We start from the raw sequence: 144179 nt of genomic DNA on the forward strand, positions 1-144179 counted from the left end.
TAAAAAATAGGCGTTTCGACCGTTCGCGGAGAGACGCGATCGCGAGATAGCACGTCAACGAGAGTTGTAAGTTCCCGTTACGATTAAATAATCGACGCCACGAACTGATCGATCCCCTTATTTCGATTATGATAATAAGGGTAGTTCAATGAAATTCCACAGAATTAACACAAATAAATTAATGTTTATTTCAACAACTTATTAACTAGAAAGATATAAAAGGAACAAAAAAAATGTAACTGCGTTTTGATTGATAAGTAATGCGCGACGTATCAGATGTGTTGACGGTTTAACTTCTCGAAAAGTTCTGAACGCCTTTCGATTTTTTTTCGTTTTTTCTGGAAGGCGACCCCCACTACGTTCGGATCACGCCACATTCTTTTACGCGAGGTAAAATAACGGCCACGAGTCGACGTTTCTGGAAGTCGCCCTGCTTAATGAACCACGCGCTTGCCACTACAATGTTTGTTTGCCGGACAGACGCGACGATCCGTCTGCAACATTATAGTGGCGCGATCGACAGTTAAGAATATGACCTATGGTAAGCCGCATGGCGTAACAATAGGTTTCCCCTATCTTCCCGTAGTTGGGACAAAGACTGTTTGTCTGTTTGAAGGACTTTAGTTTCCTAAGAGTTCTGCCGAATATCAATGGTCCGCCTGGCTTGGCGCGCAGGCTCTATTACAATGTTTGGGAACCCATCGTGACATATGGTGCGCCTGTATGAGCTGATGCAATGAACTATGAGAAGAACAGGAAGATTATAAAACGGACCCAACGTACTGCCCTGTGCATTACATTTACAGCCTACCGCACTGTATCTCATGCGGTGCTTTGTGTATTGACCGGCAACTTACCGATCAACATTAAAGCTAGGATGTTGAAAGAATCATACGAGAGAATGAAGATTTATAAGAGCTTAGCTGTTGAAGGTGAAGTGATCGATAGATACATCATGTTAAAAGAAGAACTGGATGACATAAGGAAGAAAGCACTAATGGAGTGACAAGCGGAATAGGGCAATTACAAAGAGGACAACTTTACTAGGAAGTTGATAGGTAATGCGTCTATATTCGCCAAGAAAAGGAGAGACATCGATTACTTTACGATGCAAATGTTAATGGGGCATGGTATCTTCAACAGCTACAGAAAGAGGATCGGTAAGGGGGTCGACACTAAGTGTAGAGATTGTGGTGACCCGAACGACGATGCAGAACACGTCCTGTGTCCTAAATGGACCTAATGAACATAACGATCGAACTCGAGAATTTCCTGGATCTCCGGATAAGTGTGGTCAACTTGGTGGACACCGTGGTTACCAAGGACGAATACTGGACAAAGCTCAAAGCATTCTGCAAATCGATAATAAATTACAGAAGAGAAATGGAAATGGCTATGGGGTCAGCGAACAGGAGGAGCGGTACCAGCATGCAACGTTAAATATTCGGAGACGCGGTTAATGACAACCCTGATGAATGCTGATCGGCTATGCCGGGGTTGTCCGTGTCTAATCAAATAAAGGATCGAGTGGTTTTTAGGGCGTATGGCGATGTCACCTGCCGAGTCCTACATAACCCAGAGACGCGGATCTCTCTGGGTACGCGTAATAGCATTTTTCCCTCTTCACGCAAAAAAACCGGTTCATCTAACAAATTTTTGTTTCATGACGACGGTGTCCTCGAGATAAGGACTCATGGTAACTACAACTGCCGTACATTCTCTACTATTCTCCTCGATAGGAACATGAAGAGATCCGTTCCTTTTTTCAACTACGATCGGATTTGCAAAGTCGGATTAAGACTGATCAATTACTTTGTCTTGCCGCATTTCTGTATCTACTTTAAACACCTCCGGGTGTCTATTACAATCTTTTTCCTCTACTTTACGAATAGAAGCATTTCCGTCCTTTATGTTTAATTCGACGGTATTCAGGAAGTATGTACCAATTATGAACGAGTGTTGCATCAAGGTATCTGAAACTACATGTATCGTTACAACGTACGACTCATCATCTATCACAATATTCGTCGAAAATTCTTCGAGTGTACAATTTCTTCCGGACCCGATACCAATTTTCACATACTGATTCGCTCTCATTAAAGTTAGTTCGCTACCGGTATCGGTATTGTCGCATTTCGATACGATGTGTCCGTACTCTCTACACTTAAAGCACTTGGGTCCTCTCGACCTATTCGGGCACTCTGCACACTCATATTCTTTGTCGCCGCAATTGTAACATCTCGTCTTCTTCATATCTCCAGATTGACTGGGCATCCTGCTCCTTTCAATTTTGGCTAGCTTCACAATCAATTTTGCTCTGCGATAATTCTGTTCCTCGTACATGATTAATCTCTTCTTCAATTCTTTAATGGATGTAGTAGACTTATTGTTTTCTTCATCTACTATTCCTTCTACAATATGCTCCACTTTCGCCTCCTCTTCCATATCAACATGGCTGGCTATTTCAAGCATGCGGTACATATTCAAGCATGCGGTACAATTTATATTCTAGAGAAAAATGGCGCGCCCGGGCGAATAGATGGCGTTATACGCAATGATCCCAATTGAACTGAAAAGTCGTTATGTATTAAGGGACTTGTATGTAGAGGATGGTTAATCGTGAGATTTTTTAGACGAGATTGCCCGTTGTAGAAACCGTCAAGTATATTTTAAAATGATTAAATAAATAAGAACAGATAATGTTCGCAAAGACGCTCGTATTAACGGATTCGCTAAGACAGTGTATAACCGCTCGCTCATAACTCGTTAGTAACTGATCAATACTCGGTAGATAGTCGGTAGAGTCATAGGACGTGGCGGATCGAGAGCGACTCGTGTTGTTGTGCCTCGGAACACGGACATCGCCTTGACGCACGAAACATATCGATAGGTAAACTCCGGACAAAACAAAGTCACCGTTATGGGCAATCGTCGATCTAAGATGAATTCAAATTTTCCGACTCCCCCCCCCCCCCCCCCCCCCCCAGTATAAATAAACGGACGTGATCGCGAGTTTGTATATACCGAGTACCTACGAATTATCGATCAATATCTACGAGTTATTATCCGAGTCATCCGAGTTATAGTTATCGAGTTTTTCGCAAGCGACCATACCCTAGCTTCGCGAATACATTTGTACGAGCGTCTCTCGACGGTATTTATATTTATTCGTATTTATTTTATTTATTCTAAATATATTTAAGGCGTTGCAGCAGCAATTTCTCGTATTCTCTAAATTATTGATCCTCACACGATCCACTACATGATCGATAACTCTTTACGATTGCGTCCGTTTAAACTGGTACAGTATAAACTGGTCGGAGGAGAATCGGAAAATTCAAATTCGTCTTCGTTCGACAGTTGCACGAAGCGGCAACATAGTTTTGTCCGGAGTTTATTTATTGCTACATTATGTATGTCCTAACGATATTGATACTCCGAGGCAAAAAAACAACATAATTTGAATTGTCCTCTAGCTCATGTACCGCTACATGTACTTTCAAGGAGCAAAACTGGCACAGTCCCGCTTGTGACGCGAAACGGAGATTATCGTTTCCCTTCCTTTAACGCATTTTGCCATTGAAAGACACGAATTTCTGTGACTTGTTTTATCTCTGTTATAAAAGTTGATATTTACAATTTTGTAGTTTTTATGAAAACGTAAAACGTAAGTAAATATTAATAAATATTATAATAATATAATATAGTACTCTATAATAATATTAATAAATGCTTCGCTATTTACTTGTTTTATTTCCATTAAAGTATATTTTTCATTAGAGTACTTTCATTTTTATTTGGTGTAATAATAAACATATACGTTAATATTCATTGACATTAGTGTAATTGTAAGCTTCACTGTAAATTTAATGAAATTGATAAGAACGGTATTGTTAACAGTGTATATATTTGTAATTAAACTAGATTTTATTCTCAACGTTACTTCATTATTTTATTATTGTTTCATATAAATATTTTTTTTGAAAAATAATTTACATATGCTTCTAAGTTAAGTGTTTGTATTAATTGTTACATATGTCATAATTTCAACCACAATATTAAATTATGGTATGTATTATTAAAAAGTATAGTTTAATGTATATATTAAATACTTATGTAGTATCGTTGAGCTGTGCTCAGCGCTGTAGAGGTCGCTGCTGGGTACGGCCGCTCTTTTCCTCATTTTTTGTACCGTGGAAGAAAAATCGGACTCCTACGTTCGTAACCTAAGGCGCTAACCACTTCGTCGTCCGACACTAGTTAGTGTCGAGTGGTGCTATTTAACTATCGAGTGCCACCACAGGCCCTTCTTTCCACGATACTACACTTATAAAGAATTTATTTGTAGATTTATCGGTTGTAGGAATATCGGTACTACATCAAAGAATCGGATTAAAGCACTAATTACCAAAAATATATTGAATATACGTTGCTTGGGTGTTAAAATATCTGTTAACGACCATTTTGGAGATACTTTGCTCAAACACCACAACCTGGCCATTCAACTTCAACTACGCCGAAAGTTTTGAAGAGCCGAGCAAAAAGAGAGGGTTGAAGGAAAGCTGCAATTAATATTGAAAAACAACAGTCAATGTCACTTGTTGCAAAATTACGAAGGCCATTAATTCGTGACGATGACAGTAATGTAAATGTTTGTATCATATTATGATGAAATTTAATATCTTTAATCTTACCCCGAATCTCATGTTACTGATCAATACTAACCTTTATATATAGTACCTAATAATGCTTGATATCGGTTAATTAATATGTTGAAATCTAATCGCTTAATGTATGTACATTGTGCATATAAATTCTATTATAACGTAATTAAATATATCCTACATTTTTAGAGGAAACGTGAAAACCGATCTAAAAAAAAGGAAAAGTGCTAGAAGTAGCTCAGAAGAAGAAATAACACAAAGCCCTACAAAACATAGTAAATGAGAAAAGTGTTTTAAGCGAAACAATTTCAAGGAAGATCGCGGGTACTTCACAGACACATTTACAAGATCATCTTTCTATAAGAGAAGATGCAATACAGCCAGAAAAGTGTTCAATGACAACAAGAAATAGTAATAGAAAGAGAACTTTTTCACAGAGTGAAAACACGAAGATGCATCAGCTAAAAGAAGAAGATGAGTCATTCCCTGAAGTGAAAAAGTTTCAAGCAAATATTCAGAAACAAGAAATTAAAAGGCGGCAAAACAGATCTATGACATTGTGTTTCGATCGCGGAGAGACGCGATCGCGAGGAAGCACGCCAACGGGAGTCGTAAATTCCCGTCACGATTAGACAATCGACGCCACGAAATGATCGATCCCCTATTTCGATTAGGATAATAGAGGTGGTTAATTGAATATGACACTGATGTAACAAGGTGTGAATGACAGTTTATTCCAACAACTTTGTGAAGAAGATAGTTACGCTGGTGCGTATGTATAAGATAAGTGACTGACTGATCTTCGGGTGTAGACCCGGTCGACGGATGTTGTATGTTTGAAGGTTGAAGAATCAGTGATGTTCGGTGACGATGCTGTAGCGGAGGAAAGCTAAGGATGCGTGTGTCTAGCGCACGGGACCATCGGATTTGTTGTTAATTGGTTAAACGAAGGTTGGTGGACTAGGAAGGGTCTTAGCTGCTCTCGATAGAAAGTTGTTATTAGGAAGCATCGTACGTGGGAAAACCCAACTTTCCCTTGTCAAGCCGTGGTAGACAATAATCTTTAGAAATGATTCAGAAAACAGATGTTTGTTGGGTCTGAAGGACCTTAGCAAGCAAATTAGTGGGATTTATGACGGGTGCTTAAGGTTATTGAGGGTACGCCGTAAGAATGAGCGGACATCTGGGGCCTGTCTGGCCCGCGGTGTATGGCCGGGTCCAGGTAGAGTGTTGCACGACGCAACATATTGAGTGAAGATGAAATACAACCATCTTCGGAGGAAGAGAGAATGCACTGTTCGATCCATTTGAACAGGCAGGCACGGACACTTCAAAACTTGTTCAACTAGGATAACTAGAACGAAAATACGAGAACAAAACACTAGAGCTATTGCATGAACAAAAGCTTTGAAAAATGCAAACATTGCAGAGGAAGCGATTGCATATAAATCCGCTGCGTTAAATGTGCAGTTACACTCCCCACTGACCAGTGCACTAAATCACCGGAAACCCCAACGAAGTGCATCCACTGTCAAGGTGACCATTCTGCTAACTACAAAGGCCGCTCAGCCTACAACCTAAAGAGACAACCAATCAAATACCCAGTCTTCCGAAATTCACTACTACTTCAATCTCCTATACTACTCCCAAGCAGTACAAGGAAATCAAAATAATCCAAATAACCACAGGGACCATTCTCAAAATAATGTCTCCAATTCATAAAACACAGACGACGTTTCTAGTGTCACAGTGGCCCCGGGAATGCAGCAATAGGATAATCATATCTCACATACCTTAGCCATCGAAACAGTAACTAAGCAATAACAGGATCCCTATGTGACCGGCATCCAACGATAACCCCTCCACAGGAGCCAACCCCTTGATATAAAAAAACCTCCCAAGTCAGTACTCGACATTCTATTCTGTTCTGTTATAACATTCTGTATCGTTACTTTGTCAGTTTCTAATAAATTTTGTAATAACGATCATAATTGAAATACGAATCTATTAAGGAAATTCGAGGATTTGGTAATACAAATAATTGACTATATTTCACACACAACAGCTATACATCTATATTCCACTCTGAAGAACGTCTTGCACGCACGCTTGTCGCCAACCGACTATCCAGAATCTTTTAACGGCTGTCTTTTGTCTCAACTAAGACCTGGACGCCCTCTGACCCTTACACACACACTCTCATGTACAGTGTAAATGTATCACTTCCCTAACAATTTTTATGATTAGATTTAAATTATTAATATTTGTATTTTTAGTAATATTAATTAGTTATTTTATTTAATTATATAGAATTAGATATATAAATTTAAATAATAAATATTTAATTAATCGTTTTTATTATTTAATATTAATGTTTTTAATATCAATAATTTTTTAAATTTTGAGACCTAATATATTAACTTTATTATTAGGATGAGATGGTCTGGGTTTAATTTCTTATTGTTTAATTATTTATTATCAAAAATTTTTATCATTTAATTCAGGAATAATTATAGTAATTTTAAATCGTTTAGGTGATTCTAGTTTATTAATAATTATTTCTTTTTTAGTAATTTTTGGTACATGAAATTTAATTTTATATAAAATAGATTTATTAATTTTATTAATGTTCTTTTTAATAGTATTTACAAAAAGTGCACAATTAATATTTATGATGTGATTACCAGCTGCAATAATTACTCCTACTTCTGTGTCTTCATTAGTTCATTCATCAACTTTAGTTACTGCTGGAATTTATTTATTAATCAATTATGAGATAATAATTGATTTTAAATATAAAAGATTCATTTTAATAATTTCAAGAATAACAATATTAGTTTCAGGAGTTATAGCTAATTTTGAAATAGATTTTAAGAAGATTATTGCTTTATCAACATTAAGTCAATTAGGTCTTATAATAAGAATTTATTCTTTAGGAATAACAGATTTAACATTTTTACATTTATTTATTCATGCATTTTTTAAATCTATAATATTTATGTGTGTTGGAAGATTTATTCATTATATAAATGGTATTCAGAATTTTCGTTTTTATTCTGGTATATTTTATTTATATCCAATAAAAGGATTATTAATAATATTTTCATTATTAATATTATGTGGATTTCCGTTTTTAGTAGGATTTTATTCTAAAGATTTAATTGTTGAATATTATTTTTTAAATATGAAAAGAATTTTTAGTACAATAAATGTAATTTTTGGAACAATTTTTACAGTATCATATTCTTTTCGTACAATATTTATAATAATGGGAAATAATTATATAATAAATTTAATTTATTTAAATGAAGATTGTATTATAGCTGGAATTATATCAGTAATTTTAATAATTATATTAATTTTAAGAAAATTTATTTTTAATTTTTTCTTTTATCAATTAAATATTAAGTTAATTTATAGTTATAAATATCTTGTATTTAAGCTAATATTATTAGGATTAATATTTTTAGTATTAATATTAAATATTTATTTGAAAAAAATTAATATTTATCAAAAGATTTTTTATAATAGAATTTTTTTATAAGTTTATAATGAGTTATTTAACAAATAAAATAATTTATTATGAATTTTATTTTGAAAAATGTTTAGTTGAAACATTTACAGGAAAGATTATAGGATATGTTTGTGATTTATTAGAAATACATTTTAGATTAAAAATTTCTTATTTATTATTAATATATATTTATTTATTAATATTAATAATAATAATTTGATTATAAATATATTTATAATTAATTATTTAATTATTATTACTAATTTATATTTAAATTAAATAAAGAGAAAGATGAACTTGTTTAATTTAAATAGCTTATACATTTAGAGCATAATATTGAAAATATTAGGGAAATTTAAAAAATTTTGAATATTAAAAAAAAAATATTTAAAAATATTAATATGTATGTCGGATTAGCACTGGGAGTAGGGTTGTGGGCGTCAAATGAATCTTCACGGGAATTAGCCATTGGTACGGTACACGCAGGTGTAGTTTATTACAATAATAGAGTTATTACAGTCTTGACAATTGATCACGACAATTGGCACTCGCGACACTAGTGACGATGGTCTCAGGCCCGATAACGAATCCGCGGCCAACGGGATCACAAAAGAACGTGTCGGAGATGAAAGGAAAACCGGAGCCTTCCCTTTGCAATTTTGCGAGAGTCTTCTGGTGCTTTAGCCTGGATTTTGTCATAGCTGTAATTAAGCAATTGTTGTCATTTGTAATTGTTCGATATATGTGATGGCGAGGGTGGGTTCGAGGTGGCAGCTGGTCGCCGACCGTAGCCGCGGTCACGGGATAAACGTTTTGCCTGACGAAGGTGTGGATCGGTTGTATTGTTCTCCCTAGAAATCACATAGAATTGTACTTTGGAGATGTCGATATAATGGGACACACGTTGTATTAGGAATCAGACTCCAGACAGAGGCTGCCTAGCAACGACGTTTGGATCTTTCTCGATGCTTCCAAAGAGTATACAACAAACTCTTGGCAGAGTCTGCCTAGCAGCGGCGATTGGAAGCTTCTCGATGCCTCCAGCGAGCATATAACGAACAAAATGCAGTCGTACAGCGAAAAAGATTTTCATCAGATATTCATTCGTGTGATCGCCTTGGAAAGTGATACATCGAGCAATTTACCGAGTGCCTCAGCAATCGTATTTTTTTTTTTGTGTGTAAATTATTCTACGCATAGTAAAGAGTTATCCCGTTGACCGTGGATTCGTTTGGAATCATTAGTTAAACTTATCATTTGTTAATCTTATCATTCATTAAACTCAATATTCATAATATTTTGTAAAATCTTGTATATTCGCGTAAATATAATCTCTGTTTCATAAAACGATGGCTAATTCAAACGAAGAATCGTTACACGCCTTAAATTCTAATGTTAACCCGACATATATAATATTTTAAAATATTAATAAAAAATAATAATATTACTATAAATATTTAATTATCTATAAAATTAAATTATAAAATATTAATACTTAAATATTCTACCCTTTCTTTTTAAATTGTTTAATATACAATTCTTTTTATTTTGAAAAAATGGAAATTACTATAATATAAATTGTATAATATATAATTTAAAAATTTTTTATTTATGATATATATATATATTAAATTATAAAATATCAAAAATTTTAATTATATATTAATATAAATAAAAAATATTAATGATACTATAAAATTAAAAATATTAAAAATTTTAAGATTGTATTTTTAATATTAATAAAAAAATATTAATAATATTACTATAAATATTTTATTTATAATATTTAAATAAATATAATTATTAAATTATAAAAATATTAAAAATTTTTAAATTATATTTTTAGTTCTAATAAAAAGATATTAATAATATTATTATAAATATTTTATTTATAATACTTATATAAATATAGTAATTATTATTATTATTAAATTATAAAAATATTAAAAATTTTAATTTAATATATATATATTATTTATTCATTAATACGTTCATGCTGTAATACACGAACATATGCGTTACTCTGCTACTCACGATGCATCGTAACAAGTATGCATTTTTGTATGAAAAACCGTTTATTTTCATTTTATGTTCGTTTTTAAAGTCAGATGCGATACGAAATAACGTCAGTGTTGTTTTCTGGCTGCTCGCGAACATATGATATCTATTCCATTTTCAAATTGATTTTATCTACACGTTAAAGCGAGCTGTGGAATAAATCAAACTTGCTCGAGCCTGCTTGAATCTCTGTATCATTGTATCATAATGTGAGAACTTTCACAAGCCTAAATCTTGGCAGTCTGACGATCGAGAATATTGCTATCGGAAGAATCGCTCTCATCCGTAAACAAGATATTTCCAAGGATTGCGTTATAATTTTCTTAGCGGCTAACCATCGAATATTCGTCAAACGACATAATTTCGCACACGGCGAACCTTATAACGTACACCTTTTTGGCGTATTATTTTTCCCACTTTTTTTTTTTTTTTTTTTTTAACGTGGAGGACACCAGGTCGCTTCTGGGAAAAAGCGGCGTGGTAGTGGCGGACGCCAACGGACTAAAACCTCCATGATGACCGTCCCGGCAGCGATCTAGAGGGGCCCGGGAACTGGTGTGAGGGATACACCCCCCCCCCCGCGCTCAATACACCCCCTAATGGAGCGATATGCGGCCACGTCACACCGCGCCTCGTCGCCGGAGCCGCCGTGCCAGACAGTCCGGTTCCCCTGCCGGGCTGATTTGCTGCCCCGGGGCGCTGAGTTGCCAGCGCCTAAGTTTGCACCCCACCGGGGGGCGCGACGGACCTAGCGCGCCTCACCGAAGCGCTTCCATGGCCTCTGCCGCGCCCTCGCCGGTCAATTCTCTCAGGGTGAGAGTATTATTTTTCCCATTGCTGCGTGTGAAACCCCTATTGGACAAACTGTTCTTTGCAATACATCGATGGATAAATACGCGCACAAACACGCAATACGTGCAATAGAATGCTCGAGGTCAATTTTGTGATCCTCTTTTTCAACAGATCTTCGCAAATCCGAAGGTGTAGAATTACCTCCCAAAGACATAAGATGACAACAAACACTTTCTTGACACACTGTATAACATTGAGGTATCCAGTTTTGCCACATACAATTTTGTCATTGTCACGTTTGACTTTGTTCATTGTAAAGTCAAATTTGCACACTCCATCTGTGAAATAGTACGAAGAAATCATAGTGACTTGTATTCCTTATGATATCATGATGCCACATAATATATAATACAATACAATAATTCGCGAACAGATCACTCGTTAATTGCTTTTAAAAGAATTACCACGGAAGCTTCCTAACACGCTACCCGGGGGCTAGGGATTTATTTCGTCGATAAGTTAGGTTATTAAACTTATGTTCTTTCATTGAAGACATCGATGGACGCTGTGTTCCAGAAATGTGTTCCAATCACACTTGGCGAAGCATAATAGTAATTTACAATAACAAATACTTAAGAATGCCTAATTTTGTTAAACATAGGGTTCAATTTACAATTATGTAAATATTACTTCTTGAAAGTAACTTCTTAATCAATTTTAACAAATTTTGTAAAATCATGTAATAAATCTTGTTATTTATCATACGCGTGTATTAAGCCAATTGCCAACCGAACATGTTCAAACTGTATTTTTTTCAAAACGGGACCTTAAGCTAAAAAGCTTTATTTCACATATTCGACTTGTTCTTGTATGTGGTATCAGCACCTAGTCGGATGCCCGCGTTATGCAGGACACCCTGATGGCGTTGAACGCAACGATTCAAATTGAACTGAAAAGTCGTTATGTTTTCAGAGGACTTGTGTGTAGAGGATGGTTGATCGTGAGATTTATTAGACAAGATTGCTCGTTGTTGAAACCTTCAAGTATATTTTCAAATGATTAAATAAATAATTATAGATAATGTTCGCAAAGACGGTAGATACTCGTAGATACTGATCCATAACTCTCGTGAACTCTTTACGATTGCGTCCGTTTAAACTGGTATAGTATAAACAGATCGGGGGAGAGTCGGAGAATTCAAATTCGTCTTTGTTCGACGGTTCGACGATAACGTAACGGCGACATTGTTTTTCCCGGAGTTTATTTATTAATATATTATGTATGTCCTCACGATCTTGATACTCCGAAGCAAAAAAAACAACAACATGATTTGAAATGTTCTCTAGCTCATGTACCGCTACGTGTACTTTCAAGGAGCAAAACTGACACGGTTCCGCTTGTGACGCGAGACGGAGATTATCGTTTCACTTCCTTTAACGCATTTTTGCCATTGAAAGACACTAATTTCTGTGACTTGCTTTATCTCTGTTATAAATCTCTCTTTATATTTAAAATTTTATAGTTTTTGTGCAAACGTAAAACGTAAGTAAATATTAATAAATATTATAATAATATAATATAATGCTATATAATAATATTAATAAATACTTCGCTATTTACTTATTTTATTTCCATTAAGGTATATTGTATTTTTCATTGCATTACTTTCATTTTTATTTAGTGTAATAATAAACGCATACGTTAATATTCATTGGCATTAGTGTAATTGTAAGCTTCACTGTAAATTTAATAAAATTTATAAGAACGGAATTATTAAAAGGGTATATATGTGTAATTAAACTAGATTCTATTCTCAATGATACTTCATTATTTTATTATTGTTTCATATATATATATATTTTTTTTTAATTTACGTGTGCTTCTAAGTTAATAGAACTAAACACATGTGTATGTATTAATTGCTATATACGTCATAATTTCAACCATAATATTAAATTATGGTATGTATTATTAAAAAGTATAGTTTAATGTATATATTAAATATATATCATTTATTCGTAGATTTCAAATATGGATACTGGATCAAAGAAGGAGATTAAAGAAATGATTACCAAAGATATATCGAATATACATAATTATTCCTTGGATGTTAAAAAATATATTAACAACCAGCTTGAAGACACTCTGGATTATTTACATGGTTTAATTGCTGAAATACCACAATCAGTCCCTGGCCCTTCAACTACAAAGAGGCCGAAAGTTTTGATTAATTAACATTAAAAAGCAGCAGTCAATGTCACTTGTTATAAAATTACGAAGGCTAACTCTTGATGATGACAGTAATGTAAATGTTTGTGTCATATTATGATGAAATTTAATACTTTTAATCTTACCCCATATCTTATGTTACTAATCAATACTAACCCTTATATGTAGTACCCAATAATGTATAATATCGGTTAATTAATGTGTCAAAATCTAATTGCTTATACAATTGTATGTACATTGTGTATATAAATACTACTATAACGTTGTTAAATATATTCTAAATTTTTAGAGGAAACGTGGAGGCCGACCTAAAAAAAAGGAAAGTGCTAGAAGTAGTTCAGATGAAAAAAACACAAAAGGTCCTACAAAACATAGTAAAACAAAAAAGAATGTTTTAAGCGAAACAATTTCAAAAGAAGATGCAATACAGCCAGAAAGGATTGAACCATTAAAGTCTTCAATGACAACAAGAGATAGATAGACAACAATATAAAGAGAACTTTTTCACGGAGTGAAAACACGAAGGGTAAATATTCTAATATTATTGATGATACAGTAATTCCATCAGCAAGAAATGATATTGAAGATCCTTCAATGTGCGAGGATGCACTTGAGAAATTTACTCCTCTTATGAATTCCACGATGGACATCAATTCTACTTATACGCAGAAGATGATGGACGCTACCGCAATTGTAGAACCTTTATCACCAATAAAATCAAACGAAACTGTAGTAATTAATAAAAACTTGGCTAGTAGTATAGGAAAAAATAATGAACCTAAATTTACATCACGGTCGCCAATAACTCTGCAGGAGGAGGTTCAGCAGCTGAATCAAGCGATTGGACTCACCGAGTTCGAAGAATTATTCGCAGAAGATGAGCCATCCCGTGAAAGGGAAATGTCTAATAGAAACATGACGAAACAGGACATTCAAAATGAAATGAAGAAAAATGTGCCCGTAAGAAGGAGAATCGAGGCCTTTGAAAAAGAAAAAATTTCAGAAAAAGCCATTGTTCAAAAACTGGCACGAAGATCTGTCGAAAAAGCAAAAAAAATCTTATTAGCGAAACAAAAGAAGGAGACTCAGATGATGACATCGCAGGTAACATTACAAACAGTATCAAAGTATTCTTCTGTTATAAAAACACAAGCTATTATTCATTCGATATTTTATCCAAAATATAGCTCCAAACAGCAAGGTCCACTTCTGTTTTGCACAGTAAACCTGACGACGACACATCTGACGATGAAGCCAGACCAAGGCGTACAATTCCACATTAGGCGCAATGTAAGTGTTGTTTTACTTAATGAGTTAATAAACATTATAATGCATAGAGTACTCGAATTTTTATCAATTTTAGCGTACATACGCGAAAATGAACTTGCAATGCAACGATAAATTCCGAAGAAAGCAGTCTATAAATTCTTTGATAGAAGAATGTGCACACCAGATTTAACTGAAATGTTTGAAAATATAGATAGGAGTAGATTACAACGCACGTCCAGTGCAATATGGAAGACACCACCGCGTTATTCCATGATGGAAAACGAATAGAAGTTATAATTTGTTAAACTGAATGTTGTTGATTTCAAATTGTGCCTTAGAGCAGGAATACTTGCCATACCTTGCGTGTAATATAAAAATGATGTTACATTGCAACTATCGTTAAAAGATGTATGTGTTCTTAAAATATACCAATGAACGTAAGACTATTTCACTTTTTATATTTTAGAATGATCATAGGCATATATTACTTTTATTATACTAATCAAATTTTACCATTTTTTCTTATTTATATGTATCTTCTTAAGAATTAATAAATAAACCAATTAATAAATAATTGTTTTGGTACGACTTTTTAATGAGAAGTAAATTTTATTAGATTTGCCTTATTATCACTGTCGTGTAATAATTCGCGAGATACGCGTGATATAATTCGCACGATTAAATAGCACTGGTGATTTCGTCTCTTCGTGTAACGAGGAGGGTCTGGTAAATGGGTCGACCGTGGACGTTCAATCTTGTAAGAGAACAAACGGCGGCACCGTATCGTCGAGCATTTTTCTTTCGGTCAACAGCCATCCATTTTATATTTAGCACATTCGGTTGCGACGCTAAATTTTCGTTACACCACCAGTTGTTTCGTCTGAAATTCGCGTGACGTAAGTGCATTACACTCTCGCACCCGTCAGCCATTCCTGCGACCACTTCGCGTGCGTTAACTCGATAATATTTCGTCTCTGTTACCTTGTCGCCGTTGCTGCTTGACACATCTCGCTTGCTGGACGACTGATCGATGAAAATTAAAACGGGACGCTGATTTACCGTATCGTTATTTTTGTGTCAGGTATTCTCTTTTTGCCGTTTCGGCGAATTATTTTTATTTCGAACTTTTTTAGTCTTATTGTTACGTCGATTCTTATATTTCAAGATCTAGTCTTGTACGTACGCTGGGGAGCGCTTTTATTTATTGATTCAACAAAGAATATCGTTGTAGGTGTCATACATGCAAGTAAAAGTAACGAAGTACGAGCAGTTTCACTGTAACATACTTCCTGATAATTTCTCGTTATTTATACCATAAGAAAGTATCAAAGAGGAACTCTTATCTCGAACGTGGATCTATTTGTCGATAATGCATGCGTGTAATACTCGAGTGTCGTTCATACAGCGTAAATATACGTGCAGATACGTAAACCTTTTATGATTTTTGTATCAAAGGCAGACCTGCTATAATACTCGCAAGTGAAATATAATTCTACGAAAGAAAATGGAGCAAAAGAGTTTCGTTGGTAATATATTCTTCCTTTTTCATCACAAGTTTCCTCTTTGTTGTGCTTCTGTTACATTATAATCCTGTTAGATTTACGCGCGCAAAATTTCACTTTGTTGCACTATATCTCATCATCGCCATCTGCCGAACACCTGTGAGAAACGCGGTTTACTTTGTCTCAAAGCGAGCAAACGTCTAATTTCACAAATTGGAAAACCATCACGAACATTTGTCCTTCGCGCCATCAAAATTCTATCTTCTGAGATATTTTTCGCGTTTCCGAGGTCATCGCCACTCTCCTTAACTTTGCCTTACGATGTATAATATCTCGATGTTACGGTAGTTAGAAATTTGTATTAATTTGGAGAACCTTGCAAAAGTACGCAAATCTGCTACGATAGTCGGATGGAGAGTATCGGCAGAGATCTGTTCCTTTATCGTGAAACTCTCTCGGACAACTTAGATGCTACCAGATATCGATTCTCGCATCCAACCATTTCGTAATAAACGTAGATCATCCAAGAAATTTCTCAATTGTCATCCGTTAATTTCGCGCAACTTTTGCTTTACTTTAGCTACGTGGGAACCTATTAGTGCGCAAATGTTACCCCGAAAATGTTACTCCTCTGTGCCAAATATCGTTCACGTGTATAATCAAAGTTGCATAAAACCGCGTACAATTGCATCAGGAAATTTCTAATAATTTGCTCGTCTCGCAGGACGAAAACAGGCTCACGAAGGATCCCTCTGTCCTGGCTATCGAATGTACCGCAAGCACGTAGTTTCAAGTGTCCGTTCTCTAGAAAATTCGAAACAATTTATGGTCGATGGTCGAGTGAACGGTGCAACGGTCGAGTCGGAAAGATCAGAAAGACAAATCGTCATAGTTCGAACAGACCGGGAAGCAGAAACGCACTTCCATGATCATTTGTATCGTTGCTCGATCTGTTGCTGCTCAATGACCGACCAAGCTGTTGATTTTTCTTTTTCTGCGATGCTACTATACTCTACACTCTATGCTTTATACCGTTCTTTTGCCCGCTATTTACCTTGTACGCGAACTTTTTATCGCTAGTGGATTGCAAAAATCCTTTTTTATCACGAATTTTACGTGACAATGCGTAGGTCAAGGTGGACGTAAGACAAAGGAAGGTGTAGATAAATAAGACAGGGTGTATTTAAAAATAATAAGTTATTTATTACAGTTTATTTAATATGTATACAGGCTATTCGTATTATAGCAGCGATAGCTAGTGTTAAATTAACAATGACAGTTTCTATCGTAGTTAATATTATATTGGTTATTGGCCATGACGAAGGCAAATTTTGATAGCCCTGGTCGAGGTCGGTGGTCTGGATCTATAACAAATAGTACTATATTAATATAGCAAAGAAATGTCGTAAATATCGATATCATTTGCAAGGCGATTCTTTTTGGGCATAGTGAAATTATGTTGATCAGTTTGTGGATATTATGTTGAAATTAGATAATAAAGTTATAGATTTACCCGTTTTAAGGGATTGTTCAGGCGCCGTTAATTCACTGGATATGTCGCCCTGAAGCAGGATGTTTAAATTTTAGATCATATATTGTACTGATAGGAAGTATTTTATCGATACAATTATGAGTTTATTTGATTAAAATATCTAACGTAGTGTCTAGTCACCAAACGAATTAGTAGATCAGCCGTGAACAATGGCAGTAATTTGTATAATAACAAAGGATAAGCCAAATATAGCAGAATGACTCATCGGCTAGCGGGAGGTTGTGTCTAATTATCAAAAGCGAAAGAAATATGAAAGATCCTAGTTTGTAGGACTTGTTGACAATCAATGTCAACAATTTTTTCGTTTGGTCCATAGAATGTTTTGAGTGGGCTGTATTTCGACACACGACAAAATTGATAACGTAAATAAATCTTATATATTTGTTTCAAGAAATGATAGCTTGTTTGTGAGCGGTATCTTTAGACAGGTTGTTGAAAACTGGATGTTAATTCGGATTTTATATTTTCAATAACTTCGCATGAGTATTTTAGTCAAATCTAGCACGAATCGAACAGGTGAAAACAATCTATACGGCGTTCGTGCTGAGGTTGTATGGTGATAGGTGCGTAAGAAACTACTCTTGGTGTTTTTAACGAACAATAGTTTATTTAGAACTAATCAACAATCAGAGTTAACAATTAACAATTAACAATTACACTTAACAGACAACTGGTAACAACTAACAAATAACGATAGACACCGAGAGATCATTCGACGCGTTGCTATGCAAATAGTACCGAGGAGTTACACATTTAATGGCGTAAGACAGACTGCCTGTGCTTTTGTTTCGGATCGCGCAGATTCTTCCCTTCGTAGCCCATCGATATCCCCCACTAGCGTGCATTCATTAGATGTGCCGCCAGTGCTGGCACGTGTATGCTCTTCCGAGAATTCGGCGGAAAGAGTGTGAAGATATCGATGGTACATTGGGCACGTCGGTGTTGCGCTTTGGCGGCGTCGCGCTTTGCATCCGGAGCCGTTGAAAAGTTCCGTGGCCCGTGCCGCCACAGTGCTTGGCAGGTTTTTATTTTGTTTACCTAGTGGATCGGCATGATAGAGTTTGAGACATGTGGAAAGTACGGCTTCCAGGCAAGCAGGGGCTGATTCAGCGCATTAAAATAAGAAGAAAATTTCGTATAAACGTTTTCGAGTAGACGCTTGCTTTGTGTCACAGTACTTTCTTACCTATCTTTAGAGAAATTACTCGAATCGACCAGTTCCAGTTTCTACGGAAACGCGAATGCGTCGCGTCATAGATCGTCCATCTTGTTCGAACAGCTTACACGAATTTGTCGAAAATTTTGATCGTCACGTCAACTAACGTTTTATAAGTAAGAGATTTTAAACGTCCCCGTATTTAATAATCGAACGGATTCGGATCCGAAGAGCGTATTGGTCCGAAAATAAGGCCGGCACGATTTATCTATTTTCCAAGAAATCGTTCATCTGTGTAATGTTTAGCATCGCAAAATAAGCTATAAGCGGAACGTAAGGTCATATTAGGCATATTATGTTATATAAAATTTTCTTCTTATTTCAGTATTCAGAATCAACCTCTGCCATATTTTCCACGTATTCTGATTCACCTTGTATAATATATAAGAATGATAATTGCAAATATATTTGTATAATAACTCTATGATAAGCGCTTAATAATACATACAGTGAACTTGTACAGAGTAACGTTTGCTGACTGTCGGAGGCACATTGTTGCTGTCTATGCAAAGACAAGTGCCCATTTTTTGTCGAAGAACTCCAGTCAATTCTAGCGTTTCACCCACATAAGTTTTCAACGCTGAAACATGCAAATATATAGTCGTTATTTTTTAGCTTTGCCTCTATTTGATCTTCATCTTATCTGCTTACGCGCTTAATAATAGAACTAGGTTTGGTCAACGTAAAAAGTAACTTCTTTTTATTAAGACTCATATTTATTAAGATTTAATAAGATACAATTTATTAAGATACATGTAACGAAAGGCAGGAAGTAGTAACATTTTACGTGAATTTGCATGGATCGAATATGCTGATGTGCTTACGAATAAGAGAGTATTGACCGATAATTATTAAAGCCAATTGTTTGTGACATGGAAATAAGCAAAAGTCATTTTTAAGTTTAAAGATCTTTAGTTTAGTATTGAAATGTGTTTAATGTATTTTAGCAAAAGTAGATAAAATAGGAATATTAAAAAGTTGTGTTTTGAAGACAAAATTTGATAAAAATGATGCATATACAAATGCTATCTGTGGTCATTAATATATTTTCTCGTTATCGACAGAACATTTTCCCTTGATTTTATTGACATATTGGATTAATCACTTCTTTAAGTTACTCGTTGTTGAAACAACATCAAAATCGTATATTGTTTCATGCTAAAAAATCTACTAAATCCATTGACAGTGAAACGATATTTCGTATACGGTTCTTACAAGAATTATTATTATTTATGACTTAGGAAAACGTATATACAGTAGCCATGCACACTGTGCGTATTTCTGGCGCGCGTTTCCGTTCAGTGACAGTACTTCGGCGGACTGGATTGCCGAAGCGAAAGAGTTAAAAAAAATACGATAAAATCACATGTAGCTCTCTATTTGTCTAGTCGCTTTTGTAGCAATATCACTATGTCCTCTGACATACTTGAGGTTTCTTACAATTCACAAATTAAATGAACAACTGTGCAAGCGAAATCGCTGCTGTAGAATCCCCGCTTCTGTAGAATCAGTCGTATGGATTTCAAAATTTAGTGTGTCGCCGGGATTAACGTTATCCAAAGTACGCCACAGGAATAGAACATAAAGATATTTCTCAAAATTTGTTATTGCTGGTATGATATTGCTGAAATACAAGGCTGCAGTTTCTTAATGTCGTCAAAACATTCAGTTCTTTTTTGGTCAGTCACTTTTCGCGTGTGTCACGACCGGCATACTTCAAATCCGACGGACTGACGATAGAGATAAAGATGTGGCGGCACTCGGCGACAATGTATATCGCTGATGTGCTTAATGAACCATCAACATCCCAACGGTCCTTCCACCGAAGGTTCTAGAAGAAAGAGCACGTGGCAACGATCGCGGACGCCTAGCAAATGCATGGACGGTGGGGATGTTGAGGGATGACAAAAGAAAGTAATCGGATCCGATCGAAAGTAAAATCATAAGAGTCAGTCTTAGAAAGTCACGCCTAGAGTTCGGAAGTAGATTGTAAAGTGTATTGATGTTAGAAAAAAAATAAAGTTTTCTTTTTTTATTTTTTTACCTCAAATTCCTTTTTTATTTTGTTATTTTACGTGACACGTGCTTTGTATTGCTCTGTCGAATTTGAAAGTTTCTATTACGATAGCGGATGGTGCGAAAGACGCAAGTTTCTAGTATTTTAGAGATGTCTGAACGTCAGCTGCGTGATTATGTAACAAAAAATGGAGATATCCATTGAAATATTTTAACACGCAAGAGATTTCATGTTAAGACAATACACGCAAAGTAAATACACACGAATATAATAGTATATCCCTTTCGATGTCATTCGATTTTTGTGTCATTCATTTTTTCCCCGATATATTTGAGCGATTCGAGATAAACAGGATACACTTCTAAACAATTTCTCTCAAAAGTGGCAGGAATTAATATTTTTTTATTCTGAAAACAAATAACTCTGGAAATATTGAAAATGTAAAAGAATAGGAAGCTTAAAATCCGTTCACTTGTCGATGCAATGAGCAGAACAATACATATTTGCGATAATAAGAAGAATATCTCTAATGATACTGTAGTATCGGGGAGAAGGGCCCAAGAAACGTCGAGCTAACTACAGACAATGTCGCGAGAGCCGAGGCGCTGTCGGCTCCATCAATGCATTACCGGGTCCTTCAAGTAAATAGCCTTGCCGAAAAGACCTACGTGACCCTGGCTACGAGCGTCTGCAGAACACGTGTGCGGTGGGCCTAGCAAAAGACAATAGAGTGCTACAACGGCCAGAGAGTCAGTCGAGAAGGAGAGTGCGAGTTGAGCGGATACGGAGTGTGAGTCGGCGTGCGACGATATTGTAGTCGGTCCTTTTGTTATTGAATATCACTTATTAAAATACACTAAACTTTGAACTCTACCATCATCACTTGTCCTTACTCTAAGAAACCATCAGTTACTACAATACTTTTAATACATCAAAAGGCAAATACTATAAAAAGATTCGACGCGCTCTTTGAATACAGCTACTATCAAGATGTATAAACATTAGTACACATAATTAGCCTAGATCGTGTCGAAGTAGTAAGTACGTATGTACTTTTGACGAATTTTTAAATTCAAAATTCTTTTGAAATCACATTTAAAATACAGTTATTCTTAGAATATGATTTAAAATATAATCTTCTTTCTACTTTTTGCGTAATTTATTACGTAAATCATTACTAAAGAAAGTTACTTTCCAGTTGTGTTACAAAGTAATCCACTTTGTACACAGGTATGTAATAAATTGCCAGAAACTTTGATGAGAACGAACTTTTTATTAAAAAAAAGTGACATCTTTCATGTATGATTTCCTCTTCAATCTAATATTTGCTTGGTAGTAGTATATCAAATATTTTTGAGCTAAAAGTAAGTAATAAATATTCGGTAGGTTTATATGCGGAATGCATAAATAATTGTTATGAGTATTGAAAGTATTACATTTTTCTGTCTAAATCGTTTCGGTTCAATTTGGAAAATCTTATTCTGCGTGTGCAATTAATATCAGCAGCATGTCAACTCTAAAGTTTCATATCACGAAAAGAGTTTATGCAAAAGACGAATAAGAGTTAAGTTTGACATCGAGTAAAGAAAACCCAATTTGAAATTGATCTAACAGTGTTTTTCTAAATTATTTCTAGGTATTGTTCAATTTGTTCTTTTCTCAATATTGTTGGATTTAATTAACGCAGCGTCATATTTACGCTAATATCTGCTTGTTAAGCATAATTTTAATATATAATAACATGATCTATAACTCTTTACAATTTATATTTTATCATGGCATATGTTTTAGAATATTCTCCGGTTTCTTGTAATTTTTATTCATACCTATTCCACGTGTATCATGTTCTCTTTATTAACTTGAAACGTTTTACACGCACAGGTGTACGCGAGTACTATCAATTACACGTACATACAGAACTTCCTCAAGCTAATATTATCAACTCTAGAGCTATTAATAAATGTTCATAAAGGGGATACTTCTTCACGACATGTAGTTTAATAGTTTATTAACACATTGACTGCCACGCGTGTTTTCAAAAAATCTGCGTCAGGCCACGCGTACAGCAATACCAAGCGTTCTCTGCTAGGTGCTCCTATCGATATTTTAGTAATGCGAATCGCTCAAGTGGTGGTCTCAAGAATGATCTTTCGTTTCGCTTGTTCGCTACATTAAAACCGCTAGCTGTTGTCGAATATAACGAAGGAAAGTGTGGTATAGATTATTCCGATCAAATGGTTTCTTATGCCACCACAATTAGAAAAGGAATCAAATGGTACTGAAAACTTGGCATTCAATTCCTTCTGGGAATTTCTGTTGTAAACGCTTTGACGGTTTACAAAATTGCAACAAGGAAAAATATAAATATTGGAATATTGTTATTCTATAAATTTATTATTATTATGTTATTTTTATTTATTACTATATTATTTTTTATTATTATTATTATTTATTATTATATACTGTTATTTTATAAATTCAGAAAGATAGTTATATCCACTGTATATACTACGTACATATATGTATAAAATATATGATTTTTTAGGAATATCTCTCTACTTTAAACTGTTACTAGCAAAGATACTTTGCAAGTAGCATTCTTATATGTTGGATTACAAGCTATTTCAATTAGCCTTGTAGTGAATATACTGTACAATATTTGTAATTTTAGCGAATGTCGTGATATTGTTCTGTAGGAGTACCAAAATATAGTTATCTTCTATTAGCAAATAAAATTCTATTTTTGATGAAATTTAGTAAAAAAATATTAAAGTATCCGAGGAACAATTTCTTTTGCCTGCAAAAGTCACTTTGAGCAGGTGAAATCGAATCCTCAAGATTTTGATTAACTTGTGATGATCCGAGATACAGTAAAACTTTGCATCGCTCTATTGAAAAATATTTGTGCGCTAGAAATAAATCTCGAGTAAATAATGAGTTTACTATTTTAAAGATAAAACGTGTAACAGGCATTACATGTAAGAAATACAATGCGGGCAAAATAACAGCTCACTTAACATTTCTGTTAATTTCTAAATACATAGGATTTTTCACCAGATATTAGCGCTTTTATTGGAACAAACAAATGAAAATGAACAATTCCGTGTAACATATTTCGGAGCCATATTGATCTGATATGTCAAACATATACATTGATATCTCGAAAATTAAAAATTATTTTCTAGAGTTGACATGTTGTTTTTCAGGTAAGTAAAATGTTTTTTAATGTATACTATATCTAATTTATTAAGTGTAATTACCAGTTATTTGCCCCACTTTTATAATTTCCTTTGTATATTATATACATTATAATCTAAAACGTATTTGTTCAACGTATTTGTCGTCCAATACCGATGATTTAGTCATAGACCGAATTTCTTTTACCTGTAAGTTCAATATTTTGGCAACTGAGACTAACTTAGAAGGTGTCCGTTTAATTTTTCTTCTACCTTTTCCATAGAAAAATGTCTGAAAGTCCAAAACAGAAAAGAGAGAAATGGTCAGAGGAGAACATGAATGGGGCTTCGAAGCTACTCTTCAAAAATAAAATGGCCCAAAGACAGGTCACTGAAGCTTTCAATGTTTCAAAAACGACGAATGTGAAGTCTGGGCACACGTCGAATGCGCAGATCAAGAAAATATTAAGTATTTTCCATACGATATACATAAAAATCAAATTTGAATAAGAATATGTATACTGACATCTAGAGGACTTTTTAAAACATTATTAACCATTTAGAGCAAAAGATCAAATAATTAAATAATTGATCGGTACTGGACGACAATTTTTCGTTTCCTACAAATTCCGACATTACTATTCTTGCACATTGTCAATTCGTCAATTCGTATTATTGAATTTCATAAAATTAATTTTCCTACTTTTATCAAGTTCCATTTGTGCTATAAAGTCACTTTGTAAATTTTCATTTTTACCAACTCTAGCACAAGGTACTGTGCGACTCTCCCCTGCATCTTATTTTGTATGTGATTCGAAATCCAAATTATTCGATATTTTTCATACCAAACTACGATAAAGATTCTTAACAACTTCTGCAAGATTACCTATACTAGCATTTATGACGTTCCTGTCTCACAAGATCAATAACCAAGCCTTTTCCTCGATTCTTTTTCTCTGATGAAACGTTAAATAGTTTTCTTCCTTCTTTCTGTCCGGATGAATTTTATCTTTTTCGTAGGTCATTGATATCTGGTCGCTTTTTTAAATTACTTTTTCCGTAGTTTTCATGTCGCAATAAAGAGATTAAAAAATGCTGGATCAAAATTCTTAATGCTTTTCTCACCCACTCCGTACTGTTATCTTTCTGTTCATGTTCAAAATAGCGAATAGAGGTACATATAGAGGCGAATACTTCTGTGTTTAGTCTATTGACACCCCCTCCCTCTCGCCCCTTGATAAGGTTGACTCGTGTTAGATTACAATATCAGTTTGCCTAACAATCAGAACTACATGGAATTTTGGGGATATACAGGCTGAGTCTTCAACAGCAAACCACCTGAATAATTCTTTCAATTTTTTGAGACGCAGGGAAATGTTTGAAACAAAAGTTGTTTGGTTTCGAGGAGGCTATTACGCGATGGAAAAAGTTTTTCTCAGATGGACGCGTTTACGAGTTTTAAAGAACACTTTAATAGGCTTCGTTTTTTTTTAAGTGTAGCCGTGTAGTTTTGAATACCTATTTGTCCCATTGTTGCTCTTTTGAAGACGGATTTAAATATCGCGGTCATTTAAGGTCACTCAAGGTCATAAAACGTAGTAAAATAGTCCAATCGAACGTAATGTTTCAATATTCCGAAACAAAGGAAAATGGATTTACCATTTTCAAGATAAGCGGCCCGTTTATAAAACACCATTAAACTAGGAGACGCAATCAATTGGAGAAAAGATAAATTTTCTGTGACTACTTATCGTACTCGAATTCGACTCTACATCTTCGTTACTTTGTCGAAATTGCTATGTATAATAATTATTAATTATGAATAACGAAAGAAATCCTTAACCGAAAAATACTTCGTTATTCAGTATTCGTTGTTTAATATAATTATAAAACACCAATCAATAATAACACAGGTACTTCACAGTGAGATATTTGAATTATTCATCTAATATAAAGAATAAGAATTTTGGAACAAGAAATTAAACGATTAGTACAAACATTCGATAATTGCACGAAAAAGTCCTTTACGTAGTTACACAGCCGTCGTGTCCACTTTGAGAAGGACAGATTTCCCTGAGGTATCGCGGAAATTTGGCGGTCCATTGCGATCAAGCAGTGTAACATGATCCAATATTATCAGTTATCGTTGAGACAATGTATCCGAGTAATCATTCAAAACTGAAAATTGCCTTATTTTAGGCTTTTTAAAATTAAATTTCCACTAACGCATTTGTAGGATTTCCCCGACTAAAATAAGATCAAACATGATATAATATGAATAATATTTAATTATCAATTATTAAGTAAGCAAATATGTTCCAAATTTTATCGTGTTTGGTGTCATTTTAACCAGTAAAACGCAAGAAACATATTAGCAAAAATTTCATTGATCAAAAATCGCAAATAAGAATCTTTCAACTTATCGCCAGCCTTTAACGAGGCTCTCTTTCTCTTTCATTCGCGTTGTCAATTTTGAGGAATAGAGTCTCCATAATTTTAACGTTTCAGTCCCGATTTTTGTGCAATTATCGAATGTAATTATTAAAATTGTATACACGACATATTACAAACATTGAATCGAATTTTCTTCTGCAAAACGTTATCGAACACGAAAAAACGAACACGAATAATCGAATCGAAAATTACTAAAAGATCGGCTGTTAGATAAGTGTTTACTAAGAATCTGACTAAGTACACTCTCTTAAATGCAAATGACTCATTGAACTTTTTTGATATTAACTTTTTAATGAACGGCAATCCTCGAATAAAATCTTACTCAAACTGATAACATTAACAAAATATCTAAAAAATGTCAAAATCGGCGGTATCTCCTTTTTTTGTAAATATTTACCGGCTATTGAATCCATTGATTCTCGATTGCCTTATCTGTTTGCTTGTGTATATCTTTTATATATACATAGATGGATACACAAATAAGTTTCGTCTATGGCGAGATCAATTTAGCCACCTGAGTAACCAGCTATCTTTCGAATCAACAGATACAATACCGATACAATGATACGACATGCGATGTACATACTCGAAACGTTACACATTGAATCAATGAATTAATGAATTAATGAATTAATGAAGAGTAGCTGCTAATCATTGGTAGGATACACGCTTGTTAAAGATCGAAGATGTCCCTGAATTAATTAGCTTTGAAATTAAAAGGTTAGGTATGTGGGAGATTTTGCGTTTGAGGAAAATTATTCGAAGATAGCAATATGGTTGATGATACGGAAGTGTAGGGGTAATAGGGTGAATGCAACGAGCAATGTATAATAAACAATTGATAATTGGTAATAATGTATAAATAATTCGTAACGATTAAGAATAGAAGCAGATAGTAATATTTAATTAGAACCCATGTTTTTTTTTCAACTTCCAATTTATGTTCCTTTGATAGCAAAAACTAAAATAGAATTGATTATAATAAATTTTGAATATAGAGATTGAAAATTGAAATGGTTTATCAATTGGGCTGATTTCAAACTAATCTCGTAAAAAAGTTGTAAAGAGGGAAAATATAGCTTTAAGAAATACGCAATTAGTCGAGTGTTTACGGTACGTGCCAATAACAAGACAAGCTTTTGACTTTTGGAGAAGTCGACTGTAACAAAAATATATTATATTATATTATATTATATATTATATTATATATTATAGCTATAATTTTAGCAGATACTGTTTATCTATTTCGTTTTGCGTGTTTTAACGTCCTCATGGTGTATCGTATAGTAATTAATGCATCAGATTATATACATATTGGTGTTTGTAGGTAACACGTTATACAGAGTGGAGAAGCAGCATCAAATTGTCACGATTGCAAAATAAAATGAGTGAACGGCTGGTGAACGAGCAAAATACTCATACAATAACAAGTGAATGTAAAGGGAGCTCTAAATTCCAAGAAATTCCATTTTATCAGCCGAACAAAATGTATAATCTGATAATGTTTTGAGGATAGTAAGTTAGGCAGGCGAAAAAAACAGGTGTTAACGATCAAGTATAACAGATACACAGTAGTAAATATTCAACAATTTTTCAACCGTAATGTATTTATACACAAATCTGCGTACTTTGTATCAAAGTTTCTGTTGAAAATGACAACGTGAGTTCGTGCTCGCCATCCATATGCAGATGCGTTAGTGATAAGAAATAGTAACTAGAGGATGATGCTATTTACAATCGATAGATTTAATCGATAGGCTTAAGATGCTTTTTTGTTTTTATCCCTAGTTTTTGTAAGCGTGTGCAATAAAGGCTTTTTTTGGCTCAGAACGGTGTAATAGATTTATCCATTCAATAAAATAATAACTACTCTGATCTTACCTCTGAGTATAGAAATAACAACAGTTTCGATACATATATTTTTATGTACAGCATGTATAAAAAGTGTCAGGGCGTATAAGTGTCCACTAGCGTGATTTCGGAGGATCGGAGCCTCTGGATCGATTGATTCATGCAAAATTTTGTAAAAATTGACGTTTGCTGGCACCGTATGCTACTTAGCACGAGGATCAAATGGAACTTTACTGGGAAAGTATATTTGGATACCATGATGTGCAAGATATTATTCTTGTATATGTAGGATTTGTATACATTTTAATCAATTTACTTTTTTTAATCAATTTAATCCTCATTTTATCAATAAATCCAATTATTTTGCCATCTATCTCTATTACCGATTATCGAATTGTTCGTTGTTCCAAAAATGTGTTGCGCGCAATACTGGGCACTATTAAATAAATTTTCATTTAAATAATTGTTTAAATGTTAAAAGACAGAAATAAATTATTTGCAATTTCAACAAGTTTAAATATATTATTTAAAATAATGAGATTAATTGTTATTTACAAATTTTATTTTCTATTATACTAAAAGAAAGCTAATAAAATCAGAATCTTTGTTTGAAAGTCTTTCTTCACACAGTAGATAATTCTGTAATAATGTGAAATCACACTGATTGCTCCATTCTGTTTATCACGGGCTATCCCACCTGCTAACGAAAACTTGTTGTTTTCTCGTTAATGTCACATTGCTTACTTTCTACCTGACTGCGAAATATAAACTTGTTGCGAATAATCTCGATGTAAGACCCAATGGAATTTCAACGTCATTTCTCCAGAAAACGGTTCAATTGCGACTCATAGCTTATTTTCTAAAGTTGGCAAGTTGGTCCTCGCGATGAGTAGACGTTTGTAAAACTGTATCATCTAGAGTTGTAGAATTAAGGTGGTCCGGTCAAATAAGTGTATTTTTTATATACTCTGTACATATACAGGCTTTTCCAGAATAATTCCATACCGCCAGACAGGATAAGACGTCAAACAAGAAAAAAAACATTTTTCTTTTCTTCAGCTTATTTTTGCGCGTAAACTTTTTGTATTTAAAGCTAAAGTTTGAAATAGTTGTCGATACTCTGTCACACTGAACGTATTTCATTGTAAGCTAGCTCAAGCAGAAACAAAGCCTTATACAAGAAAACTTCATCCTCTTCCTTTGACTTACTTTTGCATACAGAAAAATCTGCAGTCTAAGTGTGCTATCCTGAGATTCCTTGATTATACATATCTTTTCTAAATTTTTCGTTTCTGTTAACAAAACTTCCATAAATGATAAAGTGCAGGTATTTCTAAAGGGAAAAAATGTAAAGAAACTAAAATTAACGCCCAAACACCCAAAATTTCAACATTAACCCGCCATATATATATTGTTAAATATGTAAATTCGCATGTTCGTGGGGAGACGCGATCTCGAGGAAGTGCGCCAACGGGAGTCGTAAATTCCCGTTACGATTGACTAATCGACGCCACGAATCGTTCAATCCCTTATTTCTTTTGGGATAATAAGGGTAGTTAACTTGAAGAGAACGCTGCTATTAACAGGTTATTATATATATCGGAGATGAAAGGAAAACCGGAGCCTTCCCTTTGCAATTTTGAGGAAGCCTTCTAATGCTTTAGCCTAGATTTTATCATAACTGTAATTAAGCAATTGTCATTTGTAATTGTTTGACATTTGTGAAAGCCAAAGTGGGTTCGAGGTGACAACTGGTCGCCGAACGTAGCCACGGTCACGGGATAAACGTTTTGCCTGACGAAGGTGTGGATCGGTTGTATTGTTCTCCCTAGAAATCACATAGAATTGTACTTTAGAGATGCTGATATAATGGGACACACGTTGTATTAGGAATCAATCTCCAGACAGAAACAGGTCGTCCCATATAACGTAATACGTTATAACGTCATCCCATATAACGTAATAAGTTATAACGTCATACCATATAACATAATACGTTATACCGTCATACCATATAACGTATTACGTTATAACATTATAACGTTATAACATATAACGTAATACGTTATAAAGTTATATCATGTAAAGTAATACGTTATAACGTTATACCATATATCGTTACATATGTCACGACCGGCATACTTCAAATCCGACGGACTGACGATAGAGATAAAGCACTCGGCGACAATGTATATCGCTGAAGTGCCTAATGAACCATCAACATCCCAACGGTCCTTCCACCGAAGGTTCTAGAAGAAAGAGCACGTGGCAACGATCGCGGACGCCTAGCAAATGCATGGACGGTGGGGATGTTGAGGGATGACAAAAGAAAGTAATCGGATCCGATCGAAAGTAAAATCATAAGAGTCAGTCTTAGAAAGTCACGCCTAGAGTTCGGAAGTAGATTGTAAAGTGTATTGATGTTAGAAAAAAAATAAAGTTTTCTTTTTTTATTTTTTTACCTCAAATTCCTTTTTTATTTTGTTATTTTACGTGACACATACATCGACACTCTGTGTTACCACAGATTTTATACGAAATAGTGAAATTGGAAATCGAATACTGTATTCAGAGTTAAAATATAATGCTATATGGAAATGAAATAGCACTTCAAAGACTTGATAGATTTCGTTAATAAAATAAAGCAAAATAAATCTTTAATTCACTCACTACGAATTTATGGCATTGATTAAAATCAATGAATGTAGAGTTACTTCCGATTAAGGGTACAACTGTTATAAATTAAGAGCATAATTACATTGAATTAATGGGAAAATGTTGTTATAAATTATTGTTATAACTGTTAAGATTTAATGATGTAATTGTTTTAGATTAATGGCTCAAATGTTATAAATTAATGGCTTAAATGTATAAAATAATAGTTCAAATATTGTAAATTAATGGCTAAGATGTTGTAAATTAATAGCCTAAATGTTATAAATTAATAACTTAAATGTATAAAATAACAGTTCAAATGTTGTAAATTAATGACTTAGATGTTGTAAATTAATAACTTAAATGTTATAAATTAATAGCACAAATGTTGTTGAGAATTGTGGATCTTTGAAGTCGAAATAATGTTATAAGAACACTAAATTTATACTGAGGATTAATTTTAAAATAGTAATATATTTATTTCATGGACGATTTCTTATATATTCATCGATACACACTTGCACGCGTCTCAGCACTTTCTTCTATACCCCACATACATCCACACGCTGATGTTCACATACAAGTATCTCTACTACACATTTAACCCAGTCCAACACAGAAAATTATACATATCTCAACAAATGTTATAAATTAATAGTTTAGACGTTATAAATTAATTGCTTATATGTTATATATTAATGGCTTAAATGTTATAAATTAATAGCTTAAATATTATAAATTAATTTCTCAAGTATTGTAAATTAATGGCTTAGACGTTATAAACTACTAGTTACAATGTTGTTATTTGATATTTTTTTTATTTACCTTATATTTAAATTCTTCTTGGATGTTCACTGTCCGGAATTTCAGGCACGAAAGAGCTCGCGCGCGACTTCCGCGTTCCTTATATATCTTGACAAGGTGTCGAGATGTCAATCAAACGTTAACGATCTCTTGACATAGCAAAGGAGGGGTTTTCCATTGTAAAATCAAATTGAACAATTTCTTAATTTTTATCGTAAATTGGCGCCTTCGACGATTTAATACGGTATCCATTTTTATCATTTTAATAGTTTCTACAAACTAAGACTAAATTCACACCTCCTTGATACTAGTTTTCGACTATCAATTAGTTTGAACAAAAAGGGAAAAGAGCCTAACGGCAGTCGATGACGTTACTGTGAAATATGTTATGGTATTTAAATAATCAGCCAGATAAAATTCATATTAATCATTATATTATATTATCGATATTCGTTCATTTACTCGTGCTAATTACAAAATAAAATGTTCTCTTTTCTTGAATAACACCTACATCACCGTCTGCGATATTTAAATTTCTTATTTAATGCTTATTTAAAAGTCAGGTACCTTTTTAATTCCTCTCAAGTTAAACGAGTAAATTTACTCGTTATAGTTGTAACATAAAATGGCTATTTTCTTCAATACCACTTGCATCGCTGTACGTGATACAAATATTAATTATGTATCGAATAATATGTACCAATTGGCTGTAATCGCGGTTAGGTATTTCTTCGTTTGATCTATCCAGAGATCTATTAGGCTATTAGCGAGACACTTATTGATTCCTCAAAGATGTATCTTAACTTAAATCTTAAAGATTAACTAAATGATTATATTTGATTAGTATTCGACAGTGTCTATCATATTCAGCCATCTTCTTTTATAATTGATACTGCTCGGATCAATTATTTTATAATAAATTGCAGATTATGCCACGGTATATTATAAGATATTTGTCTATAGCTCTTTTTTTCTAATTCATTGATTTTATTATTAGTCTCGCTGGTTTTTCCTGTGCGTATCTGCTGTACGTACATTGGAAATACATAATGGATACGTACATTATATATATATTTTAAAATATAAAAATAAAAAATTAACAATGCTATTATAAATATTGCTATTATAATTAATTAATAATAATTTAATTAGATAATTAAATTAAAATAATTTATAAATATTTAACGTAATAAAATAAAATTTTTTAATAAAATTGATAAAAATTGAATTATCTTGTATATAAGTATATATTAATATATAATTATTAATTTTAAATATATTAATTTTAAAATCTTTATACATACATTTAATTTTATAAAAAAATTAAAATATAAATATAAATATTTTAACTTTAAATTGAAAAAAATGTATTATATATAATTAAATATTTATATATAAAAATTAATATAAATTATAAATATTTTATTATCTTGAGATATATAATTAAATTATTATTAATAATAGGTAATATTAATTTATAATTACTTATTTATTTATATATATATATACGTCGGGTTTACATTAGAATTAGGGTTAGGGGCGTGAAACGAATCTTCGTTTGGGTTACACGTTGTCGTTATGCAATAGAGAAGACATTGACTAGTGCAAATACGATTACCATAGAACCAGACAAGTAACCGTGGTTATTAGATATTCGAGAGACTAATGACAATGATCCTAGGTTCAATAACGAATCCGCGGACAACGGGACGGTAGTCGTACGCACTCGCAAAAAATCTAAGTCGGATTCTGTGTTAATATTCGCTGACCGTAAGGAGTTAATCCTTTTTTGTCGATGAGACCGCAAGAGAGAGAGACTTTCCGACCCGGTGATACCCCAGAGGAAAAATATGACGGGGTGTGTCTAAGGACACGAGATCATCGGATTCGTCGGGGACATCCTACGTTCGGAAAGTAAGGGAAATTGACGTTGCTGCTAATTGGCCAATCTCCATATCGGTAGTTAGAAAAGGATGCTAGCCGCCCTTGAGGGAGGGTTGCTAGTGGGAGACGTCGTTCGTGGAAAAATAGGTCTCTCCTGTCTTCCCGTAACTGGGACAAAGACTGTGTATCTGTTGAAGGATTTTAGGTAACTAGATATTAGTGTTTATGACGGTACTCGGGCTAGCCGATCGCGTACTGTGGAGACGCGTCGACATCTGGTAAACATCCTGCCCGGAGAATAGGATCTGCGTGTGGCGAGCTACGAGACAGAAACCGTTGGAATGTTTACTGCCATGTGCCGCTACAAATCTTTCTTTTAAGGAGAGCTATAGGATTACTTAATGCCTTTGTTAGATGGAGAGTTCGTCCCGTTGACCGTGTGACACCAATTACCTCTCAGAGAAGAGACATCGACTCCCGACTGTCGGACGCCAACGCCGCGACGCATCTTAGTCCCCATCAGAGATAAGGCCCCAACCCCGACTTTCGGACTCCTTGGAATCCACACCAAACCCCCCAACATCCCCAAGCCAGGGTGTATATAAGCCGAGACTTCACCCAGCCCGGGGAGTTCTCGTTCTAGTTGCTGTTCTTGTTTCTCTGTTCTTTCTCTGTTCAACGTTATTCTACTGTAAGTGCCAAAGTCATAATAAAGTTCGATAAAAGAGAATTAATAGTTGGGCTACGGCTCAGCTTTCTTTTCTCTCGCAACCCAAGTACCAACTTTACGTGACATTTTGGCGATCCGTGCCAGGATCCATCAACTTCAAGAAAACGAAATTACGCATTTCGGCATACGTGCATCATTGACGATTGAGGGATCAGCGGACTTCTGCAGATCAGCTCACTTTACGTGAAAACGACTTCTACGGAAAGCGGACTACGGTCATCACCAAAACTGAAATTGGTCACGAAAAGAAGAATATTCAGGTAAAGAACTGGATTCTTTTAAATATTATCGTACTCGTCGCAGTAGCTTCGCTAGTACAGACTCCAACAACAGTACAATAACCACTATGAGCAAAAAATCAGAAGACACATCTTCTGTTAGCCCTATGGCTACTGGTGTGGATCCAAGTATTCGGGCCATACTAGACGCTATGCAGAAGCAGAACGAAATCAAGTTAAGAAAACTGTTAAAGGAGACTATTAAAGCAGCGACTAGTCGGAGTTATCAGGGTAGTTTAGTTTCTAATAATTTGAACAAAAGCTTGGAGAAAACAGACGTTACTGTAGGAAATGAAGAAATGGTTTTGAAAGAATTTTCAAAAGAATTGCAGTCTAATGTAGAAAATTCTTATGAAAAGAAAGTATCAATTAACACCGCTTCACAGGATTATATTTTCATTAAAACAGACTTAATGTTTGATGTCAATAGCTCAACAGAATACCAGAAAGAGTCTGTGAAACGAAGGAAAGAAGATATTGCAGTATTGTATAATGATTTGTCACCATCTTCGTCACAAGATACTCAAAATTTACAAGAATGGTTTGACAAAAAAAGTAAAAGTTTAGGAGAAGCAGAAAAAGATCATAACAAGAAGGATAATATTTCAATGAGAAATATTTTGGACGGCGATACAAATAAAAAAAACCAAATTGAAACGAAGGAATTAGAAGCAGTTAGTAAATCAACTGCTGAAAATGATACAAAATCAATAGACAACGTTGAACAAAATATATCATTAGAATCCATACAAAAAGCAAGAGATAATGCTTACAATAATGAACATTTGCTTATAGAAGAAGACCAAATGATGACAGCGAAAAATGCGTGTGACACTACAGAATCAAAAACTTCAGCAGATCTTATGTCGAGAAATTTAGATGCTAATAGACAAGAGAAGTCTTTAGAGAATAAAGATGACAAGAATCCATCTCCATCTATGTTAGATAGTAGTAAACGGAGCAGTCGTTATAATGTTGCTGCAAAGCCTGCTACTTCGCCAAAATTTGAAGAAATTGTTTATAATCAAACCAGACAATCAAACACAAATAAAATTTTGCGAAGCGCTTTAAAGACGAAATTAATCGAAGACAAGTGTGAAATAATTAATAAACAAAAGGCATCGGAAAATGTAGAAAATAAATATGCCAAAGAAGAAAAAAGAGGTGTTAAACAAAAATCAATTTCAGATAGTGAAAACGAAACAACTGATACTCGTCAACGAAGGGAAGTTCTTTTAACGAACACAGCTAGTGATAGCGATAGGTATAAATCTGTAGAAAATGATAATGCAGTAACGGGTGTAATAGCAACTGATGAAGCGAAACATAGAGGCAGACCTAGGAGATCGGATAAAGTCGAAGTTAAAAAAGATGAAGATACAAGGAAGATCCTACAAAATGAGAAGGGTGGATTAGAAGAACAAAGAAAACTCGAAGAAGATACAAAAGAAGAAACTACAGAGACAGAAGTCAATTCAAAAGGTATATTGAATAATAAGTGCGATTTACTTGATACCGAAAGAGCTATTGAAATTAATGATACGGTTCAAGATATTAAATTTACTGAAGGTAGAAGCCGCACTCAAAATGATATGGAAGATGTAGTAGAAGATTCACAAGAATTATCTAACAAAAGTAAGTTATCAGAAATAAGGATTGCACTTAACAAAATTGAATATACAAAAACTATTTTACGGAATAAAAAGAATTCATTAGAAAGAGAAAGAGGAGTAAGGGAAAAGAAGAAAATGTACAGACAGAAATTATTTCAAAAAATATATCAGATGATAAATGTGATTTGCTTTAGAAAAAAAAAAAAATATTATCCACAAACTACATTAGGAATTTATCTATTTTAGTGAGGAGAAAGAGAAAGGATAGAGGAGTTGATCAATAGACTGTGGCTTTTGAAGCGTTTATGAAAAACTTACAATTTTAATAAAATATTCAATGTAAAGTCTTTGTTATAATATTCAAATAAATAGATGAAAAAAAACTGAATTTGCATAATTACTCATGGCTTATTGATCAATCATGCGACTCGTTCAGAGGTAACTCGAGTTGTAAAGGCGACAATTTATTAAAAATGGTATATCTGACGTACGATGCATTTGCTCATGTTAAACTATTTAAATAAGTATAAAAATCACGCGAAAAAAAATCTACTGAAAATAATGTTGAACTAGTTAATAATAATAAATAATATAGTGAAACACAAACCTTAAATCAAGATTTTAAGTTAAACAAAAAAAAAAGAAAAAAAAGAAGAAAGAAGTTGATAAAATGACAGCAACATGTAGCAGCAGGCGAGAGAAAATAAGCCAAATTTCTAAAAGAAGAAACGATGCTCAAGAACTCGAAATTTCTCGAGTGGATATGCTAAACAACGAATTTAATGAACAGTTGAAAGAACGTGAAACAGCAATAGAAGACTTACATCAAATATTAAAGCATCAATCGGAAATTCATAAAGTTAACTTAAATGAAGCAAGTTTGAAAATAGGAGAACTCTCTGATAAAATTAAATGTTTTAAAGGAAAAGATAGCCAGATACCGAAACGTAATGAATTAGTCGAAGAAGAACAGAATAAATGGAGAAGTTTAGAAAAAATGATTACAGAAAAACTTGAAGAAGAAAAATCCCGTTAGGAAACAGCTGAAGACGAAGTGAGAAAGCTTTCCAAATATAACGAGCAACTTCTAAAAGATTATCAAGAAATCCATAAAAAAAGAAAAAAAAGAGAGAGAAAGGAAATACGCTGAGGTTGTTCATCATAATCACAGGTAAAGAATTAAACATGTACCTCAACTGAAAGATAAAATCAATCGACAGGATTTATATGCGAAGAACATAAGAACACAATATATAGAACAGCACAAGATGATCGAAAAATTGAGAGCAAAAGGAAAACGTGTGCATAATAAAGGTAAAGAGAACACATAATGTATCTCCACCAGGGGCGCATGATCCAAAATTAAATAATAAAATAAAAGGTTTTGTTACTGAAAAGTTAGAGAGATTTCATGACAACAAAAGCATTGCCTGTGCAGAGTGCAGTGTATCAATGTGCACTAAAAATGCAAGCAACGTGACGATTACTTTTAGAACACCACAAGCACCACGAAAACACAATCAAGACCAAACAAGATCAAGTTCAAAAGTGAAGTTACGTGAGCTTATTACTGCTAACGACCAAAAATTGAATTACGATCCCGAGCATCAACTCGCTGATCTTCAAGTAGAATGTTCCGACAAAGACAGGACGACACAAGAGTTCGAGAAGCACATAGAGGACATGAAGGAGGAAGTGCAAAAATTAGAATTGCAACTCGACGAGTTACAAAAAAAAAAAAAAACACACACGCACGTAAAAAGAGTTCAATCTTTTGGAATACAAATTGAAGAACTAACAATAAAATTAGAAGAAATAACATAAGTCACAAATATGAAGTTGACTTGCTGGAACAAAAAAAAAGGCCAAACTTAATTCATGTGTTAGTAATTCAATGGAGGAACGTGAAGCTGGAGCTAAAGATGCAAAAGAGATAAAATGTAGTTCTTGAACCACAAGGACAAATAATCTGCCCTTCAATGTGAACTAGACGAACTAAAGGATGAATATGAAAAAGTGGGTGATTTTGGATATAAATATGAAGAAGAAACTAATAAATTGAAACTGGATTTTGAAAAATAAGAAAAATGATCCTTGTCAATGAAAATAAATTTGAAATATTGCGTAGGGTAGAAATTGAAGGTAAAGTAAAAGATATGAACGAACAAAATAATTTTCTTAGAAAAGAACTGGAAAACATCCAAAAACTTTCCAAAGATGTTAATAATCGCTTACTCGAGGCGAACCAAGAATTAAAAGATTCACATAGAAAACACACTCTTATTTGAGAATTGAAAAAAAAGAAAAAAAAACATCAGGAAGAATTAGGTGATATAATAAAACTTCATGATGAAGAAAAATATAAACTGATACAGCATTGGTGTTCTGTAGAATGTCAAACTGCCATAAAGGGTTACATTGATGGAAAAGTGCAGTAAATATTTAAATAACAATCCATGACTTCTTAAGTAGTTGTAACAATCTTGATGTTTTACTATGGAACAACTAGATGAAGTGCACAGTGACATTAATAAAGTAGAATCATCGATAAAAGTAGATGTATCTTCTTCATTAATATCAGAATCAACGACTGATATTATAAAGAATGTGCATGATATTCCAGAAAATCAAAAAAAAAAAAATAAGTCACAGGAATGTACAGATAATACAATTCAAGATGGTTTAGTAGTAAATAAATGTGATGTAACAGATTTAAATAAAAACAAAAAAAAATTTTTAAAGTAAGGAAAGTAATGAGACAGAGAGCATAAAGAACGCTGCGATTAATGAAGTAGAACAAGAAATAATAAATAAGGACCCACAAATTGATGATCAATATAAAAAAAAAAAAAAGATGAGAAATTTCAAGAAGAGCAAGCAGAGAATACAACTGAGATTGGAGATCATTCAAGATATGCAGGTGACACATCTTTAGATAAAGAAAGTACGAACGATGTTGAAATATTTAATACAAATGAGGGTGAACAAAACATTGAGAAACACAACGTTTGTACAGTGTTAAATATAGATACAGTTAGTGTTACTAATGCTCAGTGTCAAGCATTAATTAAAACACTTGGTGAAACTTTTGATGATAAAGCCCAAACATTGCATCTCACGGATACAGACACAGATTTGTCTAAACTAGTTGATAGTAGTTCAGAAGTAATGGTACTGACAGTAGAAACTACTATATATTAATGATATGAATGAAAGTACGGAAAAAATATTGTTTTAACTGTACATGAAAAGGATGCTGTTGTAAATTCCAATGAAGAAAAAAAAAAATGTTTCTGCAGAACAAAAAGGAATGAAGAACGCTGAAATTGTAAATGAAGAATTTAATTCGATAGGTTAAGCACGAGAAAGTGATGGAACAATTATAGAAGTAATTTCAACAGAAATTGTGGCTCAAGAAGTTTCTGAAAATTGTAGCCAGAAATACAATTATGACATATTAAATCATACAAAGACAAGAAACGATTCTATAACTCCTATTACCTCAGGAGTAATTAGTGATCTAGAAACTGCAGATGACATTGATATTAAAGAAAAGAATAACAAGAAACAACAAATGGAAATGGCAAGATTGATCTTTTGATAGTTCACATAAAATTAATGTAGAAAAGAAAATTATTCATAATAAAATTGTCGTACTTATACATGTTGCTAATACAGAAGGAAGGAATAAATCTATAAGTGAAGCAGATAAAGTGCGCATAACTAACAAAAGAAGTGTCATTCAGGATATCTTTGATGATTGGGGCATTGAAAATGCAGAAGATGACAGTCAGTCGGTATCTAAAGCTCCAAATACTGTGGAAATTGAATTGAAAAGTTTACTAAATGACACAAAAACACGAATTATAGAGGAAAGCACAGTTGTACTGGTTGAAGAAGAAATTACATGCATGGAAAAAGAACCAGTTGTAGATGCTGAAAAGGCTTTAGAAGTTGCTAAACAAAACAAAGAAATGCAAGTATCAAAGGAACAACTGGATAACAATCAAACTATAAAGAAACAACAAGATAGTATAAAACCATTACTCAAAGACCACTAACTCATTCTATATCACAGGCTGTTAGAAAGTCTACAAAAGATTCAACACGTGATACTGCGCTATTTCGTCAAACTTAGCAAATTATCCCTATTAATCGTAGTCGAAATTTAACCAGCCAACAACCTTCACAGGTTGAAATAGCAAAAGCATATACCACGACGAAGAAGAACAAGTACAAGTCGAACCAGTCAGAGTCCAATTCCATCGCTCCATACTGAGGAAACACTAAGATTTTGGAGGACCAAAATCAATCTAAAGAGGGGGGTATGTGACATCAATCACATCTCAACCTACATCAGTGATAATACATCGACACCCGACCTTCGGACACTTTTGGACACATCACCACCTTATCATCATAGCATACACCAAGGCTGTGACGCACCTCCGTCCACATCAGAGATAGGATATGGACCCCCGACCTTCGGACACTTTTCTACATCATAACCTACACCTAGCCCCTCAACATCCTAAAACCAAAACGTATATAAACCGAGACTTCACCCAGCTCGGGCAGTTCTTGTTCCTCTTCTAGTTGCTGTACTCATACAACCCCTATTCTCCGGTTCGGTGTTATTTTGTAAGTGTTTATAATAAAGTTTTATAAAGGAAAATAAGTAGTTGGGTTACGACTCAGCCTTCTTACTACCACCCAAGTACCAACTTTACGTGACAGGAGCCGCCTCGGACCTAAGACTGATAATATAGGACTTGGGTTAAGTAGTAGAAAGGTAGTCGCGATACACTATGTGGTTTTTAATAGTTCTTACACACGGTGTGTACGCGAACCTTTCCCACCAAACTAGATTAAGAGTGGGGCCGCTCCACTGGGATACGTCGCAAGAGAGGGTAGGAGATCCGACCGGCCTTGGATACAGTGTCCGGCCGTGGGAGGGAGGAATCCGTCTTCAATGTCTCTGCCATGTACATAGCTTTGTTTCCCCCTCCTTCCATTGTGTCTAAGGCATGAGCCTGCTAGGTAAGCCTTACTGATGAGTCCACTAGCAGGCTCTGGACGAAACACACTATTTTTCTTCTTTTCCTCCGTCTTCCTTCATATATCCGTGATAATTGTAGGCTGCTGGCTGTAGATGTCGCTTGCCGGGGTGTAGTACTGCTGTATTTCCTTCTTATTTAGATGTCGTGGAAGAAACATCGGACTTTGGAAAAGTATGAGGCGCCGGGATTTGAACCCGGGATCCGAACGTTTGTACTCTATGGCGCTAACCACTGCGCTGCCGTCGTCCGACACTAGTTGGTTTCGAGTGGTGAGATTTGCGTTCTCGTGTGCCGCCACGAGAGGAAATCTCAGTGTGGGTGTGCTTTCTGAACGAAGAACGCGGATTCGTTGTTCACACTTTTCGTTAGGAAAGTGAGGGTGCCCATTGATTATAGCCAACGTTAATGAACGAAGATAGGAGGAGGAAGCCTCCTACCAACGTGGCTCGTGGGTGACATTGTTTATTGGAAAAATAACTATCCGCTTTCTCCGTTATTTGTAAGAGTGCGCAATAAACCTAAGTATTGTTCTAAGGACCATCCATAAACCGAAAACACTTACAGGGTTAGAGATTCCTTCAAGCTATTAAGATTACGTCAAAGGATTCAGTTTATAGTATATAGTATGTAGTAGATCAGTATATAGTATAAAGCTTCAGACGGCGCACGGACCATCGTACGCGCCGTAACATAGAGAGTTATAAGGATATACATAAAATATAATTAAACATCGCAAAAGTAACTTAATTAGAAATGACTAGAATGTATGATGTATAATATAATGAATTCAAATTGTCTAAAAAATATTACAAATTTATAGAGATTTTACTATAAAATGCTTTTAACAGAAGCTGATACAGTTATATAGCATTTTCAAGCATTTACGAACATTAATGTACGAATTTGAAATTAGCAATATTGAAGCGCGGTACTCGGAAAGACGAATGTACATGGATAATTGTATGCACCAATCAACGATACGGTTATAATTGCATGCTTGATAGAAAAATATCATCGTAAAATTGATATGATTTCATGGAAACGCGTCTAACTTGGTATCTCGAAAGTATCTTAAGCAAACTAATTAGCGTGCCTGTTATGTCTTTTAAAATGTAAATTAACATGTAACAAAGAAACCTTCATCAATTTGATTCGCTTCAAACTGCGCAAATAAGTAGTATAAATAATATTTGTGATAGATTTGGCATCAATTCCATGTTTCCTTTAATATTTGCCTTTAGAAAGTCCAATTCGTTTCACGATTATACAAATTACTAAAAAAATCTCTATATTAGTAATTTATTTATTTTGCATTAATCGTGACATGTTAGTTGCATTATGTTATATGTAAACTACCACAGAGGAAAAATGATAATCTTTCAGTTATTAGTTTTCTGATTTTAATGTCATTTTATGAGTACTTTAACACGAGGTACTTGTAAATGAAAACAACCAATTAGGTCTAAAAACATAAGCCTGTTACCAAGACTCTTATTAAATTGAACAAGCTTTTCAAAAATCGAACGTGTATATTAACGCGAACTTATTATTTGACTGATTTGACTGATTTGACTGACATCCGAAATTGGTGAGATCATATGAAATTTTGCTTTTCGCGGTTCGGTGTATAAGAACGCGTCACCGATTGCTCAACTTTCGATATAAAAAGCGGATCAAGTCTACCGGATTATCCTACAGACACGCATTAATTCGTAAGAGTTAGTCATCATCTGGATAATAATTATCTGAAGAAACTTTCAACGTGAAAATATAAAATTTTCATTGATTACATATTGCGTTCGCCATAATTGAAAAAATGGTAAACCTTCGATCTCATCTTTCTAATACACATTTTCTTTACCTCGTGATAAATAAATTCTTGGAAATTTAGGAAAATTTTCAGTGATCATTTTAAGGAATCTGACAAATTTCCAACGAGACTATGTGACACCGTTAGGTAAAAGTGATTCAAATGTAGTAGCGATATTAAACGAGAAATCTATAAAGGTGTCATTAGAAATTCTAAGAATGTCTCTGCATCTTTATCTTAGGTATTACGCCAATAGTTTTCATTACCGTGATGTAATATTTATCATGCTTATTTTGTACGTAAAACGAATCGTTGGAATATTCCCGAAGCTAACGAAGCATTTCCCAAAAGTTAAACCGAAGAAATTAACGCGAATAGTTAAGTGAAATTTTTCCATTAACTTGCTGACCAACCGGCAAATAAAAAATCATAAAAATTGTTTCAATGTGTTGAGGTCACGCATAACTTCTTTTTTCATTGACGATTACCAAACAGGTAAAATTTCGAAATTGTACGAAGGCCACGTGACCAGATCGTATTGGAATTTGAAGTGCATGGAAAAAGACAACTCGAAGTACAAACCTTGAGCTGTACTACTCGAAGTACAAACGTGAACTAATGGATGCAGAAAAGCAATTAACGCCAAACATCCGAACAGCATCTTGGAGCCCGTCATTGTTCTGAAATAAAAGAAGTGACGAATTAAAAAGACGCAGGACTAATAATAATAAAGGAAACTTAGTTCGTATTATAAATTGAATTTACATCAGAAAAGAAGCACGATCAAGCGAAACAGATCGTAGAAATGACAAATATCATCGATATACGTTTCAGTGTAATTTCACTTTTGAAAATTATTTAGTTTAATACGATCGTATTCATCGCTCTGAAACTTTCATTGTGCTGCAATTTGTGCTGCGTCTTTTTAATTTCTCTATCTTTCTGTGTTTTCGGAAAAATTACTTGAAAGATTAAGAATTGCTTGCCTTATTTTATTTTCGATTAGTTAGGATTTGATTATTCCAGGTAAGGTTTATTATTTATAACAGGTTTTATCACTTGTTTATTATTTAGGAGTTTGTTATTTTAGGATTAGTACCTTTTAGGATTTCTTATCCTTCGAGTTTCTGTTTCAGATATCTAGGTCTATTTCAAGATGTTTTATTACATTAGGATTATTTATTCGATTAAGATAATTTAAGAGTTTCACAATGTACAAAGAAATAATCGCGTGAAATTTAGATTTATGCTTTAAACGTATTAAACACGCGGTAATTTCAATGTCTATAGCCTCGAACGTGTTCTGATTAGTTGTGTCATTGTCTGTGACATTGAAATCACAAAAATCCATTGCAAGTGTGCTGTCATGCAATGTGGATGTAATTGGGTTTTTTGGGGTTAGGTTGGGGTTAGGTTGTATCATCTGATTTGTACAGTACTGTTTTAACGCAAGGACAGGAAAGTTATTATATATTTCCCGTCCATTATTTGAATCGTTGTGAAGTGTAACGAATTATATTCGATTCGAGGAGATGTTAATGAATTACCCATTTCATATGTAATTACATGGAAATAAAAATCATTGCAAAAATAATTGATCTAATGACAACGGAATTTCCAATATTTTTTTGTTTCGTCACGTCTTTTTCATAATATATCTTTTATAGGTACGTGATTTATTAATCGTTCGAATGGAAATAATTATTCGTATAATATTCAAATGATTCTAGCCATAAAATAAATTAAAACGATACCTGTAATGCAGTCTGCGTATGACGTCAACCTCGATCTATGCTTATACAAGAAATTTTATCAATCAATGACTAGATATACAATAATCAAATATTATAAAATTTCCTGAAAACCTTTAGGTGTTAATATTAAGGTGTTAATATCTTTAATATTTGCAAGTTATTGTTTAGCGCTAATTAGTTAGAATGTAACAAGTGGTGTACCAGAATTGAGATAATTAAGCCACACGAACAATCTTATTTAGATCTTTTTAATTTTTTAATTCTCTTTTGCTCTAATACTTCGTAAAATTAATCTTCATTAGCTACTACACTTCATAGAATAACAAGAGATAATTTTTCTTATATAACGTTTCATTCATAAAATCTATCATTAAAGTATATCTTCATAAAAATATCATTCCATACTAACGGTATATTTGGTGTCATACGAGATAACAGTTACCAGTGATGACATATGTAACTTTATAAAGATATCTCGTTTTATTATATATTAAAAGAATGTACTCATTGCTGCTATATTTCAGATGAAAAAAAGGTGGCAATGATTTTACAGTAAAATCGTTCGTTTACAACTGATTCATTTACATTTCATGATAATACTGTGCATTCTGAATATGCTATGATTTGGTTTAAAATAATAAATAGTCCATTCTTGCATACTATTGCTCCAGCTTTACTTGTATTATCGATATTGGTATAAATAGAAAGACAATTAATGTCGTTCGAGTCTATTTTCGGATCATTTATATTACGTTTAATCCATATAGTTATTATATGAGACATAGTATCGTAAAATTTGGAAGAATAAAACGTTCGTACAGGAAGTACATTTTATAAGAACTCCAACAAATCTGCGTGTGCACCTAAAATACAAACTGATAGTGATTGTTCATAAGTTTATATACATTATCTAATGTCAATCGAAGGTATCAATTCTTTTTCTCCATAAGAGTACTTCTTCATTTATATGTGTTCAAAAATACATGTGTTCAACCGTGAAGCATATGTCACCTACAACGAAAAAGAGTTTTCCTATACTTAATATTTCCTTTATATACCTATGAAAGTCTATTCTTCGCGTAGTATGAAATTATGAATAAATCTGGAATATTGTTCAATCTGAAAAGAAAAATAACTTATTGACATCATTCATTGATACGAGATTCAGAATGTTTGTTTTGTCTTGCAGAAAAAGAAGGCAGCCCTCCCTTTCTTTTAATGTGAAATAGAAAGCGAAAATTTGAAAACAGATTTTTTGGAAATTTACTTGCAAATATCGTTTTCAATATCGTGATTTTCTTCCCAATGGTACTGTACTTTCAAATTTTCCAGTATCCCTCTAAAAACAAAAAGTCGAACCTCGTTATTGTTAACGTAGGCATTACAAGGAAGCGAAGTATTAGAAAGCAGCTCCTTTTTATTATGGATTTCTCTATAATCATGTAAATAAGAAATTCCGGAAATTTTTTCCTCAAGAATTTAATTCTTGTGTTTTGATTGATAATTATTACACTGCATACTAACTTTTCGCATACTGTTCGCGTCTAACAGTTTCCTAATAATAACTACTTCAAAATTACATATGTTCTTGCACGAATTCAAAAGTACGTATGATACAATTACAATTGATTCTAAAATAATAATTATTTAAAGATATTAAGATACTAATTAAACGTTTCGCTGTATTTCAAAATCTGGAACAACAAATTTTTATTTATAAAAAATGAAACTGTCTTTATATATTCTTTGTCATGATGCTATTTCTTATTACCGTGTCGACATTTTTTAAAATTCATTTTGTTATCTCTACGCAATAGGAAAATTCATATACTGCTTAATATTTTTTGCATATTATCCATCCACCGCATGATATCTTCTGAAAAATCAAAATATTAATGTTATATTATTACAATGCTTCTTAAATATCAATTTTTGACAAATTTGAAATCCAATATATTTTGCACAATTATTATTTATCAAAAAATTCCAAGTTAGTAACTTTCTTTTCAAATGGCAAATAACATATACTTTGACTTACCTGTAAGTTTTTGTTCCTAATCATCATTTCCTCTTATAGAACACATCATTATTGTTCTCATAATTACTACCAGTGTCATAGATATTGTAGTGGCTACAACTGAATTAATAGAAAATGATAAATAACTGTGTATAACACTAACACATAATTGTGTATAACAATGACAGATAACTTTTACTTACATATCAGTCGATAAGGGATTACTGTGATATCCTGTTGATGTTTCTTAAGGCACTTGATTAGGTGCGATACGGTATCATTCCTTATGGTATACTGTAGATAAGTATTTTAGAAAATAACAAGAATAAATCTAAATTATTCAGAGGTTCCAGTTTCGGCTTAGACATAAATACAGGACCATTTGCAAAGAAGAAAGGGTGCGTTTCTACAGCCTCGTTATAGTAACCATGAATACCAATCTCTGAATTACTGGTTACTAAACATAAATATCCTATAAAATTTAATATATTTCTTTAATTTTTAATACATACATGAGTTAGTAGTTCTAAATTATGAATCATCCTACCTGTGATATTACACTTTTCCTTATAATATCATCACTCGAGTGAACAACATTAAGATCATGTAAACCATGTCATCCTATCTTACTGTGAAGATACTTAGTTATGTTATCTAACATTATAAAAATATCATCAAATTCAAGTCCTTTTATTCACATCACATGGCCACGACGATCTGGTTCTTCGTTATATAATGTTCTAAAATTTGTCGTATATATAGGATGTACAAACCGTGATATCAAGGTATCAGTTCTTCCTTCCCAAGGGACAGTTTCATTAAAATTCTGATAGAATTAAAAATTAATTATTAATATTCTAACAATCATATATGTTAAATACATTATAGTCAACGATATATACCTGAGCGAATGTAGGGGTGATTCCTTGATAATTATAAATGTCATCAGCCCACATCATTGTGCCACTTCTTTGTACTCCAGCCTCTAGATTAACAGCCTAAACAAACATACGAAATTTTATAGAAGCTGTACAAAATATAGTATATATGCGCAATATTGAAGCGTTCAAGGGGATATAAAGGTAATGTACATCACATACACGTGTACTCTCATGCAACAAAATACAATTAGATTTAATAGTATAAGCTCTTTTATTCATCATAAGAGATTGGAAATTTAAGTGTCTTACGAGGGTGAGTAAAAAGTTACCCGCTCTGTCGGTGTAGAATTTATTTTAAGCAATTGTCAAAAAAGACATACATCATTTTTTGACATAATCACTCGATTTCTGTATACACTTTGTCCATTTGCCGAAGGACCTTCGTATTTTCTCATTAAAAAATGTTTTGGGCTGAGCTGCGAACCACGAATGCATCGTCGTCTTCACCTTTTCATCAGCTTTTTCGGCATCCATCTCGCACAAACTTTTTAAAATCCAAATCTGTCGTGCACTATTGCATAAGCAGAGCCGTGGCTGATTTGCAAATGATTTGCCACATTATCCAGTGTCACTCGTCTATTCCATAGAGCATAAGTTCATGAGCACGTTCAATGTTGTCATCGTGGATGTGGACGGGTGTCCAGCTGTTTTTTCATAACACTTGTGCGATCTTCTTTGAACTTTTGTGCCCATTCAAACACACTTCGTGACAAAACACTTTCTCCATAATGTGCATTAAATCTTTGATAAATATAGGCATCAAACATAACCTCCGACCACAAGAAACGAATCACAGCATCCTGCACTGTTTTCCTGCAAATCACCATTGCAAAGCGCCATTACTCGCGCAACGGTCACAAACGAATTGACGTAACACAAAGAAACCTGCGCAGCAGCACTGAACAGATATTGACGTCATACGAAGAGTGCAGATGGATCAATACGGTCGACAGAAGTTTTATATATCTGGAGTGCGGATAAATTTTTACTGAGAGTCGTATAGGAATCTATAATCTGTAAGTACACCTTTGGCTGAATGGAAATTTCTCTTACATATAGTCAAAAATGCAGAAACTGTGTATTGAATTGGAAAGTGATAAAAAATAAGTGAAGTTTCGAGGTTGCATGTGATTGCATGAGTACACAGGACGTTTTTAGCGAATAAAAAATAATTTTGAAAGACACGAGACTTATCTTGTATTTTATGCACTCTCTGTGTCCGAATTTCCAGAAGCTCTCTATCTTATGAAGTGTTTTAGATTAGCCGGAAAATTTTGTACGTACATACAAGAAGTATACGATCTAAGTGGAATATTCCATTATTCTCTTGATACAACAGAAACGAAATTTACAGAACTTCTCAGAAAGTTGGTTTATTATTACCAAATTAATAGAATTAATATACGTTTATCATCTTTACATACCTAAGTCGTGGAGGTTTATCGTGCGTAAAAAATTAGTGTCGTTTCAAAGTTACATTTCGTACATTTTAAGCCTATAATTTGTAACGTACAAAACAATGTAAATTTGAGCTGTTTCTTATCTCCACAATAAGAAAATCCAACTTTACGTTTTTTACACAATGATATTTATGGAACAGTAATATCATATTATTGCATCGCTTGGAGAATGAAGTCAAGGTACGATGTGACCCTAGTGTAAACGCTGGGATACCCAGCTGTGCCACACTTATAAGCATAAGACACAATACCTATTAAATACGAGGTTAATTCATGTTGTATCAGCAGTGGTCCGCCACGGTCAGCCTGAAAGGATCGTTAAATTTTTAATCAAAGATACTGAAATATATCGATCGAATTGCATTGAAATTATACTTATATACAGTAATAATCTTCTATTGATTTGTGTATTGAAATACTCCAATTTATAACGTACATGTTATATGTATTTTGAGCAAAACTAAGATTAGAAGGAAATTAGATTAAATACCATAACGAGGTGTGAGAAGTGGGCAAAACTATTAAATTGTGTTTATCTATTATTTTTAATGTTTAAGACGTCGATTTGATGTTAATTCGAATTGACGTGTCTTCAGATACCGTATAGTTTGTAGTAACTCTGTAACTTAATTACCGTACAAGAATCCTCTCCACCCTGAGCATGTTCGGCGCATATTATACCATCAGTGATATCAGGTGCATTAGGAAATTTGGAATAAGCTATTTTGCATTCGGCGTTCTTAATCACTGGCATTTGTACTTCCATTAATGCATTAGGTCGTGGTCGTCCTACGAAGAAAATGAGAAAGATATTTAAGACTGGAACTGTTTAATTTTATTATAAAATTGATATCACTTGCTATATCTTAACGCTCCCCATCCAGCAACAAGGGGGTTATAGCCGACGAAGTTGCTCTTTCGTACAAATGGGATATACGTACCCTGAAAAATAAAAAAATAAATGAAAATGCAGGAAACGAATGACCAAAAGTATGAGAAAGAATTGTACACGCTTTATGACACAATATATGTGTACAGTAAGAAATTTCAGGATATGATACTTCAGTAATACTCAATAGCATATATATATATATATTTGAGGACTTACTCGAAAATGGCACCTCCTCCACCTATCTAAGAATGGCAATATTATGATTGTGTATGTTTTCTATTCCATCCATATGTGCACAATGTGCTGCGGTCAAAACATGCCTAGCCGATATCAGGGAACCTCCGCACTTCCATAGTGGTTTGTCTGGGTTTCGGGGATTACGAAAACCTAATGCAGCGATCCATGGCCAAGCGCCTAAAATGCAATAGTCATAGTTGTGAATATACATAATTTTTTCTCACATAACGAGTAACAACGATTATTACCTATTCGATATTCGATCATACAGCAGACGATAAGTACATACGTACAAATACTCTGAAATAGAGATTTGATAAAGACAGAAATTAAATTTTTATTCCAGTGGAATACAAATTATTAAATAATTCTATATAATTTCTATTTGAACTATACTGAACTATAAAGTTCAAACGTGTAATTTCTGCCCTAACAGTTTTTGATCTCTATCCATATTATTACTCCTATATCAATTTTTTATTTCAAGCAAAAAGATACTCTTCCTAACATGAAGTAAAAGAAAGAAATAATTCAAGTTAATAAGTAAAGTTACTACCGATAAAATCATAGCATTATTATTTAGTCTAATTGAAATGTACATTGATGTGCTGTTTAATGCCTTTAAAGTTCATTCTTTGCAGTAAATGGCTTATTATTAATCGGAAAGAAAGACATAAAACGTACCAAGCTGGTTTACCATCGACCACCCTGCTATGAGAGACGTTGCTAAAACCACAGTATGGTGGTCGCAAAGCCTTATACTTATACACAGTTTTTATTAAAATTTCTCTCTTCTCTTTGTTTGGATCGTTCGGACAGCAAACGATCGTAACATTGACCTGGTATCTGCACACTGATCGTCTATAAAAATCGGTGGCTGTACGGTACTGTATCTGCCATATTTCTTGCAGAGGTTTACATTTTCTGTAGTCAAGGCACCTGCCTTCTTGATTGTCCGGTGTGGTACATTCTGGATCAAACAATTTTAGAACATTTATACAGTTCAAAGATGCGTAAGAAAGCGACACCGATTACTCAACTTTCGAAGTAAAAAGCCGATCAAGTCCACCGGATTGCCCTACAGACACGTATTAATCCGTAAGAGTTAGTCATCATGTTGATAATAATTATCTAAAGAAACTTTTCACGTGAAAATATAAAATTTTAATTGATTAGATATTGTGTTAGCCATACTTAAGAAAGAAAATGAAAATGAATGAAATGAAAGAAAAGGACTACCTTCAACCTCATGTTTTAAATAAACACTTTGTCAGTTTTGCGGTAAATAAATTCTTAGGAATTCAGGACAGTTTTTAGTGAATCATTTTGTTTCGACCGTTCGCGGAGAGACGCGATCGCGAGATAGCACGTCAACGAGAGTTGTAAGTTCCCGTTACGATTAAATAATCGACGCCACGAACTGATCGATCCCCTTATTTCGATTATGATAATAAGGGTAGTTCAATGAAATTCCACAGAATTAACACAAATAAATTAATGTTTATTTCAACAACTTATTAACTAGAAAGATATAAATGGAACAAAAAAAATGTAACTGCGTTTTGGTTGATAAGTAATGCGCGACATACCACATGTGTTGACGGTTCGACTTCTCGAAAAGTTTTGAACGCCTTTCGATTTTTTTCGTTTTTTCTGGAAGGCGACCCCCACTACGTTCGGATCACGCCACATTCTTTTACTGCGAGGTAAAATACGGGCCACGAGTCGACGTTTCTGGAAGTCGCCCTGCTTAATGAACCATGCGCTTGCCACTACAATGTTTGTTTGCCGGGCAGACGCGACGATCCGTCTGCGACATTATAGTGTCGCGATCGATAGTTAAGAATATGACCTATGGTAAGCCGCATGGCGTAACATTCTCCCCCCGTTGAGAGGGTACCGATCAAACTAGCGAGGTGTGGTTGAAGTTCCCATCTTATTTCGGCTCGGTGGCTAGTTGTTCGGGTTTCTCGAGATCGGGTTGAATTGGCAGTGGGACAAGCCTTTTGACGCCCCGATCCAAAATGCTCTTTGCCGTCTGAACTGTAGCTGTGCGGATGACACCATCGGCGCCTGGATGAACCTTGATAACTCGGCCCAGAGGCCAATGCATGGAGGGAACGTTGTCCTCTCTGAGGATGACGATTGTGCCCTTTTGGATGCTGTGTCCACCCTTGCTCCATTTATTGCGGTTGGTTAGCTCGTTCAAATACTCCTTATGCCAGCGGTTCCAAAAATGTTGTTTAAGCTGTTGGATATGCTGCCATTTGGAGAGTCGGTTCGATGGAATGTCTCTGAAATCTCGATCACGTAAGCACATTAATGAATCGCCAATGAGGAAATGTCCGGGAGTGAGGGCTAGGAGATCATTTGGATCGGTGGAGATAGGAGTTAGCGGGCGGGAATTGAGGACTGCTTCTATTTCTATGATAAGAGTATTACGGTGTTAAGCTCATATGTTTCTGTTTCTCCACTCGCGCTGCGCCATAATATCCTTTGATATTTCCGATCCTCTGGTCGTACGAGGAATTGCCGATACATTTTCTCGATGTCGCCAGTGAGTACGTACTGATGAGCGCGGAATCTAATTAATATACAAAATAAATTTTGAATTGATTCGAGAATATAGGATTTCCCCATTTTCATGATTATCGTGATTTTTGTATAAATATATTTTTTAAGATACTAATAATTAGGTACTTATAAATTAATATTATCAATTATTTTGCATTTATAATTCCGTCTCTAGTATAAGTGTTAATTGAAAACTAACTTTATGTTTCAAAAAGTACTAGCAAAGTCGTTGAGTAACAAGCCACTGATGCTAACACAAATAGCATTGTCGTAATTAAATATTTCTAAATATTCATTTTTCATTTTGAACCTGTAGAAACAATTTATTATATATACTATTAGCTAAGTAATTGCATATTTAATTAAGTCGAAATATAAAACTTAGTTATTTTAATAATTTAAAAAATAAAAAACTGACAAACATTTCAATTTAATTTATGGTTGGAACAAAAGACAGTTATTTTTCATTAATTGAAATATTGCAATGCAGAGTACTTTCCAAAATACGCCGAGAGTATTCCTGATGGTGAAACGAGCGTTGCTTCGTCGAACGCAGCTAAAGAAAACAACATCTATGTAGTTGGTGGTACGATGCCTGAAATAGAGGGCGCTAAATTGTACAATACCTGTACTATTTGGGGTCCCGATGGAACTTTGATAGCAAGACACCGAAAGGTAAGTAATATATTCCTTTGTGGCTTTGAATTTGAAAATATTGGGGTGAAGAAAGTGACTCTATCTAGGAATAATTTAGGAATATACATATGTACATACGTATACTATAACCAATTCTATAATTTACGGTTTATAAAATACGTTATGATACGGGAAACGCCCATTTTTGTTGTAATGTGTAATATAAATTTTTCACATACTTAAAATATTATTATACTTATCTTTTCTCCTTTTTAAACATTATTAAATGATAAGATTTTTTAATAAAAGAAAGTGATAAAAACGCTGTCAGTTATTAAATAAAAAATAATTAAAGTTTAGGAGTTGGTAACTTTGATATTAAATTACAAAAGTTGCAGCAATAGAATTAGCGACTACATTTTTATGTTATTAGGTACATCTATTCGACATCGACATTCCTAATAAGATTACTTTTCGAGAGAGTGATTCACTCAGTCCTGGTAACTCCCTAACGACGTTCGATGTGAAGGGCTGCAAAATAGGTATTGGCATTTGCTATGATATTAGATTCGAGGAAATGGCACGCATTTATCGGAACAAAGGTACAGTAACTTAATCGATCAAAACTTAACTAGCAAAAAATTAAATATCCTTCTTAAATATATTCTATATAAAATTAATATAATCTGTAACTCCGTATAAAAAGAAGCTTAATTTAAAAAACCAGTATATTTGCTGAAAATGAAACAAATAAAAGAATTAAAAGCACAATAAGAGGACTGTCCTCGCATATTCAGAAATGATGGAATGTGAACCGTGCAACTACGAAGTTAATTGGTATTCGGTGGCTTCATATTTCCTGCTTCTCTGGGTTAGGTTGCCAAATGCTGATATATCCAGCGGCATTCAATATGACCACTGGACCACTGCACTGGTCATTACTTCAGCGTTTCAGAGCGAATGATAATCAATTATACGTTGCCTGCATATCACCGGCTCGTGTTCCTTAAGCAAGTTACGTCGCATGGGGACATACACAGTTGACCAATCCCTGGGGAAAGATTCTTTACGATTTGGAAACTCAAGAGAATATGGCAGTCACCGATATCAAAAAAAAAAAAAAAAAAAAAAAAAAAAACTGGCGAACCGTGTGTTACCACAACGAGACACGCGATGCTATTTGTCGCTTTAAATTGTGCCGCAACTCGTTTTTGAGATCTTTGCCAGGGGCGCGTTAAAACATGCAGAAAATATATTTCTGGCTTTTCTGGGGTTTAACTGAAATATGGCAAATAACGTTGTAAAACATATGTACTTATGACTTACAGAGTAATTGAGTGTACAAAATATATAGTATACAAAATAGCCAGCGATTTAGGGCTTTAAAAGATCAAAAGGAAAGAAAAGAAAAGAAAAGAAAAGAAAAGAAAAGAAGAAAGATAATATGTTGTGGCAGTCTAAGTCGATCTAAGAAAATAGATAAAGGGAGGGAGGGGCAAAGCTAGTTAATCTGGAAAGAATCCAAGCGTCAATTTCAAGCATTTACAGAGAATCAAGCGGGCTGGTTAAAGTCGTGAGTTGAGCAATTATCCCGCGTTAGGTTCAATCAGGTTAGTCCCACGCGAAATTGATCCAACCATGCGAAAACGAGTGTATTCTGATTTCTGTCGCAGATACTTCTGGCTAGTGCAGTACCTACACGGTGGTTGTTGAAATAGCCGCTTCTCATCTATTTTCCGCAGCGCGGACATCATCCTTTGATCCCTTACGACTAACGAAGTTTTCGAAGATGTATGGCAGTTTGAGATTCTACTTGAAAATGATCATGATTGCGGTCTGTGTGTCGTCTGCTCTTCTTTTTGTCCTTCCGTTAAAGACTGGTAAGTTGATACTGATTAATTATGCGATCGAAACCATATATAATGGCTACAAAAATGCCGCTAATATAATATTCCTTCTTTCTTGTATCTGTCTGCCTCTCAGGTCGTTTTACTAATTACAATAAGTAATTTCGACTTCTTTGCGCTCTCTTTTAACGCATTCGAGACCGAAAGAAATTCATATCAGTCAGTAGGCAAGGGTATAATATACATATTTTATATATAACTTATGTAGTAATGTAATATATATATATATAATAATTCTATATTGAAAAAAATATGAAATTAACATGATATATACATTACTACATAAGTTATATATAAAATATGTATATTATACCCTTGCCTACTGACTGATATGAATTTCTTTCGGTCTCGAATGCGTTAAAAGGGAGCGCAAAGAAGTCGAAATTACTTATTGTAATTAGTAAAACGACCTGAGAGGCAGACAGATACAAGAAAGAAGGAATATTATATTAGCGGCATTTTTGTAGCCATTATATAGGGTTTCGATCGCATAATTAATCAGTATCAACTTACCAGTCTTTAACGGAAGGACAAAAAGAAGAGCAGACGGCACACAGACCGCAATCATGATCATTTTCAAGTAGAATCTCAAACTGCCGTACATCTTCGAAAACTTCGTTAGTCGTAAGGGATCAAAGGATGATGTCCGCGCTGCGGAAAATAGATGAGAAGCGGCTATTTCAACAACCACCGTGTAGGTACTGCACTAGCCAGAAGTATCTGCGACAGAAATCAGAATACACTCGTTTTCGCATGGTTGGATCAATTTCGCGTGGGACTAACCTGATTGAACCTAACGCGGGATAATTGCTCAACTCACGACTTTAACCAGCCCGCTTGATTCTCTGTAAATGCTTGAAATTGACGCTTGGATTCTTTCCAGATTAACTAGCTTTGCCCCTCCCTCCCTTTATCTATTTTCTTAGATCGACTTAGACTGCCACAACATATTATCTTTCTTCTTTTCTTTTCTTTTCTTTCCTTTTGATCTTTTAAAGCCCTAAATCGCTGGCTATTTTGTATACTATATATTTTGTACACTCAATTACTCTGTAAGTCATAAGTACATATGTTTTACAACGTTATTTGTCATATTTCAGTTAAACCCCAGAAAAGCCAGAAATATATTTTCAGCATGTTTTAACGCGCCCCTGGCAAAGATCTCAAAAACGAGTTGCGGCACAATTTAAAGCGACAAATAGCATCGCGTGTCTCGTTGTAGTAACACACGGTTCGCCAGCTTTTTAAAAGCGCTCTCCGTCTGCTTTTTCCTCTCTTCCCTGTCTCTTCGTTTTTCCTTAACAAGCGAAACCATTTTCGCGAGGACGAGAGTACGGAAATGACGTACTGGCAATTTTGTTTTGTGATAATACAAGCAGCTCGGTTTCAGTGAATTAAACTTGACCCCAAGCTTCTACTTATCTATCTTCCTTTCCTTTATTTTCCCTTCTATATCGGTTTTGCGGTTTTCCACATTTCCATCACAATAAACCATGTTTTTTCTCGATTTTACATGTTAGCCAATGATTCACGGCAAAAGCGTCGACTGTAAAAATATTTGTAGTTGCAATAGCAACAAGTATGTTTTCTCAAATAGAAAATATTGGGAGCGTACACGCTGGCAAAACAATTCATGAATAGCTCGTCCTCTGCTTGTTATTTGTTTCGATACTGTTAGCAAACAAATTCATGAAACATACTGGTATAGCGTAAAATGAACATAAAAGTTTTGCGTACACTTGAGAGCTGAACTTTGGTTGTTATACGTATATTATACATATACGCATACAGTTATGTATATGTATATATATATATATAGAAAATTCCTTAGAACTTTGAGCTTAATAACATATTAAAATCATTAACATTAAGGAGGTGAACTTTACTTACCAATTACCAAAGTTTCTTCCGCCAAATAATACATAAAAATTGAATAAGATAATGTAACTAGTTTTAACTTTTTTTTGTGTTATAATTTGAATCACTCGATTTATCCGACTGAGGATGGTCGATCGCAATCTCAATTTATACGTATTCTCATCGCATGAAATAGATCACATGAGGGATTTTCAAAAGTCGATGGAATATTAATCGCGATTAATTATTTGTAGGTGTATTCTGTGCGGCTAAAGCAGTCACCTAATGAATTATTGAGTACCAGGAATGTTAGCGGTAAACAGGATTGCGGCTATGAATGATTCTCTAATGTCTATATTAGAGATGAATTTGATAATTTATCCTCATAATATGCAATCCGCTTTTAAGTGGAAATCATAATTAACAATTTCTGTTTGATTAAATATGAAGAGCAGATAAATCGATACGCTTAAATCAATATTAGAATTTCTTAACATTTTTATCAAATATTTTAGCACTGTAAAAGCGTCGTAGTAGAGAAATATTAGGTTGTTCCAAAAGTTTCTTTCGTTTTATAAGAAAGTAATAGATGTACAACATTTTTCGTTTTATATTATTTTATTGAATTACGTGTGATCCACCTTTTTCCAATTTAATGTAAAATAATATAGAATAACATAAAACAAAATATGTTGTGCATCTGTCATTTCTTTATAAAACGAAAGAAACTTGGGACAACCTAATAGGAATTTACTTTTATTATCCATTATAAAAATGGATTGTTAATCCTCTAGGAGATACGAACAATATAATTGCAATTAATAAGGAATAAGCTAGCATAACTTAAACCAGCTTTTGCAGAAAGCTATTAGCTGAAGATGTTTATTAAACAATGACAACATGAATTTTCTTAAGTACCCCATTTGGTACTTAATCTACTTCGTAAGTACTGTGTGTCCTAGCCTTCAAAGGATGCAATTTTAACCAGAATGTTTCACATTACTTACCCGTATTATTTCCTTGTAATATAATTTATATTTACATTATCTACGTTACGTTACATTCTACGCGTTAATGTAATGTGATTTTTATTTCTAATCGAAGTTATTCAAACTTTGTAGTATCTCAATAAAAAATTAACAGCCTGCAAAAACTTCACAGAAGCATTAGTATCTTCGAAACTATTTAATTCAAATGGCTAATATTCTTTAACAATATGCACTCGACGACGTTTATCGAGAGAAGTATGTGGCGTAATAGTTAAACTTTCAATTCATATACATATATCGTTTATGAAAAAGTAGTCATTCTGCTTTTGTGATCTGTGACACACTATAAATTCTCATAAGCTAACTAACGCGTAATCTTCTGTAACGTATTAATATAATATAGGTATGTATATCTCGACTTTGAGCAACCAATTGGTGCTAAATAAGCTTTAGTACATACTTCTTACACGTAACAAAAGACCAGTTAACATCTCTGCTCTTAAAAGAAAAACGAAAGATGCTCTGAAAAGCTGCAGAGTTCAGGTCGAATAACACCAGCTCAGATAAATGACCCTCTAACTTACCTTTGTCCTCATCGACGTCAGTGATTTTAAAGCTAGTTATAAAGTGCACTTCTCAGCCAGCGTCCACGGCAGTCAATATTATTTAACGGGTCTTAACGCGATGTAAAAAGGGAAAAAGGAGGAAAGAGGGAACAGGGAAGCAAAGAGAAGAAACGAATTTTTCATTTTCTCGAAACTGGATCAAATTTCAGGCTGCTCGCCAAAGAGTCTGTAGCTAACGAGACAAGATTGGACAAACCACGCTTTAAAATTGCCACAGAACTATAATAATTCTCGAAATCAATACGATTCGTCGATCCATCGCCTGATTAAAAAATGAGATAGGATGAAGCTCACTAGTCGGCCTTTGAACTTTCAATAGCGCTTACGGCTCGTATACTCTAGTTTGAATGCTACAATGTAAGCCAAGTCAGCTGTAACTAGCGTTCGCGTGATTGTCGCTATCTATTATTCACGCGTTACACGTTCACCAGACAAACGCGTCTACCGGTTGACATTGTTTTCTGTCCTGAGTTTCAAAGCAATTATGTTGCTTCGTGTAATCAAATCTTGCCAAACTAACGATAAGTTCTTGTTTGACCTTACACAGTTATTAAAACTATACAAGTTAAACCAATCTAGCCTAAACAAGTAATGTCGTTATATATTCTTTTTTAAATCTATATATTGTTTAATAAATCGTGGTTAGGATATAGTAGTTGACAAAAATATTCGGATAAATATATTTGTAGAAACATTTTAGGAGTGTATTATGCATAGTGGCACTATTTAATACTGTACTGTGACTATCATGGTCGTGTTGGTATTATTCGAAACTAATCTGAAAATCTGTATGGAATTTGTAAGATATTTAGTACGAGTACTGTGCATTACTGATATGTACACAACCGAGACGAGATAACGAAGGTACTGCTCTCCATCGTTCATCGCTACGCGTTGCTAATAGCAACGTATAATGCATATATATCTCGCAAAGACCATAAAAGTACCCAATGGAACCACGTTTAATATTTGATAATAATGTCCCATTACAGTTTCGTCATTTTCAATTAATTAAACACGACCCTCTCTTTAAAAATTAGAAGATAAAATACGTAATACAAATCTACTCGAAATCTTTTAAACCTTACGGACGACTACTTATGGTCTTTAAAAGCAGCAGGGATTAGCAGAATATTAACTGCGGATTTTTCTTGGACCGCAGCATGCAATATGAAATATGGTTATTAAAATGTACACTGAAAATTTCATATCCATAAGATACTCGTGCTTGTAGAACCTTGAAAATGAATTCTTAACCCAAATAGTCGACCGCGATACTCGAGAAATTTTGTGAAGCTGACGTCAATACCAATATGTACCGTCGTTGTGCTATTATTTCGTGATAAACCGTATTGATTGCACTTCCATTCACGGAATTAATTTTTCCACACAAAAAGTGATAACGATAATCGAAAAAAGAAAAATATACTACCACATTTCGTATCAGCATACACAAGCGCACTCGATTTTACACGAGTATACAATTTGCAAATTCGACGGAACGATCGGATTTAATTATTTTTTCGATATTTCAGGCATCAAGTTCTATTTACACATCGAACGTTGAAATACGGCGAAATACAAAATGTACAAACCACTCTGGACATTAATTAACTTTAAACGTTATTGATTAATTAAAGAAACCAACCATTGTGTTGATTTTTACATTTTGAAAAATTGTTATCCACTTTTGCTTTGTTTAAAAATTGAAAAAAAATACTTTTATTGTAAGTCACGAGTATCTCTTTTATTTATTTAAACTTTAGATCAAATATTACAATTTATAAATATATCATTTATTTAGATATACTTGTAATATCTGTTTTATAAGTTTGTACAACCATTTATCTATTTATCTATTTTATTTGCACATAATCTTTATAGACTGATTTTGTAAAGAATAAAAAATTGTGATTCTATTTAAAAACGATCGTGTCAGACTCAAGTGATAAGCGATATATATTTCAGCGATATATATTTCAGCGATATATATATATTCAGATTTCACCATCACATAAACGGTGCTATTGGAAACGTTTCACAATAGACGTCTTATAAGCGCCTGCGATGTCCGTCATATGTAAAGCTATACCACTGAATCACGGCCGCCATTTAGTGATTAAGGTCGATCACTTAGAGTTGTTAATCCGACATAATGGCGAGCAATACATCGAAGACATTATTGGAAACACAGTTACAGTTCAATTTCATTGAGCTTATTTGCAAATAAATGTGTACAATATATTTTAGAGGTTTTAAATATTATTGCTGACTAAACTTCGCATCTACGCATCATCTTTCTTTAACTTTTTTTGCATTTTCTTATCGACGCATGAAGACGAAATGCGTAAATTTTATTATTTATTTAAACATTACTATATTGTGCTCAAAGTAGCGGAATATCGTTCTATTATCAATATATGAAGAACTAAAAGAATTAAAAAAGAATTAAAAAAATATGTAGTTCAATCAATACTTCGTGTATTTTTCTATCTCCACAAGACAATATCCGGACCAGTTACGCTTACAGTATCAACAAAAATTTGTCCAGCCATACGGAATAAGTCGTACTCAGTAGTTTAAAAGTATTAACCGCACAAACTCCAGAAACACTTTTGAAGTAACTTTCGAACCAATAAATCCCCGAACTAAGAACTGTCATATTTCGTCTCTATTTATCGAATATTGTGAGAAAATGCAAAAAAAAGAAGTTAAATAGAAAAAGTACTTGGAAACTTAAAAGAAAAAATCTCGAAAAATCTCTTAATACTTTTTACTGTCGTCTTGAGACGCACCATGTGTTAAGCTTCTTCGTAGTTACAACTTTTACCGCAGATGTAACGAACTAACAAATGCTTCGAATGGCGCGCGCGCGTCAACGCCTACACTTAAATTTTAAATAAATGTTTTTAAATAAATGTTTAAAATAATACATTAAATGTATTAACTTTCTTGCGCAATTTCATTTAATTTCTTACGATATGGAGGGTTTAATTACGTTTAAGATATCTATTTGAATTTTTTAAATTCGAAGTTTTTTAAAAAATTACCTTAAACTTTATAAAATTAAATCGTTTTTCCACTTTGTTGTATCATAAAATAGTTACTTAAATTCAAACCTTACCGTCGTCTTGAAATATTCTATATTTTCCTCGTCTTAAAAAATCTCCCTACAGAAAGAATAAAGAAGAATAAAATCCCATACGTTAAATTTCGCGTGATTGATGGAATACATAACGATAACGAGAACTAACTAGCGACAACAAGCAACCATTAGCAAGGACAACTGGCGACTATAACCGTCGTCTCTATGATGTATGGCGACTAAGGAGAACAGCCAGCAACTACGGATGACATGTAACAACCAACTGCCCCACTTCTAAAAGGCAACTAACTTGCAAACCCTTTGATGGTTTCTGTAGCGTGATATACCCCTTGAACGTGGTTAAAGAATGTGGTCGCCGCTGGACGGCGGTTTGACAGCAGAGCGATCTCGCCAATTCAAAGCTTGACATTACAAACTACCGAGAATCATTAGGCTCGTTATCGAGCATCTAGCTTTCAAAAGGTGCTTTATCATATGATATGACTTCACGATATTTTTATAGCAAGAAGAATGGCCAACCTCTAACAAAACAAATTTTTACTAAGTACTGCATGTGAGCTGCAGGCCGGCCTACTAGGGAAATTTGACGAATGAATAAACTAAAATATATACGAATATATTCGTTATATCATAAAATGCTCGCATTATGTTCTCTAACACCATAGAGGAAACTAAATTTATATATTAAAAAATTGGAATACCTGTTATAAGAGAGTTAATTAAATTCTAACTTATCGATGACTCCATAAAAACCTTTATTTCCTAAAAATATATATCTTCCAAATTCTCCTTAGAAAGTATCATAGAGAAAATATGAAACCTGAAAAGTACATCACGCTGATGCCTCGATCAACCCTCGTGCTTCGCAGTCCATGTGTCCGAGCGATGAATTCCCTCCAAACAAGGAAAAACCAAAGGGAGGTCTCCTTCGAAGGGCGTGAGAGGGTAAGGGAAGCAACGGGAACGATGATCACGCGATATACTGGCGGCGTACGTATAGAACGGCTGTTGCGAGAGAGTTCGCAAGAAACAAGAAGAAAAAAGGAATCGTAGGCCGACGCGACTATACGCTGTCGACGGACAAACAGCGATTGAGCCTAACTGAAACGAACTCTGTCGCAGTATGAGCACAGGCTACGTTCGCGGGAAAAAGTGGTAGGGATACATGGGAGGCAGACGTAGAGAGGACGGAGCTGCGAGCGTAATCGAAATCTCCGGAAAACTGGAGAGCCTGGGCAAGGGAGGTAACCAGAGTGGAGGACTAGTGCCTGTGAGCGCAAAACGGGTGTGGATACGGGAAGTCCTGCCTGGACAAGGAGGAGTTAAACCAAACCAACAAGTGTGAGGTTAGGACGGTGGAGCAGCCATATTAGGACGCGTGACAACAGCGCCGCTACACGGGCTACTCGAGGAACTACCCAGACGCAGCCATATTGGCGCGTGCGTCGAAGCGCGTTGCGCGGGCCACTTGAAAGTGACAGCGACTGGCAGAGTGGCAAGTGCTGACCGAGCGACATTTCCCGCCCAACGGGGAAACGGACGCATCCATGGCGAAAGAGAAGGAGGTAGAGGAAAACGCCAAGGGACGGAGGGAAACGGAACTGGCTGCGGAGCCGCCGCACGTTAGCACCAGGAGCATGACGAAGGCGATGCCGCCAAAGGAGGGACCCTCCCGCTTCACGCTGGACAAGGAGGGAATATGGACTGAGGAAGCAACAGAGGAGGAGGAAACCCCCGCCAGAGAAGCACCCCGAGCGAAGAGGAAGAAGGCCAACGAATCCCCCGAACTCCCCGCGGTCCCGGCTGAAGAAATGAGATCAGCCACAACGGCGGACATAGGAGCCGAACTGATTCGCCGGGCCGCCGAGGTGGCCAGGGCTGCCGAGGCGCCCCGCGGCCACAAGGTCACGCAGGGGAAAACCCTGAAGGAGGCGGCGAGAACCATCACCGCGGGCGTGACAGAGTTAGTGAGGAGAACGGACCCTGTCACCGACGCACTCGCTATAGCGCAAGGACGCATAGCAACACTGGAGGCGGAGGTAGAGGCACTCCGAAAAGAGCCGGCCTCGCGCCCCACCGCGGATGAGAACAGCTACAGGGCGCGTCTCGCTGCAGTCGAGCACCAAGTAGAGGAGATGAGATCCTTGCTGCACCGACTGGAGGAACAACTGCAGGGAACAGAAAAAGGAGAAGGAAAGGAGGTCGTCCCTGCCGCGAACACGAGAGGGATGGAGCCTGGAGCCCCAAGCGCCCCAGCGCCCAAGGGAGGCCGAACGGCGGACACCGAATGGCAGACCGTCGGAAGGAAAAGAAGAGGAAAGAAGAAGGAGGCAGGGAGGAAGCAGCCGGCGAAGCTGATCCCCGAGACAGGGGCGGAGAGCCAGAGGAAAACTCCGTAGAGTGGATCGGCGAACACACGAAGAGGGGGAGGCAGGGGGCCCCTCCCGCGCGCACCGCGGACGTCAGCGGTAACAATCACCCTGACGGACAAATCGAGCCAACCCTACGCGGAGGTGCTGGCTGCGGCCAAGGACAGTGTCTCCCTGGCCGAGCTCGGCATCAACACGATGAGTATGCGGAAGACCATCACCGGAGGTGTCATCTTAGAGGTCCCTGAGGACCAGGGAAGGGAGAAGGCCGCAGCGCTCGCAGCACAGCTGGCGCGGGCTCTGGACCCGAACGAGGTCCGCGTGGCGACCCCCTTCCGAGCCGCGGAGGCAAGGGTGTCCCTGATAGACATAGCGGCCACCAAGGCGGAAATCCAGAACACCCTGGCAAGGGAGAGCGGCTGCAAGCCGGAGGACATCCGGCTGGGAGAAATCCGCCCCGCCCGGAACGGACTTGGCGCCGTATGGATACGAGGTCCTGCCAGTGCAGTGAGGAAACTGGCCCAGGCTGGAAAGGTTGCCATAGGCTGGTCGATGGCGAAGGTCGAAGCCATCGAACGGAGACCGTTACAGTGCTACAGGTGCCTTGGGATAGGACACACGGGGAAGACCTGCACCGCCAAGGAGGACAAGGGGCACCTGTGCTTCAGATGCGGCGAACCAGGGCACCAGGCGAGAGCATGCACTACTGCGAGCCCGAAATGCCTGCTCTGCGAGGCGCTTGGAACACCGTCGGTGCACAGGATGGGGGGACCGGCCTGCGCCCCCTCGAAGAAGGGAACGAAAGGAGCCGCCCGCGGATCCACGGCTGCAAGAGGCAGCGAGAAAGGCTCCCCGCCGCAAAGCGACCCTAAGTGGGCAGGGATGATGGTGGTGGGGGTGTACGTGTCACCCAACAGCGGACGGGCAGCGTTCGAAGAATTCCTGGACGGAGTTGGCGACTGCGTCAGGCGACGACTCCCCCGACAAGTGCTCGTCCTGGGAGACTTCAACGCGCACTCCACGGAATGGGGGAACGCCAGGACCAACGCGCGCGGCCGCACGCTATCAAACTGGGCCGCGGGACTTGGTCTTCTGCTAGTGAACAGGGGCTCGACCAGTACCTGCGTGACGTGCAGAGGGAGCTCCATTGTTGACATAACATGGGTCTCCCCCGAGGCATTCAGGCGGATCTCAGGCTGGAGAGTGGCCGAAGGGGTCGAGACGCTGTCGGACCACCTCTACATATTCATGGAGGTGGACGCACCTGGACCTGGAATGCCGACGACAAACGACGGGCGCGGCCCGCCGAGGTGGAGGCACGCGTGCCCACCACCCAGATGGAAAATAAAGGAGAGGAACGAAGACCTACTCCGGGCGGCTGCTATAGCAACAGCTTGGAGCTGGGAGGCCTCGACAGCGACGACCGAAGCAGACGTGGAAGAGGAGGCCGAGAACCTCCGCCAAGCCATGACAACAATCTGCGACGCATCCATGCCACGAGCCACACCAGGTACGGTGCGAAGCAGAGCAGTTTACTGGTGGAACCCCGGCATCGCGGAACTGAGGACGAGATGTGTCCGGGCCCGAAGACAGTACCTAAGGGCCCGCCGCTGGCGACGACGCGACGAAGAAGAAGTCTCCTTGCGCTACCGGACGTGCCGCGCGCTACGGCGCTCGCTACAGAGGGAAATTAAAAAAGCGAAGGACCGTGCCTGGTCCGAACTGGTCGAGACAGTCGAGTCGGACCCATGGGGGAGGCCATACAGGACGGTGACACGGAAACTGCGCGCGAAGGGCCCCCTGATAACGGCGGAAATGGAACCTGCACTGCTGACGCGGATCACCGGAACGCTCTTTCCCCCACAAGAAAACAAAGCGGCGGAACGGCCACGGGAAACGACACGACCGCTGGAATGGAGGGACGACTGGGAAGTCACAGAGGAGGAGATATGGGAGGCAACCAGAAGAATGACCGCCCGCAATGTGGCACCGGGCCCGGACGGAATCCCTGGCCGGATCTGGGGGGAAGTGATGGGGGTCATGGCCCCCAGACTCCGGCACCTCTTCACAAGATGCCTGAGGGAGGGAGTCTACCCCCGGGCGTGGCGGACAGCGAGGCTGGCCCTGCTCCATAAGGAGGGCCGACCGACGACCTCGCCGTCAGCGTACCGGCCGATATGCCTACTGGACGAGGTCGGCAAACTACTCGAGAGGGTAGTCGCCGCCCGCTTGGAACGACACATAGCGGGCCAAGTGCCAGGTTTGCACGAAAGCCAGTACGGCTTCCGGAAGGGGCGCTCGACGATTGACGCGGTCAGACGCGTACGAGCGATTGCGGAGGACATGGTCTCCCGGAAAGGCGTGGCGCTGGCGATTTCCCTGGACATCGTCAACGCGTTCAACACCATGCCATGGGACAGGATAGTGACGGCCCTGGAGCACTTCGAGGTTCCCAGCTACCTCGTCCGATTGATCCGGGCCTACCTCGACGACAGGTGGGTGTGTTACGCCAGTAAGGAAGGAGAGGAAAAGCGATCCGTCGAGCGTGGCGTCCCGCAGGGCTCGGTGCTGGGCCCCATGCTATGGAACGTTGCGTACGACGAGGTACTACGATGCCCGCTACCCCCAGGCGCGGCCATAGTATGCTATGCGGACGACACCCTAATCCTGGTCGAGGGTCGTGGCTGGCACGAGACGCTGCGCATTGGCGGAATCGCAACGGCCTGTGCGATCCGTGCCGTGAACGAACTGGGCCTGAGAGTCTCCCCTGCGAAGTCGGAGACCACCTGGTTCTTTGACAGGAAGAGGCGAGGGACACCACCGCCCGGCCTATGCATAAACATGGCAGGTAAAACCGTCCGGGTGGGGTCACAGATGAAGTATCTGGGACCATCGACAGCCAGTGGACGTTCGAGCCGCACTTCGACTCACTGATCCCGAAGGTGTCAGCGGCTGCCAATGCCCTGTGCGGCCTACTACCGAACATCGGCGGGGCCGGAGACGCGGTGCGCCGACTCTACGAGGGCGTCGTTCGGTCACGAGTGATGTATGGGGCCCCAGTATGGGCGGACGACCTGATGGCAAGCCGTCGCAGCATCCTGCTCCTGAGAAGGCTGCACAGAGTGACCGTCATCAGAATCATTAGGGGATACCGGACGGTGTCTCACGCGTCGGCGTCCACCCTAGCCGCGTCCACCCCGTGGGAGCTGCGGGCGCTGGCGCTCAAAAAGAGATACACCCGCCGGAGAGAATGGCACCCGGGAGAAGACCCCACCGAGCAGGCGGCTCCAAACGACACAGGAACCGCCGAGGAGGACACATGGAACCTGTGGCGATCCCAACTGATCAACGGGAGAAGCGAACACCGAGGCGCGGATGCGGTCCTACCAAACTGGGAGGCATGGAGGAGCCGCCACGGCCTCCCACTCACATTCAGGATGACACAAGTACTCCCCGGACACGGCGTGTTCGGCGAGTTCCTGAAGAGAATAAGGCGAGATACGACAGACATCTGCCACCACTGCGGAGAGGGCAGGGACACAGCGCAGCACACCCTGGAGCTCTGTCCGGCGTGGGAGCTGCCCCGCTACACCCTGCGGCACGCCATAGGAGAAACGTGGACCCCCTCAGCGATTGTGGAAGCGATGTTGAGAGGGTCACAGGAATACGAGGCCGTCCGCCTCTTCTGCGAGCGAGTTATGCTCGCGAAGGAGCGAGCGGAAAGGAAGAGAAAGAAAAACTCTCAGCCCTGCAGGATAAGACGATGGAGAAGGATGGCAGACAGACGACCCAGAGCCGCCCCGCCACCACCCCAACGGACTACGACCAGAAGAAGTGACAGCACTAGGGGCAACAACCTCCCCCTAACGCCCACTCAATAGCCGGCTCGAACAAGAGAACGCGAGAAGGGGATGCAACTGAAGTTAATTCATAAGAGGTTCCTGGAGCACCCCTGTCACGCGCATAAGATGGTCATCGTGGAGTTTTAGTCGGTAGGAGTCCGACACTACTCTGCTGTTACGCGATTATTGCAGCAGCGGAGTGTCCATGAGGATTTCTCCACGTACAAAAAAAAAAAAAAAAAAAAGGCTACGTTCGCGGGTCGATCGAACACGTTCTGCGCCTTTCCTCGGCACCAGCGTCAAAACCACCCTCGACGAGCGCAACGCACTGGTGCACCTGCAATATTAACCACTGGTCTTTCCTTTTTCGCGCGATATTATATCAGCACCTATGATACCATTTCAAAGACCGCAATCAAAACATTAAATACCGCATTAAAGCCATACAATAATTCGCAATATTCATTCGTAAACGTTATTGTATATGTGCTTAATTAATCGTTATTATGTTTCGAATGATTTACTACCTCATATTCCATAAGCAGATATATGGTTCATTTTCACCTCAAGTACGATATAATTTGTAACAAATATTTATAATTCACAATGTAAAATATTTATAATTCATTGGAAATATTATTCTATCACGGTATAGTGGTCAAATTTCACATAAATCACAAACATATGGTAGTCAGAAGCTATACTCACGACATGACAAATCATGATGATGTCATGAAAAATGGCGTCCGTCCATATATATTCAAACGCAACGAACAAGTTCGAACTTTTCGAGAATAAACGATTTGTTCGATAACATCTGTCGCGAGCTTCTCTTCCTTTAACGATAGCAATTGACAACTAAAGCTCGAGAGGCTCGTAAGGATGAACAGCGACGAGTATCTAGAAGCTATGTACTCACCTGGGCAAGGAGACTCCAACACCAAGGACGTTGGAAGTTTCGAGAAGCGAAGATGGAAACTGAAGTAGCACGTCAGGTCAACTCTGGCAAAAACTGCTAAAGAAAGAAAAATCCAACTAATTTGTTTCCAACAATAAAATGAAATTAATTTGTTTCACAAATTATTAACTGGATATTATTCAAAAATTATTCAAAATTCGCTTGATTGATTCACGGCCCGGGACACTTGGGTCATACCATTTTGGTAATGGACGAAAATGGCAGAAGGAAGAACGACCGTTTTTTTCATATTTCTCTTTCCCCGGGAAACGAAAGAATACCCGAGCACCTTGTTTCATTTCTTCTCGACATCAATTTCAATCTTTTTAAACGAAATATAATCTGACCGATGAAAAGTTCATTCAAATAATGCTCCGCGCCAGACACTCACGAAAATTAAGAAGAAACACGGAAAATTCGCGAATAAAACGGATTTCTTTGTCCCAGTGAGATAATAAATCTCGTACACGTATTGGTTTTTAAAATCAATATATCCACCAATGTGCACTCGTTTAACAAGGGTGATGGAACGTGCCAAAAATCTCTCAAGAGGGTCTTGGCAACGGAAGAGTCGAAAATGTCACAATTATGAATGAAAAATTCGAATAGTTGCTGATTTTACAGTCGAAACCGATAAAGAACTCCAGATATTCCCCCAATTAATTTACAATAAATTCGCGAAAATGATCGATTGCTGACGTCATTGTATTCTAGAAAAATTGTAAAACGATAAGAATTTATTGAAAAAACTTATATTCGATGATAACACTTCTAATAAGAGTACTAAGAGGAGCGATTCTGTACTCACCTTCCTGCCTCGAAGTACCGAACGCAATTAACCGTCCGCCCAGGATGGAACCGTTCGGAACTTTTGTAAGTCACTGCACGGCCGCTGCTTATGGTGGAAATGTAATAGATATAAGTACAGAGCGCGTGAGCGAACTAAAAGCGCGATAGAGAAGTAGAGAGAGGATGTTCCGTCCTTGTCTAATGACGCGCACTTGTACAGGAAATATGTAACAGCGGTATACGAGCAGCGTCAGTATCCACTAGTGTGCATGCCTGATTAAACAAGGACAGGAAGTATCTATACATGGTGTTCTCTTTCTATTTCCATGTTGCATCCATCTTACTATACAGTACACACACTCAGCTATTCTATCATTATATTTGTGCGTTGCTTATGTGTGAACCAAACATTTCCATGACAACAAATCGTTTGTCTCTTGTTTGATGCTCGGTTTTCAACGGAGTTGAAAGAATTTTTTAAGAGAAACGTAATGGACGGGTTGTTTTTAAAGTAATAAACGGAAATTCTCGTATCCATTGAGAAACGATAGGCGATTTGAAAGTGTCACTATGAACGGTGATTTATCGATGCAAGGTAGTATGAATAAGATATTTTATAATCTGCGAAAAAAGGTAAGGAATATTCTAGATTTTAGATTTTAGAATTTCCACGTCACAGACGAGTGTGTTTTGTTATTTGATTTGTAATATTGCTGCAGTTCTCTTAATAGCTGTTCGTTTCATGCGATACTCGCACATAGTATCTATGACTTTTGCTTCTAACAATTTTTATAATTAGGCTGTATCAAATATTTTTAACGTTCGTGTTTCATGAAAAATCATGTGTAACTCGTTGAATTCGCAAATGTAACAAAAAATTACATGAGAAACCTTATATTATTGTAATGAAAAAATAATTATATTAGGAGGATAGTCGTATTTCGGAACGTCATCGGAACATATTATATTATACCTTATTAACATATTATACCTTGCTATTTGGAACACAATGGGTGAGTATATTATAATTAAAATATATTCCTAGTTCCAATTCTTTTGAATAGTGTCAGTGACCAATCGAAATAGAAATCAGTGGACATCATGGAGAGAGAAGGCGAAACCAAATTTGAAAATTCGACATCGGTAATTCAGTAGTTAAGAATAACTCAATCGATTATGTAGATTAACTAGTTATAAACAAATATATGAAGTATAAATTCAAATTATTCTTATCCATCTAAAAATTGGAAATTAAAAAGCAGAAGACAAGAAATTATCTTCGAGGATTTATATAGTAAATACATTCTTTTGCCTGTCTTACCTAGAGATAAAACAGTTGTTTGATGGTTATCTTATAGTGTTCAGTCATTGCGAAAAATATTTTTAATTAGTTAAAAACTATAATTAATTAAAAACTACATTTTTTTATGTATATAGACGTTAGCGATGTATTATTCCGGGAAGCTCGTCTATCTCCCGAACATCGGGTTTGCGACAACATCGATTTGGAAATTATCGTTGCAGAGTATGAAAATTATTACAAGATGAAATTTCAAAAATATCCCATATTGTGTAAGAAAATAACTGGAAGGGAAATGACGAGGGAAGTGACAAATGCAAGCAAAACGTAAGAATTTAAATTATTTAACGATATTAAACGGTATTCAACGTATTCAACGTATCGTATTCAACGTATCGTATTACAATATGATCCAGTGTTTGTAGAAGTATTGAGACAAAAGCCAAATCTATTAGTAAACAAGCGAGAAGTGAGCCTGTGAAAGAGACGAATCTACAGCAGAAGATAACTGATGACAATACGAATCATATTAATCTCGCAATGACAGTGACGTCAATATTCCCCAATGAGAGTGATGCACGTTCATCAGAAGAGCTATTTAACGTCCCAATGGAACAATCCATGCAATCGAAGATATTGAAATGCATTGAAAAGCTTTATTCAGATAATCCGGAATTACGAAAGATTGCTGAGGACATCTCATGCGTAAGTTATTTTCGATTAATATACGTATCGTAAAGCTTTTAAACGATAAAATTCCCGTCGATAAACCGTCCAACGTATATCGACGATGACGTGATTTCAGTAACGCTTCAAATATCAAATTACGTAACACTTACTTAATATAGAGAAGACGCCATTTTATCTTTGTATCGTCACAGGAGATCATAGTAAACAAATTAAATGTACATTGGGATGACGTTATAGGCCTAGAGGAATGTAAAACCGCTGTTAAGGAGGCCGTTGTGTATCCCCTTAAGTATCCTATCTTTTTTGATGGCCCGTTTTCCCCCTGGAAAGGTATTTTGCTGTACGGCCCACCTGGTACAGGTAAGATACTCGTATTCTTTTCATTTCTGTACGTGTTTACAAGAAATATACAAAACAGGGAAAACGAAGTTAGCGAAGGCAGTCGCGACAGAATGCCATTGCACCTTTTTTAACATAACTGCCAGCTCATTGGTCAGCAAATGGAGAGGCGATTCCGAGAAGTATATACGTGTAAGTTGCTTTGTCTATGTAAGTTTCTTTGTTCCTTTGTCTATGAAGGAGAGATTCTAGGTATAAAAAAATTTGATTTTATTTTTCGTCATTTATATATAAATAGAATAGTTGTTTGGAAAACGAAATGATATCATATTCGTGATGAGGCAATGAATTTAAGGAATTTCGAATATAATATTTAATGAATAATACATTTGTTAAACTGAACTGGTTTTATTTGAACTTGCCTATAGTCATTCGCCTACAATTATTTTTATCGACGAGATTGACTGGATCGCCACAAATAAAGGAGACTGTATATTGTCTGAACCTGCAAAGAGATTCAGATCAGAACTTCTTTCTAGATTGGATGGATTAGTGTCTAATGAGAATTCTAATGTAGTTCTTCTGGCTACAACTAATTCCCCTTGGTACGTATATCACGTTATTTCAATGTTTTCTAAGTAGAAAATATCGTAATATTTCTCCAAATTCCAAATATGTTATTGTGTTGTTTGAAGTATTCCTTCATCATTATTAGTATAATAGAACGATAATATTTATTGTAAATATGTTATTAGGGGCATTGATGCAGCTTTACTCAGGCGTCTCGAAAAGCAAATATACGTATCATTACCCAATGAAGTTGCTCGACTTGGTATATTCAAATTATACCTTAGCAACCACTTATTAGAAAATACAGATATTGTAAACCACATAGTAAAATGTACTGAAAGATATTCTTGTGCAGATATAAAATTGCTTTGTAAGCAAGCGTGGCTACTAGAAATAAGCCCGATATGGAGGAGACTTGAAAAGAAAGAAACACCTGTTACCACTTTGAAATATGAATTAAAAAGTTATGAAATATTAGCAAAATTGTTAAAAAAAATGTCACCTACAGTTACGTAAATAGATAAATATGATACGTGGAACAAATAAATACGCAATCGTAAGGACAGATATTGAAAAATATAAATAAATGGATTATCGTTCGAGAAATCATTCGTATGTGTGTGCATGTGTGTGCGCGTACGCGCTATAGGCTAAGTTTAAAATGTTCGGTTGTATTATATCCTTGTATTATATATGTCGGAGATGAAAGGAAAACCGGAGCCTTTCCTTTGCAATTTTGAGGAAGCCTTCTAATGCTTTAGCCTAGATTTTATCATAACTGTAATTAAGCAATTGTCATTTGTAATTGTTTGATATTTGTGAAAGCGAAAGTGAGTTCGAGGTGACAACTGGTCGCCGAACGTAGCCACGGTCACGGGATAAACGTTTTGCCTGACGAAGGTGTGGATCGGTTGTATTGTTCTCCCTAGAAATCACATAGAATTGTACTTTAGAGATGTCGATATAATGGGACACACGTTGTATTAGGAATCAATCTCCAGACAGAAACTGCCTAGTAACGGCGTTTGAATCTTTCTCGATGTTTCCAAAGAGTATACAACAAACTTTTGACAGAAATTGCCTAGCAACAACGATTGGAACCTTCTCGATGTTTCCAGCGAGCATATAACAAACAAATGCAGTCGTATAGCGAAAAAGATTTTCATCAGATATTCATTCGTGTGATCGCCTTGGAAAGTGATACATCGAGCAATTTACCGAGTGTCTTAGCAATCGTATTTTTTTGTGTTTAAAATTATTCTACGCATAGTAAAAAGTTATCCCGTTGACCGTGGATTCGTTTGAACCCAGGAACATTGTTAATAGCGTTAATTAAATTCATTATTCGTTAAATTTATTATTCGTAAAACATATTATTCGTTACTCTTATTATTCGTTAAACTTATTATTCTTTAATCTAATCATTAGTTAAACTTATCATTTGTTAATCTTATCATTCATTAAACTCAATATTCATAATATTTTGCAAAATCTTGTATATTCGCGTAAATATAATCTCTGTTTCGTAAAACAATGGCTAATTATTCGTTCCTCTTATTGTTCGTTAAACTTATTAATCTTTAATCTAATTATTAGTTAAACTTATCGTTTGTTAATCTTATTATTTATTAAACTCATTATTCATAATATTTTGTAAAATCTTGTTTATTCGCGTAAATATATTCTCTGTTTCGTAAAACAATGGCTAATTCAAACGAAGGATCATTACGCGCCTTAAATCCTAATGATAACCCGACATATATATGTGAGTGTATTTTATCAAAAATATGTTTTTTATGTTTTCTTATCTTAGTAATTATTTTTAAAAAAGTCAAAGTCTTATATGAAAATAAAGCTGTTCTTTATTTCAAATAATTGAAGTAAATAAATACAATGAGTTTTATATTTTATTATATCTTATATTATCGTTATATTGTTATTGAAAAAATTGATATAATCAACAGTTCTTCCTGTTCTCTTGATTGTTTCTTGCTTGTTTCAAACCATGATAATAACCTACAAAAGAAATAACATAGTCCATTGAAAATTTAATATACAATAAAATACTTATATGAAATAATTACCTGTGTAATATACCATGTAACCACTAATATACCATGACATCAACATACTTGAAAGTGCGTCTGTATCATTATCTGGTAATCTAGTACATTTTATTAAAATTTCGTATTTTTTTTCCAAATAAAATGTTAAACTTATTCCAAATTACTTATTAATATTAGAAGTATTCAGCATTCCATTAGAATTTTTAAATTGTACTTACTTGGCCATTAATTGTGGTGGTAAAGGAGGTGCAGGTGGCATTATATCAGTCATCGAATTGAAAGATGGTCCCGGTATGAAGTGATGTTTATACGCATTTGCTTCTTCAGAGTCACAATCCATTTTTTCTACATTATATTTTTTCGAATTTACATTTGTAGAAAAATTAGTCTCACAAGTCTCATCGTTCTCTTCATTGAATTTCTCTTCCAAAGCTTTCTTTTGTTGTGCTATTTGACTTTGCAAACCTTCTGATTCTAAAAGAGAACTCAACTCGACTTTCTGTGTATTACCATAGTCTAAACACAGAGTAAAAGAAATTTAATAGAATGACTGAGTGCCATTCGGTTACTGTCCTTACAGGCAATGTATTAGAATTTCCCGTGCATAAATGTATATGTATAAATGTTTGCCTTGATATATGTAGTAATAATCACTCGTCTAATGAGGAGAATTATATTCCAAGCAGCTAATAATGAACAATAAGTAACATGCATGTTTATGGTTCATGACCCTATATCCCACGGGTCTCCCCATAGACATTGACAGGTACTCCTGCCCAGTTAAGGACCTGCTGAATGACACTGTGATAGACTATGCGAAAGCCTTTACTTCATATATATATGTATTTTTAGTACATTTCTTAATTGACATAACCATCATGCTAAAGGTATTACCTACAAATTTTACAACACACGTGCTGTTGAGGTTATTCGGTGTGTAAACAGAGAAAACACGTGGATAAATTGTAAGGTAGAAAATATATTTAAATAGAAGTGTAATAAGTAAAAATACAATTTGAGCTGGTCCAGATCCGCACGCTAGCTGTGTTACCTAATAACTGAAAAACCCCGAAGCCAACGTCGCCTGTCTACTGTTTATGGCCTGACTTCGTCGCAGTCTTTTGTCTACACGCTGTCGATGGCTTCAGTGCTTGAGAAAACTAAAAAAGACCAGATGTAGAGTTTTCTTAGAAGTGAACTTCAACACCCTCCCTAAAACTCTACATCCCTACAAACAATTATCTCAAATTTACAAATTATCTCTTAATATTTTCTAACTCTTGTCGTAAATATCTGAAAATTAATTTGTCAATGCCTTCTCAAGTACATTTGCCAGCCGCCTTTCTCTTTTCCATACAAATTAATTTATTACACAAAAAAAAAAAAAAAAACTAGAAGACTAAACAGATCATGTAGAGTTTTTCCTCTTTTTTTTTTGAGAAGTAATAATCACTTCGACACCCTCCCTAAAAACTCTACATGTTTACAAACAATTACATCTTAATATCTTTTTTACTTTTCAAACCTAACTTTTTCCTTAAATATTCAAATCTCGGTTTTGGCAACGCCTTTGTACATATATCCGCCAATTGCTCTTCGCTTGTTACATACGTTATATCAATTTCGCCTCTATTGTATAAATCTCGCAAGAAATGATATCTTACGTCAATATGCTTACTTCTTTGATGGAATTCTGGATTCTTAATTAATTTTACGGCACTAGTATTGTCTACACATAGCATATACTTAAGGATCTCTAATTTACATTCAAGAAATATTTTCTTTAGCCACATAATTTCTTTTGCTCCTGAGGCTGCACTGACATATTCAGCTTCGGTCGTAGATAAAGCTATACATTGTTGTCGCTTACATTGCCATGTGATGGCCGCATTCGCATACTTACATACAACGCCTGATGTCGACTTTTTTGTTTCTTTGTCGCCTGCATAGTCAGCGTCGCTAAAGGTTTCGAGACTGCCTGCTTTTGTATATAAGAGTCCCATGTCTGCGGTCCCTTTTATGTAGCGTAAAATTCGTTTGACTAATTTCCATTGATACTGGTTTGGATTCTCTAAGTGTCTCGCCGCTATATTTATTGCAAAACTAATATCTGGCCTACTTACGGTTTGTAAAAACATTAAGTTCCCTACGGCTTCTCTGTATGGTGCGTTACAATCATTATCGCCTATGTTACTTTCGTTCCAATTAGTCTCGATAGGTGTAGAAACACTGTTTGCCTCATTCATATTAAATTTTTCCAATATGTTTTCGATATACCTACTCTGATGAATGAATATTGAACCATCTTCTAATCTATTGATTTCAAGTCCAAGAAAACTCTTTACTTCTTTCAAACTCGTAATTTTGAATTCTTTATTTAAATCATCGAAGAATTTATCAATTAAAGATTCGTCTGAAGCTGCTATCAGTCCATCGTCTACGTATATGGTCATCAACATTAATTTGTCGTCTTTTGTATAAATATAAAAACAAGGATCTGCGTTACTCTGATAAAATTTTAAGTTCGAGATAAATTTTGTGAAACGTTCCGTCCAACATCTTGGAGACTGCTTTAAGCCATATAGGCTTTTTAGCAATTTACAAACCCGATTTGTACCATCATCATAACCTTTAGGTTGTTTCATATAAATATCTTCTTTCAGACTTCCATATAAGAATGCGGTTTTAATGTCGAACTGTCCGAGGTGTAAATTATTTTTGGCTGCAATACTGAGCATTAATCTAATTGTGTCAAACCGAGCAACGGGACTATATGTTTCCTTATAATCTATGCCTTCTTTCTGTGAACACCCTTTTATTACAAGTCGCGCTTTGTATCGTTCCGAGTTGTCCGGATTTAGCTTTATCGTTAAAACCCACCTATTGCTAAGTACCTTCTGATCTTTAGGTTTTTCTACAAGTATCCACGTCTTATTTTCATGGTGCGATTTCATTTCATCATTCATAGCTGTTTCCCATAACTCTTTCTTTTCGGATCTCATCGCTTCATTAAAATCCACCGGTAATTTTTCCGCCACGTACGTTACTGGGTTACCATAAAAATCGGTTCGTTTGATCTTATCTCTATCTCTCAATTGTCTCACATTGTCGCTAGTTCCATGAGGTTGTTTTTCATGTTCACTCTCTGCACTTTCATACGTACATGCTCTATCGCTCTGCGCACTCACATCTTCGCGCTCGACAATTTTCAGTAAACTTAATTTTACGAATTTCGCATTTTCTAGTTCAGGCTTAAATATTACGTCACGGCTTAATATTACATTTTTTACTGTTGGCACGTACACTCGATACCCTCGTCCGTCATCTAAATAGCCTACCAAATATCCTTTGTTAGCCTTTTTGTCAAGTTTTGTCCTTTTCTCCGCAGGTATGTGAGCAAAGCACTCAGTACCGAAAACCCTAAACTTTTCTAAATTCGGCGGTTTCCCGTACCACAGTTCATATGGTGTTTTCTTATCTTGTCTTGTCGGCCCCGTCTTATTTATGACATGTACTGCTGTGTTCATGGCTTCGGCCCATAAGAACAGCGGTAGATTTGGTTTCGAATATAGCATCGACCGACCTGCCTCTACTATTGTTCTATATTCCCTTTCTGCGACACCATTCTGTTCAGGAGTGTATGGGACGTTAATCGTGTGCCTAATTCCCTGACTTCTTAAAAATTCTTTGACTTCTTTATTTTGGAATTCTTTCCCTCCATCACTATGAATTTCTTTAATTTTATCCTTAAATTGATTTTCAACTTCTAGGCAAAAGGTTTTTAGTTTTTCAATTACTTCTGACTTACGTCGTAAGAAGTAAATCTTTGTGAATTTTGAAAAATCATCTTTAAATGTCAGAAAATACAGTTTCTTGCCTAATGACTCGACTTCCATAGGTCCACATACATCCGTATAAATAATTTCGCGAGGTTTAGTCGCCCGATTGATTTTCTCGTGAAAACTCGATCTATGCTGTTTCCCGTACGCGCAACCTTCACAGAAAAAGTTATTATCCTCTACAACTTTCATATTTGAATTCTTTAAGAATTCTTTAACATGTCTGATGTTCTGATGACATAGCCTTTCGTGCCATAACTGCAATGTGTCCGCGTTTGACTCCGCTCTATTGCTAAAATTACAAACTGACGGTATGATAACTCGCATATCTACTTTATACAAATTTCCGATAACAGAACCTCTTGCTATTATTTTCTGATTTTGTAAAAATATGCAATTGGTCCCTTCCTTTGAAATACAAAAATCTATGCCCCTTCTTGCGACAGATCTAATCGAAAACAGATTTCTTTTCATACCTGGTACGTATAGAACATCGTTCATTGTACATGTTACCCATTTGCCGTCCACAAAAGTCTCTACTCTGATTTTTCCTTTGCCGCACGCATCCATGAACGGACCATCGCCGATCTCTATCTTCACCGTGTTATCGAATTCTTCGAAAACGCTGAACCATTCCCGTCGTCCTGTCATGTGATCCGTAGCTCCTGAGTCGATTATCCAAACATCAGCGTTTGCCGTTTGTATCGCTGAGGTACTTCCTAATAGACCAATTCCGCTGTGATCCCGATTTTGGTTTCTAGGTTCCTGGTTGTCTCTATTGTTGCTTCTTTTGTTATTTTTAAAACAGTTTTTGCTGGTGTGGCCTTTCCTTTTGCATATAAAGCATCTAAAGCAATCCTTCTTTAGATGGCCAACTTTTCCACAGTTAAAGCAACTTGGTCCTTGTTTCTCGTATTCACGTTTACTTGACTGCTTCTGCTGTTCCCTTTTATAATTATTACCTTTTGTTACCAGTGCCATCGATGTTTCCTGGTCGTCTTTCTTCCATCTAATTTCTTCCGTCATCAGCCTGGTACTAAGCCTGTCTAAGGTCTTCTTTTCTTCTTCCACGGAATCCCACGCACTGTGAAAATGATCGAATTTGTTTGGTAACACCGATAAAATGCGTGTTATCAGCATTTTCTCGCCAATTTCACTCCCAAGGACTTTCATCTTCGCCGCTATGAGTTCCAACTTTGATAGGTTGTAAGAGACATTTTCAGATTCTTCCCATTTAAAATCGAAGAACTGCTTCTGGACCATATTTAAATTCTCATCCGACTTCATGTCATATACTGTATTCAGCTTTTTCCACATTTCATGTGCTGTCGTGCAACATAAAAGAAGATCCAACGGTTTCTTTCCTACCGAGGTCACGATTAATTTTCTCGCTAATCGATCTGCTTTCAAAAATCTTCCACGAGCGATTTCTTTCTCCGCGCTGTTACCTGGATGACACAAATTCCCTTCACACACGTTGATCAGGTCGTCATCTTCCTCCAAAAGTGTACGCATAACAAAACGCCACTGGAGCCAATTTTCTTCGCCGCGTAACATCTCGACCTTCGCACTTGCTGATTCCATTTTAGCACTATCCCTTATTTTACTAAGCACAACACTTTAACAATTTATTCATTTCACGTTGCTACCTTGCAATTTACAGCCCTGGGCCCATAACCTGTTGAGGTTATTCGGTGTGTAAACAGAGAAAACACGTGGATAAATTGTAAGGTAGAAAATATATTTAAATAGAAGTGTAATAAGTAAAAATACAATTTGAGCTGGTCCAGATCCGCACGCTAGCTGTGTTACCTAATAACTGAAAAACCCCGAAGCCAACGTCGCCTGTCTACTGTTTATGACCTGACTTCGTCGCAGTCTTTTGTCTACACGCTGTCGATGGCTTCAGTGCTTGAGAAAACTAAAAAAGACCAGATGTAGAGTTTTCTTAGAAGTGGTAAGCACTTCAACACGTGCCATTGTTTTCGTAAATTTTTGATATTATAGCTTCATAAGTTTCTCCATCCTCTGAGTATATTGCACGATAAGGTGCTCCTATGATCCATTTCTATAGAGAAAAGATGTGTATACAAATAAATATAAGTAAATAGCAAAATAAAATAATTTGCTTCTTAATCAATATATTTAATAATATTCTGTATCAAATTTGTAATATTCTATCAAAATCACAACCTTGTGTAATTTACTTGCGTGTTTAGGCTGCTTAAGATTTTGTAGGTTTTCTTTCGGTTGAGAATTTCCAACATCCATTCCCATTCGCTTGATAACTTCTTCTTTTGCTAAATATATTGCTTTATCATATGCTTCTATTAATGCACTATCATCCCAAACATTATCATTGGCTGTGTCTGTATCCTTTTGAGATAGCAAATTATACGTTATTAATATTGATACAAGTATTTTATTATCAAACTATTGCAAATTATCATATATGTCATTTTTCAAAAATTGACTAAAAGGTAGTGGATACTGTTAATTACTATTATGCTAAGATCTTGTACTAAAATAATGTTAAAACCATTACGTTTCCATTACCATACATACGTTTCCATTTCCTCGTATAAAAAGAACATTCATATCATCTGCCATTTTAAAATAACATCATTTAAATATTGAATTTGCTTCTGAAATATTAATTTGTCTCATTTCTTTAACTCTAACACATTGTAAACAATGATGACATTATACCAACTATAATACTAAAAATCTATTCCCCATTCATTCGAAAGATTATTTTTTGAAGCAAGGTTAACATTGAATGTTCCCAAACTTCAATAACTGTACTTTACTTTCTTTACAATATCTAACAATATATTAGAATACTATAAAAAAATATTGTATGCACAAGAAACTGTTTATAGCGAAATAGCAAAAGAATTAATCACATATTATAACTAAAACGAGATTGTTAAGTAGATTATATTATACTGCATATGCGTTAGTGTTTCAGCTGGTAAATATAGTTTTTATATCTGAAGATAAATAAGATTTAATTCTATAAAATTGCATAATGAATTATACATATATCTATTACTATTCGCATTTCCCCTTAGTTGTATGTTGTCAATAGCATCAATCACGAACATATAAATAAATATAGAAGAAACCGTTCGGAAATGGAAAGGGAAAAATGAACATGGAAGACAAGAAAGTTTTCTTCATGTTTAGCGTATGCGTGATACGCTTTGACTGTCTCAGATAAAGATAAAGATACTCTGCTCATTTCTATTTGTTCCGCAGAACGAGAAATTTGTTGTCTTTCATATTGGTTTTTACGATTCAATTTTTGGGCAGTTTTCCCTAGCGAGTGTCGGTCCCTGTTTGATATAACCAGACCGTAATTTATACAGATATGTAATATAGATATATATTTGTAAAACTGAAATCAGATGAAATAAATGTTGCCTGAGGTTTTAAACGTTTAATAAAAACAATATTTCATTTGGAAAAAATGTAAGATATGTAAAATTACACATTGATCATTTTGCTGGTCTTGTATCATAAAACATGTGGCCCGAAGAGCACGTGTCCGGTAGGGATACGTCACTTGTGTTAGGAATCGTTTTATAACCTATCACAGTAAAGGAACGTCCCAGTATAGCAGCCGAAGAATGCCGTGAAAGTTTTTGCACAAAGTACAATTGATCTACAATTGATATTTTCCGCAATACTTATCTGGTGTTTGGACAGGGTGTCCCATACTCATGATATTTATGACAGTGGAATGGCGTTAGTAAATCAATTACAAAAATTTTCGAGATCAATTCTCGGTATTGCATCAAATTATTCAAAATATACAAGCAACACAACGTTGCCCTTTTTGCAGGCAACAAGAGGAATATCGACCACGCAACCACTTTCATAAAAACAAGAGTAAGTGATACAAATTTTCTTGTGCTTTCCTTCTTTTTTTAATAGAATTTCAGTACTTACCTTCCAATATAAAATTGGTGTCAAAATAATAATGCTAATAATAATGTCTAAGAAATTTTTCTCTTTGTAGGAGTATAACATCTAGAAAAATAACATAGTATTAATAGAATAGTATTAATAAGAACAACATTGACAGTGAACAACTAAAAATATAACACTGTTATAAATATATGATATACAAATTTTATTTATGTATTATTAAGACAAGTATATCTTATTTTTAAATTATTTCTATTATCATAAGTGATACATATAATTAAGGTATAATTAAGAGAAGATTAATTGAAGAAACACAAAAAATAAAGAAAATAATTATATTGAGATAATTTTTATCTTTCATAAATATTATTTTCAGAGTAAATATAACGTTTGTTAAAGCAAGTGGAGAGAGAATCAAAGCAAAAGGGAAAGTTGGAGATACTATATTAGACATAGTAGTAAATAATGAAGTTGATTTAGGTGGATATGGTATGTTTTAAAGAAGCATAATTTACTTAATTTAAAATAAATAATTTTGAGGTAGAAAATATTTGAAAATTTTCATTTTTATCAGGTTTAATATTCTTATTATTTTTAACTTTTGATACTTTATTATATAAGTATGTTGTAATCTTAAAATATAATTGATATAGGTGCTTGTGAAGGAACATTAACTTGTAGTACGTGCCGTTTAATATTTTCGAAAGAAGTTTATGATGCACTTCCTGACAAACCAACAGATGAAGAATTAGACATGTTGAATTTAGCATATGAATTAACAGATACGTTATAATCAGTAATATTAATAATCAGTATCAAATCATTCACATTATTAATTCTATTACTTTTTAATATTTTATAAAGTGAATTTTTCTATTTAAATTTATGTAAAAACAGGTTAGTATTGGGTATTTCGAAATCTGCATCTCAATGTAGAATTTCAAATCGCTATCTCTGAATACTACGAAACTGAAATTATAATAAATTTTCATAGTTTTTTATTTATGACCCTATAATCATTACAAATCTATGTTGGGATTAGCATATTTACAATGTTGATTTTCAAATGGATAAATAGAAATCTTATTGTGTATTAGTATTAATTTGTATAGCAATAAATATATTTATTGACATATTCAGTTATATAATATTTAATCTCAGGTCACGGCTAGGCTGTCAAATAGTAATGTCTAAGGAACTAGATGGAATTGAGGTAAGAGTTCCATCAACAATTAATGATGCAAGAGCATAACTGAAATTATCTATAGGTTTTTGAAAATTTGTATACAATGTTATACATCTCTTGTTAAAAAACCCTTGTTATAATTATTAAAATATTGGTATTAAAAAAATATAATAAAGAATCTTGTGTTTAAATGTGAAGCTTATATATATACATATGTTATAGTATAATTGCAATTTTGATATTTGTACATTGCCATTGTAAAAAGCCTATCCAATTATGAAGAAAATATATCTTTTATTTTTAATATACAGGGTGTCAATTTTAAAACGTTCATCTAAATTATTTTCGTTACTATTAAAGATAAGAAGAAATTACTAAGGAAGACTTAAATGGTTTTAAGATGTGTACTTGGTTATGATAAAAAAGACTCTTGTGGAATAAATTTTGCAACTTCTGAAGGATTAGATAAAAGCTTAGAACCTAAAAAATAATTTGAAATTAATTTCGTTTAGATATACCGTTTGATTTCTTAGCTATGGGCAAGTTTAAAAGATCATCAAACTCATGGTCAACAAAACAACAGAAATGTACATGCAATGCTTTTTCGTTTCACAACAAGTTATCTGATACTATCATCATTTTCGTGGCACATGCAACATTATCGATTCAGTATAGTAATGTTTTGGATTAAAACAAATGTCTCGACATTGGAGCAAAATATTTCAACCTTTAAGGACTAAAATTAAAACTTATGAGTTTGTTTATAATTTTAATAGATTTTATTAATATTGTGTTTACTGGTTTATTAATTACAAGAAAGTTTGTAAAAGACTGAAGTTTTACGTAAAAAGTACAAATATTCTTTCAACAAAATTAGTCAAATCACATCATTATTTATACATATTGTATATAAATAAAATATGCGGATATATTACTTTACCCTAGAATTAAAATTCAATAATATTGAAGAATCTTATTTATTCAGATTTTGTACATTATCGCTTCTAACCTCGGATAATAGAACAACAAATTAAATATTTTTAAACAAAAAAACTTTGTTCCTTTGTTTGATTTCCCTTGCTCGCGTTTCTTAACTACTTAGATATAAAATACTTACGTTTTCGAAAATTCATACTTCACAAGCTACTAAACGCTTTATCTGTTCAGAATAATTTCTTGTTTTCTTAACTAGGTACATACCAAATACATCTATTAAGTTGGTATTTCTCATAATTACCAGTACATAAAGCTAAAACACTTTTGTACTATGCTTGTTATACATGGATCTAACAAATAATTTAACTTGTGTATTGTCGTTTGCATCTATTAAGTTGGTATTTCTCATAATTACCAGTACATAAAGCAAGTTCGATAAAGTGTACATTACACATCGTGAAATTTACATATTTTCACTTGGTTACCCTGCCCAATTCGAATACAATTCAGAACGTATGTGCTATATTTATATATTCTGCATTTGTTTTGTATATTATGTACACTGATCTGATCTTTGTAAACGCGAGTTTTACGATATTAATGAGAAATTTGCCAATTTAATGGAAGTTGTTAATTTTTTCTGGCACGTTTCACGTTAGCAGACATGTTTCTTAAGTTACAGTCGAAAAGTGTTTTTATGTAAAAGAATAGGAATGATCAAGTTATTTTAAGATGACAAGATATTTCACGTTTTCTATTTAAATATAGCGTTAAATTTTAATTCCGTCAATTCGTATATACTCATACATCGAATTTCCTTTTCTCATGTCATTTCTTTTCTTTCATTTCACATTTAATTACAAAGATAAAGTGTAAGTACGTTCCTCATAAAATTAATATCAAATGTTGCAAAATATACAAAAGTAAACTAAGAAGAGGGGTACATATTATTACACAAACTGTCGTTCATATTGCATATGTACATATGCAGTATAAAAACAATACTTTTTAGTTTTTAATCTCTTGTTTAAATAATCCTAATATCTAAATTTGTATCGGTTATTGATTCGATATAACTGCGTTTATTGGAAGTAATTAAGCTATAGCCTGCGCACAAGAGAAGAAGGAACAAACACATATAGTATACACGCTTAAATAACAAAATTAAGTCAGTTTACGTTCAATGTGAACTTGATCAAAGTTCCAGTCTCGAATTATAGAGTTTCTTACTATCAGTTTACAAAATTCGATATTACGATTATGTACCGTATTTGAAAAACATAAAATGCTTTGTTCAATTTTAAATAAAACTAATATTTACCAAAGCGAATACGAAAAAAATGTTATCATCAAACTCAATTTTCAATTATCAAACTTAATCCAGCACAAATACAAATGTTATTCGTGCTTTTTTACTTTTACTACTTTTTAACTCTCTATAGTTCGAGATTTGAGTTCCGCTAACTTTCTTTCTACTGCGCATGCGCAACAGGAAAACTTGAATTACACGTAATAGTCAAAAATTCGAAAATCTTATCCTTTCGTGGCAGCGAAAGTAACCTAGGACTAGAGGTTCCATAACATTAATAATAATAAGGCAATAATATTAATATTAATAATAATGTAATCGAGTACTACTAACAATATTAATAATAATAATAATAGTATGGTAATGGCAAGATACACGCGGGTATAAATTAATCATTCCTTTCGTAATATCTACGACGTCTTCGGGATATTCTTTAGAAATTACTTTATTTCTGGTCAATATTCATTAACGAGCAACTTTTCTCTCTGTTTCTTATCACGATTTTTTTCACTTCATCACAATTGTACCGTTAGAAATTATTCAAAACATTGTTAAAATGTCCATGAAATATATGCAATTGCCGTATTGAATAAGCGAGTAATGAAGTTGCTGTTTCACTGAATAAAAGTGAAATCTCCAATGCGTGTGCTCAAGTATATAAGTTAAAAAAAGATTGGTACATCAATGCCTACTATTCTTAATCAATATTCATCATTTAACAATTAGGACCGAATTTTTACAAACCAACTCTAAACCACGACCCAATTTATAAATAAAAAGATCGATGTGTAAATTAACTATCAACTATTAATCTCCAATCCTATGTGAAGATATAATGTTCGGACCAAATTTCTAAACTAACGTGGACAATTCATGCGGACTATTGGTGGTTGCTGCGCTACTTAGATCCAATGTGGCAGCCGGAAGACCAGGACTGACGCTGCCGGTTGCTTCCCGTGGCAAATGCTGCGATCTATTTAGCTTATTTCCAGGACTCGGTGGCGATCTATCTGCTGGTGTATCCGGTGGCGTAACCACGTTTCTGTGTCCGCTCACGTTCAGATGATTGTGCGTCGCCGCGATCGGAGCTGGCGATGAGAGCAACAAGAGCGGTGGAGACATTGACACGTGTCGATGATGATGATGGTGATGATAGTGTTGGTACTGTGCAGCTCGGCCGTGCGTTGCGTGGCTGGTATTTAGTTGGTTCGTCACGGGCCCGACTTTCGTTGGGCAGCCAGCATGGTGGATGGTTAACGGGCCACGTAGTTGTTGTTGCTGTTGTAGCTAGTGCTGGTTCTGGTGCTGTTGCAGCTGCTGCTGACGCTGCAGCTGTACCGCCGCTTCGCACTGTTCGCGCGCTAACGCCTTCACGGCATTCGTCTTCTCCTACGAAATAAGAATGATAGGTTAGGTTGTAGTCAGGGGCCATAACAAATTAAAAAAGTTATAATATAAGAATTTACATTTTAGTTGAAATGATTCTAGTTACGAATAAGTATTGAAGATGATTCAAATCTTTTTCGTTACCGATAACCATGGTGAAAACTCTTTTGGATTACTTTCAGCCATTGTCAATCTTATTGTCAATACTACATGCTTGAAGTAGAAGGAGGGGTACAGAGAAAAATACTTTTTCTCAGCAAATATAATCGTTACTCAATTATTTTGTTCAACAGTTTTACAAATCTCCCAAAAATAAACGAGAATACGAAAATACACTGAATATCGTGTGTATGGTTATTTATAAAATCCCCTTGAAATAGTTGCGATCGCGGATCACATAAACAAACGAACCTGTCATTCTACAGAGTATCTTTTTCGGTGAAATTATGCAAACGTAAATGTAACTTCGGTAGAACTCCTCGAGAACTTGTAAGCTTATATCACTCTGACCCAACCAGTCCACTCTAAAGTGTATAATTTATAAAAGGGGATTATATTAATACGCGGAGGATGTGGTAGGTGGTAAGTTTTGCATATGAATGTTCGTTGATACAACGAATGGTTAAATGGAGGTTTTCATGAATGTGATAAGGACTAGATCGAATGTTTTAACACTTATAACTAGAATGCGTATTTTTATACAAGTTTGTAGTTTTACGAACATAATCAAAGAAATAAAATTTTAATCGAGATTTGTTTTCTTATATACGTATATTTTAGCGCATTTTATGCATTTTGCGCCATTTGCGTACTTTTCAATTTCGCACGAATAAAATAAAGATCAGCAATATAATTATAACGCTTCTTAAAAATGTGAAAAATCCTGGTTTCCTAAAAGCTTGCAATTGATTTCAGAAAAATTTTTATGAACTCTACCAGATAAATTATGGTAACTCTGAAAACAAAATTTCACGATAAAATGATTTCCGAGTAAAATACACATAAAAGATGATTTAGACGTGTTTGAACGTGTTCGTTTTCTTTTTTAATAGCGATATGTTCTTACCCTCTGCCACACGAAGACGTTATGGACCATTGCGCATCCACAAAACACGATGCCAAGGCCTATGAAAACCGACGTAACGATTGCCGGTGTGACACCAATTACCTCTCAGAGAAAAGACATCGACTCCCGACTGTCGGACGCCAACGCCGCGACGCATCTTAGTCCCCATCAGAGATAAGGCCCCAACCCCGATTTTCGGACTCCTTGGAATCCACACCAAACCCCCCAACATCCCCAAGCCAGGGTGTATATAAGCCGAGACTTCATCCAGCCCGGGGAGTTCTCGTTCTAGTTGCTGTTCTTGTACAACACCCCTTTCTCTGTTCAACGTTATTCTACTGTAAGTGCCAAAATCATAATAAAGTTCGATAAAAGAGAATTAATAGTTGGGCTACGACTCAGCTTTCTTTTCTCTCGCAACCCAAGTATTCATTTTACGTGACACCGGCGTCGAATGAAACTGGATGAATGTATACAATATCATACCTGAAAGCATTGTTAGAGGATCATTATAACACGTATGCCATAACAAGCGGGACAAAGAATCAGCGCAAATACATATTCTCAATACATATAATTCTCGAAGCGTAAACTATATACATATGCTTTTCATTGAAATTTTCAATACCAGTCGCAAATTATTTTTCAATTAATTTATTATTTAAGTCTTTATATATCAATTCTCGACGAATAAATTACTTAAATTATAGAGAATCTATCTTCAGACAATAGAGAATTCAATATTTTTGGTCGTTAAGTAATTTACAAATTTCTAAAACGATTACGTTCGAAGTTTTGGACAGTATTTGAAGTTTCTAACATGACATTAAAAAAAAAATAAATAAATTTTATGATATAATTAAAAAAACGTTGTAGTCTATCATAATTTCTATTCCGTCAAATTTATTAAAACGCAGTTTTCTTCTGAACAGAGTCAAAATGTCCGTCTTGAATCGAGTTCAACAGCTTAACGATCGATCGAGCGAATGATAGCTGTGTAAACTAGCATGACACAACGTAAACTTTAGATTAGATCTCGATCCATCCACCAGCCGTATTCATGCATGACATGAATATTCTGTTTCAGCTCTTTATAAATTAATCTGTTAAAACTTCCCTAAAAGACGATCATTTTTATTTTTCTAAGAAAAATAATGACTATTCGGCGTTAAAATTAACTTTATTTCCATTGGATTTCTAAACTGATTTCATACACTCAGAGATAGTTCACAGTATCTTTTAGATTCATGCCTGAATTCAAGAAAAATTAAACGTACAACTTATGTACTAGTATCTTTCAAAAGGTTAAAGTTGACAGAATTGAAGGAATTGGTTCTTACCAGTTAGAAAGACGGGAATGCTAATGAAAAACCCTCCGACAGCACATATCCGGCTGATGGATGATTTTTGCAGGTACTTGTTACTCCTGAAACAGACAAAATTTGAAGTGAATGTCAGTTTCACGATTCTATGATAATTGAGCGAAATATAAATGTTAAGGAAATTCGAGGATTTGGGAATACAAATTATTGACTATATTTCCCACACAACAGTTATACATCTATATTACTCTCTGAAGAACGTCTTGCACGCACGCTGGTCGCCAACCGACTATCCTAGATTCTTCTAACATCTGGCAACAGTCTTTTGTCTCCACTAAGTCCTTGACGCCCTCTAACCCTTACACACACACTCTCATGTACAGTGTAAATGTATCACTTCCCTAACAATAAAGGAACCAGTTTTTTGTTTAACAGCCAAGAATCTTTCAAAAATTCTACTGTAATTGATACTTCAAATATATTTAGTCAGACAAAGGATAATCATAATCGCAACGTTAATCTTAACTTTAATTCAAGGATCAAACAGTATCATTATACATATAAAAGTAAACATAAAGTCTATCCACATTATTGTTATTATTATTATTATATGTTATTCTATAATTGATTTTTATTTCTTTATTATCAACATTATTCTATTTTCTATAATGATTCAATTATAGATCTTATTTTTTGTCAATCATATTTCACTGAAAAGATCACTTTGAAAATAATCTAATAGTAAAAAATGAAAAATAATCTTTTTCTACCTTGTCTTCATTTTTTACAAACTCTGTCCACCGCCGTAAACCTATTAAATGCATGAAACGACAAAGCAAAGCTGCTTCACATAATTCCCCGCTCACGCAGTGTCAATCAGCTCACGACCGCAAACGATACTGCTAATTTCCAGCGACCACGAACGATTTCACCGTAATTGCCGGTGTGAAATTTACCAATACGTGCTCGAATTGGTCAATAATGGATAGAGCGCTCTTGCACACACTAATCTACCAACAAATAATATTGACTCAATTGAACAACAGCGCATAGATTAACGGACAAACCGCATGTTCCAAACAGATTTACAATCACGGCAGAAAATACATGCCGTTATAGATGTTTCCTGGTCAAGATTAATTTCCACGCGTTAAGAACATTGTAACCGGAATCTAGGAAGAACTAGCACTTCCTGGAATAATACTATTGTGTCCTCGATAAATGTCTCTCCGCAATGCCCTCGAGTGAGTTGTTTTTGTCTTCGGTCGTACGACGTCCGGGATGAGAATTCGGGGAACGGTTTTGCGCTGCTTTAATACTCGCACAACCATCCATCCATGGGACTGCATCTTTTTAGGAGGACCAGTGATTAATCTTTTCCCACTCATTTTCATCTCTAATTTCTCATGAGGCTAAGATTCCTGCATCTTTTATTATAATAATTTATTAATACTATTAATAAATTGAGACAATTTTATACGTCGTATTTTGCGTTATAAGATGACTTGTAATTTGTAAAATTTACCTGTAAAATTCCTTTGTTTGTTTTACCGAAGCAATAGTTGGCATTTCTATACGACAATAAGAATTTGTTAATACTAATAATTTGTAAGGTTATCATGTTATCATTCTTCTAATGGATAGTATATTATTGAAACTTTTTTAATATTGAAACGCGATATTTTTTTGGAGAAGAAGTGCATAGTAGTAAAGAGTTGAATTCTACGGACGTAAAAAGTGGACATAACATTTTCTGTACATGGAGTCGCCTGGCCTAAACATTTTATGATTTCCGGGCAAAATACAGACGAATCCAGCGCTGATTTTAAAGTAGCTTCATCCAAATAAGCCACAATAAGAAATTCCCACGAATCAGTTGCGTTCATCCCCTTTCGAGGTCGCCGACCTCTTTGAATGCGTTTCAAGAGCGTCGTACCAATGAAACTTCGAGTTCTAAACTAATTTCTCAGCCTTTTCCGTTAAATTTAACCTTCCGCGTTAGTGTATTTCGGACGAGCTCCTATTTTACGCTTTCGTCGACTTCACCAACGTAACACGCAGCATCCGCAAGTAAAACTGTCTCTTAAATTTGATGTGACACCAATACACGACGAGAAGAATCACAATGCCATTTTTATTCCATTTCGTTAATTTTTCGTCGTAAGGTTTAGCTGTAAATAGGATTAAAAAAATTTAGATTAACGAGGAATTTAAAATTGATCTGTTAAATCAACAATTTCCATTAGTTGTCAATAGATTTTATAAGCCTCAGATTACTGAGAAATTATACACATTGCAAAATATTTACCATTGGTTACCCACGCTACACGTAAATTTGATCAATCTACCAATGCACTAACACTGCAATAAATTTCTATTGCAACATTCCACGCTCCTTTGCCGCACCTTAAACTCCTCGCTAGATTTATTCCACCTTAAAGTGTCACATAACTCCTACGACACCGATATCAGATCTTAAACTCCACCAAATTCCAGAGAAACTTGATTTCGTCGAAAGTAAGAGATTAAACTTAAAAAGCAATTTATTTCATCTTTAAACTATCCCAAACTTCTTAAATATAATTTATATATATAAAATATTATACACTTATTGTGTGCATTATATATTTCAAGAACTTTGCAATAAAAAATAAAACTTATTACATTTAAGATATGGTTATATCGCACAGGCTCGAATATGATAAAGAGGTTAAATAAATGTCTCGAATCTCCGCAACAAACTCACACAAACCACCTAAAATACGTATACACAATGTGCATTCACTACGAACTCGACTCCCATTCCCTGCCAAAATCACAGGCATGCAGAGTCAATTTCACTGCTCGAGCTAGTTGAATAGGGAAGAAGGTCGAGAGCTGGAGTTAAGGAGCATAGTTGGTAAAGAATCGCGTGCCACCGCGCCATTAAGATCAAGCCCACGATCTCAACAATAAATATTAGACGGTTCTCTGACCTGCATTTCGCGTGCGACTCGGGACGATTCAAAAACGCGTAAATTTCCCATGAGTCGAATCAAACGTTCGCGATTTATCGCATTTAGGTTATATCGATATTGTCCACGAGTGGAGGCATTCAAACACAGATTGCTTTGTGTCACTCTATCGTAACTGCCCGTAATACATGATAATTTAATTTCGAATTCTTTCGAATATATGCACGTAACGAAAAATTTGTATTGGTTAGTCAATTGCAGACCAACCAGTTGTTAGCCAGTGAAAATAATGTAGATAATAATAGTGAAGAATTAGCTTGAGAAGAGTAAACAAACAAGGCGCCTTAATAAAAGGCACAATGTGGGTCCACAAAGTGATGGGATTTCGGCGCATGCGCATTGTTTCGCATCAACTTACAATTAGACATGCACGAAAGCTTCATTTCTGCCGCATACATACTTGGATTCGCGTGCATGAAATTCACAAAGTAGGTTATTGCTTGAAAAACAGCTTAAATCGAGCGAAGCTTTTAACCAGACTGAAATCAAGTCTTGGTTTCTTTAGAAATTCAGATGGAATAAGAGAAACCTATTTTATCTGTGGATAAAGGTTAGGCTGCATCGGTTGGCTTATATGACTTTCCGGTGACTTTGAAGGGTAATACGGCGTCGGCGGTCGAGAAGGTAACTTCTCTATTGAACGAGATCTCATTGATCTCGTCTAAGCAGGAAGAGTCTGTCGGCCCTTTGATTTTATACGAGTCTTTCCATTCACGATCGTGCGAGCTGGCTACAGGCGACGACACGGACCCCCGACAAAACTGTCTGAGCCTATTCAAGGCGACGTCAAATAGTTTCACTCGGAGAGATGAATGGAGATAAGAATCACCGGAGCGTCTCTGCGCTTCGATGACAATGATATTTGGTAAATCCTCTTCTTGTTTCTGGTTTTGAAAGAAGGTTGTAAAGAAGAGTGCTACTAGATCGTCTAGGGAAATCACACGGTATATATTGCGTAATGCTATTGATTTATCAAAAATAACAAGAGGTTAAGGAGCTTTGGGAAGGTTGATTCAATTTTTTATAACCTGACATCTCTTTGAACAAATTTCTTAAGAAACGCTTGAATAAAATGTTAAAAAAAATAATAATCTTTTAATGAAATAATCATCTAAAATGAAATCTTTTCCTGTATTTTTAGACAATAAGATTTACTATATCCTACGCCATAATAAGAATCAATTTGCTATGAACTGGTATCTCGGAAATTGTAAGAATTCAGAAAATATAAGGAGGCCGGAAGAGGTAAATGAAATCCACAGAAACATTGACCCAACCTCAGCCCAGTTAGCCAACAAACTAAAATATCTCGCTGCCTTTTCTATATTTACGACCAGAACGTGGTCATTAATTGAGTCTAGCGACTGCACCGTAGACGAGTCACTGACCGATGTTGCTTTAATGGATATGCGGAAAATCACGTGTTCCAGGTTCCAGGGATGTAGTTGTTTTCATTTCCGGAGAATACGGTCGACTCGCGTGTGTATACCAATCTATCTGAGGATAGGTGTTCGTTAGAATTACTAACTATATTACTTTCAACCTTGTGATTAAAATTTTTAAACGTCACTTAATAGCAATTCAGTCGAGTAAGTACAAACTTTCAAATGTCCTAATTTTCAAATCTTTATATTTTTTAATCTCAAAGATATTTTATTATTTGCCGTAGATCAAGCTTCGTGTTACCGGTACTGTAACATTACAATCCTACGAGAAGCAGAAAATAGTGAAAAAATCTGACCTAATAGATAGTAGTCAATATTCCTTTGACGCGTCTTATGCGAACCGCAGTTAGAGGAAATGCAAATAAACTCTTGCGAAACGGTTTGCCGCACGACAAGCCTACGAACAACGCCCAATGCAAGTTCGGTGGGAGTTACAGGAAGAGGGACGTCTAAAATCAACTAGGAATCCCTATTCAATCGTCCAATTTTCGATTCCGGCATTGAACTTCCCGAAGAAAATTAAATACAATTCCGACTCGAGATTTAATTTCAGTCTCGTAGCTAATGCAATCTAATCGCGTTTGCAAGGCTACGCTTCCGGTCAGAAGCCACGCGCTTCGATCGCGTACTTTCCGCATCGGAAGCGTACGCTTCGGTACTAACCGCGTCGATTTTCAAAGGAATCATTGGACACCGGAAGAAGAAGAAGGAGTAAGAATAAAAGCACGTAAACCGGCAGGAAGTCAATCGAGACAAAATCTATATCGTTGAAAGTCGAAAAAAGACCCGAATTTAGGCTACAGTACATATTCGAATTGAATATATTCAAGGTTTAGATTTTCTTCTCCTGAAAATTATAAACATAAATGAGTCGACAAGCGATCTTGAAAAGCGTCTGTTCCATCTAGATTATGTAAATTGCGTGAATTACCGTTAGCCATAATTCATAATTTATCGAAAAAGCGCGCTTCTTCTCAACCACGCTTTCCCCTACCAGCACCGACATTATCGGCAGATCGATAAGTATCAAAATACCACAAAGATATTAATCTCATCTTTCTTCTAACCGCGAAAAAATGCCGCGCAAATGATAAAACAACAGATCAGTCAGAAACATCGAATTCTCCACGCTTCCGACTGCAAGAAGAAAAACAAAGTTATTTGTGTATGATGGAAACGTCTCTGGACGATGCTCTTGTCACAGACGAAATTCGAGCAGCTGTATATAACAAACCGAAATTCCGAACGCCTTATCGCGTGTGACCGTCCGGTCAGCATCCGTTCTCAGCCGCCTGAGTGGTATTCGATCACTCCAGCCGTTCTTCGAATTTTACACTAAGTATAAACAAAACCTTCTCCCACTCCAACGAATGGAAGAATATAAATTCTCCCTTCAAAATCATCCAGTCAGTCTAATAAAAAAATTCTTAACTAATCCAAGTATCGAAAGTGTATCATCGCGAACCGAAAAAATTGTATAAATTGAGTAAAAAATAAAAAGAACTTTATCTCCTTGTCGGAAATTAACAAGTTCCTTACTTTTTACCTTAATTTTACACGACACTCTTAAGCGGTCGAGTGCGCGCGAGAATAGCATCGCGGATCGGCATTTCCACGGTGAGGATTGTAAAATGGTTACGCAGATGATGGATCATACGCATGGACCGTAGAGACTATCGTGAATGATGGATCAGACACACATACGCGTTCTTCGCTCTTCCGATATTCTTCGTAACAACTGCTGCGATCTCGTCATTGGAAACGATCTCGGGAAATTCAATCGAATATCGAGGAAATTTATAGAAAGCTACAGCTGTGTTCGAGTATTATTCTAGAGAAAAGTGGTTAACTCTATGAGACTAACGATACAATACGTCTCAAGATAACTTTTAGGAAAATGATTGTACCTTTAAAATTCTTTCGACACTTTTCGGTATATTCTTGTCATTGATTCTGAAAGTATTTGATTAATTTGCTGGTTAATAGGAAGTTGGTTAAAACCGAAGTTAGTTAAAGAAATAAGTAAACACGAAACCCGTGGATACTCTAGACATATGATTCTACCTGCACGCGACAAAAATATTCATGATCTGAACAAGGAAAGAAGTATTGTTAGATTCGCGTCATGCTGCAAATGAAAGATTTACAGCTCGAACCCAATTATCTGTTACATTACATTCTCGGGCACGTGTAGGCTGAACGTCATGATATATGAACACAAGTATAGAAAGAACAACATGGATATTTCGCGCGAAGAAAACGAAGCTTCACATATACAGTGTATAACCACTCGACAGTATTTGCTCACGAAAAATACGAGTTGTTAAAGTCTAACAAAAATTACGTATACAGTGGCAAAGAAGAAAACTGTTATGCCGTTTACTCTTATTTCTAATTGACAGAAAGTCGTCAACGAACAAAGAGCGCTTTTTCTTATTCTCTGTACCTTCGCGATGCAATCACAGAAATTCTCCAAAATGCTTCGTGTCGACTAAACAAAGAAAAAAAAATGGCAGCTGCTAAGAGCAAACTACCTCCGGAATTTTCTTCGTTTCTAAGTGAACCAGGAAGAAAGAAGGGAAGGGTTAATGACGCCGAAACTGAAGGGTGGCCACGGATCGTTTGAAAGGGGCCACGACAACCGTTACGATTCAGTCGCACCTGTTCCTCTTCCTAGGTTACCACGCCGAACCATTGCGCGCTTTTACGAGCGTTCCCGCGATAGTTTCCTGGCACTTGCTCGTCCTTTCAACGAAGGGTCGATCGGTTAATTTAAACTCTCGAAGGCTTTGTCCAGTCGGTAACATCGATAAGCTTAAGTCGAAATACGGATTTCTCGTAAATTCAGAATTTTATTGCCACCAGGATGTATATGGAGGCGACAGATGAAGAACGCGATGTAAATTAGATTTCTTGCTTTTATAGAGAAGCAATTTTTAAATTGAACACCAGTCGTCGATCGGTTCTGTAGATCGTTTTTAATAACAAAATAAATTTGGTTAGTCCATAAAGGTTTGTTCGTGTGAATCTTCCCATAGATCATCCGTAACGTAAATACCGCTATAACCGGCTGCAGATACATTTTCCTTGAACATGTGGCGGCACTTGACAGTAAACTTCCCAACAGTTTACGTCGCTTGACACACGACACAAAGACCCTATACCTGCGGACAAGATGATTGCTAGATGTCGATACATTCGTACCGAATATTTCCAGCTAGCCTAAGGACCGCTATAAATCTTAGGATTTATTTTAGCTAAGGTCCTCCAAAGAGACAAACAGTCTTTGTTTATCAGTCTCGAAGTCGACCACCTACCACGGGGACACACGAGAAATCTGCTATCTCTCACATACGACGCTGCCCGCTAGCAACACCCTCTCAAGGGCAGCTAGCATCCTTTTCCAACGACCAACACGAATTAGCCAATAAACATTAACGTACATTTCCCTCACTTTCCGAACCAAAGCTTTTCTCAACGAATCCGATGCCTTCGCATCCTTAGACACATCCCAACGAGTCTTCCTCCGCAGCAGCATCGCGACAAAAATGTCAGTCTATTACCGCGAGTTACCGCAGTATATCACGATCGTTATACTTACACGGTTCGAGCCGAATAATTATCTAAGCTCTCGACATCTCGTGCAATCATTGTCCGCACTCGCAGCGTATCTCGAATCGTAGCTATCCAAGCTCTATCTAATAACCGCGCATTCGCGAACCGAATACAATCGAGAATCCTGCATCAAGTGTACTCATTGACATTAGAGTGAATAAACATTTATCGTTCAAGAAATCTGAGTTTTCCTTCCGACCCTATCACGACATACCACCTCAAATTGGTGACCCCGACGTGATTATCCCCGAGTGCTCGTGAAATGTAACACAATGAATCTAAATCAGTTCGAAATGACCAATAACGCCCACTCCGCACGTACGAAGGCCGGCGGGGACAACGCAGACTCGATTAGCGCCCTTCTCCGCGTGCCACCGTTCTGGTCTGACTTGTGGTTCAAGACGCTGGAAGTGCAGTTCGAAACTGCCCGGATCACTAGTGACCAAGAAAAATACCAGGTCGTCATCGCGAATCTCGACAAGTCGCACGCGAGATTAATTCGAGACGTATTCGACGCCGCACCGGCGACAGAGCGTTACGAGTACGTCAAAAAGGAGCTCATCAAGCGATTGGGAGAGTCGTACGCCAAGAGACTCCGACAGGTAATCGAGAACGAGCAAATGGGGGACAGGAAGCCCTCTCAGTTTTACCGTGATCTCAAAAGCCTAGCCACCAATTCGTTAGCAGACGATGTCATTTTCACCGTCTGGGAAGGTCGACTTCCACAGCGCATACGGAGCATCCTAGCCTCTGTACAGAACAACGATCCGGACTCCCGCATACAAATTGCCGATAACATTTACGAAGCCACCCTGGAATCAGGGCAGATCGCCGCGGCCAGCGCAGGCCGACTACCTGCGATAACCCTCCCACCTGGCCAGAATAGCGGAATAGGCGACGCCATGGCAGCCTTCGCCAACTTGGTCACCGAGCGGGTAGCGCGAATGGACGCCCATATGAGCGAGATGCGAGCGCTAGTAGCCGAGCAAAGAAGCAATGAACACCGTAGGGCACGAGTACAATCACGCTCGCGTACACGATCCCGCCGCCGTTCGCGCCCTCGCGATACGCTGCGGCAAGACGGGCTGTGTTACTATCACACACAGTTCCGAGAAAGCGCGAGAAAGTGCACACCCCCTTACTCCTGGAACTCGGAAAACCGGACCAGCCGTCCGTAAAAGCGGCAAACGACGACGGTTTGGCATCTCTCGCCGCATATTCGTAACGGACAAGAACTCGCGGATCTCCTACCTCATCGACACCGGCGCAGATGTTTGCGTATACCCGCGCAACAAGCTACACGGACACGTGAACAGAAGCGAGTACGAGCTGTTCGCGGCCAACCTGTCCCTACCTAAACCTGTCCCTACGCAGAGCATTTAAGTGGGATTTTACCGTAGCCGACGTCAAAACACCCATCATCGGCATGGATTTTCTAAGCCACTACGGGTTGCTCGTGGACCCGCGAAACAAAAGGCTTATCGATACGATAACACAGACGTCATCAAGGGGATACACCGCCACAACAGACGAAGCGTCCGACAAGACCGTCATCGGCGAATCACCATACCACCAACTCCTGGCAGAATTCCCGGACCTCACCCGCCCACCGATCTTCGGAAAAGAGAGAATTCGACACGGTATGCTACACCACATCGAAACTACACCTGGTCCACCAGTCTACAGCAAACCGCGTCGGCTTGCACCTGATCGACTTAAAGAGGTAAAAGCGGAATTCGAACACATGATCGAGCAAGGCGTGATGTGACCATCGAAAAACCCGTGGGCATCACCCCTGCACGTAGTGCCGAAAAAGGACGGAAACCTGCGTCCATGTGGCGACTACCGTGCGTTGAACGCCCGCACCGTACCCGACAGATACTCACCGCCACATATCGAAGACTTCGCGCAACATCTGCATAGTAAGCGAATCTTTTCAAAAATCGATCTAGTCCGCGCTTACCACCAAATTCCGATTGCGTCCGAGGATATTGAAAAAACCGCGATAACAACGCCTACCGGACTTCTCGAAACAACAAATATGATGTTTGGACTTCGGAACGCCACGCAAACATGTCAGCGGTTCGTCGACGAAATCATACGCGGGCTCGATATCGTCTACGCGAACATCGATGATTTTCTCATAGCCTCGGGCGACGAAAACCAACATCGCGAACATTTGAAAATCTTGCTCAACCGTCTCAATAATTACGGCGTTGTGATAAACCCCACGAAATCACATTCCTCGGATACTCGGTAAACCCCGACGGAATTAAGCCGCCGCCCGAAAATGTCGAAGCGATTGTAAAATTGTCGAAGCCCGCGAACGCCAAGCAACTACGTAGGTACCTCGGTATGATAAACTTCTACCGACGTTTCATACCGGGGGCCGCAAAAACACTTAAGCCGCTCAACGACCTGTTAAAAGGCGCGAAAAAGGGCAACGCGCCCATCGAGTGGTCGGAGCAGTAGGAAAACAGCTTTCGCGAATCGCAACGTGCACTCGTGGACGCCACGATGCTGGCGCTTCTGATACCAGGTGCGCCTATCAGCCTCACGGTAGATGCGTCCGACTACGCAATGGGGGCAGTATTACAACAACGCGCGAATAACCAATTACAACCGCTAGGATTCGCAACGAAATCTTTGACCCCCGCTCAGCAAAAATATAGCGCGTACGATCGCGAACTACTCGCGATATACACCGCAGTCAAACATTTTCGACACGCCTTAGAAGGCAGAAACTTCACAATATAGCGACAACCGTTGCCTCGGCCCTCCTCTCTACATAGATAGCTCGTTTCGGCGTACCTTCAAAAATAACGACTGATCAAGGACGCCAGTCCGAATCAAACCTATTCAATGAACTATGCCGGTTGCTCGGCATTAAGCATTTACGCACAACAGCCTATCACCCCGCATCCAACGGAATGGTAGAGCGCCTACATCGACAATTAAAAGCAGCAATAAAATGTCACAATACGAGCAACTGGGTAGAAGTCCTACCAATTGTTTTATTAGGCATAAAAACCGCTATCAAGGAGGACCTGAACGCAACGGTAGTCGAAATGGTTTACGGTACTGGCATACGATTGCCGACAGAATTCTTCGTACCAACGAAGCAACAGGCCAACTCGGAATTCGCGAACCGTTTAAAGGAGCGAATAGAGAAAATCAGTCCTCACCCGATTACGCGACACGGCGAGAAGAAAACCTTCGTGTTCCGCGAGCTCGAAACATCACCATACGTATTTATACGCCATGCCGCTCCAAGCTCTATCTTATAACCGCGCATTCGCGAACCGAATACAATCGCGAATCCTGTATCAAGTGTACTCATTGACATTAGAGTGAATAAACATTTATCGTTCAAGAAATCTGAGTTTTCCTTCCGACCCTATCACGACATACCACCTCAAACAAATAAATCAAAATCGTAAAGTATGTTATAAATAAAATCTGACTTCACGAGGTGTTGATCCCTCATAAAAGAAGTCTTTTATATCTCGCAGATGATTCATAACATGACGTCTACTTTAACTTGTTCCTTATACCTCCTTGTCGAAAAAGTTAATAGTTTACAAATTCGAACATTACATATGTGACGGAAGAAAAGAGAGAGAGAGAGCGTTTCGTCCCGGGACTACCGGTGGACTCGTCAGTAAGGCTATGCCCGGTAGTCCCTGCCTTAGACGTAGAGCGACTCTCGCTAGGTGCGGTATTTATATCAATCGCTCGTATATTCGACCACTAGCGAGTTAGACAGACAGACTCGTTGTCGTCGTAGCCCTCTAGTGTTGGCGGTTGGTACCCGCGGCTCGACCTGTCGGCGTCCTATTGATACCGATCCGCCACACATATCTACATAACATCGGCCATTATATTTGCCAAACCAAATTTGTTTTCTTGTAACATTCTGTGATTAATTAATGCTACAACAAACTTAATATAGAGTGTCACGTGCAAAATTTGCACGATAAATCAGATGACTACGATACAATCTTCAAATACGATCGTATCTTTCGTATACAAATTGATAGTTTCCACCTAACTGACAGATTTTTATACCCTTGGAAAAATAACGTCTTGACGAACAATTCACGCCAATCAACGCCAAGAATGAATCACGCAAATTCTACTGGAAGTCCTCTATTCACTTTTTCGATTTATTATCAGCTGGAAACATCAAAATTATCGGCTGGTGATTGGGAATTAATCGAAAAATAAATTACAAGCATTGAGACACGCGAGTGCCCGTTTCTTTCTCTATTTTTCTGTCTGCTTGTTGGAATATTAAGGCGCAGTCACGGCCCGCCAAATTTATTCCCGTTCCGTAGTGCCCTGTGTCGGTGAAAAAATTTGAAATGCCGGATTCGAAGGCGTGGAATGCCAACAGCCACGACAGAGAGCCCTCTTCTCTCTTTCTGGTGGAAAGACGAACGGGTGCACGCGTATGCTCGGACGCTCTGACGCACGAAGAACCGCCCGTGAACAGAAACCAGACACGCGTGTAACGTTAAACCGGGCCGTCGATGAAAAACGAACAAGACTTTCGCGACCGATGGGCGTTTTCAATGACAGATCGAATCGTTCAGTTTCACGGTTCGTTCGGGGTCACAGTAGCGTTCATCTTGGCATAAAAACGCGCTAGAGACGATTTCTCATACATTGGTTAAAGTTGATGTGTGTTTCGGCGAATTGTCGTTTGGAGGAGAAATACACCTAAAGAAACGCACATATTCATAAGAATCTACGTTTCGTATTCTTCGTATCGATATCTTTATTTTTATTGGTCGTATCATGTTCGATGTGATAGTTGGTTTTTTAGCTAGTGAATTAACAAGATTTAATAAAAAATTTAGTACAAATGCTCCATGCGTCGTGTTTGACACGTCGTTGTTAAACTCTCATTTATAGGAAATTCAAAGCTGTATTTTCTCACCCAGCTTAAACCTTACGAACTCTTTTCACGCGTTTCACCCGTCATTGAACGAAACGATGAAAACGTTCATCCATCCACGTCTCTCCAGTAATAATCCAATTAACCTGTTTCCCCAATAAGTCGAAATCCGCGATCGAAACGTGAGATCGCGAAGAAAAATGCGCGCCTACTTTAGGATCGCGCCATCTAACAACGAAAGAAGAAAACGTCGTGAGCCAGCAACTACTTTGTCCAAAAGTGGCTTTATTCGAAAAGTCTGCTGTTCAGCGTGTTCGCGCCAGCAGCACCAGAGATCCCTTATCACAGACCATTTAAGTAATGAGCCGGCACTTAGCAGCGCCGCTTGTCTTTCATTCTTCTCGTGTCTCTGTGATCGTCGTCGCCGTCGTTGGTGTCGTCGTTGGTGTCGTCGTTGGACCTGTGTCATACTTCGGCTTTTTTTCCTTTCATCCTCGCGTCTCAGACTCGGTAGCGTGGTACGGAAGGAGGGACGGGCACCGAGCTTCGAGTGACAATGAGAAAGCGAAGAGGAACGGCTGTCTACTACTGGGACCCACCATTAAAGTTCGTGCTTCTTTCGGAGCACGTCTGCACACCCCAGGGCTCCTTCTCCTTCGCTAACAATGCCACTTTGCAGACTTCGCAGTTATCTTCAGCCGGACGACCTTCGGCTAAGGCTTCCTAGCTGGCGTGCACCAGAGACACTGACCGAGAACCCTCTTGCTTTTGGTCTTTCGTTGCCAGTTGACTCATTCATAGGGAACACCATTGTCGGAGAATTAGTTTCAGAACGAAGGAGAATTGTTGGTGATCTTTAGTTAATTTAGAGCGGAAGGTTTCGTAATTTGTAATTTGTAGTTTACAACAGAAATTCCTATTGTTTATTAGGGAACTTATGCCGCAGTTCCTTACATTTGAGGGAGGTCTATGGTAGAAATTTTTATGGTAGAAAAATATCGTAGGAGTCAGCCTCCATTATTAATAATACGGATACAGCTGTGCATATTTTACTTTGTAATTTTAACACGAAAATATCCAGTGATCTTCGGAGTATTTGAAAACATTTTGGAAACAATTAATTTGTTAACTGCGGAGTTTATTTCCTTACATTTGGGGAAGGTCTATGGTAGAAATTTTTATGGTAGAAAAATATCGTAGGAGTCAGCCTCCATTATTAATAATACGGATACAGCTGTGCATCTTTTACTTTGTAATTTTAACACGAAAATATCCAATGATCTTCGGAGTATTTGAAAACATTTTGGAAACAATTAATTTGTTAACTGCGAAGTTTATTTCCTTACATTTGGGGGAGGTCTATGGTAGAAATTTTTATGGTAGAAAAATATCGTAGGAGTCAGCCTCCATTATTAATAATACGGATACAGCTGTGCATATTTTACTTTGTAATTTTAACACGAAAATATCCAGTGATCTTCGGAGTATTTGAAAACATTTTGGAAACAATTAATTTGTTAACTGCGGAGTTTATTTCCTTACATTTGGGGGAGGTCTATGGTAGAAATTTTTATGGTAGAAAAATATCGTAGGAGTCAGCCTCCATTATTAATAATACGGATACAGCTGTGCATATTTTACTTTGTAATTTTAACACGAAAATATCCAATGATCTTCGGAGTATTTGAAAACATTTTGGAAACAATTAATTTGTTAACTGCGGAGTTTATTTCCTTACATATGGGGGAGAGGTCCATGGTAGAAATTTTTCAGGAGCGCGAGTAACCCGTAAAAATATCGTAGGATAATTAGTTGTTAATAATACGGATACAGCTGTGTATATTTTACTTTGTTATTAATTTTAACACGAAAATATCCAACGATCTTCGGAGTATTTGAAAACATTTTGGAAACAATTAATTTTTAACTCTTTAAAGTTTAATTTCAAAAATGCCTCTATGGGGTGAGCAGGTAAAATCAAGCAATAACGAATAAACACGTCGAACGTAGTTAAGTGGTTAAGAGCACAAGAAGACAGTTCTTCGCATACCCGTCGACACTCGGACTATTCCTTCTAGCTAAACAGCTCTCTAGGAGAAAATCGAGCATTCCAATTCAGCAGAATCTTGAATTGTCTGGAAGCCCCGGAGGCAAAGCAGGGGAAACAACCGTTGAGCGAAAGGACGAGGAAAAGAGAGAAAGAAGGGAAACGAGAAGCGTCCGGTGACGTTGCAATTTTAATCGTCCTCCGGTTATCTCTTCTGGGCACACTGCGATAGTGTGACACAACCGGTAATATTAACTTAGCAGACAGCTGTAAAAGTTAGTCGTGGTGATAATGTAGCATAAAGAATGGCTGTGTCCTGTGTCATCGAACGATCGATAAGCCGCTAGTTATCAATGTCCAAGCTAGATCTATTGTTCAGAAAAGAAAACAAAGGATGGTCGACCACAGAAAACGGTACACTTTCTTCCCTAAAGGCCATTCTGCCAGATGTGGTTAATCGAAGCAGTAGCTCAGATGTAAATTGTCCTCTTCTCTTTACTCTTAGTTAACCAATAGTTGGGCGAATCACCAGAAATTTACAACAGGGGCCCGAATCGGTGACCTGGAAATTCTGGGGCCTGAATACCTGTCTAACGAACACCTGTCTACTTCGATCAGTGTTTGCGTTACCGTTGCTTACCACCAGCCAAAATAAATAATTACAAAGCATGATTTAACACTAACTCTACCAGGCCTGGTCAAAAGGCCGTGTTTCTACATTTAATTTAGAATTGTACAGTCATTGTTGTTTCTTCTCTTCTTCTAACTTTATGTAGATTCTTACGTTAACAAAAATTGAGAAATTGATTAGTCGGATAATATAAGAATTTACATAAAGTTGGAGGAAGAAAAGAAACAACGACGAACGCACAATTTCAAATTAAATTTTGAAACCGGTCATTTGACCGGGTTTAGCAAGGCTAGCGTTAAGATAATAAATTCGCACTCTTATAAACCGATTTATAGAATACTGCTCCCACTATAGTAAAATGAAATATACTATAAATAGACGAAGAATTTCATATGTTGCTTAAAAACGTTTCTCGCAAAGAACCAAACTTTAATCTAAATATATATATATCCAAACTCCGGAATATACTCTGCCCGTTCCCAAATCTCATTCTATGCTAATTTGATTATCTGAAATCGCAGTGCACGAGTTTCAAGATCGACAGCTAATTTCGTCCGTGTCCAATCTTCATTATTCTCTTCTTCTCTGTTATTTGTTCTCGAAACAAAAGTTACGATACGTCTCTGTAGTTGCATACATTACAATGTTAACGGCTCGTTCTCCAACATTTCGAACAGCTTGAACAAATCTCGTTCCAATGGCCTGCCAATCAAGCCTAGTTGTGGAATAACGCAACACGCACAATATCAGCCGCATCTTCGTAGTTTGGTACATTAAAATAGTCAGTGGAATATAGTGGCATAGATTTGACTGCGAAATCCTGGGACACTCTATATAAGGAAAGGACCCTATCAAGGGAAGAACAAGATTCGAGTAAAACCTGATCGAACAGTAATATTCGTTGGAAAAACTTGTTAGATGGTAATATTTGCAGGAAAACATCGTCGCACAATTACGGTCACAAGGGAGACATGGTCACACGGTAACATTCGCAAGAAACTTTAATATGCCAATCACGCACAACGTCTGAATGCTTTAAGAAACAATGATCTTTCTATCTGCCGAAGAGCACACGACATTTTCCCACGCGAATCAAACTCGCCACGCGATAAAAGACCGCCACTGGCCAAAAAACTGAGCGAAAGAAAAAGGACGGAATTAAAGAACCGAAGAGAAAACTCAAAACGGCGTGTCCGTTGAGGGTAATCACAGTGTTACGACCGTTCGCGGAGAGACGCGGTCGCGAGGAAAACGCGTCAGCGAGAGGCGTAAATTCTCGCTACGATTCGGTGAATCGACGCCGCGAAGTAGTCGTTCCCCTGTTTCGGTTAAGATAACAGAGGTGGTTAAATGAATATGACACAGCAGAGTAAGTTATATTTCACCGTTTATTCCAACAACTTATAACGAAGACAGTTACGCTGGTGCGTATGTACGAGATGAGTGAGTGACTGATCTACGGGTGTGTATACCCGGTTGAAGGATGTTGACCGTTCGAAGGATGTAAAATCAGTACTGTCTTGGGAGACGATGCTGTCTCGGAGGAAAGCTAAGGATGGGTGTGTCTAGCGCACGGGACCATCGGATTTGTTGGTGACGATTTTAGTTAGGAGAGTGAGGGAATAGGCTTCGTTGTTAATTGGTCACACGAAGGGTCTTAACCGCCCTCGAGAGAAAGTGGTTAGTGGGAGGAAAGTTGCAGCGTACGTGAGAAAAACTAACTTTCCCTTGTCACGCCGTGGTAGACAATAGTCTTTGGAAATTCTTCGGAAACAGACGTTTGTTTGGTTTGAAGGACCTTTACTAGGAAATCTATGAGATTTATGGAAGGTACTTGAGACTGTTGAGGGTACGCAGTGAGTATCCGAAGACATCTGGTTGCCATCTTGCCCGCGGTGTGTGGCCTCGGCTAGGTAGAGTGTTACGCGACGTAACACACAGTGATTTGGCCGACGATTTCGGCCAATCTGCATAACTTAACGCTCGTTTCCATTCGCTAGTAATTAGAGTCGGCGATGCTTACTTTGTCTCGGTCGGCAACGAAAAAGATAAAAAAGAAATCCGATTGACCAACGATAAGGGAACTTCCGAGCAGAAACCACAGATCCCATCTCGAGGAGTATGTATCGTCTTTAACGAGCCTTATTTTCGCTTTCGAGTTGCGTGTCACGGGAGGCGAGCATATCTATATTCCCTTTGTAATTTGATCTGCACTGCACTGTGTGTATTCGATAATATTTTTCGCGAACGTGCGTGCTGAATTTGCTGGGAGAATTATTAGGTAAAACGGAGAATATTGCAATTTCTACACAAAGGGCGTGTCACGATCTTTCAGCTTGGTCACAAATTAATATAGCGTAGTCTATATAAAAAAAAATCTTACTAATAAAATTATTATACGATTTCCTGCGTGCACGACGCTCGAGGAATAAACGAAAGTGTAATTTTCATTTTCAAGGTTCGCGTCATGAAACATACGCATTTACGGATACATCTCACTACACAGTATCGTATTGTGATTGCAGACACGTGTTTGATCAGTAAAAACGGGACACGCGGTCGGTGAACGCTTGCACGTCAAGTACAGGATGTGAATTTTTGCGTTTCGTCCTCCAGGCCGCGTGAGAAGAAACACTAGACAGGCCTCTGATATATCGCACGGGATACGGGACACTGCGTTTGTTCCAGACGCACACAGATAGGCCACGCATGGACGAATGAGAACTTATATTCCGGCACAAGGATAATGATTGAGGATAGCGTCGCCAGATTATAGAAATTAATGGTAATCATCGTTCGACCGCGAATCCCGCGAATTCCCAGCTACCAGGAAAATGCTTATTTTTCTTTTCTTTATCAATACCTAAGTAAGTTTGAAAAGTTACATGTACAACAGCAACAATGTAAATATGGATGCTGTTGACATTTAGGAGGGAAAATGTGGATGACTATGAGAGTCCTCTTTCCATCATATGTATAGTTCGGATTAAAGGATATTTGTATCTCAACGTTTATTTGCACTTTTAGAAGTTTCTCTTTGTGTATTTTGTTTGACTTCCGAATTTTCAAAGATAACAGTATCTTAAGGATACAAACTTTAAACGTATATATTTTTCACACCTTGTTCGACCTTCGGGTTGAGTAAAGTACGGATTATGTACAAAGGTATTTAAAGCGTTATAAATCACAGATTTACCCAGCGTGGTATAAAACGAAAACTCTACTCACCAATGTCCTTGATACGAAGTCTTGACGAGTTTCACAGTGAAGAGGAACTGTATAGCGCACATGAGGAGACAGCAGAGGTTTAGGGAGAGGGCGAGTGCGCACAGCGCTAACGTCACCTCGTAGACAATCGTATACTCTTTCGGGCTGATCAGGCTACTCGGCGTCACCGTTAACGGTGAGATCTTCAGCAAGAAGATCAACGAGAGTAGCGCCAGTAACAACGACACTAGACACAATAAACCCAAACTGGTCAACGTCTCTTTCGCGCTAACCTCGTGGTCCTTGTGATTCCTTGACAGGGACGACGACCAGGAAGCGTTCAAGGGGTACGCCGTGGAACCGGGACCGGTTAACTGTCCCCCGGTAGTCGTACCCTGAAGAGCAGGTGCAGGCGAAGGTGTCGCCTGACTGGGTAATCTGGACAGTCTCGAGATATCAAAGCCTCCATTCGCTTTAGGTCTGCTGTCCTGGTGCAGCGGCGCCGGGGATATCACCCCCAATGTAGTCGACAGATTATTATTATTGTTATTGTTATTCCCACCGGCAACAGGACTGACGCTGTTCACAGAATGCTTCGACGTGAACAACGTGGACAGATTAAGAGCGTGCGAGTGATTCAATCGTTGAGAAAGATTGTTCACGCTCAACTGAGAATGATTCAAAGGGTGTCTGTGAGTGGAAGATGGCGTGGTGGCAGCCTGATGCACGTTGGCTCTTTGATGGACCACCGAGTCGTAAACGTCGACTCCCCATCCTTGGCTTCCCCCTGTCGTTCCACGAACGTTGCTGTTTTGGTTGTAATGATGGTGTTGCTGTTGATCCTGTTGGTGACCAGAATGATGGTGGTGGTGGTGGCCGCCGTGCAACGAGCCCGAGCTCGCCTGGTAGTCATTGTGCTGGTGCCTGGAGCCCGCTGACGACGGTTGCCCCGTCAGGATATGCTTCAGCATTACTCGACGCTGGAATGCCTGAGGAAGACTGCGCTTCTTCCTGCTCCTCTACATGGCGCTACGCGGGACTCGCTTCTGAGCACGTCTTTCTCGTTGGAGGCTTCTTCTTTCTTTTCTTTCCCAGTAGAATTTTTACACAATTCTTTCTCTCTTTTATCATTAAATTACCTTTAATTCTTAACGATCTTTAATCTTTGTCTCTTCTTTCCTATATATATATATTTTTGTTTACTTTTCTCCGTAGCGAATTTTGTCTTTCTGACGCGGGATTAGGTTCCTGGACTTAGGGAGTTGCTACACGCCAGCTCCACCATGGCGACGGCATTCACTAGGCAGCCTACATAGCCACCTTTCAGCTCACGCTTCGGGATACTTTTTTCGCTGAGATTCTCCGCGATGAGGCATGAAAGCAGAGACCACCGTCTGCGGAGGCATGATTATTCTATTGTTCCTTTTAACGAGTAATCGTTTTACTCGAGTCCTCTTACTAAACCGTAAGTACAAAAGACTATTATACTTAGATAGGTACTTGGTCTCAAGAACCAACTTATTTTGGTCTTTCGATTAAGTTCTTAATTAAATGCTCAATTAGATATTCATAAATATATCTTCATAATATTTCCCTCATCTATTTCTTTGACATTCTAGCAACCTCGTTAAGACGTCCGCCACTTCAACTTCTATCTACAAGTGGCAAAAACTGAAGCTGACCTTCTTCATGGAGAAACATGCCGGAAATGGCATCCGCACGTGTGAATAATTATACTCAGTGTCCAGGTAGTTCTTTCGATCATCCGATAGAAGTCGTTTCTGTTTTTCAGAGTTCGTTCACGCCTCCAGAATGTAAAAATATCCAAGGAAGTACCATTAGGAAGCAATGAAATTCAGAGCTTCTGTGGTTATTCCTTTTTCTGATTGTTTCTTTTCTTTGCCCAAAATGGATGATTTCTATATCAAATTGTTTATTCGTATTTTTTTTTTAATATTCCTTGAGATTTTCAATCAACTCGATTTCGAATTTTTTACCATCCGATCTTCTGGTTGACGTCGTTAAGAAAGAGGAACGAGTGCACAGGAAGCATGGTCGGCGTGAGCATGATTAGATCCGGTCTGCCCGATGACCTTGCCAGTGATAATAGCGGTTCGTTAAGGTGGTTGCAGTCTTGGTTTGCTTCTGTTTCGATTTCCAGCGAACTCGTCAGCCGGCATGGCTTCCGAGATGCTCCCCCTGAAACAAGTCGAAGGGAAATAATTAATGGACTCTCTGTTCGATTGTACGTGGATGACAAGCTGACCGTAAAAAGAAATATACAAATACGATTAGAAAATATAATCCGAACCCCTTTCGGTTTGATCTGAAGGTTTCTTTTTCTAGATGGAACCAAAGATTCTTATCTGGTTTATGGTGAGCTAAGGAACTCTTTGAAAACAGCATTTATAACTTTCGAAAAAGAGACAGGTATTTCTTGCGCGAACAATTGAATAATTAATTCGTTCTCTAAATATCCTTATCTGTTGTTCCTAAAATACATAATGATTGGAAGCTTCTTACGGGAAGCGCAATCAGCCGCTGATATCATTGAAGTCGAAACGCCATTAAAACCATATTACGATTCGCATGCGACATGCTCCATTCATGAAAACACAAAAGCAATAAACAAGTACAAATCAACGAAATAAATCCTCCGAGAACGAGACGTTACAGGAATTATACCATTGCGAGGATACAAAAGACTTGCTCATGAGCTACTTCCTTCAAGTAGTCGAGCGGTGTATTTTCCGGTCGTTAACTTCCATATAATGGGATATTAAAGAGTACGGATACAACGCTGCTATTTTTCAACTGTTCATTATCAAATTACGCAGCGGGAATCGTTGCAACGACAAAACTGTAACGACTCGTACCTGCATATCTTCCATTTAGCTGCGGTAAACGCTGACTTGTCTGCGTTTTTTTTTTCACTTCCTCGTTACGGAAACCAGGAAAAGTGATTCACAATACAGTTTCTAACTGTACTTCTCGCGATTCTTTCTTAGAAACAAGCAATTGCTTCTTTTCAATTTCCTAAATCTATAATAAAACAGTCCATTCCTTGAATAGAAATTAACTTTAAAACTTTAGGCGCATACATTGTACGTATCGTATGTATGTATTTTGATTTGAAAAGAAACGCGGCAAACGCCTTTGAAAAGACGTTAGGTTTTCAACGCCTTAACTAACTTAATTCCAGCGAGTTGTAAATCTGCTGCATCTCCAACATCTGAATATCAATCTTTTACAATGACTTGTTCTCCAATTTATTAAAATTACATCTCTCCCGTTGCACCGACCTTCTTTAAAGGTTCCCGCGGCAGGTTGAACTCGCATCACGTATCTTCCCTCTTCCTTCCACCCCCTGTTCCCTTTCTCTTTCTATCGGACGGGAAGAGCGGGAACACTTAAAACGCGCGAATCACGCGAGCGCCTCACGATTTGCGAAACATCACGTGAAAATCACCGATCCGATCTCCGTGCGCGCGGTGCACCGTGGGGGTAACGATTAAATCGACAGGATATACTTTATTGGCTATTCCGTTATTACAGGCTGTAGTTGGCGGGGAAATAGTCACTATGGATCGATGAACTCCATTGTAACAACGCACCTTCGAATTGCATCGGAAACGCTTCTGTATTGCGTCCACCGTATAACCTATCATCGTGTGTTTAGGGTAAATCAGTGGATCGGAAGTTACGTTTCTATGTTTCTCGCCTGTCAGTATAACACTGTGCAAGAGATACAGCAAGATCCTAAAATCATTCGAGTACAAGTAGCGTAAAATGGTCGTTTAAATTTCAATAAATTAACTATTCATACGTTAATTGTACGCGGTCAGGATTAAGGGGTACGGCGATGGAGAAGATTTTGTTAGCTAGATGTTGAGTAAATAATCGAAGATGATAATTTTATAAATGTTTCGTATTTATGATGATGGAAAAGATTTAATTTGAGTTACGTTACGTTTGAATAAGATAGACTTTTCCAAGAGTGGAGGATTTGTAGAGATAGTGGACGTAATAGTAGTATGATTTAATACTTGATGTGTCTTTTTTTTCTTTGACATATAGGTCACTGTGGGGAGTAATATTGATCTAGATATAACTATCTTTTCTGAGAAGTACGTATATGCTTATGGGAACTATGTTTGGTTAATCAATAGAGCCATTCTTTTGAGAAATTGAATCTAGAAGAATTCGACGATACTTTGCCTTGTTTCAATAGTACATCATTTTAAAGAAACGCCTGCGATTATAGTATATAATTGCACATAGGTATATGCAAAATTGCATTTTCAAATAATTAAATAAAAAATATAGGAATGTATCAATGGGAAGAATATTTGTTAAAGATCTTTCCTTTCTAATCAAATTCGTCCAACAAACCCTATTCTCGTCAAACATAAAATGAACGGTGCCTTTCTCAAAGAAACAAGAAGAAAATTGCTGTCGTTCTAAAGTTCTTCTCCATTGCTAAATTACCGTTCGTGTTTCTAGTTACACTCCAATTATTCGATTGTAAGAAGCAAGCAATCCCTCCATCCAAGGGCTAGATATAGTTTCTCGAGTAGTTCTCTTCAATACCGTTATATCGATGAACTCTTTTTGAATAAAGTTCACATTTATAAAGCAAACACAATAAAATACGACAGGACAATTGTAATCGATAAATAACATTTTATTAGGATATTATAAGAAGCTAAGATATCGAGTTCTAATTGTGAATATCACGCGCTCGTCGTTTGAGGAGATTACCAATATTTTCTTCCTTAACAATATCAATTACGAAGTTTCGATACCGTTTATGACATTAAGATCTCTTGATAAAGTTGTATCGTTAAAATCTTACTGTTCCTGGGAAAAATATATAGTTAATATATATAGTTAAATATATGTCGGAGATGAAAGGACACCGGAACCTTGGGATAGCCCCGCAACATTGCAATCTAAAGTCTACTATAACTGTAACTAAACTATTGTAGTTATTCAATCCGATTGTAATTGTTCGAGATTAGTGACGGTGAGCTTTGGCTCGAGGTGACAGTCTGTCGCCCAACGTAGCCGCGGTCAAGGGATGAACGCTTTGCCTAACAAAGGTATGGAGTAATTCTATAGCTCTCCTTAAAAGAAATATTCGTGGCGACACGCGACAGTAAACATTCCAACGGTTTCTGTCCCGTGACTCGCCACACGCAGACCCTATTCTTCGAGTAAGATGATTGCCAGATGTCGATGCGTCTCCGCAGTACATGTTCGGCTAGCCCGAGGGCCCGTTATAAATCTTAAGGTTTAGTTAACTAAAGTCCTTCAAACAGACAAACAGTCTTTGTCCCAACTACGGGAAGATAGGGGAGACATATTTTTCAACGAGCGGCGTCTCCCACTAGCAATTTTCCCTCGAGGGCGGCTAACATCTTTTTCTAACCACCGATATGGAGATTGACCAATTAGCAGCAACGTCAATTTCCCTTACTTCCTAAACGAAGGCTTTCCTCGACGAATCCGATGATCTCGTGTCCTTAGACACACCCCATTATAGTTTTCCTCTGTGGCATCATCGGGACGGGACGGGCATTCTTTTACGCGCTCCCGTCGACCAAAGAGTAACGTCTTTACGCTCAGCAATTATTTTTACGAATCAGACTTAGATTCAGCGAGAACGCCCATCTGTCATCCCGTTGGCCGCGGATTCGTTATCGAACCGGAGACCACTGTCACTAGTGTCGCGGACGTCTCACCGCCGTGGTAGATTGTCAAACCTGTGTTATTCATACCTGTGTCAATAAATCGTATCTTCGTTACACCGCAACGATGGCTACCTTCAATGAAGACTCCTCAAACACCGACAACCCTATCCCCAATGTCATTCCGACATATATATCCACCGAAAATGCGCTCTTGTAGACAAACGCTCGATTCGCGTCATAGCTTTTAAAGCTTGTCGCATCTCAATCCGTTGGAAAAAGTTTTTCCTGTAGCATATTTTATTTTTACGAACCAACAAGGTCTTTGTTTATTTCCTTCTGCTTTTGCTCCAATTTCCCCATTGTTTTTTCAAGGATAGTATTTCAGAGCCACTAGTCAAGTTTATTGTAACAATAAACTTACGTTTCGGAAACATTTTGTGCTGTGAAACAGAATACACTAAAGTTTGAAGGTCACATCGATTTTCGAAAGTTTATAAATGGAGGTGTATGACAGTATCACCAGCTGTTGCTGTCCAAGTAACTCCAACATCGAAATACTACAACGATTCCAATCGAAAACTCTAAGAGCCTTAATAGACGCACCTTGGTATGCTACCAACGAAACCATCCATCGCGACCTCAAGATACCTACAGTCAAAGAGGAAATAGCAAAATATAGCGACAGATATAGCAAAAGAGTCAAGAAACACCGAAACCCCCTAATCACTGGACTACTCGATACGACGGACTAGATTTGCAGGCTGAAGAGGCACTACCCGCTAGACCTAAATGTTAGATTCATTTAATTATCCAAATTAAGCATATGCACTTACTTATAATACTTATAAATTATACCTATCTATAATAAGTATTAACTTATTGTAAGTAAACAGCCATGTTACTGCGCCACGCCAGAAAAATTACTGGAAATTCTCAACGGGAGAATTGATTGTAATTCCAACAAATAAATAAAAAAAAAAAAGCTGTTGCTGTCCTCAAGCGCCAAAATACGGTCTGACTACTATTTTATGTATCTCACAGAAGTATGTCTTCATTCATCATCTCCCATGCCATCCACCAACGTGTTCTTAACATGTTATCTCCTAGTAAAATATTGATGTTGAGTCAGATATCCAACTGAATAATCTTGTCGGTGTCTACTATAAGACATTTAAAACCAAGGCTCGTACACACGTGTGCTTATACGTCAGATGTAATACTTAACACGAAACCTGCTTATATTAATATTAAATTTATGCATAGTAGGATGTTCGACCTTTGTAAAAATGAAATTATAATACATACAGTTTCACCGTGGAAAAGTGAATCTTTCTAGCATGTCCACGCAAATGCAGGGGAGGGGAGGACTGTGCATGCACCAAACAACTTTACGTTCGTAATTTTTCACACAAATGTACAACTGTAGGGAAATAATTATCTCTGATTTTTCGGATGTTAGGAATCGACAATATCGCATAATGGAATGCTGTGTTCTACGTATTCTATTTTTGTTACGAAAGTGGTACAAACGAAGTCCACATAAGAATAGTACAATAAAATCGGTTGAGGTTAGGTTATCGTGCAGATATCGCGGCTTTTGCATTGGAAATCACGCAACTGTCAGTCTCGTCGTTCCTTGTAAACGAAAGAAAGGTATTGTAATCGGTCGGAATTAACATAAAACTCGTCGCATGCGACCATATGGCCTGAATGTTGAATAAACGAGAGTAGAGCGCGAGCTATGTGATTCTAACCGTTTAGGCGGAAACTAATGATTGTAACCAGAGCCGAGATATATGCCAATATTACGTTGCTCGACAAAGCGTATAAGATGAGGAGAGAATCGCGATAAGGTAGAACAAGAGACAGATATTCTCTACGTAAAGCAAGTCTGTCAACTAGATTGAAATCCTATAGCTATAACTACAGTGAATCCATATTCTGGCGAATTGTCTTTTCACAAATGAAGCTTCTGAAGAACGGAATTGATACAATATCTACTGTTCATTCATAACTACTGTTGTAAGAATCTATATATTTGTCTATCTATATCTATATATATCGATCTATATATATTTGTCAGAATGTCATTTTATCAAAAAACCCATCCTCTGTAATCATAGTTTAACGAAGCATAATTAATAGAAGAGGTAGAGCGTTAAGTGGAGATGATTTAATCACAGTTAAGTAGATAAATCTCTATATTAGTCTCTTTAATTAAAATGTCCTACGTTTTATTTGCGTCATTTTTTTTCTTCATCCAATTTAGAATGTTTAAATAACAATAGCCTATACAATATAATTTTATGTAAAAAAATTGATTGTACCATGTTTATTACAGATATTTAACATTTTTGTGTACATACAAAATTTAAATTATACCTCGCTTGAGAACAAAAATTCTATTTGTTTTCCTAACATGTACTAATAATTATTGATCAAACTAGAAAAAGCTGGAGGAGATTACTTAGGAAGATTACTTAGCATCTTATATTCCTGGCAAGAGAAAATGAAAAATTCGTTTCTTCTCTTTGCTTCCCTGTTCCTTCTTTCCTCCTTTTTCCCTTTTTACATCGCTTTGTTTTACATCGCAATTTACATTTATTTGTAAAGTTTGAATCTCCTCGATATTGAAGATGTTGAAGCTGCAAGTATGTATTTCATTTTAATCCATTCGAGACCGAGATTTAATTGTAAGACGATACCTAGGTGTCGGTACGATCTGAATGTTTAGTTAGAATGATTCTGTGTTTTACTCTCTCCAGGGTATCCTTTTCATACTTTGATTTTAAATCGATGACAATCTTAAATAGTATGCCTCATATTTTTAAAATATAAAATTATATACTATGTTATTCTATAATGTATTATGTACAGTCATATATATATATATATATATATATATATATATATATATATATATATATATATAATAATTCTATATTGAAAAAAATATGAAATTAACATGATATATACATTACTACATAAGTTATATATAAAATATGTATACTATACCCTTGCCTACTGACTGATATGAATTTCTTTCGGTCTCGAATGCGTTAAAAGAGAGCGCAAAGAAGTCGAAATTACTTATTGTAATTAGTAAAACGACCTGAGAGGCAGACAGATACAAGAAAGAAGGAATATTATATTAGCGGCATTATCATGTTTTTGCTCTCTTTAAGTCTTTCATCGAGACAGACAATCTACAGGTATTAATCGACCAATTTCTCCAAGCTGATAACTTCGAATTGATGTATATATATATAAGAAGTGTTATGTGTTAATCTGTCTAAATGTTTAAAAGGTGTTATAAATTAAATGTTGTTAAACGATACGTAATTGCCTTTTGATCGTAAATTTTACTATCAAGGGGTCTTTTATGTATGCGTAATCATTGTGAATTATAACAATTTATGTGATCGATATTAAAGGTGTTTAAAAGCATGTATTTTTTTCTATATTATTATTCTCCTATATTATTATCCTATATTATTATAATATCCAATTACATGTTGATACACAAGATATACAGATTATTATTTATAACGTTTTGGTTTTCTTAATTGAGTCATTCATTCAGTACAAATGATAAGAAATTAGTAATAATTCACAAAAAAAGGATATCGTAGTAGAAATATTATAAAAAAACATTTTCTGTTTTAGTGTAGAGTTAGTCCTTCTTACAGACAGTGTCGTACAAATCTGTACGTCTCTGAGAAAATGTAGGTATCTGAGCCCTTACTTCCTCAACAACTTTTAGATCTGATAGAAAAAAGAAACATACGAAGTAATAAGTAATGCTTACTAATAAATTCAACAAATACAGAGGAAGATGGCTAAATCGATAAATTAACGAGACTAAAAATTAATTACATCATGGATCTCTCGCTTTTAATTTTAAGCTGTAAATTACCGATATCGGTGACTGCCATATTCTCTTGAGTTTCCAAATCGTAAAGAATCTTTCCCCAGGGATTGGTCAACTGTGTATGTCCCCATGCGACGTAACTTGCTTAAGGAACACGAGCCGGTGATATGCAGGCAACGTATAATTGATTATCATTCCGCTGGATATATCAGCATTTGGCAACCTAACCCAGAGAAGCAGGAAATATGAAGCCACCGAATACCAATTAACTTCGTAGTTGCACGGTTCACATTCCATCATTTCTGAATATGCGAGGACAGTCCTCTTATTGTGCTTTTAATTCTTTTATTTGTTTCATTTTCAGCAAATATACTGGTTTTTTTAAATTAAGCTTCTTTTTATACAGAGTTACAGATTATATTAATTTTATATAGAATATATTTAAGAAAGATATTTAATTTTTTGCTAGTTAAGTATTGATCGATTAAGTTACTGTACCTTTGTTCCGATAAATGCGTGCCATTTCCTCGAATCTAATATCATAGCAAATGCCAATACCTATTTTGCAGCCCTTCACATCGAACGTCGTTAGGGAGTTACCAGGACTGAGTGAATCACTCTCTCGAAAAGTAATCTTATTAGGAATGTCGATGTCGAATAGATGTACCCAATAACATAAAAATGTGGTCGCTAATTCTATTGCTGCAACTTTTGTAATTTAATATCAAAGTTACCAACTCCTAAACTTTAATTATTTTTTATTTAATAACTGACAGCGTTTTTATCACTTTCTTTTATTAAAAAATCTTATCATTTAATAATGTTTAAAAAGGAGAAAAAATAAGTAGAACAATATTTTAAGTATGTGCAAAATTTATATTACACATTACAACAAAAATGGGCGTTTCCCGTATCATAACGTATTTTATAAACCGTAAATTATAGAATTGGTTATAGTATACGTATGTACATATGTATATTCCTAAATTATTCCTAGATAGAGTCACTTTCTTCACCCCAATATTTTCAAATTCAAAGCCATAAAGGAATATATTACTTACCTTTCGGTGTTTTGCTGTCAAAGTTCCATCGGGACCCCAAATAGTACAGGTATCGTACAATTTATCGCCCTCTATTTCAGGCATCGTACCACCAACTACATAGATATTGTTTTCTTTAGCTGCGTTCGATGAAGCAACGCTCGTTTCATCATCAGGAATACTCTCGGCGTATTTTGGGAAGTACTCTGCATTGCAATATTTCAATTAATGAAAAATAACTGTCTTTTGTTCCAACCATAAATTAAATTGAAATGTTTGTCAGTTTTTTATTTTTTAAATTATTAAAATAACTAAGTTTTATATTTCGACTTAATTAAATATGCAATTACTTAGCTAATAGTATATATAATAAATTGTTTCTACAGGTTCAAAATGAAAAATGAATATTTAGAAATATTTAATTACGACAATGCTATTTGTGTTAGCATCAGTGGCTTGTTACTCAACGACTTTGCTAGTACTTTTTGAAACATAAAGTTAGTGTTCAATTAACACTTATACTAGAGGCGGGATTATAAATGCAAAATAATTGATAATACTAATTTATAAGTACCTAATTATTAGTATCTTCAAAAATATATTTATACAAAAATCAGGATAATCATGAAAATGGGGAAATCCTATATTCTCGAATCAATTCACAATTTATTTTGTATATTAATTAGATTCCGCGCTCATCAGTATGTACTCACTGGCGAGATCGAGAAAATGTATCGGCAATTCCTCGTACGACCAGAGGATCGGAAATATCAAAGGATATTATGGCGCAGCGCGAGTGGAGAAACAGAAACATATGAGCTTAACACCGTAATACTCTTATCATAGAAATAGAAGCAGTCCTCAATTCCCGCCCGCTAACTCCTATCTCCACCGATCCAAATGATCTCCTAGCCCTCACTCCCGGACATTTCCTCATTGGCGATTCATTAATGTGCTTACGTGATCGAGATTTCAGAGACATTCCATCGAACCGACTCTCCAAATGGCAGCATATCCAACAGCTTAAACAACATTTTTGGAACCGCTGGCATAAGGAGTATTTGAACGAGCTAACCAACCGCAATAAATGGAGCAAGGGTGGACACAGCATGCAAAAGGGCACAATCGTCATCCTCAGAGAGGACAACGTTCCCTCTGTCACGTAAAATAACAAAATAAAAAAGGAATTTGAGGTAAAAAATAAAAAAAGAAAACTTTATTTTTTTTCTAACATCAATACACTTTACAATCTACTTCCGAACTCTAGGCGTGACTTTCTAAGACTGACTCTTATGATTTTACTTTCGATCGGATCTGATTACTTTCTTTTGTCATCCCTCAACATCCCCACCGTCCATGCATTTGCTAGGCGTCCGTGATCGTTGCCACGTGCTCTTTCTTCTAGAACCTTCGGTGGAAGGACCGTTGGGATGTTGATGGTTCATTAGGCACTTCAGCGATATAGATTGTCGCCGAGTGCTTTATTTATATCGTCAGTCCGTCGGATTTGAAGTATGCCGGTCGTGACATACCCCCCTGGTTAGATTGATCTTGGTCCTCTAAGATCGAAGTAGAATGGAATTATTTAAATGTAGATCAAAGGATATGTTTACGCTTTTTTTTCAGAGATCGCTATGAATTGATTTTCTGCATGTGATGGTACAAAAGTTATTTCGTTAATCTTAAATATAGCAATTTTACAATATTTGTTAGTGTTCGAGAAGCTAATAATTTCAGAGGCGTAATCATGTTGTAGTTTTCGATCGTGAATTGATTGGGTTTGTTTACAAAGCGTAATTCCTATCCCGTGAATTTAAGGCAACTAATTAAGGGTATTGTTACTAGTGCTAGGGTCAGCATTATCCTGAAAAAAGTACGCTTTCAATCGGTTACCATGTATCTTTTTCTTAGCATTGTCGATGGAAATAATGTAATAAGGAGTTTTCACATCGTTAATCCTGTAGGGTCCTAACCATTCAATGTCCAACTTATCTCTTTTATGGTCGTTGTGAATTAAAACAAAGTCTCCTTTCCTAAACACAGTCTGAGTTTTAACAATCTTTCTTTCTTGGTCTCGCTTGTATCGTTGCTTATTCTGAATAAGTGTTTTGTGAGCTGTTTCCCAATATTTATTCAACTGTTTTTGCCAAAGTGAGTACATATCATCATAGGTAAGTGTGGGAAATTTGGATATTGCGGAAGGTAAGTTAGCTTTTCGCCCAAAGGTCAATTCAAAGGGAGAGAATCCTGTTCCTTCATGTTTCGCGGTGTTGTACCCTAAACAAATGAAATTAAGTACTTCATCCCATTCTTTGTCATTGTCGTGTAATGCAGTACGAATTAAATCTTTAACTGAGGCATGCGTTCTTTCGAGGGATCCGTTACTTTGTGGGTGAAATGAAGTTGTTTTGATGTGTTTGATTTTAAAAGCTTCTTCAAATTTCGTCATTAAATCACTAACAAAATTTTATCCCTGATCTGTTAGGATCGTTTTTGGTGCCGAAAATATGTAAATATAGTGTCCAATGAGCGCGTTAATTATGGATTCAGTTCGTTGCGTTTTAAGGGGAACTAGTATCAGATATTTCGTAAGTTCATCGTGTATTGAAAGTATGTATTGGTTTCCGCGTTTGGTTTTCGTCATCGGTCCTATGATGTCCATAGCGATTTTGTCGTTAGGGTTAAGTGGCGTGTCTGAGATTTGTGGGGATTCTTTGGGTCTGATACGTGTTAGTTTCTCCTTTTGACATGTGTCGCATGTTTTCACAAAGTTTTCTACTCTTTCTAAAAGTCCGGAAATTTTGAATTTATCCTTGATCCGTTGATACGTTTTCTGTATCCCTAAATGTCCTACGGTGTCGTTATGGTTTTCCTTTATTGCTTGTATTATTTCGTTTTCGTCTAGTTTTAAGATGGGATTAGGTGCATAAGTAATTTTCTTGTACGTGTCGTTAAAATATATTAGCATGAGTTTAATCTGTGTTTTCTCTAATTCAGTGAAGTCGTTATTTCCTATGCCGATTTTTGTTGTATCTTTAAGAATTTTGTAAAGTCTTCTGATCCAAAGTGTCTCGTCGTATTCTCCTAAGTCGTTTCGAGTTAATTGGTAAAATGTTTGGTCATTTGGTTTAATTTCTAAGAGTTTCGGGTTCTCGTTGTTGTCTTTCCATGCGTTGAATGAATTAGTGTGATCAATTACTAGGTCGAGGTTAACTACTTCGTCGCGAGTTACTGCGTGAACTCTAGATAAAGCGTCTGCAGCTGTGTTATCTTTACCCTTTGTATATTCGATTTCATAGTCATATTCTTCGAGTCTAAGTCTCCAACGAATCAGTCTGCTAGAAGGGTCTTTGCAATTGTGTAGCCACTTAAGAGCTTGGTGGTCGGTTCGAATAATGAAGCGTCGTCCTAACAAATATTGTCTTGATCTTTTCACGACCCATACGATGGCTAAGAGTTCCTTTTCTGTCGTGGTATAGTTTCGTTCGGGTGGATTCAGTGTTCTTGAAATGTAACAACAAGGATGACCGTCTTGCGACAGTATTGCTCCTAGTCCTTCGTTACTTGCGTCGGTAGTTAAGGTAAAGGTTTTGTTAAAGTCTGGATAAGCTAATATTGGGAAATTATAGAGTTTGTCTTTTAAAGTATCAAAGCTAATCTGGTGTTTGTCAGTCCAATGGAATGGTGTATCCTTTTTTTGTTAAGTCTGTAAGGCTTTTCGCGATTTTGGAAAAGTTTCGAATAAATTTGCGGTAATAACCTGCTAAACCTAAGAATGATTTCACGTCCGTGCCATTGCGAGGTAATCGAAAGTTTTTTACAGCGTCTAATTTCTTGGGGTTTGGTTTGACTCCTTCGGATGAAACTACATGGCCTAAGTATTCTAATTCCGGTTTTACGAATTCACATTTGTCCGGTTGCAATTTAAGTCCTAATTCTCTGAGTCTCTGAAATACTATCGTGAGGTTTTCGTTATGTTCTTGAATCGTTTTTCCGAATATCACTATGTCATCCAAATAAACAAAGCAGTATTTTCCTACAAGTCCAGCTAAGGCTCTGTCCATTAATCTTTGAAAGGTAGCGGGTACGTTTTTAAGTCCGAATGGCATTCGATTGAAATGAAAATGTCCTTGCGGTGTCGAAAAAGCGGTATATTTTTTAGATTTCTCGTTCATTGGAATTTGATGGAATCCTGAGGATAAATCAAGTGCCGAAAAGAATTTTGCGTTTCCTAGTTGTGTTAAAATGTCGTTTATATCAGGTAAATGGTCTTGTTCTGTGAGTTCATTTAGTTTCCTGAAATCGATAACTATCCTCCATTTCTGTTTTCCTGAGGCGTCTAATTTTTTCTGAACTACCCATACCGGAGAGTTATAAGGGGATTCGGATCCTTCTATAATATTTTTCTTCTACATGTCTCCTACTTGTCGCGAAATCTCGTCACGGTGACATTCCGGTGGTCTATACGATCGTGTGTTAATAATTTTGTCTTTGGTTAACGAAATTGTGTCCTGAGTTAAATTAGTACAGGGTAAAAGATCGGTTTCTAAATTAAAGATGTCAATATAATGGAGGATAATCTTTTCGATGGATTCACGGATTGGTTTTTCAATGTAATCTGTTCTCACTAGGCTTTTTAGTTTTGGTACGTTGGAAAAGTCATGAGAATTTTGAATATTGCTAGAAATTTCAATGTTTTGCTCACCAGTGTTGATAAAACATACTTTAGTTGGTTTGCCTTCCAAATAGATTGTTTGAACTCTGTTTTCTCCAGGAGTCAAATGTATTGGTTTCTGAAATAAAATGGTTTTGTCGTTTAATCGGATTTTGTCATTGGATATTGAATAGTTATACTTCTCTAAACATGGTAGCCCAATGATTCCGTCTTCGATAATAGGGAAATTGTTCGGTACTATGTGAAAAATGTGATTTTGTCCAAAAATTCGTTTCGTTACGTATTCGTTAGTTTCGTACTTGTCTCGTCCCATAGAAAATTTTTGTTTAGGCCCTATTTGTATCGCGTTGACAGTTTTGTTACGTTTCACCAGGTTTATCCCTGCTCCTGTGTCGACCAGAAATACTCGCTCTTCGGTTCGGGTTGACAAAGGTATTGCGAGTAATCTTCCCGTGGCGATGTTGACTCGTATGTCTCGTACGGTTCGTCCATCTCCTGGTTCGATGTTGTTTCTTGTATTTCGTCCCATTCCTGGACTGCCTGGAATCCTTGCGGGTGGTCGATCGCGCTGGCTCGGTGGTAGAAAATTTTGACACTTGTTGGCAATGTGTCCCAGCTTTCCGCACTTGAAGCACTTCATCTGCATATGCTGGTTGTCGGGGCGATTACTAACCGAAGGTAAGCGATTACATGACCAATTAGGTTGTCGTTCTTCTCGCAAGTAGCGTTCTACATCGGCTGCCTTTTTTTCAGCTTCCGGAAGATTCAAGGGTTCACTGCTTAATAGTATTCGCCCTATGTCGCGTCTGAGTCCCTTTAGGTACACACGAACAGTCTTCTTCGTGATTTCTTCAGTCATAATTTTACGTGTTAGTGGTTGTGGGTACTCATTGGTTACTGCGTACAGCAAACGGTTGAGTATTCTTCTAAACCGAATATTAAAACTTTGCACTGATTCCTCGCGTCCCTGTCTCAACTCTCGTAATTGTTCTTGGTACTCATCCGAAGTCACTTGTGCTGCTAAGTTATTTCTCAGTGCGTCGTACAGATCACTGTAACACTCAATAGGAATGTTGCGAATACTTTGGGCTGCTTTCCCCACGATTTTTTCCACTTTTATTGCTTTTAGCAATAGATCTTGCTCCATACAGCGATCCTTCATACTTCTCACTTCTTTGATGAAGTCTTCAACTCCTACATCATCATCTCCGTTGAGCGTTGGGATGTAGCGTATTGCATCCTTAGCTCGTAGAGTGGGAGGAGCGGGCGAAAAATAGCCTCTTTCTTCCACCTCGGGTTGTTCGCTGTCGAGGTGGACAGGTGGGGTGTCTGAAGCTGCTAACCCTGACAGTTTGCGTGCTTTTGCCATATTCACAGTACGATTGATTGCTGTCGACGCACTTTCATTGTCTTCGGTGATAATGGAAGCAAATTCATCGGTCGCAGGGGATCCGAACCCAGTCCGTAGCGCTGCGACGGTTTTCCCGAGATTCTCGATTTCTGCTGCCCTGTGTCTGTTCTCTTCGTCATTTTGCATAGACAAACGTAACATTTCCTCTCGTAAAAGGGCAATGTTCTCATTCTGTTTTTGAATACTGTCCCATATTGCTCGCAACATTGGGTCAGTTGAGGTTGAAGTTTGAGATTCGTTTGCCTTAGACATTATTGCGCTGATTTATAATTTTCAGACGAAGACGAGTCTTGGCTACTGAAGCTAAATTTTCTTTCACGGTAACGTACAAAGGAATTCAGTTTACCTTTTATTGTTACTTCACTTGGTTCGTGATAGTTACTTTGTTGTTGCGGATGACCGTAGTCCCAAATAATTCGATCTTCCGTAGATAATGAATGTCTTTTGGTTTCCGAACAAACACTTTTCACTATCCTGGCAGGATCGCCAAAATGTCACGTAAAATAACAAAATAAAAAAAGAAATTTGAGATAAAAAATAAAAAAAGAAAACTTTATTTTTTTTCTAACATCAATACACTTTACAATCTACTTCCGAACTCTAGGCGTAACTTTCTAAGACTGACTCTTATGATTTTACTTTCGATCGGATCCGATTACTTTCTTTTGTCATCCCTCAACATCCCTACCGTCCATGCATTTGCTAGGCGTCCGCGATCGTTGCCACGTGCTCTTTCTTCTAGAACCTTCGGTGGAAGGACCGTTGGGATGTTGATGGTTCATTAGGCACTTCAGCGATATACATTGTCGCCGAGTGCCGCCACATCTTTACCTCTATCGTCAGTCCGTCGGATTTGAAGTATGCCGGTCGTGACATGAGCATCGCGGGCGATGAAGAAAAATCTACCGCCCTCCAAGGATGTCTAGAACCTGAGTACTTAGAGCGAATCGAGGACATAGCGTTGAATACCCCGGCCACCACAATATGATAAACTCAAGGACGAAACACTTCTCTCTCCTTTTCCTTTATTTGTCGGCTCTACATCCATCCCCCTTGCTTACTCAAGTTGTTGTTTGTCTATATACGATTCAGCAACTATGGAACCACATATGGGCAAGATGGATTGACAGAAAGGAAGCGGAGGATTTTCGCGACGGAGGATGTAATTGAAGGATGAGCGTTGTAATGAATTGGTTTTGGTTTGTAAATAGATTTGTTATGTTCTTGCAGCACTTCTTCTTTGCATTCTCAAGTCCCTTGGACGGCCTTTAGGAGAGAACAAAGACACAAATGATAATTGTAGCTGCTGGCTGTAGATGTCGCTGCTAGGGTACTGCTGTGTTTTCTTTTCATTTAAGAATCGTGGAAGAAAAATCGGACTACGGTCGCCGGGATTTAAGAACCCAGATCCCGAACGTTCGTAACTCGAGGCACTAACCACTGCGCTGCCGTTGTCTGGTATTAGTTAGTGTCGAGTTGTCGTATTTGTGCTGTCGAGTGCCGCCACATATGTATGCATTTATGAATTGAGTGGTTTACAAGTAATTACAATCGATATACATTACAAGTAATTACAATTTATTACAAATGACTCGCTGTGCATATTACTATAACAGTCAGTACTAATTCTATAGATCAGCAGCATTATAACTTTCCAATAAACAACCGAAAATCACGTCGTTGAATAATAAATGCATTCACTGTAGAACGAAATTACGAATATAAGAGAAACGATTTAAAAATCATGTATTTTTTCATTTAAATTATTTGCATTTGCAAAGGGAGATACAAAATTTTAACAACGTTGCAAATTATAAAGACACAAATTACAGTTTCGTGTTTAAGTTATTGTTCAGAGTTTGTTGGAATACAACGATATTAATCGCATACAAATGAGGTGATTGATCGAACGGATTCTTTCCTTCGTTGTTCAGCGATATCCTCATTAGCGTGCGTTCGTGAGATGTACCACGGCGGTTAACACGTGCATGCTCTTTCGAGAATTCGGCGGAAGAAGCGTAGGAATATGGATGGAACATTCCCGATGGGCACGTCGAGAAGCTACTAGAAGGTTCTGTGGCACATGTGACGCCACACAGACACCCACACAGCTCACACTCATTACTGCATAGAGAGTGGGGTTCAAAACCTTTTCAAGGGCCATGGGTCACTAAGCCAGTCAGTCTGTGAATAACTAGCCAACTGACTACATTCCAGAACACACACACTTATAATCCCTGTAATAATTGTTTAATAAATATCACATTATATTGTTTCAACACAAACATTGTGTCTTCCACAGACTATTAATCTTAATTCCAAGATTAAATTCTAACAGAGCTTCCTAATAATTATGGTACAATTGGTAAAATGATGATTTTACATGAAAAAAGTAAAAAATATATCAGATAATTGAAATAACGCGATATAAATATAATTGAAATAACATCAGTAAGAACGGATGTTTTCAGCTTTCGATTTTGAGAAAACAGGGTATGAATATGTTTAGTTAAAAAGCAATCCGTGTTTATTCGAGCATTCGCGGAGAGACGCGATCGCGAGAAAGCACGTCAACGGGAGTAGTAAATTCCCGTTGCAATTAGATAACCGACGCCACGAACTGATCGATCCCCTGATTTCTGTTACGATAATAGGGGTGGTTCAATGAATTTAACACTGTATTAACAGGTTAATATAGCTTGTATATTTAAAAATAATGAATGTAATAATAAAAACGTCACAAATTATTTAGCGATAAATACAGTTGATATGTTATAGGAATTCGACCCGACTTTGCGATATCTCTCAATGAATTCGTTAGACTAAGCAATTTATAACGTTTGACTCTTCAGAAGGGACCGATTACTCTTCGATCCTTTTCGTTGTCTTTTCTGGAAGACGACCCCACTACGCTCGGATCACGCCACCGTTCGCGCCTATGATCACGTATACCAGCTTCTTTATGCGGATAAAATAACGCACCGAAGGCGAATAGATGTTTCTGGAACTCGCTGCTTGACGACAACTATGCGTTTATCGCTACTTTGTGTATATCTCGACGGTCATGTAAGACGATCTGTTTGCGACGGTTAGGAACACGGCCTATAGTAAGCCTTGGGGCGTAATAAACGGAGAGAATAGAATAATCTACAGGATTATCAACGGTGAAGTATATAAATATACTAACGTCTCAGAAAACATAATTGAAGTGAGTTGCTTAGATATGAAATTATTGTTAATAACTAAAAGAATAATAGTACAAGTTAGATTAGCAGAGAGACAAACGTGATTGTGCAGTGAGTCTAGGAAACAGGATAAAATATAAAACAAATAAAAATGGAATATGCAATACGTCCTATCCAAGAAGATTGGATACCAACTAATGCATAATAAAAGAATGTCCGCAATATTTGGAATTAAGAACAAAATTCTTAAAATAAACAACCACCATCTTTATGAACAGAGAAAATTGATTATTGAGACTAAAGAATTTTATTAAGAAACAACATGACGCTCAGAGCATAATAACTGAAGTTATAATAACCTGAGCACAACTCAAAAACTTAGCTATGACCCTTTTGTAATAACTAACAAACAAACATTTCAAACTTAATTAATTATAAACAAGCTACAGATAATTTGAAGTTGGATATGAACAAGCTTAATAACAAAATTACATAAATAGAATTTTTCTTATTTAAATGCGACAGTTCGTAGTACAAAACAAATTTTGTTCAGGAATAAGGTTTTCTGAAAATTTCCGGCGAAAATTTTTGCAAAAATTTCCTAAAGGAATTATAACCTATGAGATAAATGAAATAAAAATACAAAAACCAACTGATATTAAAAGAAGAATGATTATTTTACAAGATAATATGAAACTGTGTAAGGGATTACATATGTAACATATTGTCCCGATGTACACATATCTGCGAAGCGACTTACTACCCTGTATATTCCAGAAACTTCTTAGTTTGCCCCAGCCTTAGCAATTTGAAACTATTTTAATAAAATTAAGAATTTTCCACATTAGATCGAACGCACTTCTAATAGGTACCAAACAGTATATATATATATATATATAGCAAGATTTTACATATCTCTAAATTATTCACAGAAAATTAATACGGCACATAAATTAGACTTCGGATTGTAAATATTAAGAATAAATAACCGATACAGTCTCACAAAAATAGAAGGATAAAGATAGAGATAAGGGATCAAAAACAACAGTTATTTTTCAAATTTGTATGAAAAGCCCTCAAGAAAATGAGTTCCTCCTTAAATTGAAAACAGTTATATGTATAGAAATCAAACTTGCGATAAAAGTAAAAAAGATAGAAAATAAGAAAATTGTATTTGTTTTTATGACTCACTTTTACATGTAGTATAATTTCCACCGCTATTTTAGCATAGAACGCTATTTTCAAACACGAATTGTTCCAACTCGATAGTCCCTTGCTTTACTGTAAACGGAAAATTCTTTCGTGTTCTCAACCAAATTTATCAAATTCCAGCAATGACACATGCTATGTGATTGTCAGTAGAACATGGAGAAATGTTTCCAGTAAAGTTTCGAGCGACTTATCGCCGATTTTCAGGAGACACTGCGACGATATCGCGTGTACAGTGCTTCTATCGGTGTTGATGCGCTTTAATACATAGTGCAAGAGAACACTAATAAGATTTCCCAGTGGGCCTGTAAATCCTTATAGATCACTCAAAAATATATCATATTGTTTGTTTCAACTACTAGCAATTTAAAACGTCGTCTACATATATTTAGAAAGTTAGCAAAGACATATATTTGTTCCTGAGCATGATTTCTATCAGTTGAGCGTTGTAGCAAAATGTCCGATACAATTTAATGTTGAATTTGTCTTTTTTTAGGCTAGCTTGATTGGATTACAGGTAGATTTAAACGATCCGTGTGTTGCATCTCCAAGGCATCTTCGACTCATCGATACGCAGTGATACCCGGCAAACTTCTAGTGGACAAGCGACGTTGCTTGCAGGCAGTTTATATACATGTTTTGGCATGTATTGTCGGCAGGCAATGTCTACAGACGCCTGTAGTCTGCCCGTACGCGCCATAAGTTTCACTGACAGACATTGTCCGCCGATTACTACGACATCTGTCTGTGGACAATAGGCCGTCAGTGTGGAGTTATCTTTACCCGAATAATTTAAGAAATATAAAATAAACTTCAACGAAAAGTTGCTAGCTTCGATATCTTACTAATACAATGTTATCGAAATTGAATAAACCTCGTTACTGTATTTAAAAGGAAATTGCATTTATATTTCAAGTTTATAGAGACAACAACAACAATCAAACAAAGAATCGCAACGAAGAAATAAACGGATACAACAAACAGAACACTGGATCGAAGATAGAACAATAAACAAGATAGAACCAAGAAAACAACAGTAACGAAGAACCGGGGCGCAGAAAAAAGCACGAAGCGTGCGAGCTGGAGAGGAAACCTGTGACCGTCGGTGCAAGCGGTAAGCATACAAAATGGTTGCCGAGCAGGAATAATCGGCTGGAGAGCCAACCTGCTGGGACCGAGCTATATGGTGGCAGGTATCGCGTGGCGCCAGCTAAGCGAGCTGTCGCCCGAAAGGGTAGGTTTAACTTGTCCAATGATCCGCAAGGAGAGGGCAAGTCGCGCGCCGACCATCTATGCGCGCCATTCCCAAGTCGAACGCGAACATCTAAATGCGAAGCCAGTATGCGTTTTTACTGCAGGTATGGCGCGGTCGACCAAAAGGTCGGGCCCTCAAACGCACACATTACTTGTACAATTCGAGTGCTGCAGATACGGAAAAGCAATTTATAATTTATCGTAATTTATCGTAATGCGAATTTTGGCGCGTCGTCATAAATAGATTTTTATTTAAAACGAAATTCTTAAATATCCTTTTGTATCAATTCACATAACGTTAATAAATCAATATTAGACATATTACTCATAAATTGTACATATCTTTGTGCATATACGCATAGTTTTCGTGCATATATCAATATTTGTATATTTTATGTGTATAACTTTCATATGCTTTTCGCAAATTTTACATTCATAAACATCTGCAATCTACACGTTACGTTTTTCGTTGTATTTACAAGTACGGACATTAGATATTCTATTACATTCTTTTATTATAATCTTTTGATATATTTATAGTTGTTTAATTATTAGGTCATCCCATAAGTTCGTGCCGTTTTTCGAGAGGTTATATATGTTAAGATCGTTTACATACCTTTCAGTTTCATGAAAAAATGTAATCCCCCTCTCGTTGTACAACTTCTTCCCATTTTTCTGGTAGGTTCCGTCTCGATAAAAGTTCTCTTGTTTTTCTTTAAAATAATTTTCTATGCTATTTTTGAGAGTGTCAATATTTTCAAATTTTTTAGCTACTAAAAAATGTTGTAATGCTCTGAACAGGTGGTAATCAGATGAGGCAATGTCTGGGGAATATGGGGGATGTGGTAAAATTTTTCAATTAAATTCAGACAATTTTTTTGTAACGCTTTTCGCGACATGCGGTTTAGCATTGTCGTGATGGAAGATAACGTTGTTCCTATTCACTAAACCTGGCCGTTTTTCAGCTAGTGCTTCCCTTAATTTTTCCAACTGAGCGCAATATTTGTCTGAATTAATGGTATCACCACTAGATAAAAGTTCAAAATGGAGTATTCCTTTATAATCCCACCATACACACAAAAGAACTTTACGTGGATGTAACCCTGGTTTTGCACAGCGTTCAGGCGGCTGATTTCGTTGGGATCAGCTACGTTTCCGTTCAGGGTTTTCGAAAAGTATCCACTTTTCATCACCAGTTACCAGGAGCGTTTAAGGAATGGTTCACGTTTATTACGTGCAATTAATGACATGCACGCTGTCGTTCGTTCAAGACGGTTCCGTTCCGTAAGTTCATGGGGCACCCAAACGTTCAACTTTGACACCATCCCCATTTTTTTTAAACACCTATGAATCGTTGTCTTAGGTATTTTCAGGACATTTGACATCTCTTGAACTGTCAAACTTGGTGATTTTTCAACAAGATCCCGAATTTTATCTCCGTCTGTCTGAGGAGGACGCCCGGAGCGTACCTCCTCTTCTAAACAGAAATTCCCAGCTCTAAAACGTTGGAACCACTTCCTACAGGTGCGAGATGAAAGCGTATTTTCTCCGTAAACAGCACATATGTTTTTCCTGGCAATTGTTACCGAACTTTCTTTCCGAAATTCATATAACATGAGATGTCGAAAATGGATACGCATTTCACTCGTGATTTTTTACTGTTAGAAGTCACTGTGTTCACTATATTACGATCTTATGCCCACGAAGATCTACTCTAGCCTGTTCTCGATCAGCTAAGCTCAAGTGCATTGGTCCCGTATCGCCGTATGTTTAGAAATCGACACATGAAATATATACACAAAAGTGTATAAATATATACACAAAAACTTATGGGATCACCTAATATGTAAACGATTTTGAACTATTTAATTTAATAAAGACCTTAGATCGACGGATTTTAATTGCTGTCACATAATCGTTAATTCATTACTTTTCCTCCAACTGTCACGAATTTTCACAAAGTGTGTATTTCGGATCGTTAATCTCATACGGATGTAAACTTCATTTTCTTAATAATCTTGGTCAATCATGTATCACATTTTCTATAAAATCTATAAGATCAGCAAGTGCTCTAATACTTGTGAACAATCATATATCTTAATTCGTGCCTTTTGTATTAATACAGAAGCTTCATGCGAGAAAGAATTTTCGATATAAATGTTCTCAATGTTGTAAATCGAGTTCTGCCAGAGCAACCGAGCCAAATGGACGTGTAAAACAGTGCTTCAGAAAAAGTGCGGCAAGTGGGGAAGAGAAAGTTACGAACGGCAACGCCCATAGCTAAATGGTGGAAACTCGTGTCTTCTACTAAGAAGACTACAAGCAAAACTAAAATGAAAAAGCACATCCCACCGATAAAAATAATTAACAAAGACGAACAATACTACATAAATAAAACAACAAACATATCAAAACCAAGCCAACCAATAAACGAAGAACAGGAATGCTCAGCTACAAACGAAGTTGATATGGAAACAATACCAAACAATGAAGAGAATATTACCAATAACGAATTAACCCAACAGGATGAAAGCTGGAAGGTGGCAAGTTATAACAAGAAACGAAAAATAACAGGAAATTCAGATACAGAAAAGCAGCGATGGCTGCAAGAATTACCATTAAGAAACTCCTTCAGCTCACTTACGGAAGAAATAGACGACCCAACAACCAAAAACACAACTAAATCAACGCAAACTACAAAACCACCACCAATATTTGTCGACGCCCAGATAATAGACCCGCTTATTGATCGACTAAACGATATAGTTGGGAAGGAAAACTACACAATAAAACAAACAAAATTAGAACAAGTAAAAATTCAAATAAACACCCCAGAAAATTATAGGAAAGTGATAAAAGAATTAAAAGAAAAAACGCTGTGTACCACACATACCAGCTGAAAACGGAAAGGAGCTACGAAATAGTCATAAGAGGACTACATTCAAAAACTAACACAAAAAAAGTTAAGTGACGAATTAGCAAAAATTGGTCACCAAACAAGAGCAATAAACAATATGACAAGATACGATACGAAGCATTTAACAACACACTGTCCATACGTAGGGAAAATAAATGAAGTAAAATGTTACAACTGTAATGGAAACCACCTAGCCAGCTATAAAGGATGCGATAGATCAATCAATAACTACCAACCACAACAAAGTATAACGGATAATTAAGCAACATTGAAAGCACAAAATGAACCAAAAGCTATAAACGGAAACACCGATCCCCAAGGAAACCGCAGCTACGCGCAAGTAACCCAAAACATTAGACAAACAACGCCCACAAACAAACAGAATCAAAGCAACAACACCAAAGACGATACAGAAATCAAAGAAATGCTCAGACAATCCATTAAAGGTACAGAGATATTAAGAAAAATGGTAAGTGAGAAAAACACAATACTAAGGCAACAAGTACAACAAACAACAGTCATGTTACAACTACACACAAACTTGCTAAGTAAAAAATAAAAATGGACATGCTTAAAATAGCAGCCTGGAACTCTAACGGACTACAACAAAGGGCCCTAGAAACTAAAACATTCCTGTATAATAATAATATCGACATACTACTCGTATCGGAAACACACTTCACTATAAAAAGTTACATAAAAATACCGTACTACACAATATATGATACCAAGCATCCCTCAGGAAAATCACACGGAGGGACCGCAGTAATAATAAGAAACGACATTAAACACCACTAACACAGCCAAGCTAGTAAGGAATATATACAAGCAATCACCGTTACTGCACAAACTAGCAGCAACCATTTACAGTTGTCAGCAGTATATGTACCACCGCGACACAAAATGACATCACAAACGTGGGAAGAGTACTTTCAACACTTAGGTGACAAGTATATCGCAACGGGAGACTACAATGCAAACCACACGCTATGGGGATCAAGAATTACCACACCTCGAGGTAGAACCCTGGAAAAATACATTAACAACAACCTCAATATATTATCCACAGGAAGACATACTGGCCGACAGACCTGAGCAAAATACCTGGCCTACTCGATTTTGCAGTTACAAAGGGACTAAACGCAAATAAACTAAAAATAACACCCAGCCTCATTGCATACAGCCCAATTGCTTACAGAAACAAATTAATACTTTATAGCAATCCAGGGACACTATGCAACAGAACAAACAAATGGCAAATTTTTAAAGAAATAATCGAGAGCAAAACCAGTTGCAGCATCCCATTGGAAACACCCGAACACGTCGAACAGGCAGTAACACCATTGACAGAAACTATCCAAGAAGCATCATGGACAACCACTATACCTGAACCAACCAACAGACAAACAAAAATAATTCCATCAGACATACTTGAAAAAATTAGAGAAAAAAGAAAAGCGAAAGCAAAATGGCAAAAACATAGAACACGAGAAAACAAAAAACATCTAAACAAACTTGCAAAGGAAATAAAAAACAAAATAAAAGTGCACAACAATAACGAATTCACAAAATTCATAGAGTCACTCTCTGCTCACGAGAACTCCAACTACTCCCTATGGAAAGGCACGAAAAAAAAAAGAAACCAATAAAACTAGTCCCAGCAATCAGGACGGCAGACAACACATGGGCAAGAAGCAACGAAGAGCAAGCTGAAGAATTTTCCAACCACCTTTGAAACACATTTATACCACATAATATCAACAACAGCAACCCCAAATGTCATACGGACGAGGATGCGTTTACCACTAGTACCTCAACTGACAACCACTATACCATACCTAAAACAACAGCACAAGAAATTAGAAACATAATCGAGAAAACAAAAAACAATAAAGCACCACGAATCAACCTAATCAATGGTAAAATCTTGAAAAACCTTCCGCCAAAAGCGATAACACTAATGACAATAATATTCAATGCAATACTAAGAATCCAATACTTTCCTAAACTGTGGAAACTAGCACAGGACATAATGTTACCTAAACCAGGCAAAGAACCACACCAAACTGCATCTTACAGACCAATATCACTACTTCCTGTGTTTTCCAAAATACTAGAGGAAATAATATGCAACCGCATAAAACCAATAATATAGAAGGAAAAATTAATACCAGATCACCAATTTCGATTCAGAAACATACACTCCACTATAGAGCAAATGCACAGGCTCATTAAAGAAATAATACTAGCATTAGAAAACAAACAATACTGTACAGCCCTCTCTATGGACATAGATAAAGCATTTGACAAAATAAACCACGAAAGCCTACTACAAACAATCAGGAAACAATTTCCGGAACAAATATACCAATTAATAAAATCTTACTTAAGCAGCAGAACCTTCGTAATAAAAATCAAGGACACATACTCTGAAGTTAAAGACATCAAGGCAGGGGTTCCGCGAGGAAGCATCTTAGGATCAATACTATACACAAAACATACCAACAACTACCAATAGCAAAATACTGACACTCACGGACAACACAGCTGTACTAGTCAGGCACACTAACCCAGAAACAGTAGTCAAATTACTACAAGAACATATCACAAAAATAGAAAAGTGGCTGCAAGATAAACAAATAAAAGCAAACCCCGATAAATGCAACCATATTACACTCACACTGCGAAAACAGACACCATCAAACATCCTACTGAACGGCACGCACATACCGCAAACAAAGCAAGTCAAATACCTAGGACTAGACCACCTAGAAACACAACTCACATGGAAACAGCATACTAAATCAATAATAGACAAAATACAGACAACAAGGAGACAAATGCATTGGCTAACAAGTCGAAAATCCAAATTAAGCATAGAAAATAAATTAAAAATATACAAAACGATCATAAAACCAATCTGGACGTACGGAATACCACTATGGGGGGCAGCGGCAATGAGCCATATAAACAAAATAGAGACAGTACAAGCTAAAATTCTTAGAACAATAGTAAACGCCCCATGGTACGTTAGAAACGAAGGCATACGGAAGGACCTGGGAATACCAATGGTCAAAGAGAAAATTAGCAGACACGCAGAAAAATACAAAGAAAGAATAGGAACACAGCCAAACTGGCTAGCTGCGGAAACGATTAACACCTCAAACATGGATAGAAGGCTGAAAGGGAAATACCCAGCAGACCTCACAAAGGACACAACCAAACAAACACGAAGATGGTATCCCACTGGGGGTAGCTACCCACATAATAATCTAACAGCTAAAAAATTCTACCAAATGTCCAAACTGGACAAATTGTGAATCTAATCTATAAAATAAAAAAAAACCTGTGATCTGAGTTTAGATCTCAGTTTAGAGTGATACATCTCCTAAAAGGATTAAGAGATTTTTTAACAAATTCCCAAAATAACAGTGAATTTTAGAACAAAGATAATGGAAATACATAAACATCTTGTTAATAACGACGTGGGTATACTGATAGGAACTAATATCTGCAGAATATATGAATGTCTTAAACATAACGTAATGCTAAAAAACGTTCTCTTTGTCCAACGACCTCTTGATTCCTATACAACCTCTCCTGGTTATCTTGCGCACGCGTAACATTCACGTACCGTTACATGCATTGCCATTCCATACTTTTCGTATCCTTTTTATACTGTTACTTGAATATAGAATTATATAAAAAATACAAGAGCACAAAGATATAGAAAATATAAAAATATAAAAATAAAAGATTACAAAACTGCCAAAATTACAGAAAATCAGATTAAACATTAGTACCTATATTCTACATACTTTTTGTATTACATATACATTTTTTACATTATAAATGTCGGGTTTACATTAGAATTAGGGTTAGGGGCGTGAAACGAATCTTCATTTGGATTACACATTGTCGTTGTGCAATAGGGAAGACATTGACTAGTGCAACTGCGATTATTATAGAATCGGACAAGTAACCGTGGTAATTAGATACTCGAGAAACTAATGACAATGATCCTAAGTGCAATAACGAATCCGCGGTCAACGGGATAGTAGATGTACGGGCTCACAAAATCTAAGTCGGACTCTTTGTTAATAAAACGCGTAATATTCACTGGTCGTATGGGGTTACTCTTTTCGTCGATGAGATCGCAAGAAAGAATGAATTTCCGACCCGATGATGCCACAGAGAAAAACTATGATGGTGTGTGTCTAAGGACACGAGATCATCGGATTCGTCGAGGATAGCCTTCGTTCAGAAAGTAAGGGAAATTGACGTTGCTGCTAATTGATCAATTTCCATATTGGTGGTTAGAAAAAGATGCTAGCAGCCCTCGAGGGAAAGTTGCTAGTGGGAGACGCCGCTCGTTGAAAAATAGGTCTCCCCTATTTTCCCGTAGTTGGGACAAAGACTGTTTGCCTGTTTGAAGGACTTTAGTTGACTAAATCTTAAGATTTATAACGGGCCCTCCAGCTAGCCGAACATGTACTGCGGAGACGCATCGACATCTGGCAATCGTCTTACTCGAAGAATAGGGTCTGCGTGTGGCGAGCCACGGGACAGAAACCGTTGGAATGTTTACTGTCGCGTGTCGCCACGAATATTTCTTTTAAGGAGAGCTATAGAATTACTCCATACCTTTGTTAAACAAAGCGTTCATCCCGTAACCGCGGCTACGTTCGGCGACTGACTGTCGCCTCGAGCCCAAGCTCATTATCACAACTCTCGAACAATTACAATCGGATTGAATAACTACAACTGTTCAATTACAGACTCCGGTGTTCTTTCATCTCCGACATATATATATCTTTTACATTTGTAGTTGCGCACAGATTTTATTAAAGAAAAGTGTTAACAATGTGTTTTCATGATTTATTTCTCGCGACTGACTTCCATTAATCCCTAATATTCCTGTCGCCATACGCGTGTAAATCTAACATGGCTGCTCATAAATGTCATCAGTAAAGTTATAGTGACGGGTCTTTAGTTTTGCTTGATATCGAAGTAATTTTCCGTCTGCCGCTCGTTTTTCCTTATTCTACCGCAATTAGAACATTTATTTATTAATATTGTTTTAAAGTGACAAAAGTATTGTTCGTGTGAATATACGTATATATATATATATTTATTTATGTTGTGTGTCATTTTAATATGGCTAATGTTTTGTAATTCTTCGATTGCGTTATTTATTGTTTTGAGTAGTTCATTTTATAGAGTATTCGATAATATAAATATATATATATATATATATGTCGGAGATGAAAGGAAAGCCGAAGCCTTTCCTTGGAAATTTTGGGAACATCCTCTAGTACCTTAGCCTAGATTTTATTATAGTTGTAATTGCTTAAGATTTGTAATAAGCGAGATTGGGTTCGAGGTGACAATCGGTCGCTGAACGTAGCCACGGTCACGGGATGGATGTTTTATCTAACGGAGGTCTGGAGTGGTTGTATGTGTTTTCCGAGAAATGTGGTTGTGGCGGCATGCGGCCTCGAGAGCGGGCCGAGCCACGTGTGATGTTGCCTCGGAGGTGCCGATGCAATGGTACATACATTGTATTAGTAATCAAAACTCCAGGCAGAAACTGCCTAGCAACGGCGTTTGGAACTTTCTCGATGCTTCCAACGAGTGTGCCTAGCAACGGCGTTTGGAACCTTCTCGATGCTTCCAAACGGGTATAGAAAACAAAATGCAATCGTACAGGGAGAAAATCTCCACGAGGCTGGCATTCTTGCGACTGCCTTGGAGAGTGATACATCGAGCATTTTCGACGATCGCATTTGCGTCTAAGTTAGTTTCGCTTAGTAAGGAGTTATCCCGGTGACCGTGGATTCGTTTGAACTCAAACATTGCTAATAGTATTATTTAATTTAATTATTCGTAGATCGTATTATTCATTAGGCTTAGTGTTTGTTAGACTTATTATTAGTCGTACTTATTATTTGTTAAGCTTAGTGATAGACCTGTATATACGTGTAAATAAAATCTCGGCTTTGTGAAACGATGGCTAGTCCACATGAAGAGTCGTCGCGCGCCCAAAATTCGAATCGTGACCCGACATCAGAAGTGGGATCAGAACCGTTTAAAGTGCTACAAGAGCAAATGGTCCTTATGCGCGAGTTAATTCAGACGCTAGCGCACAAACCGGAGGTGCAAAGACCGAGTACGGAATCTAAGGATGTAACGTTACCACGTTTTGACCCCGAAGGTGCGGGCGCCGATCCATCCGCGTGGTGCTCTCATGCTGATTTGATTTTGAAAGACCACCCGATGCAAGATAGTGCGTTACTTTCCGCTCTAAATCGCGCCCTAAGGGGTCCTGCTGCGCATTGGCTTTCACAAATGGTACGCGGTGGAAAGCTTACCTGGCCAACGTTTAAGGAACAATTTCTTTCGCGTTTTGGTGGCAGAGAGACAGCCGCTTCGGCGTTAATAAGGATATCCAGAGAACGACCGTCGGAGACTGAATCCCCGGGAGCGTACGGTAGTCGCCTCCGCTCCATGCTGCAGATGAAGTTGCAAGATCTAACGATGCCCGAAGTGATCAATGCCTTCGCCCTTTACATGCTGAGTTCACAAGATCGACGCTTTCGGCGACTAACGCTCGCGAATAATATCAGGACGGAGGACCAATTTCATGATGAAATGAGGATTCTCCCTTACAACGATCAGCCGACATTTTCGCCAAGAAATTCACTAACGGAACCTGAAGCTAAACGAAGCAGGCTATCAGTTCCTCGGATTAAGTGCTACCGCTGTGGTGCTCTCGGACATAGGAGAACGGAGTGTCGCCTGCAAATACAAACGGGGAAGGAGCAGGATATACGAAACCCGAAGGAAAAACGACCAGCCGCATCGTCGAAGGTGACCTGCTTCAAATGCCACGAGGAGGGACATATCGCGCCTAATTGCCCATCATCGCGGAAAAGAAACTACGATTCCATTGACGAACGCCGGATCGACTCCTGTGTAGTGGAAGCTCCGGCTGGTAGATTAAGCCATCTGGGTGAGTCGTATCCATTTTACTTTGATTCTGGGGCCGAGTGTTCGTTAATCAAAGAGTCCCTAGCCTCGAAATTTTCGGGTAAAAGAATAACCGATGTGGTAGTGATGCGGGGAATCGGGAATACTTGTATTAAGAGTACACTTCAGATTTTGTCCACTGTTTGTATTAACGGTCTTACATTGGAGATAGTTTTTCATGTCCTTGCCGACGATTACCTAAAATACGACATCATGATTGGTCGCGAGATTTTGAGCCAGGGATTCGACGTAAATATCACGCAAAATAGCCTCGTTATTTGTAAAACAAAGGTCGTTAACGCTTGTGGTAAAGTCGCGGAAGATGCGGTCAACATTAACGAGGTTGACACTGATGTGATCGGTAACGACAAAGATCGATTAATCTCTGTTCTCGAAAAATTTAAAGAATCATTCATTACGGATTTCCCGCGTACTCGCGTCAGTACGGGTCAGTTGGAAATACGGCTAATTGATCCCAACGTCACCGTGCAGAGAAGCCCTTACAGGCTTAGCGAGGAAGAGCGAAGAATAGTACGCGAGAGAATAGACGAATTAATGAAAGCACAAATCGTAAAACCTAGTAATTCGCCGTTCGCGAGCCCTATGATACTCGTGAAGAAGAAGGACGGCTCAGACAGATTGTGTGTAGACTTTCGAGCGCTGAATAAAAATACGGTCGCGGATCGGTATCCCTTACCCCTTATTGCTGACCAAATCGCGAGATTGCAGAGTGCGAGATACTTCATTAGCCTGGACATGGCTAGCGGATTTCATCAGATTCCCATTCATCCTAACTCGACGGAATATACTGCGTTCGTTACCCCCGACGGTCAATACGAATACGTGACGATGCCGTTTGGGTTGAAAAATGCACCAGCCGTTTTCCAGAGAGCCATTTTCAAGGCCTTAGGCGACCTCGCTTATTCGTATGTCGTTGTTTATTTGGACGACGTTCTAATAATCGCCGACTCAATAGATCAAGCTCTAGAAAGGTTGCACACTGTACTAAACACTCTCGTATACGCCGGATTTTCTTTCAATTTCGCTAAATGTTCTTTTCTGAAAACGTCGGTACTTTATTTGGGATATGTAATTCGTAACGGAGAAGTTCGTCCAAACCCGGGAAAAATACAAGCTTTGAATTCTTTACCTGCACCGTCGACCGTCACACAGCTTAGGCAGTTTATAGGTTTGGCCTCTTACTTCCGAAAATTTATTCCTAAATTTTCACAAGTGATGAAACCCTTGTACGCACTCACTTCTAGTAACAAGCACGTAACTTGGACGGACAGGCACGAAAAGATAAGACAACAGATAATTTCCGTTCTGACCGACGCGCCGGTGTTAATGATATTTGATCCCAATCGTCCCATAGAGCTACATACCGACGCTAGTTCGGAGGGGTATGGAGCTATTTTAATGCACAAAGTCGAAAAGGAAAACAGAGTCATCGAATATTATAGTAAAAGGACCAGTCCCGCGGAATCTAGGTATCATTCGTACGAACTGGAGACACTAGCAGTAGTAAGCGCCGTCAAGCATTTCCGACACTACTTACATGGACGGAAATTCTTAGTAGTTACCGACTGTAATTCTTTGAAAGCCTCCAGCAACAAAGTAAACTTAAACGACCGGGTTTATAGGTGGTGGGCTTATTTGCAAACATTCGATTTTGACATCATGTATCGAGAGGGTAAACGAATGGCCCACGTAGATTTCTTTTCGCGAAACCCCGTAGACTTGAATCGCCGTATGATAGACAAGGTCGCAGAGAAAGAGATTAATCTGGCCGAGATCTCCGAAGATTGGCTATTAGCGGAACAACAATTCGCGATCCGCAAATCTCCGAAATCGTTAATAAATTACAGAACGAAGAGCTCGCGGAAGATGTCGCGAATATCTACGAACTGCGATCCGGTACACTTTACCGTAAAATACAACGAAAGGGCAGAACCCTTTGCTTACCCATTGTTCCGAGAGGTTTTAGATGGTCCGTCATCAACCATGTGCATCAGTCAATTATGCACTTAGGATGGGATAAAACGCTCGAGAAGCTCTATGAGTATTATTGGTTCGAGAGAATGGCGAAGTACGTTCGCAAATTTGTCGAGAACTGCCATGCTTGTAGAGTTTCGAAGGCTAGTTCAGGTAAAATACAGGCTGAACTGCATCCTATACCTAAGACCGGCATACCGTGGCATACGGTGCACATGGACATAACGGGCAAGCTGAGTGGCAAGAATGACTCGAAAGAGTATGTCGTCGTCTTGATCGATGCCTTTACGAAATTCGTGCACTTACATCACACACGCAAATTGGATTCGCTTAGCGTTATCAAGGCACTTAAGTCCGCCGTGTTTTTGTTCGGTAGTCCCTGTCGGGTAATAGCAGATCAGGGTAGATGTTTCACGGGCCGGGAATTTCAAGAATTCTGTGCAAGCAAACAAATCAAAGTTCATTTGATCGCGACCGGTGCAAGTAGGGCCAATGGCCAAGTAGAACGTGTTATGAGCACGTTAAAAAATATGTTCACAACGGTAGAAACGACCGGGCGTTCATGGCAAGACGCGATCGGGGAGATGCAATTGGCTTTGAATTGCACCATCAACCGCGTAACCAAATCGAGTCCTTTAGAGTTATTGATTGGTAGAGCAGCAAGACCGTATGACTTATTACTACCTGATAACATCGAGGAAAAAGAAATAGATATCTCCAGTGCAAGACAACAGGCAATAAAAGAGATGGAAACTAGTGCTAGGTATGACAAAGAGAGATTCGATAAAACCAAAGCTAAAGTAGTTAGGTTTAATCCCGGTGATTTGGTACTACGCCAAAATGAAGAAAGGAACCAGACAAAATTGGATCCAAAATTCAGGGGTCCATTTGTAATATCGGAGGTCCTGGAAGGAGACCGATATACCTTGAAAACACTGGATGGGAAAAGGTCATACAAGTACAGTCATGACAGGTTAAGGAAAATGCCGGATAGTTGCATTCCTGCGGAGTTGGATG

The 144179-nt window shown here is 37.0% G+C and overlaps 4 protein-coding genes, 3 long non-coding RNA genes and 2 pseudogenes across 17 annotated transcripts; 4 read left to right on the plus strand and 5 right to left on the minus strand.

Moving 5' to 3' along the window:
* The first annotated feature begins 13543 nt into the window (after positions 1-13543).
* Positions 13544-15083, plus strand: LOC126875730 (uncharacterized). 2 transcript variants are annotated; one of them, XM_050638612.1, is made up of 3 exons: positions 13544-14361; positions 14445-14547; positions 14621-15083. In XM_050638612.1, the coding sequence occupies exons 1-2, from the start codon at positions 13852-13854 to the stop codon at positions 14538-14540; spliced, it is 606 nt and encodes a 201-aa protein (XP_050494569.1). In that variant the 5' UTR covers positions 13544-13851; the 3' UTR covers positions 14541-14547; positions 14621-15083. The 2 variants fall into 2 exon arrangements, with proteins under 2 accessions (XP_050494569.1, XP_050494568.1); XM_050638611.1 differs by having other exon boundaries at positions 13544-14547.
* Positions 15084-35025: 19942 nt separating this feature from the next.
* LOC126875729 (cylicin-1-like) lies at positions 35026-37083 on the plus strand. Its single transcript, XM_050638610.1, has 2 exons — positions 35026-36127; positions 36215-37083. Exons 1-2 carry the CDS (start codon positions 35059-35061, stop codon positions 36502-36504), a joined length of 1359 nt encoding a protein of 452 aa, XP_050494567.1. The 5' UTR covers positions 35026-35058; the 3' UTR covers positions 36505-37083.
* A 3989-nt stretch (positions 37084-41072) lies between these two features.
* LOC126875762 (uncharacterized) lies at positions 41073-46306 on the minus strand. The gene is made up of 2 exons (XR_007693653.1): positions 46150-46306; positions 41073-46001 (listed from the first exon to the last, which is right to left on the minus strand). It is a non-coding gene; the product is annotated as an uncharacterized LOC126875762 (long non-coding RNA).
* Positions 46307-48727: 2421 nt separating this feature from the next.
* LOC126875748 (omega-amidase NIT2-A-like) lies at positions 48728-60753 on the plus strand. Of its 4 annotated transcripts, XR_007693634.1 has the most exons (6): positions 48730-48856; positions 53494-53678; positions 54073-54241; positions 54516-55249; positions 55313-55519; positions 57658-57881. XR_007693634.1 is itself a non-coding variant. In XM_050638637.1 (4 exons), exons 2-4 carry the CDS (start codon positions 53595-53597, stop codon positions 60583-60585), a joined length of 285 nt encoding a protein of 94 aa, XP_050494594.1. In that variant the 5' UTR covers positions 48753-48856; positions 53494-53594; the 3' UTR covers positions 60586-60753. The 4 variants fall into 4 exon arrangements, 2 of the variants coding, with proteins under 2 accessions (XP_050494594.1, XP_050494593.1); XR_007693633.1 differs by having other exon boundaries at positions 48728-48856; positions 54516-55519; XM_050638637.1 differs by lacking the exons at positions 54516-55249; positions 55313-55519; positions 57658-57881 and adding an exon at positions 60554-60753 and having other exon boundaries at positions 48753-48856.
* On the minus strand, positions 49840-52126 carry LOC126875757 (uncharacterized). 2 transcript variants are annotated; one of them, XR_007693647.1, is made up of 2 exons: positions 52019-52126; positions 49840-50606 (listed from the first exon to the last, which is right to left on the minus strand). It is a non-coding gene; the product is annotated as an uncharacterized LOC126875757 (long non-coding RNA). The 2 variants fall into 2 exon arrangements; XR_007693646.1 differs by lacking the exon at positions 52019-52126 and adding an exon at positions 50678-51055.
* A 10330-nt stretch (positions 60754-71083) lies between the features above and the next one.
* Positions 71084-73497, plus strand: LOC126875752 (katanin p60 ATPase-containing subunit A-like 2; annotated as a pseudogene).
* Positions 73498-74820: 1323 nt separating this feature from the next.
* On the minus strand, positions 74821-83037 carry LOC126875733 (survival motor neuron protein-like). Of its 6 annotated transcripts, none has more exons than XM_050638614.1 (7): positions 81600-82081; positions 81443-81531; positions 81080-81262; positions 80864-80954; positions 75266-75521; positions 75066-75145; positions 74821-74997 (listed from the first exon to the last, which is right to left on the minus strand). In XM_050638614.1, exons 2-7 carry the CDS (start codon positions 81494-81496, stop codon positions 74939-74941), a joined length of 723 nt encoding a protein of 240 aa, XP_050494571.1. In that variant the 5' UTR covers positions 81497-81531; positions 81600-82081; the 3' UTR covers positions 74821-74938. The 6 variants fall into 6 exon arrangements, with proteins under 6 accessions (XP_050494571.1, XP_050494573.1, XP_050494570.1 ...); XM_050638616.1 differs by having other exon boundaries at positions 81452-81531; positions 81600-82078; XM_050638613.1 differs by lacking the exons at positions 81443-81531; positions 81600-82081 and adding an exon at positions 82841-83036.
* Positions 83038-86545: 3508 nt separating this feature from the next.
* Positions 86546-109854, minus strand: LOC126875751 (uncharacterized; annotated as a pseudogene).
* Positions 109855-116875: 7021 nt separating this feature from the next.
* LOC126875759 (uncharacterized) lies at positions 116876-118640 on the minus strand. Its single transcript, XR_007693650.1, has 2 exons — positions 118493-118640; positions 116876-118341 (listed from the first exon to the last, which is right to left on the minus strand). It is a non-coding gene; the product is annotated as an uncharacterized LOC126875759 (long non-coding RNA).
* Between the last annotated feature and the right edge of the window lie 25539 nt (positions 118641-144179).

This window comes from Bombus huntii, unplaced genomic scaffold (assembly GCF_024542735.1).
Source record: "Bombus huntii isolate Logan2020A unplaced genomic scaffold, iyBomHunt1.1 ctg00000057.1, whole genome shotgun sequence".
Taxonomy (NCBI): domain Eukaryota; kingdom Metazoa; phylum Arthropoda; class Insecta; order Hymenoptera; family Apidae; genus Bombus; species Bombus huntii.

What these genes read in the sequence shown, in the direction of transcription:
- LOC126875733 (XM_050638613.1), bottom strand. Translation starts at nt 82,921, where the DNA reads ATGTTATACTCCTACAAAGAGAAAAATTTCTTAGACATTATTATTAGC. An exon ending in ACGCAAGTAAATTACACAAG is followed by an intron (nt 80,955 to 81,079) that starts GTTGTGATTTTG and finishes TTTTCTCTATAG; the next exon opens with AAATGGATCATAGGAGCACC. An exon ending in CCACCACAATTAATGGCCAA is followed by an intron (nt 75,146 to 75,265) that starts GTAAGTACAATT and finishes AAAATGTACTAG; the next exon opens with ATTACCAGATAATGATACAG.
- LOC126875748 (XM_050638637.1), top strand. Translation starts at nt 53,595, where the DNA reads ATGCCTGAAATAGAGGGCGCTAAATTGTACAATACCTGTACTATTTGG. An exon ending in TGATAGCAAGACACCGAAAG is followed by an intron (nt 53,679 to 54,072) that starts GTAAGTAATATA and finishes TTATGTTATTAG; the next exon opens with GTACATCTATTCGACATCGA. An exon ending in ACGCATTTATCGGAACAAAG is followed by an intron (nt 54,242 to 60,553) that starts GTACAGTAACTT and finishes TCGATATTTCAG; the next exon opens with GCATCAAGTTCTATTTACAC.
- LOC126875729 (XM_050638610.1), top strand. Translation starts at nt 35,059, where the DNA reads ATGTTTGATGTCAATAGCTCAACAGAATACCAGAAAGAGTCTGTGAAA. An exon ending in GACAGAAGTCAATTCAAAAG is followed by an intron (nt 36,128 to 36,214) that starts GTATATTGAATA and finishes AATTTACTGAAG; the next exon opens with GTAGAAGCCGCACTCAAAAT.
- LOC126875730 (XM_050638611.1), top strand. Translation starts at nt 13,852, where the DNA reads ATGTGCGAGGATGCACTTGAGAAATTTACTCCTCTTATGAATTCCACG. An exon ending in AATTCCACATTAGGCGCAAT is followed by an intron (nt 14,548 to 14,620) that starts GTAAGTGTTGTT and finishes TATCAATTTTAG; the next exon opens with CGTACATACGCGAAAATGAA.